General features: G+C 38.8%; 8 protein-coding genes, 1 long non-coding RNA gene and 1 pseudogene across 27 annotated transcripts; 5 read left to right on the forward strand and 5 right to left on the reverse strand.

Moving 5' to 3' along the window:
• Nucleotides 1–7,374: 7,374 nt before the first annotated feature.
• Nucleotides 7,375–12,561, reverse strand: LOC121189892 (annotated as a pseudogene).
• A 766-nt stretch (nucleotides 12,562–13,327) lies between these two features.
• Nucleotides 13,328–17,282, reverse strand: LOC121189321 (carbonyl reductase [NADPH] 1-like). Of its 2 annotated transcripts, none has more exons than XM_041049311.1 (7): nucleotides 17,170–17,282; nucleotides 15,423–15,537; nucleotides 14,833–15,002; nucleotides 14,629–14,736; nucleotides 14,287–14,495; nucleotides 14,022–14,075; nucleotides 13,328–13,735 (listed from the first exon to the last, which is right to left on the reverse strand). In XM_041049311.1, exons 2-7 carry the CDS (start codon nucleotides 15,533–15,535, stop codon nucleotides 13,562–13,564), a joined length of 828 nt encoding a protein of 275 aa, XP_040905245.1. In that variant the 5' UTR covers nucleotides 15,536–15,537; nucleotides 17,170–17,282; the 3' UTR covers nucleotides 13,328–13,561. The 2 variants fall into 2 exon arrangements, with proteins under 2 accessions (XP_040905245.1, XP_040905244.1); XM_041049310.1 differs by lacking the exon at nucleotides 17,170–17,282 and adding an exon at nucleotides 15,959–15,995 and having other exon boundaries at nucleotides 15,423–15,539.
• On the reverse strand, nucleotides 13,328–21,221 carry LOC121189322 (carbonyl reductase [NADPH] 1-like). Of its 2 annotated transcripts, XM_041049313.1 has the most exons (8): nucleotides 21,104–21,221; nucleotides 20,239–20,353; nucleotides 19,825–19,994; nucleotides 19,550–19,657; nucleotides 19,189–19,397; nucleotides 18,971–19,024; nucleotides 18,509–18,693; nucleotides 13,328–13,550 (listed from the first exon to the last, which is right to left on the reverse strand). In XM_041049313.1, exons 2-7 carry the CDS (start codon nucleotides 20,349–20,351, stop codon nucleotides 18,520–18,522), a joined length of 828 nt encoding a protein of 275 aa, XP_040905247.1. In that variant the 5' UTR covers nucleotides 20,352–20,353; nucleotides 21,104–21,221; the 3' UTR covers nucleotides 13,328–13,550; nucleotides 18,509–18,519. The 2 variants fall into 2 exon arrangements, with proteins under 2 accessions (XP_040905247.1, XP_040905246.1); XM_041049312.1 differs by lacking the exon at nucleotides 13,328–13,550 and having other exon boundaries at nucleotides 17,983–18,693.
• setd4 (SET domain containing 4) lies at nucleotides 20,864–31,168 on the forward strand. 4 transcript variants are annotated; one of them, XM_041049295.1, is made up of 15 exons: nucleotides 21,509–21,630; nucleotides 21,812–21,902; nucleotides 22,007–22,102; nucleotides 22,600–22,637; nucleotides 23,007–23,095; nucleotides 23,408–23,644; nucleotides 23,747–23,806; nucleotides 24,051–24,180; nucleotides 24,382–24,556; nucleotides 24,889–24,967; nucleotides 25,156–25,236; nucleotides 25,319–25,442; nucleotides 25,547–25,754; nucleotides 28,777–28,859; nucleotides 30,104–31,168. In XM_041049295.1, the coding sequence occupies exons 1-13, from the start codon at nucleotides 21,625–21,627 to the stop codon at nucleotides 25,721–25,723; spliced, it is 1,383 nt and encodes a 460-aa protein (XP_040905229.1). In that variant the 5' UTR covers nucleotides 21,509–21,624; the 3' UTR covers nucleotides 25,724–25,754; nucleotides 28,777–28,859; nucleotides 30,104–31,168. The 4 variants fall into 4 exon arrangements, with proteins under 4 accessions (XP_040905231.1, XP_040905229.1, XP_040905232.1 ...); XM_041049298.1 differs by having other exon boundaries at nucleotides 25,547–25,661; XM_041049297.1 differs by lacking the exons at nucleotides 21,509–21,630; nucleotides 28,777–28,859; nucleotides 30,104–31,168 and adding an exon at nucleotides 20,864–21,338 and having other exon boundaries at nucleotides 25,547–28,278.
• On the reverse strand, nucleotides 26,306–31,539 carry cryzl1 (crystallin, zeta (quinone reductase)-like 1). Of its 8 annotated transcripts, none has more exons than XM_041049300.1 (13): nucleotides 31,286–31,539; nucleotides 31,144–31,201; nucleotides 30,771–30,848; nucleotides 30,097–30,169; nucleotides 29,943–29,987; nucleotides 29,647–29,715; nucleotides 28,926–29,059; nucleotides 28,568–28,679; nucleotides 28,292–28,312; nucleotides 28,031–28,129; nucleotides 27,603–27,917; nucleotides 27,449–27,494; nucleotides 26,306–26,886 (listed from the first exon to the last, which is right to left on the reverse strand). In XM_041049300.1, exons 1-13 carry the CDS (start codon nucleotides 31,315–31,317, stop codon nucleotides 26,790–26,792), a joined length of 1,179 nt encoding a protein of 392 aa, XP_040905234.1. In that variant the 5' UTR covers nucleotides 31,318–31,539; the 3' UTR covers nucleotides 26,306–26,789. The 8 variants fall into 8 exon arrangements, with proteins under 8 accessions (XP_040905234.1, XP_040905239.1, XP_040905237.1 ...); XM_041049305.1 differs by lacking the exon at nucleotides 31,144–31,201 and having other exon boundaries at nucleotides 27,603–27,708; nucleotides 27,802–27,917; nucleotides 31,286–31,536; XM_041049303.1 differs by lacking the exon at nucleotides 31,286–31,539 and having other exon boundaries at nucleotides 27,603–27,708; nucleotides 27,802–27,917; nucleotides 31,144–31,249.
• A 920-nt stretch (nucleotides 31,540–32,459) lies between these two features.
• On the forward strand, nucleotides 32,460–70,204 carry itsn1 (intersectin 1 (SH3 domain protein)). Of its 2 annotated transcripts, XM_041049288.1 has the most exons (46): nucleotides 32,460–32,623; nucleotides 39,094–39,153; nucleotides 40,462–40,554; nucleotides 40,829–40,892; nucleotides 41,087–41,247; nucleotides 41,689–41,886; nucleotides 42,226–42,304; nucleotides 42,686–42,786; nucleotides 42,895–42,958; nucleotides 43,079–43,216; nucleotides 43,465–43,559; nucleotides 43,910–44,049; nucleotides 44,283–44,405; nucleotides 44,742–44,891; nucleotides 45,093–45,233; nucleotides 45,376–45,463; nucleotides 45,615–45,754; nucleotides 47,287–47,370; nucleotides 50,705–50,841; nucleotides 50,981–51,258; nucleotides 51,455–51,624; nucleotides 52,874–53,118; nucleotides 53,337–53,511; nucleotides 53,682–53,768; nucleotides 53,892–54,040; nucleotides 54,140–54,219; nucleotides 54,314–54,486; nucleotides 54,601–54,646; nucleotides 54,906–55,027; nucleotides 55,331–55,454; nucleotides 55,578–55,772; nucleotides 61,820–61,941; nucleotides 62,466–62,572; nucleotides 63,044–63,145; nucleotides 63,285–63,366; nucleotides 63,806–63,904; nucleotides 64,020–64,103; nucleotides 64,407–64,490; nucleotides 64,652–64,783; nucleotides 64,886–64,966; nucleotides 65,403–65,524; nucleotides 65,682–65,764; nucleotides 65,896–65,979; nucleotides 66,149–66,213; nucleotides 66,496–66,604; nucleotides 66,723–70,204. In XM_041049288.1, exons 2-46 carry the CDS (start codon nucleotides 39,126–39,128, stop codon nucleotides 66,869–66,871), a joined length of 5,373 nt encoding a protein of 1,790 aa, XP_040905222.1. In that variant the 5' UTR covers nucleotides 32,460–32,623; nucleotides 39,094–39,125; the 3' UTR covers nucleotides 66,872–70,204. The 2 variants fall into 2 exon arrangements, with proteins under 2 accessions (XP_040905222.1, XP_040905221.1); XM_041049287.1 differs by lacking the exon at nucleotides 47,287–47,370.
• Nucleotides 51,559–62,568, reverse strand: LOC121189323. Of its 2 annotated transcripts, XR_005894868.1 has the most exons (4): nucleotides 62,479–62,568; nucleotides 61,831–61,923; nucleotides 52,273–52,406; nucleotides 51,559–51,685 (listed from the first exon to the last, which is right to left on the reverse strand). It is a non-coding gene; the product is annotated as an uncharacterized LOC121189323 (long non-coding RNA). The 2 variants fall into 2 exon arrangements; XR_005894867.1 differs by lacking the exon at nucleotides 51,559–51,685 and having other exon boundaries at nucleotides 51,906–52,406.
• A 233-nt stretch (nucleotides 70,205–70,437) lies between the features above and the next one.
• On the forward strand, nucleotides 70,438–77,339 carry LOC121189317. 5 transcript variants are annotated; one of them, XM_041049291.1, is made up of 8 exons: nucleotides 70,438–71,198; nucleotides 71,982–72,081; nucleotides 72,442–72,540; nucleotides 72,648–74,606; nucleotides 74,890–75,021; nucleotides 75,168–75,228; nucleotides 75,849–76,001; nucleotides 76,093–77,339. In XM_041049291.1, the coding sequence occupies exons 1-8, from the start codon at nucleotides 71,154–71,156 to the stop codon at nucleotides 76,151–76,153; spliced, it is 2,610 nt and encodes an 869-aa protein (XP_040905225.1). In that variant the 5' UTR covers nucleotides 70,438–71,153; the 3' UTR covers nucleotides 76,154–77,339. The 5 variants fall into 5 exon arrangements, with proteins under 5 accessions (XP_040905225.1, XP_040905226.1, XP_040905227.1 ...); XM_041049292.1 differs by having other exon boundaries at nucleotides 77,104–77,339; XM_041049293.1 differs by having other exon boundaries at nucleotides 75,849–75,973; nucleotides 77,104–77,339.
• A 750-nt stretch (nucleotides 77,340–78,089) lies between these two features.
• LOC121190019 (pyridoxal kinase-like) lies at nucleotides 78,090–98,984 on the forward strand. The gene is made up of 11 exons (XM_041050559.1): nucleotides 78,090–78,627; nucleotides 84,821–84,875; nucleotides 88,488–88,592; nucleotides 88,944–89,027; nucleotides 90,987–91,021; nucleotides 91,537–91,622; nucleotides 92,343–92,388; nucleotides 92,525–92,636; nucleotides 92,762–92,898; nucleotides 93,008–93,074; nucleotides 93,811–98,984. The coding sequence occupies exons 1-11, from the start codon at nucleotides 78,547–78,549 to the stop codon at nucleotides 93,924–93,926; spliced, it is 924 nt and encodes a 307-aa protein (XP_040906493.1). The 5' UTR covers nucleotides 78,090–78,546; the 3' UTR covers nucleotides 93,927–98,984.
• A 30,968-nt stretch (nucleotides 98,985–129,952) lies between these two features.
• plekha3 (pleckstrin homology domain containing, family A (phosphoinositide binding specific) member 3) lies at nucleotides 129,953–137,336 on the forward strand. Its single transcript, XM_041050388.1, has 8 exons — nucleotides 129,953–130,272; nucleotides 131,546–131,662; nucleotides 131,775–131,924; nucleotides 132,282–132,403; nucleotides 132,669–132,773; nucleotides 133,424–133,467; nucleotides 134,606–134,700; nucleotides 135,837–137,336. The coding sequence occupies exons 1-8, from the start codon at nucleotides 130,233–130,235 to the stop codon at nucleotides 135,944–135,946; spliced, it is 783 nt and encodes a 260-aa protein (XP_040906322.1). The 5' UTR covers nucleotides 129,953–130,232; the 3' UTR covers nucleotides 135,947–137,336.
• Nucleotides 137,337–138,622: the final 1,286 nt, after the last annotated feature.

A 138,622-nucleotide genomic window follows, 5' to 3' on the forward strand; every position in this document is an offset into this window, starting at 1 on the left:
GTGGGCGTCACCAGGGAAAGCAACACATGAATCAGCAGATTACTTTATAGCAGAGGTTACCACAATTGTCCATCATTCCCCACTTTGGAAGCTAAAAAATATCGATGCCTCAGCTGCCAGTTCTCACCCAAATTCCCATCCTGATGCACACATTTTTCAAGCATCAACAGTAACAAAGTACCAAGAACATAAACATAAACTTTTTTCACAGTTGTTTTTCATGATTTCCGTTGTGGAAATAAACAACACAAGCTACCTTTTGCTTGGTCCCAGAGGTTTCAAACACAAACAACGCACTGTTCTCCTGCTGTATTGACAGTGAATGTGGGAGGAAGAAAGTTTTCCTCATACATTGGATTTGACTGACACGTTTGATCAAAGGGCATTAACGCTTTTCTTCTTTATCATCAGATGTTAAACTTCATGGTTTGTTTTTCTATCTGAATAAATTTTGCAAACATGAGTCTTGATTGCCAGATGAGACACATAACACTTCTGTTTCTGCATTTTTCCCAGATGGCCCTTCAGGGGGATCCCACAGTTTTGAAATGGTACTACAGATTCTGAAACATGACTGTAGGGTCTACACTTCAGAGCCAAAACGTGGTAGGAGCCTGTGGTATCTGGCACCGAGGCGTTAGCAGCAGATCCTGTAAGTCCTGTACACTGTGGAGGTGGAGCTGCTGCAGATCGGCCCGGTTGTTCCAGTGCATCCCACAGATGCTTGATCAGATTGAGATCTGGGGAATTTGGAGGCCAGGGCAACACCTTGAACCCTTTGCCATGTTCCTCAGACCATTAACAAACAATGTGAGCAGTGTGAGAGGGATGTACCGGTTCTGCAACGGTGTTTAGACAGGTAAGACTTTTCAAATTAAACATCTGGACCAGGGTTTCCCAGCAAAACATGGGCCAGAGCATCACACTCCTTCCAGCAGCTTGTCTTGTCTGCATGCTGGTGCCATCTCTTTCCTGGGTAAACAGCACACAGATACCTGGCCATTCACATGATGTAAAAGAAAATGTGACAGATCAGACCTGGCAGCCTTCTCCCATTGTTCCAGTCAGACAGGACAGACAGTCAGGAGCACCAGGAGCACCCCATGAGCCTCACGGTTTTGGAGATGGTCAAACCTTGTGGTCTAGCCATAATGATTGGTCCTTGCCAGAATCACTCAGGCCTTTGCACCTGTCCAGTTCATCCAACTCATTGGCTATGAGAACCAACCAGATTAGTGTAAGTGGTTATACAGACATTTCATAAAGGGACCAAAGTGAGGTCAAAATGAAAAGACAATAGAATACTATGAGATAATGCAGTGTATAGAAATGCATCTATAAGATAAACAAGTTTGTCTTCACATTGGTTTATGATGTATAAGTTCCGCAGGAGAAGTCATCAGCAGTCAGCATTATCTCTCACTAACGCTCCTTGATTGTCATTGACCTACTTACACTGGAATGAGCCGACAGTCTCTCAGTCACATGGGTGGTGGCTTTTTGTCCACTGAGGATTCTTGATCTGACAATGATCTGAAGACTTCAACATGAGTGACCTAATTCCTGAAAGAAACGATGTATTTGAAAAACACACAAATGCCATACTGTGCCATATTCCTCATTTCCCAACTCTTATGTATCATATATTTCCTTTTTTCCAAATATGACAACCTGTGAGAACATTTTCAGAAGCCTTCAGCTGCAAAAACTTTGCAAAAAAAAAATCCAATAAGGTCCTTTTTTAAGCCTGAACCTGCTCACAGAGTTTCTAGTCTCTAGGTGAGACAGTGCCTGTGTGTCAGAGTTGCAGGTTAACGGGAGCTTCGTATAAAAACAGCTCTGCACGCCTCAACTATCTGCATGACAGACACTCACTCATCTTCCCCTTCTATCATTTGGCTCTTCAGAGTGGAAATAGTAGCCTAAATAAATAGTGGAGATGTGTGAAACGGGTAATTTTCTGCCCATCATGGTCCTGAAATGAGACACTGCCTGACTAATCTACAATAGAATTCAGCCTCATTTAGCCTGAAAAGTGCTGTTGGCAGATACACAGGAAATAACATTACTTTAAAAATAGTGTACCATGCTCCATATAGTATCTACAGTTTTTTGGGTTTTTTTTTTTCAATTGCTTAAACACAAAAACTTGCCACAAAAAAAACCCCCACACCCTTACATCATTCCCAAAAACACACACACATTTCCCATAACCATAAACACTGTTCACCTGTTCCCACACATTTCAATATACAACACTCTTTCCTCAAAGCCTTACGCAAAAGTAGCCTGATAAATCATTCATTGAGATCTTGAAAAGGGTAAATGAACAGTGAAAGCTGTCAGATTGCAAACAAACTGGACATTTACTGTAGACATCTGATTAAAGTGTGTATCTGTATGTAGGAAAAGTTTATGCTGTTGAACTTGCTACATGTCATTTGAAGGGCATTGGTATTTTGTAGTGTTTTTTAATTCACCACCTGCTTCTCATCTCATCTTCCTGATCACTTTTCCCTTTCTTGAGCTCATCAGCTAATTTGTCTCACCTGTGTTCAACCCTCATTGGGCAGTTTGAAACTCAGCAGTCCAATCCCCAGCAGGAATGTCCTATAAAAGACGAAGAAGAAGAAGAGAGCACTTTTCTTGATTAGCAATTGCACTTGTCTCATCCCTTCAGGTTTTTTTTTCCACATGAGTTGCCCTGTACTTTTTCCTTTTCCCCTCTTTAAGTTGGATGTTCCTTTCTGTATCAGATTCGTCTCTTCTTTCTTTATTTCACATGCTGTTTAAAGCTTTTGTGTTGTTCCTCCTACATCTTACATGCACACGCACACAGGGGGGCAGTGCTGGAGAGATCCCAGCGAGAGGACAAAAACTTTTAGATCTTCAACCCTAATATCAGGTTTTAAAACATAATACTATGCAACACATTTGGACGTTGTGGCTTTGAGGATGCATCTTGGCAGTATGAGATGTCAGCTACATGTTGCGGTGTTGAGACATGCTCCACGGCTGGAAACTCACTATAATCCTCCTCAAACCGCAGGATTTTTACCAAGCGTGACTGTCAGAGCTCCACCACAGTGATATCCAACACAGTTTTATCTCTATGCAGCAAAATCATCAGTGCTCACTGAAGTATGATGATAGGAAGTTGTCTCTTTGGTATCAGAACCTCAGTATGACGACATTACAGAGCGAAGCCGGGACAGTAACGCTCTTGTTTACATTCGACCACAGACTCATCAGAGTCATCTCAAACAGAAATCTTTCTCCAGCACTGGTCGTGTACTTCTGAGTTTCAATCAGTGCAGGATGGACAGATCTGGAAGGGGTGGTGGGGCAGCTAGTTATGTAAAATCCCAGTTCTCAGTCATAGTGCCACATGCTGCTACTGTTCCAAAATGTTTTTGAACTCTTGGCTCAGAAAATCAACATGGGGTCTGATGAGTCAGTCCCTGTAGTGTGTGTATATAAACCCCCATCCACAGATCCCACCGCCATAAATTACTTTCTAGATTCTGTGACTCAGAGTTACTAATCTTGGGTGTCCTCAATCTAAATTGGCTGACTACTGTGTCTGACCACCTGAAAGATATGTGCAATAACATTGATTTCACACAGTTAATTATGGATCCAACAAGGGCACATCTGAAAGATCACATAAAATCGACGCTAATAGATTTAATCCTCTCAAACAGAAATGATGAAATGGCTGCGTCTGGTGTGTTTGACCTGGGTATCACTGATAAAGTCCCAACAGCTTGTTTAGAAACACAAAACTGAAAAGAACCCAATCTTCAGTAGTCATCAAAAGAAATTTTAAAACTTCTAACAAACGTCAGTGTGTGAGAATGAGGCGGAGCCCAGTCTGGATTCCTGCCGGTTACAGTGGGCATACTGCAGGGATCTGTTTTGGGCCCTGTTCTGTTCACCATCGAAATTAATTAAAGTGTCTCTCCCCCGTGTGGTTGCCAAATTTATCTTTACGCAGACGATACCATTTTGTTTCATGCATTTCAATATCCTCTCATTAATCTTGTTAACCTCTTATTAAAAAGTTGATACTTAATTCAAATAAAATGAAAATCACGTTTTCTCGATCCAAATACAGACTAGTGTAATCTGCTTGTGCCTGCAACCTTGTCAGCAAACTACGACAAAAAAATTGGCTTTTTATACAGAAACAAAAACAGCTTTTCTTTGACTTGTGGGACGAAGATCGTTGAATCAGTTTTCCTTTCAGGTCTGGACTATGGGGATGTAATTTACAGACATGCTGCTGCCTTCACACTTAGATTCTGTTTGCCATTCAGCCCTGAGGTTTACCTCTGGTGATAGCTAAAATACTCACCACTGAACCTATATGATAAGATCAGTTGGCCTTGTCTGACTGAGAGACACAATAAGCACTGGTGTCTGTGTATCTATAAAGCCCCGGTCGGAGAATTACCATCATACATCACACCTATGTTTATTGAAACCCTGGTCCACTTTTAACTTACCTAACCCAGTGATTGGCTGGTTCTTCAGGTACCTCATGCAAGGACTAGTCTTGGAAGGACTGCTTTTAATATCAGTGCAGCAGAATCATGGAATCTAATGTGACTTAAACCTGAACACTCTTATATCTCTTGAGCACCTTAGGAATATACTTAATATCCGGTGCCAGTGTTCATAAATTCACCCCATCAGTTAATTTAGCAGCCTCAGGGGCATATCAGCTATTTCAGGGAACAAACAACTGTCTGATCAGCACTTGTCAACACCAAATAATCAGTTGCTCAAGAATCAAAACGTATCACCAGAGAATTTGCTGCGTGGTTATCGACATGACGGCCACAGCAGGAGCACTTCAGTGTCTCTAAACACACTTTCTTCTAAAGGATAATTAGACACTGGTGCAATTTTTCAGCTGAAAGCAAATGCATTTAACCATACTACTACGGCAGCAAACATCAAGGGTGTTGGAAAAAACCCTGACATCACAGTGCATGTTCACAATATGTTGTAATGGAGATTGTTTAGTCTTTAATTATCCTTTATCTCAAATTACCATTAATGTTTTACTCTTCAGATTCTCAGGGGCTGCCACAATTTTGCCTCAGGCATTAGAGCAGGCCGAGTGCACAGTTCCCAAGAAATTAGATGTCTAAATGGATAATGTACAGTAGCGATACTAAAAGAAAACTCTAGAAGGATGATCTTAATTAAGATATTTCAAATGTATGTAGATTACACATTTAGCTGTCGGGTTTTTTGGGAAAAAAAAACAACTCTTTTAATCGGTTGCTTTTAGTTCTTACTGATTGATTTCTTTGTCCTCAGCACATTCAGTGGGTGGTGCCATTGTCCTGCTTTACCAGAAAGGGTGTCAAAGACAGAAATATGAATTCTACACATAATAGTTTCAAGAAAAAGTAAGTAAATCACAAAAAAAGAATTTAAAGGCAACATGATAAGGAGCCGTAACCTGTTATTTTGGTACACTGTGCAGTTATGTGATACAAGACTAAAGAAAATGTAGCATTGCTTCTTTTACGCAGGCACATTAAAGTGCAACTTACTTTAAAGGAAAGGTTCTTATGTTCTTTAAGTCTTTCTTTCCAGCTTTCAGAGGGGCAAACAGATAAACATACACACAAATGCACTTACACAGGAACATCCTTTCACTTCATCTACAAATGCATGTCAGTGCCCACACACATTCAAACCCATGCAACATCTCCTGTTAGATCATTAGACGCATACCCAGTGCATAGTTTATTTATGTTAAACACAAGGTGCGTCAGAGTGAGCTTCTATTCCAATTAGTCTTTGTGTACAGGAAATCTTTTGTAATATTCAGGATCATCACCCCATCATCACCACATCCTCCTACTTCACTGTGCTTTTTCTTTTAAGGCTTTTTCCTTTTCAACGTACTAGGCCTCCATGTGGCAGAAGAGCAAAGTGAAAAAGAAAAAAGTCATTCTTTCACTGCTAATCATTTCTCATTTCTTTTGACACTTGATTATTCTTTTGTCACACCTGTCCTTGATCTCTGGTTGTTTTCTCCTCGAGGCGTCTTTTCACCTCTTTTAAAACATAAGCTCCTTTTTGAAAGAACATCTACCACAGTGATATCTGTTTATCTCCAGAAGCCTCAGTCAAGACCAGATTCAGGTGAAAGAACAACAGAATCCAGGCGGAACACAGCTGCTCCTGTCACAACAGATCAGAGTTAAGTGGCACCTTCTTTTTTTGTCTTGGTAGACCACTTATTTACATTCAACAAATCACACCCAACTCACTTAGACCAAGTTAAACAAGGACAGATATATCATCTTAGATTTATTTCTCATGCAGGAAAAAAGCTGAACACTTCAATATCAATTAAACATGTCACCAAGTATCTTTACAATGGACTTCAAATCAATTTTCTTTCTTCAGTCTTGTTTCAAAATCTTTCCAAGGCCCCAAAATAGACTCATCACCAGAGGAAAGCATCTGCCCTGAATATACTTTAACAGGTTTTATTGGCAATTAGACACTAAATAGATACCAAATGTTTAAATGTAAACTCACCTCTTAGCTCTGTTTTGGTCTTCACCATATCCCAAGAAGAAATATCTGGTCATTTTTCTGCCAAATTACAAATTTTATTCACCAGCAGGCGGCAAACTGTCTGTCTGTACGTATGGTGCTGGGGGGAAAAATGCTTAAAATGGGTTTATATAGCTTTTTCAATGAAAACAGCTGCCGTGGCTGAAAACAACACTGATGAGAACAACGAGAGTGAACCAAACATAACAGTTGCAAACTTCAAAACTAAAGACATGAGTTAGAAGAGACTGAAACGCTCCATAAAGCTGCAAAAGAGTGCACAGTTGAGTAATAATTCTCTGTGGCTTCATTATACAGTTTGACCTGTTTCACATACACATATTCATTTGATCCATTGCTAATATGACTATCGCTTTCACACATGTTGTGTTTTTTTGTGCAAACACTAAGATACCTATGACTTTAAGATCCACAATGAAAACATTTTCTGTATGTTCCTTCCTTTGTCCACTGGGTGGGGATATTTTCCTGCAACTTCAGACATGTTCAAACTTCTTCTGTTCTAAAAACCTGCTCCCTGCTGTCTGTTTTACACTGAAGAGCATCCCCTGCAGATGTTGTGATTTTTTTTTTTTCCCTCTACATTTCAGGGCTCAAAAGACACTCAGCTGTATCTTGTGTCAGCACGATGTCTTTTCCAAGACAAAGCAGAAGAAAAAAGGAGCTGGTCCTGTAAGGACAGGTCTCGGGAGTGGACACGCAGCCTTCCTGTCATTTTGGTTCAACATTCCCTCTGTGTAGCAGCTACTGACTTTGATGTTACGTTTATGTCCCTGCAAGAGAGCAGAAAAAGAAAAAAATCTGGGTGTGCACATTTGTTGGAGAGGAGCCGGCACAAAATGGCACAAAAGCAAGATTTTTCTTTTGTTGTCTTGTATTTTATGGACTTAGATTTCTTTCTTGACATATAAACATGACATTTAATCTGACATTTAATCACTAACCCTTAGCCTCAACCTAACATGAGCTAAATTCAAACATGAAACAACAATCCTTATATAGGTATAAATGGCAGCTGACCTAAAATGACTCCAAGTCTTACATTTTCATCCTTCTGAGGATGTCACAATTTGATAAAGGTCATTCAAGAACACACACCAATAGATGTTTCTTGTACACACAGTCACTGGCTGCATAATGTCTATTTATGTTGCTTAATCAACGTTTGACTTCAGCTAACAGAGAGGCAGAATGGGGGAAGCAGGAAGATCATGCCGAGACACCAAATGCAGAGGGGAAAGGTATTAAAATGCAGGGAACAGGAGTCTTTCGTGAGCAGCATCTACAAAGATCTGTAACGTGATGTACTGCTTTACTGACATCCAGTGGTGAACAGTACAAATTGCAGCAACACTGAGCGAGAGAGCATGAAACCAGACCTCTACATGCCTAAAGTGATGCTGACAAGCGTCAGTCTGAAGGGGGTGGGGCTCAAAGGTTAGGCCCAAACAAACACCATCAGTTTCCTTTGGAAAACCACAGAAGAGAGAGGGCAGAGTGAAAGGACCTCACCTGAGCACCCAAATTAACCTTCTGAAAGAGGGGAAGATATGGAAGATGGCCACTGTTGAGCCCTCTGAAGATGAACTGGACCTACTTTCTCTGAGGCATCAATGCACTTAAAGGACTATTTTGAGAATATGCTCATTCAAGGTTGATGGCACTCTGACATCTAAACAATAAATGTGCTGAAGCTAGCTTACCTTCAAAAGGTAACAACTACCAGCACCTTTAGATCTCACTCATTTACGTGAGATATTGTGTTTGTTCCATTCATACAAAAAACTCATCCATCAGAAGGAACAAACTTTAGAACAACCTTTGACTTTTCTTCATCTCTATTGGATTAAAGACACACAAAAGGGTGGCGTCAGGTTAGCGTCATGACACAAGAAGCACCTCATAGCTCATGTATGTGTGACGCACAGCTATGTCCTGGAGGATGAAAGTTGTGGTCATGACGTCCATTAATCATTAGGTAAAGAATCAAATTTTTAATTATTGTTTTAATTTTCATCAGCTTGACACCACATACTTGGATATAGCACAAATCTATGTCTGAATAATTTCCGACAGGTTAAGAAGGTTAGAAATTTCTGTTCTCTAAAAATAAAAACAGATATAATTAGCATTTGGGTTTGGGTTTACTCTGGGTCAAATAACCCCAGGCTGTGAGGAACAGAAATAAAAATGCACAGAACAGTTTAGAAAGTGTTTAAAAGCTTAAGTCTTAATATTTGTGACAAGATTCTTGCGATTTTTGGGATTAGTGTCTGTGGCTGCGTCCTCACACGCTGCCAAGAGAACCGATCAGAAGAGGACAACAGCAGACTGCAAAGGGATTATCAGAAAAGTCACTGCAACTATTGTATTTAATCTGTAGAGTCATGACAAGTCCATGTCTTCATGGGAGATCACTTTAAGTCTCCATTTATTAGAGGTTTAAAGGCATTAATTAACTTGAGAAACTCATGGTCCTTCATTAATGGCTTACTTACATTATAACTGATGAATAAATCATGAATAATAGATTCTCCTACAGTAATCCATTCATTTTGCAGTTGCAAATGTTAATAAATTTATATAAAACAAACAATAGAGTATAATACAAGCATCCTATAAAAAAGGTGGTCTGGTAAAAACTACTTGCATAGTTTGAAAAGACAGTAAACAGTAAAAAGTTTAAAACATCCAGTAATTAACTGCTGAGGTCAATAAGCTTATTAAGTCTTATTTTTGTCTGAAAAACCTCACACAAAATATAAATTATGCAAAGTATCTAACTGAGCAGTTTCCCCTCAAATCTCATTCTGTGCTACATGTGGACAGTGCTGGTGTGTATTGATTACTCTGTATATCGTATCACTTGTGTTTCAGCTCCGAGGGAATTCCCCACAGCAGGATCAATAAAGTAATTATAATGCTCTTGCAGCAATTACAGCCAATGATAACCACCGTCACTATGATTATCAAAGCAAGCGTGTGATGGGGTTTCCCTCGGCAGACAGCAGGGATTAGAGGATTATCATCTCTCCCTCTGTCTCTGGCCATCTCTCTCTCTCTCTCTCTCTCTCTCTCTCTCTCTCTCTCTCTCTCTCTCTCTCTCTCTCTCTCGCTGCGTGGATTTGTTTTATCTACAAGGTAATCAGGGCTTTAGCCTTGTCTGACAGGACTACAACTCCCACAGTCACACACACAGAATATATGAGCTCTACACAGCCTCATACAGTGTACTGTGTTATTGACTCAAACTCTTAAAACAGACAAAGAGCGAAGCGTGAGAGATAAAGCAGAAAAATCTGGATTTCCACAGGAATGTTTCTGTACAAATCATGCTCTTATCACTCCAACAACAATATGAATGAGATTTTCTTCTCTGACCTTCTTTGCACATGGCATTAACAAGTGCTCTGGGCACTGGGATTTCAGGCCGTGGAGAAACATCAAAATCCAGGCACACGTATATGTCTAACACAGTTTGGAGGTGGATAATGATACAAAACACCTCGAGGCAAAATCAAAATTACATTTGGCCACAGCGAAATAAGTGATATTGGTAAAAAGGGTCTTTGGTTTTTTCCTCCTCTTATAATTTGCAAAGAAATAAACACAATGAAAGCAGTGCTGCATCCGAGGACCCTAAAGTCATCGGTAATGTTTACGGGAATGTGGAGGGTTGCAGGAGTTTACCTGAGATTACACACGTCACACACGTTGGATATTCTAAGACTAAAAAATCTTAAAATCTGGTCCCCTAACAATGTTAGGTTACAACGACACCTGTTCTCAGATCAGATTAATCTGGGGTTATCTGTGTGCTTGGCTAGTTACACAGCTATCTCACTGAACAACACACAAACAAACACACATGTTGCTCATAAATAATTCCATGTTTATGCCATATGTCAGCTCTATTAATATCTCTTTATGGAGACTGTTATTTATTGATGGCTGTGTGTGTGAGTCACGACATCTCTCTCCATAAATGTGTCCATAAAGTAGAATTACTAGGTGCATGTTATATTGTTAAACGTTGTACTGCAAGGAAACCTACATTTGTCTTAACCTTTATATCTATATTGTATGTAGTGTGTGTCTTTTCACAACTATTGTCGTTTTCCATTTGCATTTTGACAGTGTTTTTGATTTCAGTAACTGTTTTTGACACAAAAGCAATGTGATGTCTTAATGAGAAACCAACGCATTGTAGAAAAAGCACATATCTCAGTGTACCCTGGAATAATTTGAGTATCTATAGTTTGGCTTTTTTATCCATCAGCTGCTAAATTCTGTGAAAACCATGAACTTGAGAATTATGTCTTTATGTGCTGGGCTGGGCTGTTCTACAGTTTATTGTGTTTTTAAAGCAGCAGCTTTGGTGAGATGATGAATTACAAAGACATCAGAGACAGCACGTTTAGGTTTTAGAGTTTTGAGATTACATATTTTACTGACATAATTTTTTAACTGTAGCTTTTTCAAAAAAAACCTTGTCTATTTAATTTTTCTGAATCAAGACCAAACAAACTCTCAAATTGTGATGTTGAGTCGCACAACCTCCGGTAAATTCTGACAATTTTTTGAAAAACCAAAGCAGGCTGCGCACTGAGCTGTTTATGAAGCCAGCAAGTACGCAGACAATAGACTTGGTCCAGTTCTGTGTCCATACCTCCCGCTTTGATGATCGGCAGGAAGTGAGTCAACATGTCTCTGGTGGCGAAGAAGTTTGTCTTGAGGGTCACCTCTGCCTGGACTGCAAGAGGAGTTTCATCTGCCACTGGAGAGAACAAGTAGTAATATTAACATATGTTAACATTCTTGAGTGTGTGGCTCTAGTGTAGTATGATAGCTCATTATATCATTCTACTCCTACCTTTGAATGCTATCCCAGCATTATTAACGAGGACGCCCACTCCTCCATACTTCTCTCTGAAGTAAGCAGCAGCGGTGGTGATGCTGTTCAGGTCGTTGATGTCCAGCCTTCAGTCCCTCTGAACCCAGAGACTCCACTGCTGCCTGACCATGGCCGCTGCAACAAGAACAAAACATCAGAATTTAATTTCACTTCGTCTTTGTTCCCTTATCAAACAGAACTGATGGGCTTGATTTTAAAGGCCCTGAAAACATATTTTCTCAGTCAGCTTCTTGGTTCAGTCAGTAGTTTTGGTTAATCCATACACGATTTCTGTTTTTCTAAGGCATACTACTGGAAAACGTGGTCATGTACTTTCATGCTCCAATCCAAAACTTACAGTGTTTAAATCAAATCTGTTGACATTTTTAAGTGGAGCTGAAATAGACAGAAAATTACTCTGCAACCATTTTGGTAATTGATTGATTATTTGAGTCAGTTGTAAAGCAAATATGCAAAAGATTTTGTGGCTCTATCTTCTTAAATTCCAATATTTGCTGCTTTTCCTTGTTTTTGTCACTGGAAACTGATCTTCTTCACATTTTGGACAGTTGATCCATCAAACTGCTTGTTACACAAAATTATTAACTGTGAAAAAAAAATCATCAGACATCTTGACACAATATTGGCCTTTCATAGCAGAGATAAAGCAGCAAGATGTTTTTACCACAGTGTCTGATTTAATCCGACCATTCAAATGCAGTACCAAGGATTTGGCCAGTAGATGTCACCCTTTTGACAGACATTTTGAGAGTTTTGGTAAAACTGTGTAATGATACCGCACTGTGCTGAGTCCTATGCATCAGCCTGGTCCAGGTGTTACCAGGTGAGTTACCTACCTGTCTGTGGCAGTGAGGTAAACATCTCCTTGAAACTGCACACATCAGTGCGTGAACTCACATATTAAATAATCATTAACAGAAGAAAACAACACTAAATACACATCAAACAGATAAACACAGACACACATGGATTTATTAGCCATGTGAAGCCGGAGATTTCTACACCTCTATCCAAATAAACTCTGAGTTATCAGCCATGTTGGAAAGCTGACAGAAAAGAGAGATGATCTGCTAAGTCATGGTGATAATTTCAGGGGAACAGTGAAAAGTCCAAACATCAGTGTACCTAAGAAAACTGGAATAAAGTATTATTTGTTAACTATGATTTAAAGATTAAAAAGTCGAAGCTTAATGTATCAGTTTATGTCAAACCAGCTTTAAACGTTATCCACAGTGGGTCTAAAGCCAATAAGATATCTGACAATTTAATTATATTTAATTATTTAATTCCCCCCACCCCACATAGTAGAAAGTGCACAGTCATTCTGTGACTATGACCTTTAGTCCTGATGCAAGCATCCAGTTTAGGAAAACTGGTTGTGCAGAGATTTATGTCGGATTGCTGTTACAAAAAATGTGTGTGTTGATATAATATCAGGAGTTGTTTGTATCAGATCATTGTTTTCTGTTACGCTGACTGCACATGTGAACGTTTTTCAGCTGGCGGACCCACCCACGACCAAATGTGACAGGTCTATTGTTACGAGGAATATTTGGATTTTCACTCCACAATAACTACACTAACTGCTCATGTTTGTGTGATGTACATTCAGTTCCTAAAATACTTGGTGCAGATACACAGTGTGGTATTTATAACGTATGTGTGTGGGTGTGTCCAGTCCCTCCACCCAGACCCATTCAGAGTCTGGGTGTTATCTTTTCACTAACTTTATCCTTGTTTAATGACCAACATTAGTATTTTTGATTTTGAAATCCACTTATTGTTGACATGAAAGCAATGTAATGAAAAAGCATTTTATTTTCCTTTATTTAAAAACATTTAAGTTTCATTCAAGACAAAATTTCTTCCATGTAAAAATGATAAAAGTGTTCATACCGCTGAAAGTGAAGTGAAACAAAGCAAAAATTGAGTTATATCAAAAACACCAGCGATTAGGTCAGAATTTACAAAGAGTAATGAATGATTATCGTTGCGTGTAAACCAACAGACACGCACACGCACACACCTTTAACCCTTTCACCACGGCTGAACTTGTTTGTCAGAGACAAACTTCCCATGAGGCTCTGTGGCTCCAGGCGGCAGCAGGGCCAGGTAGACTGGAGTGACAGCGCCCTCGTCTGGTGACTTGGGGGCTTTTGGACCAGCCATGTCTGTGCGCACCCATCCTGGACAGCAGGCGTTCAGCAAGATCTGTAAAAATAATAATAATCCATGCAACAAAAATGTACGTCAGCAGCGACACTTCACTGGACACAAAGCACAACAAACGACAGTGAATGAAAGCTTAAAGCTTCATTTATAACTTACAGTTTTACTTTCAATGCATTTATTATGAAGTCAGTCAGTGTATCATAAAAACATATTACAGCAGATTAAATCTTATTCAGCATTATTTATACATCTTTTGATCAGAGTAGAAATTAGTAGATGGTTTGTTTTTGTGTTAAATTAACAGCTGTTGTAGTTCAGGGATTACCCCGTCATTCGGTCTCTCCTTGGACAGACGTCGAGCCAGGATCATGGACAGGGTCTAAAAACACACACATAGATACACATATATATAATCAGTGTCTCTATGACAGTCATTATGGAATTAGAGAAGCATTTCAATCACAGTTTCTCAAATCTTTGAGATTGCAGAGGTTGATTTGAATCTGTCTTGTCTGACTTTTCCTACATTTTCAGACCAAAACAGGTGAGACAGCTGATTGAAACTCTGCAGATCGATGGATCAATCATACCGTCAGTCCAGTCTTGGACACTCCATACGCTGCTTCAGGCCAACCACTCTGCTTGTACTCGCCCGTCTTGGTCTGGTCGACGAATTGCTGCATCAGTCCCACCAGCTCGTCCTCTGTGATGTCCTCGCTGCGGAAACGCTGCTGGAGAGCCGGGCTGCACTGGTTTAAAGTACGGGGGCTGGCCAAGCTGGACACGTTCACCACACGACCTGAAACACACACAGCAGATGTTTGAAGCTGTTTAACTGCTCATCCAACCTGTGTGTGAATCTCAGTCTCCCTCACTCAGTGACAAACTAATGTGTCACCTACAACAGACTTGGTCCAGTTCTGTGTCCATACCTCCCACTTTGATGATCGGCAGGAAGTGAGTCAACATGTCTCTGGTGGCGAAGAAGTTTGTCTTGAGGGTCACCTCTGCCTGGACTGCGAAAGGAGTTTCATCTGCCACTGGAGAGAACAAGTAGTAATATTAACATATGTTAACATTCTTGAGTGTGTGGCTCTAGTGTAGTATGATAGCTCATTATATCGTTCTACTCCTACCTTTGAATGCTATCCCAGCATTATTAACGAGGATGTCCACTCCTCCATACTTCTCTTTGAAGTAAGCAGCAGCGGTGGTGATGCTGTTCAGGTCGTTGATGTCCAGCTGGTGAAACATGGCCTTCAGTCCCTCTGAGGCCAGAGACTTCACTGCTTCCTGACCACGGCCGCTGCAACAAGAGCAAAACATCTGAATTTAATTTCACTTTCTGAAGCAACAGGCAGTCATACACTCTTACAGTCATATTTCCCCTGTTTATTGCTTTTATATTAGTATTCAGTTCCATTACTGAAATAAAAGAAGCATTACAACACTGTTAAAATACCCCAGACTCTTTGTGACCTGTTTGTATCTGTTTTTAGTCATTGTGAGTCTATATTTAGTTGTTTTTATGTCTGTGTGGTTCTTTTGCATGTCTTTGAAGTCATTATCTATTCATATTTGTTTTGTGTGTCTTTGCAGTCACTGGCCGTCTCTTTGTACTTGTTTTGCATCTTTTCTAATTTTTTGTGTGTCCTTGTTTGCTTCTCTTTGTAGTCATTTCATTGATAAGAAGCCTGGTCCAGGTGTGACCAGGTCAGTTACCTACACGTCTCTGGCGGTGATGTAAACATCTCCTTGGAACTGCTTGCAGAGCGCTCGGACGATGGCCAGACCGATCCCCTTGTTACTGCCTGTTACTATGGCAACCCTGGTGGACATGTCTGTCCACAGAGAGACATCAGTGTATGAGCTCACATATCAGATACTCACTAACAATACACAAAACACATATACAAACACACATATACACAGTTATAAGCCATGTGAAGCCAGAGATTTCTACACCTCTGTCCAAATAAACTCTGAGTCAGTTGTGTTATCAGCCATGTTGGAGAGCTGACAGAAAGGAGAGGTGATCTGCTTAGTCATGGTGACAATTTCAGGAAGACAACAGTTTAAAGTCCAAATATCAGTGTATAATAAACTAAGAAAACTGTAATAAAGTAACTTTGGTTAACTATAATTTAAAGATTAAAAAGAGGGTCTACAACCAAAAAAAATATCCACAGTTTCAACTTAAAATGACAATTTAATTATAAATTTTTTTTTTTTCAAATAGGAAAAAGTGCACAGTCATATCGTTGAGTGCTCAGGTTATGACCTTTAGTCCTGCTGCAAACCGCCAGCCAACGTAAACCTGTTGTGCAGGGATTTATGTTGGATTATTATTGTAAATACAGGTGTGTAGTGATAATATCAGGAGTTGCCTGTTTCATCAGAATCATACTTTTAGCTTTAAGTGAAGACCTTTCGCCTGATTTCAGATCATTGTTTTGCGTTACGCTGCCTGCAGACGTGAGCCTTTTTCAGTTGGCAAACCCACCCATGACCAGAAATGTGACCCTGGCACGTTTTGACAAGACAAACCTATTATTATAAAGTGATGAGATGACAAAATAATATAATCTAACCTTGTGAAACAACAATACTTTCCTGTTATCTAAAAAAAAATAACATATTTTGTAAAACAAACTTTTCTAGCTATAACATGAAGAAGCTTAAGAGAAGGCATTAAAGGAATAAAGGTCCATCTTTTCCACGACGATCGACATGTGGAGGGGTGTTTCCATGGATTGTGGCTGTGGGTTGCTTTCGCTTTGCTTCAGTGTTTATGTGGAATCCCTGTGTGTTTATCAGTCTGAACTCTGCTTAGTCTATTTTATGTCCTGCATCTTTATCTATATACAGATCTATAACTGTGTCGTGGTACATACAGTTTTTAATCTGGACACAAACATTTTAACCAGCAAATCCTTTGTAAACTCCGTGTATTTGTCAGAGGGCTCCTGTCTGTCAGCACTGTCACGGACAGGTGGCCCATCCAGGTGTAGCCATCCATAAAAACACCTGGCCATCATATCGCTATACGTTTATCCATCCCTTTGTATGATTGGTCCAGACTCCAGAGTCTGCTGAGGCCGCGACTGACCTTCGTTTCGCTTTAACATTCTATGGAAGTTTCTTGTTATCTCATCAAATCAGGTTCTCGGGTTATAACGAGAAATGTTAATTTATAGGAGACAGACTACGCTGTTTTTAATCCGCAAAAACGGAATAAATATGTGTCTCGTAAAGGCGAGAAAATGTCAAAGATACGTGAAAAATATCTTTCTTAAAAAAAGACAAAGTTTTCCCGTAATAACGAGAAACTGATCAAAATAAAATGTTTTAATTATGGTGGCAGCAGCACGCTGCAGTATGATTACAAACACATGAAGATAACAAAAGTTTCACTTTTATATCAGAAAAATGCGAAAACTAACAAAGTCAGAGGAGAAACGGAGGCTTCTTACCGAGAGCTGTGTGGATGAAGCCGAAGCCGCAGAGGAATGAACCGCTGCACAAGGAAATGGGACTTAAGGGAGAAAATCTGGACAGAGGTTTGCAGGTTTGCGCATACCCGGAAAAGTCCTTCTGCTTTTTTTTTTTTTTTTTTTTTATTGTCTTCATCAAACCAAGCCCACGCTCATTGAGGTAAAAGTTGAAGCAAAGCAAAATTAAACAGGAAAATGAAATATAAATGTCAAAGATACAGTTAAATAGTTGAATAAAAGATATGTGTGCAGGAGGCCTGAGCTCTAAAACAGTATCATCTGCTGATGTTCTGTGAGAAATGCCCCCGGTCAGTGGTTTAGATTTAATTTACCCCAAAATTTGCCGCCAAGAAATAATGTATCTGCTCTATCAGCACTCACAGGGAGCAGACTATTACAGTCTGCTGATACTGATCTGAAGTAAGTGGGGGTATTCATTTCAGCTCTCCAACTTCAGAAGGTCACCAAATGTCATGGAGACGTTGTGAATACTGTGTGGTTGACTTTCTGACTGGAGTTTTAACATCACTGGGAGAGAAAGAGACTTTAGCTCATGGTGTGTTCATAGTTGGAGTCTCCTAATTTAACACTCAGTGGACCACAAAGGTCTTCATCCAAGTTTGTCCGTCCTTCAGACAGAGAAGAACCAGAGAGTGAAAACTGCTTTGTGTTTGTCTTTTACCCCAGGATGCCATTCCAGCTGCTATAAGGTGCGCGCTGAGTACCTCATGCTTGTTGTTGCTCGTCCGTTATTTGTTTATGGACAGATGATGATAATAATTTTTATCCTTGTTCATTAACCAACATTAGTATTTTATTGTTATTGTTGACATGAAAGCAATGTAATGAAAAGGCATTTCAATTTCTTTGATCTCAGAACGTTTAAGTTTCATTCATTTAAGGCAAAATATTATAAAAATGTTCATATTACTGAAGGCAAACAAAACAAAGCAAAAATTTAGTTTTATCAAAAATATCAGTGATTAGATCAGAACTTATGGAGAGTGATTAATGATTACTGTTGCATTTAAACACACACACGCACACACACAGCAGAGTTCCCTGGAATAATCAGAGTTAGTTTGGTTTTTAGGTTTTGGTGATACACACATCATCATTTGGTTTAACTGCTAGAAAATAGTATTTGTATATGTATGTAATAGTATCAGTATTTGTTGGGTTTATGTAGGTAATGTGTGTTACTGTAATGTTAATGTAATAGAGTTTCCAGATGCTTGTTACATTTTTTAAAATGGCTTCTGGGTAAATCTTTCTGGGAATTCTGTTCACTGGCGCACTCACACGCACACGCACACACCTTTAACCCTTTCACCACGGCTGAACTTGTTTGTCAGAGACAAACTTCCCATGAGGCTCTGTGGCTCCTGGCGGCAGCAGGGCCAGGTAGACTGGAGTGACAGCGCCCTCGTCTGGTGACTTGGGGGCTTTTGGACCAGCCATGTCTGTGCGCACCCATCCTGGACAGCAGGCGTTCAGCAAGATCTGTAAAAATAATAATAATCCATGCAACAAAAATGTACGTCAGCAGCGACACTTCACTGGACACAAAGCACAACAAACGACAGTGAATGAAAGCTTAAAGGACGACGTCCTTCATTTATAACTTACAGTTTTACTTTCAATGCATTTATTATGAAGTCAGTCAGTGTATCATAAAAACATATTACAGCAGATTGAATCTTATCTTTTGATCAGAGTAGAAATTAGTAGATGAATTGTTTTTGTGTTTAATTAACAGCTGTTGTAGTTCAGCGATTACCCCGTCATTCGGTCTCTCCTTGGACAGACGTCGAGCCAGGATCATGGACAGGGTCTAAAAACACACACATAGATACACATATGTATAATCAGTGTCTCTATGACAGTCATTATGGAATTAGAGAAGCATTTCAATCACAGTTTCTCAAATCTTTGAGATTGCAGAGGTTGATATGAATCTGTCTGTTGAAACTCTGCAGATCGATGGATCAATCATACCGTCAGTCCAGTCTTGGACACTCCATACGCTGTTTCAGGCCAACCACTCTGCTTGTACTCGCCCGTCTTGGTCTGGTCGATGAATTGCTGCATCAGTCCCACCAGCTCGTCCTCTGTGATGTCCTCACTGCGGAAACGCTGCTGGAGAGCCGGGCTGCACTGGTTTAAAGTACGGGAGCCGACGAAGCTGGAGACGTTCACCACACGACCTGAAACACACACAGCAGATGTTTGAAGCTGTTTAACTGCTCACCATCCCATACTAATGTGTCACCTTTACAACTTATTGGTGAAGCTGAAGAAAACCTGCAGATATGTTTCTGTTTTCAGTTCATATTCTCAGTCAAAAACCGGTCCATACCTCCCGCTTTGATGATCGGCAGGAAGTGAGTCAACATGTCTCTGGTGGCGAAGAAGTTTGTCTTGAGGGTCACCTCTGCCTGGACTGCGAAAGGAGTTTCATCTGCCACTGGAGAGAATAAAAGAGAGAGTTAACATGATGTAACTGTCACGTCCTTATTGACAGTGTCCTTCAATTCACAGTCAATTTACAGTAATATTGTTAACATATGTTAACATTCTTGAGTGTGTGGCTCTAGTGTAGTATGACAGCTCATTATATCGTTCTACTCCGACCTTTGAATGCTATCCCAGCATTATTAACGAGGATGTCCACTCCTCCATACTTCTCTTTGAAGTAAGCAGCAGCGGTGGTGATGCTGTTCAGGTCGTTGATGTCCAGCTGGTGAAACATTGGCTTCAGTCCCTCTGAGGCCAGAGACTTCACTGCTTCCTGACCACGGCCGCTGCAACAAGAGCAAAACATCTGAATTTAATTTCACTTAACTTAAATTTCATTTCCATAACTCATTGTGAACACAGAGCTCAGATTCCCATCTCGGGTGAGGTCAACTCACAGCGTTCAGGTCATACTTAAACCTGTTAAACATGCTCTCTGAAATACACTTTGGTAAATCTGTGTAATGATACTGCACTATGTAGAGGCCGATGCTTCAGCCTGGTCCAGGTGTTACCCGGTCAGCTACCTACACGTCTCTGGCGGTGACGTAAACATCTCCTTGGAACTGCTTGCAGAGCGCTCGGACGATGGCCAGACCGATCCCCTTGTTACTGCCCGTTACCACGGCAACCCTGGTGGACATGTCTGTCCAAAGAGAGACATCAGTGTATGAGCTCACGTATTTGTTAACAGTAGGAACAGGCTCTATAACAGCACTGGATACCCATCAAACACACACACACTCACACAGTTATCAGCCATTTCCAAACCTCGATACAAATTAACTCTGAGTCTGTTTTGTTATCAGCCATGTTGGAGAGCCGATGGAGAGGAGAGAAGATTTGCTAAGTCCAAATATCAATATACTGTGTAATAATCTAAGACAACTGGAATAAAGAAAATAAAAAAAATAGTCAACTATAATTTAGACATTTAAAGTAGAAGCTTAATGTCTCAGCAGATAAATCTATGGTCAGTGGGTCTAAAACCAAAAAGATCTCCACGGCTTCAACTACACAACTCCCCTTTTTTCAAATGGGAAAATGTGCACAGTCATACCATCAGCACTCAGACTCCTGTTATGACCTCTAGCCCTGATACAAACGTCTATGAAAACCGGTTTTGCAAGGATTTATGCAAGATTACTGTTGCAAACAAGGATCTGAAAGTAAACTTCACTATATCTTGCAGTTCAGGAAAAGAGGTAACATGAAGAGTTGCCTTTTTCTTCATGCATTTTGGCTTTAAGTGAGGAACCTTTCAGTTACATAACGCTGACTGGCTGATGTGCGCGTTTTCCAGATAGCAGACCCATTTTTAAAACCAACACTTCGCACTTTTACATTATCGATCCGTTAACTAACAAACTCGGAGGTGAAACGGAGGCTTTTTTACTGTGATCTGGTGGTGTTGTTCTGGGTGAAGCTGCGGTGGTGGAGCTGCAGACTGGAGCGAAAGCGCTGCGGGACTATGAGAGGAAAAAAGAGGGAGAGAACATGGAGGGACTTTTGCGCATTACTGTTGCGCATACCCGGAAAAACACACACTGACCACGTGGGTTTGAGACGTAGTGAGGTTTCCACCGTACAGGACGAAGATTTGACACAGAACACTATAGAATATTATAGAAGTATGATATTTGATTTTTCACTCTGTTACATCCAGAGTAAAAACGTTGATCAACAGACTTTGCCATTCGCTTTGGTGCCTCTCTGAGCGCGGTGTATGATGGGAGTGTTTTGATGTTTGATACTCTAACGCAAACGCGGGGTTTGGTCATTGCGCCAGTTAAGATTTATGGTGAAACTGATCATTGTAACCTTAATGAAGGGAGGACGTATTACAGGACTGCTGTATTAAACTAGCAGCTGAGTGTACAAGAACAAGGCATGAACTGTTCTCATGGTTGTAAGTAAATGAGTGTAAGTAGGAGGCAGGACCCCTTGCTTATATGTGGTTATTATAGTTTGCTGATAGTGATCTGAAGGTAAATAAGTGGGTGAATTAAATTCACTCCATAACTTAAGAAAATTTCCCAGTGTTGTAGAAAAGTTGTGAATACAGTGTTTTTATTGTGTGTATCTATGTGTTTGTCCACCACAGGGGGTCACAGGTTCATGTTGGGTCATGAGCCGTCGGGCTGGACGAACCGCGAGGAAGAGGAGGAAAAAATGTGAAAACATTGTCCAGTCGGGTATGAAAACGTTTACGGCTGTGGTCTGTTGCATACTGGTCTCCCTGCTGGTCTCCCTGCTGGTCTCTTCCGTCACCAGTCTGTCTCTTTCTATGTTTCCTCAGTCTCTCTGTGTCACCAGCTGACGTATGTGAGGCTGATGAAGTTTCTTCACAGACGAGGATTCACCTCAACACTGCTGCAGCCAGCCCTCTTCACTGGTACGACTCTGGTGTCCTACTTTGTCCTACATATCCTCAGGAGTGTTATGTAGGTTTCTTTTCTTGTTAGATGTTAGGTTTAGCTGTTAAATTGCCAGATTGTTCTCTTTCTAGTTGTTTTGCATTTCCTGACAATAAGAACAAGAAATATTAGCAGTCTCTTCATACAGAGGCTGTGCACTGCAGGCCCTCTCAATAATCCATACATGGCTCCAAGTTATGTTAATTAATTAATTATAATCCCAGGAATTATGGTTACATACAGCTGTGGAGTATTGACAGTGATGTGATATAATAAATTCATGTATGTAATAAATAACCGTAGGACTTATTGATTGTTTTCTGTCATTCTTCCACTGGTATGAAGGTGAAACAGGTTTTGAGTTTCATTCTGTGATTTATTAAAAAGGTTTTAATTTAACTGGATGAAACAGGACAGAAACCCTGTTAAAGTTTTTGTGTGTGTGTGTGTGTGTGTCCTGCCCCTCTCTATGCAGACACAGGCCGAGGACTGCAGACTCTCAAAACTATAAAGGTATGCCAGCTAATACAGACCAATAGGTTTTGAAGTTGCTATATAGGAAATCCAGGTTTCCTAGTAATTACTGTAATTACAGTAAGTATCATATAGAACAAAGCAACCAACAAAAAATATTTTGTGCCTTTTTTTTTTGTTTTTAAAACTTTACTAAGACATGTCTTTGCACCTATATGTGCTGCAGGAGAAACAAACTTCAGGCGTTCAATGTTTCATGCAGATGTTAATAATCTGTCCTTGATCAAGTGATGTGCTTCAGTAGTGTAGAAGCATGAAAGCAGCGATGCTCTGTGATAGAGTGATTAGAGTGAATAACAGCGGTAAAGTGTTTAAATCTCTCTTTATTTGACTCTGTTCTTCTGTCAGCCTGGCCAGCTGGTAATCTCTCTGCCAGAGTCCTGTCTCCTCACAACCTCAACTGTTCTGAACAGCTACCTGGGACAGTACATCAAGAGGTAAACACAGAAGTACACCTTTACACATCAGTGAAGAAAATATTGTGATGCAAACATAATCTTTTCTGTGGCCCAGTAAAAACTGTACAGTCAAATCCTCCATTCTCTGCCATGCTGGATTTCACTTATAGTTGGTTCTTGCTAAAACCTGTTCAGAGGTTTTTATAGTTTACTTCCACTTCCTACTACAACAGTGCAACTCCAGAACTCCACAACTCTTCACTCCAAACCCAAAGCACAGATACAGGTGGAGTGGACCGGGTGAAGGAGCCAGAATGAGAATATCCATCTGTCGCTGTTTTCCCTCCACAGCTGGAAATACCGTCTCTCTCCCCTGTTGGTGCTCTGTGTGTTCCTGGTGTGTGAGCAGCACCGGGGAGACACCTCTGACTGGTTCCCTTACATCGACGCGCTGCCCGCCAATTACACCTGCCCCGCCTATTTCACTGATGATGTCATGGCTGTTCTGCCAACCAGTTTGCGGAGGCGGGCCTTAGAGCAGAGGGAGGCGGTGCGAGAAATCCATTCCTCCAATCAGGACTTTTTCAGGTGAGTCCGGTGCACAGGTCACTGAAGCAGGTTAATCAGGTTATGTTATCTGTTATTTGTTATAAAACGTACCGAGGTGTAAGTGATTTATTTTTGATCTAGATCCCTTCAGCTGATCCTGAGTCAGCCTGTGGAGGAAGTGTTGACTTATGAAGCATTAAGGTATGCACAAGTATACACATACATGCCCAGTGTAACACTTCAGTCACACATGCTTTAAAGAAATCTGAGAAAACAGCTGCACTTTATTTATTTCAGTATATATTTGTAACTTTTTTTAATGATAGATCTCTGAGTTAACTACAAAGATTTTAAGGTTTATGGCAATGAAAACGTTTCAAGATCTAAAATTTGTTCTGTTCATCTGTCAGGTTATTAAACTGTTACCTCCACCATCTTCCTCCAGGTGGGCATGGTGTAGTGTCAACACACGCTCTGTCTTCATGTCCCACCCATCCAACAGCTTCCTGTCTGGACAGGATGTTTATGCTTTAGCTCCTTTCCTGGACCTGCTCAACCACCAACCTGACGTGGAGGTAAACACATGCTTCACTGTCTAAAACCACTCAGTAGATACTGTATATGTTGTGTATCTAATTATTGAGCATGTATTATTTTCATATACAGAAGACATGATGTCTTCTGCATCCTGAGTTTAGTGGTGATGTGGACAGTTGGAAAGATGGAGAGCCTCCAGTGAGTTTTCACAAATACCATCAAAAATATGTTTTCACCAGGTGAAAGCAAGATTCAATGACGTGACGAGATGTTACGAAATCAGGAGCGTTTCCGGGACGCTGCGCTACCAGCAGGCCTTCATAAACTACGGTTCCCATGATAACCAGCGCCTGTTGTTAGAGTACGGCTTTGTCGCCCCCGGCAACCCCCACAGTGTGGTGTATGTAGACACAGGTAATCTACAGCTGGAAAGACAGAAACAGTAGAAAAATGCTGTTTGTGAATTTGCCTCTGAAGCAGCTCCAGATTTACTTAAAGGCAACACAGGTTTCAGCATATGTCTGAAAATTATCAATTCTTATTGTGAATAATTATAATTATATATATAATTATAATTATAATAATTGTAATAATAATTATAATTGCTGATACTAGTTTACTTTACACAACCTTGTTGTCTTAATGTAGAATGTAGTAAATCTTAAATTTTTATTAGAGAATAAATAGCGAAAGATTCAGGTATTAAAGTAATTTTCCTTATTTAACGTTTGACCCCAATCCTTCAGATCTCCTTTGTGACGTTTTAAGAGGCGACAGATGCTTGAACCAGAAGATCAGGTTCCTCAAGGAGAACAGCCTCCTTCAGTGAGTCCTTTTGTGCATATTATTGGTGTAGTGTTATAGAAGATGAGGGAACAATCCTTTATAAGGCTCTTCTTCATCTCCTGGAAGTTTCCCAGTGTGAATTTGTCACATAGACTTTAAATAAAATTAAAATGAATCTAAAATTTGATGGATGAAATCATTCAGACTCTGCTTCCTCTTCCTTTCAGTAATCTCACAGTGTCCAGCGAAGGCCCCAGCTGGAGGCTGATGACGGCTCTCAGATTGTTGTCCATGCCACAAACACTGTAGTAAGTCCACACACACACACACAAAAATTAAGGTCCACTTGCTTATTCTGCTCTAAATACATGTGTGTGTATATTTTTGTAGTCACCAGTGGAAGGCAGTGTTGCTTGGCCAGGCAGTGTGTGAAGAGAGGGAGGAGTGGAGCGTTCAGACAGCAAAGACTCTCTGTCAGCAACTATTAAAGGACACACACACAGCTCTGGATAAGGTGTGTGTACATGCACGCACACACACACACTCCACCAAATATCAAACCATTTTCCAGTGAAGGTACACATTACCCGATTTTTTTTTGGTGCTCTGTGTGTTTAGATCTCCGACCTCCTGCAGCAGAGTGACCAGTCAGCCAGGGAGCAGTTACATGTGGTCAGATCACTGCGACAGGAGGAGAGTTGCATCCTGGGATGCTGTCTCGAGGTGCTGCAAGGTATGATGAGGCAACCAGATGAACTGTTGTCATCGCAACCTGACGTTGACACTGTGAGCTGACATCTGCTTAGTGGTCTCTACAAGAAGCAAGGTACTGAACTGCTGGACAGTCTCCATGTTCTTGTTCTGCTTGTCGACCTGTATGACTGACAAAGGCAGCAGGATTGCTGGACGTCCTGTAACAAGGTTTTATTCCACGTAAGCTGAAAGAGCATCCGCCCTCAGCAAAGTAGTGAGGCTCACTACCATCATTTGATTCATATTCAGTTCACTAAAATTACTCTTGTACACTTCTGGACTCATGTACAACAGATTTGTGAGGAAAATAACACAGTGACAGATCTGTCAGAAAAATACGTTTTTCTGAATGAGAGAAATCTTCAGGTCTCAGTCATGTTGTTGTATTTATTATTTATTTTCGGCTTAAATGGCACAGTACAGTAAAAAAAAAAACTCTTATTTTCATTCAAGAGTTGGATTTTGTTCAAGTAATTTCAACTTTAACAATACACACACAATACACATTTTATGACAGCAACATAAATTGCAGTTCCTGTTTATATTGTGGTTTGGATGATTTAAAAACATAAACTTTTGATTTATTTACTCATTAAATCACCAGAATTGCTGTCATTTTTTTTAATGAAATGTATTTTCTGAGTCAAACAAAGGTTTATGGATTCTCAAAGGAATGTATTATGAAACAAACACTGACCGCAGAGGCTTTCATGTGGGTTGCAGTCTCACATAAAATCACACATATTCAGAGTCCAGATGTAAATGTGGCCAAACGTGTCTGTATTTGGAGAAGACCCACTGGCTCAGTGGTTAGAACGGTTTCCTCAAAACAAGAAGACATTTTTTAAAGACAAACATGTCCAGAGACTCTAATTATAGGTGTTAATATTCGTGTCTGTTTCTCAGTGTTAGCCTTGTTACAGAGAGCCAACAGGCTCTGTGTCTTCCATACGATGCGTGTTGTGATAAAAACAAGTAAGTTAACAAGTAAAAACAATAACTGTAAGTGTTCACTTGCTGCATTGAACAGTTTGACTGCAAAAAGAACTGATGCTGCTGAATTGTGGGATGCGTTGTCTTACATCCCAGCAGAATGTGGTTATTTCGGTCAGAGCTGAACAACAGCTTTCTTCTTCTGGTGACGTTGGACGGTCTCCATGGCAACTGTGGCTTCGTAGAGAGGGACTGCCTCCTCAGGCTGAGGTCTGGAGAAGCAGGTTGGAACCAGGCAGACAGATTGGATTTTATTCAGTTATGATGATGATTAGATTAGAATTGTGTATAACCAAATTTAGGATGATTTGATTATAGTGTGCGCATCTTGAAACAAGCGAGCCGTAAATCCTTATATTGTGCTGGCAGTTTTTGTGGGAGGTAACATGACAGTGAAGAGTAAAAAAACATCTGCAGTTACTCTAAACTCAGCTGTGAATTGTGATAAGTCTCAAAACCTGAACATAGGCAACAGATAGTAAAGAGCTGTGACACTTAAAATATAGCCTTTACCCTATGTTGCCTTATTTTTCTTTCAGGTCAGCTGGAAAAATTAAAATGACCAGAAAACATGTTGTGATAATGACCCAAAACATTCGAAGAAAAGAAATAGTCCCCAGACTTAACCCCCACGGAGCTGGTTTGGGATGAACTGCACAGAAGGGGAAAGTAAAGCCACATGAGTGGCAACTTCTGAACCACTTTTGATTTCCATTGTAGGAAGAATGTGACTGACCTCACAACCCCACTGAATGGTGATGTCTTTTGACTTACCTGAGTACTCCAGCTGACATCTTCTCCACTATGTCCTTTAGAATATCTGTGAAACGCTGTTAAAGACTCATAAAAACCTTAAAGAAGACAGCGTATGTCCCCAATCATGTGGCACGCAGTATGTTTTAAATTTCACACTGTGAGCAGAGGATACGGAGGTATCTTCCTTGCTGAGCTGATGACGCTGTCCAGACTTCAGGATTGAGGAAAGATACAGAGGCTGATTTTAAATGCAATAATCTGCAGTCTGGAGGATCCAACTGTAACAATACGAATACACAGAAAGGAGATAAAACTGCTGTTAAAACAGGCAGACTGACCAGGTTTACCTTCACTTTTAATATCAAGTTTACCTGCAGGTCTTGGTGGGATGTGACCCAGTGCCCCCCCACCCCCAGCACACTGATGATGTCGTGTTTGTGTGGGAAAAGTTTCGTCTCCTCTGATTCCTCCACTTCCTGCAGACGAACTACACACACAGAAACACACAAACACACAGTGACATGATCATAGATCAACCCAAAGATCTCTGACAGATGTGATCTCCATGTTTACAATCACACACTCATCCAGTGTTTTTACCTCCAGAGTCTATAGCTATATCCACTCCCAGTCCTCCTGTCTCCTCCAAAACCTGTGGCAGCAGGTCCGATGAGCCATTATAGGCTTTAATAACCCTGGCTTCATACACAAAGACACAGCCACATGATGTCACTGTAGTTCTTAATACATGTCAAACTGAAAAACTGACAAATGAAGAAAATGTAAAAAAAAAAAAAAAAAAAATTAAGGAGGCAAGTAAGTCAGTCAGTCAGTCTGAAAGACAGAAAGAAAAGATCTCACCTACTAAAGGATCCTGAACACCTGAGGAAAATATGAAGGTGAGGAGAGAGAAAGGAAAGGAAAAGGAAGCAAAGATGAAAAAGGTTGAAAGGTAAGTATAAGAGCATGAAATGATCAGGAAAGAGCAGTAGTAAGTTACTAATATAACTGCTGTGATTTTGTAGAAAATGGAGTTGAAACATTTCAAAGACACTTAATGGAGAGTGGGTTTAAATCTTTAAATTTCAGACACTGACAAAAAGTCTCTGAAATGCACTTCAGACCGCACGTACAGACCTACGCTGGGCCGAAGCTGCTCCAGGAAGGTGTGTTTCTGTGGCGAATGTGACGTCGTCAGAACTTTCACTCCGTGGTAACAGGCCAGCTGGATGCACATGAGGCCAAAAGACTGTGGAGGCAGAGGAGATGGGCTCATTACAAATGTATGTGCACTGAAACTCAGGCGATACTGACATTCTTGTTTTGTTTCTTTGGCATTTAATCAGACAAGTGAGGAGAAGAAGACGTGCAACCACACCGTGCAGCAAAGGTCCGCTGATGCAATCCTGGATGATACTGCAGTTACACGGTATGAATTTTACATTTCAGACACATTTTACATTTCAGACATCTGATTCTGTTGTTTTTTACATACACTGGCTCCGTCCATGACCAGGAGTGTGTGTCCAGCCGCCATGCGAGCATGTGTGTGTAGAGCAGTGTAAGCACAGAGGCCATCCCGCAGCGCTGCCGCAACACACACTGAGCTGAGCTTCTCTGGTTTCTGAACTGGAGAACAGAAACAGAAACACGCATTTGTTTACTGAATCAGTTTAAATAGTTTAGCTTCAGATGATTGACATGTTTTCATGACGATTTTTCAACCACCTAAAATTACAGCATAATAATCTCTCTTTTCATGTCCATGGTTTTAAAATTAATTCAGACAGAAACTAGAAGTAAATGAGGGGCAATGTGTGCACGTTTTACACTGTTCTGCTGTTTTCAAACTCCCAGAACTACTTAATCTTAGGCTTTAAAGTACATGAGGTGCAGATGAAAGATGGGAAAAAAAAAACAACCACTTCAGGAAACCACTGCATTTGCTGTGATATTTTAGGGTAGAGTGGAGCAGCTGAGAACAGTCTGACCTTTTAGATAAGAGAGAGCCGGGCTGCCTTTTTGTGAGCTGACCGATTACACGTACAATACAGGAGAGGTTTGTAAAGTCAAGGCATCAAGATGAAAACAGACCATAGAAGAAGTAATGAGTCTGATTAGTAGAAAATAATTACTTCAGGCTGATTCTTCATTTGAAAAATAAAGTCATATTATATGACCTGCATTTGTGTGGGGGTGTGTGTACAGTATACTACCCAAATAGTGTTCATCTATGTCGATGACATCGCAGAGCCCAGAGCAGGGAGAGTCCAGGGGAAGAATACCTGGAAAGGGAAAGTGACGGTAAGACATGATAATGTACTGCACACTCAGGTGCACCAGTGGGGTATAATGTATACTGGGTATTGAATATGGACACTATGAAAGCATTATTACAATCGTATTAATAATAATAATAATAATGATAATAATGAATCATCACCAAGTAGTTAGCTTAACATCACATGCTCTATCTTTGACAAACCAGGTGAGATTAATAAATGTGTCTTACCTACAACCTCATCCTCCGGCTGGAAAAAGGAGACCTTGGGGCCCACTGCCAAAAAAACAAACCAGACAAACACCAGTTAGACCACTGCTCACTCAGGCCTGTAAGGACACTCACTATTAATCACATGTATTCCTTGTGTTTGTGTGTTTATGACCTTGCAGGACGACCCCGGCCACTTCCCTGCCCACAGGAATTAAATCTCTCTGGATCCCAACATCATCAAGCAACTAGTGCACAGGACAGATGAGCAGAGGGGACAGATGAGGAGTCGGCAGTGATCACGATAGTTGTACAAAGTGTGTATAACTAAGTTCGGGGACCTTCACTGGCACAAAAGTTAAGAAACAATACTGACAGAATATAAGTACTGTTCCAAACTGCCTTTCAGCTCCTACGCAGCTGGTGAGGGTAAAATATGTCATGTTACATGACACTATAGGTCTGAAGCCATACAGTGTACTGTATGGACTATATTATGATACCTGATAAAATATAAAGATTTTCAAAGGTGATTCAACCATTAGAAAATTTAGTAATGCACTCAAGAGTTAAATCTGAATCATCTTAATGATCATTTGTATCATCTGATCATCTGAATCATCTGTAATTCCAATGGTTAACTCTGAGTAGACCTTTTGGAGGTAATTAGGCCTTTACTCTATTATTGTGTATTTAACTAATTATTGTAAGCTTGCTGGCTCTTTTATATTTTTTAATATATCATTTTGAATATAGTTTTGTATGAATCAAGTTTTCTTTTCTACGGTCTGATTGTTTTCTAATCTGCTAACAGTGATGCACACATCAAGTCTGACTTGATTTAAGTACCTTGAGGTCCAGTGGGCTGAGTCCACATGCCTTTACCTGAACCCTGACCTGATGGCTGCCTAGAACCTCTGGAAGACTCTGGACAGAAACAAAACATTAAGAATAGTTTTAATAAAGAAACAGACAGAAAAACAGATTGTCAGGCATATAGTATATTATGGTTACCTGAAGTCAGTAATCATTCAATACTCTCCTCCTCTGAACACTTTAATACCCTATCTACTACAACAGTTATCAGTCCTCTGTCAAACAAAGACTCTAAAACTACAATTCATCATAGTTTGCAATCTATCTACCAATCCAACTGATTAGTGACTGGTTTGCTTTCAATTTGATCCAAGTCTCAAGGTGCTGAACAAATGTCATCTGTTACCTTCTGTTCAGCAGCGGTGATATCTGCAGGTGGAGGCACGGTTACACACATGCGGAAACTAAATGTGCACAATTCATTTATTTTTTTATCTGATAACAGCATGGTCCAGTCGGGCAGCCTGGGAATAAAAACTCAAACTCACCGTTTCCTGAATAACGAACTTGGGCTCAGCATCACTCACACCAGCTCGGCAGAATAAACCTTTCATGCTGTTACACCGTTACTTTATGCACACAGAAAGACAGAGGATCTCAGGATGATAAAATCTGTTGCCAATAATCCTTTTCATATATTAGTTATTTATTTTCTCCCATAGAAGACACTGCTACTTTCCTATCCCAGTTGTACCAACTAGCTTGAAATCAGCTGACCGCTTCTTCTTCGGTTCCATGTTATTTTAAATTAACATTTTTTACAATACCGCCCACTACTGGAAGTTGTGAATTACCACACCTTAAAAGTACCAGACATTCTTCTTGTGAGGGGAGCAAAGATGAAACTTTCTACAATCTTCAACAACCTCTCACTGAATTTATTTTTATTAACATTTCAATTAACGTTTAGAATTGACCGTCAGTATCAGCTAAGCTACGTAACCAGTATGTATGCGACTATCAGTTTGCAACTATTTTATGAGCAATATATCAATTAATCAGGTGGAATCAATAGCGTGTCACTTTCAGACATATGCCACATCCAGTGCTCTCACAGATGCTTTATTCAATAATCGTTACTTCCCCATACTCTTTTCTAAATCGTTATCTGTGGCAATACACATGATTTTCATTCTTGCGCAATTTGCTTACTTGCTCTGAATACAAATATCCACTATGGTAGACTGCGTAGCTCTGTTTTTTTTTTTTTTTTTTGCTGATTCTGAAAATTCTGGTATCAGTTTCACCAGAATACGCTTATTCCCAACATGTGGATTATAAAGCTGGGACTTTAAAAACATTTCATCGGGCTCTTTCCCGTTTACGTTTTCCATATCCTGGGATCAGACAGCATAGGTTTAAACTTTGGTAACTTTACTGTATTTTTCTCATATTTTCTATCAGAGTTGTATCATTCCTTTGGAAATATTTCAACAAACGTTTTCTCTCTCTCTGTCTCTCTCTGTCTCTCTCTCTCTCTCTCTCTCTCTCTCTCTCTCTAATAAACGGCAGCCTCCAGGAGCGCTACTAATCCTTTTACTTCACAATATCCCAGTGATCCAGGCAAGCCAACGGCTAATAAACTCTCGCGAGACTACCCATCGAAGCCCACATGAACACCATGACATCTCGCGATATGTCAGTAGCGTTACCCCATTTTCAGCTGTCCCTCAGTCGGTCGGGATTTCGGAACCACAGGAGAATCACCCGAAAGGGTTTTGGTGATAAAACAGCTCACTTTGGGAGAAGATACCACATTATATGGCCACATAAACGCGCAACGAGCCACTTTATCCAGTATTTCACAATGGAGGCTGAACTATGAGGTAAGAGCAGAGTGTAGTATGTGTGATGTGAAAGACGTTAGCTTCTCACTGGTTAGCCTTCTTGCTAGCTGCGTTGATAGATATACGTTAGCACCGCTAGTTGGTCGCTTTTACCCGGTGTAGCTTAGTAATGTCAGCTTCTAACTGTCACGTTAACCTGTTTGGCAGCTGCCTGATATTGGTCTGTGTAACAATACCAGAGCAACAAAAATTGGAAGACGATGGAGTCCAGCTACCACTAAAAGCTAGCCAGAATGCTAACGTTAAATCACTGCATCTGCCCTGCCTGCCTGTGACCTAACGTTAAGGCAAACGTTAAGGTGTTTTCGGTGGTTAAGGTTAGCCTCGCTAGTACCCGGGATCGGTTGAGAATCAAAGTATGAACCAACGAGGTTGCTGACAGTGCTAGGGCAAACAGCGACTTCCAGGGCGGAGGTTTTCTCAGATTGTCTAGCGTTCGCTAATATTGTTCACACCAAATGATAGTCACAGCTGCCCATCTAGCTACCCGTCCAGTCAAAACACCTTCCGAGCACCGTATCATCTGTTTGAAGCAAAAAAAGAGCCTGCGGTTTCATCATAGGCGTGCCCGAGGAAATGATGCAGGAAGTGAGGATGAATTGTCAAACAGACCTGTCGTGTAAGAGAAGTTAGCACACTCATCCCGCATGAGGCCAGGTGTACTTTCAGCATTTTGGTTGACAGAGGTAACCGCGCTCCGTCAGTAAGGATCAGTAAGGTTTCCCTGGTAACGTGGATGCTGATAGGTCCTCTTAAAGGTGGGAGGATTGCAGATGAAAACATCGTGTCCAGTTAAAGTACACAGGGTGGTAAGTTTTGTTTGACCAACACGTTCGTAAAAATAAAATACTATTCTATAATAGAATAATGCCTTTCATCCGGCACCAATACAAACTCCTTTCTGTGTTATTTTCGATTGTAAAGTGCAAAGACCCATTTGCATGCAATGTCTGTTTTTCATGAGCACCACCTGTAGATAACAACCAAGGTGAATGAAACAGGGTATTTACATACTTAAGTAACATTTTAAAGCTGTTGTTGGTTGAGTTGGGAGACACTTTTAACGATTGTCTAGAGGACTGCAACTAATAATAATGATAATTATTTGAGTTGGTTCCATCTTTTTCAGTTTAAGGATTTTCCTTTTAACTCGGTTTTTATGTAACTGTAGATTAACAAAACAACACTATTAAAGAAGTCAAATTGGGCTCTGGGAATCTGTGTTGGGTATTTTACACTATTTTCTGTCACTATGGATAGAATTGTTAGTTGCAGTCCTAACAACAAGGCTTTTGAAAATGAAACCTTGGGCTCTGAAAACTTGTAACAGGCATTTTTATACCATCAGCACTCCTGTTATTTCATATATGTGCAGGAGTAGGGCAGTATGTTAAACATGTGGTTTGTGCTTCTCTGTGTGCCTTCTCTGTGTGCCTTGTAGCCTCATCAGCTTTTGTCCTTTTGTGCTTAAAACAAATAAGGAGTTGTATATGTAGACAACCATTTCCATCTGAATGCTACTTCTTGGCTTAAATTGATGTGACCCCGCCACTAAAACTTTTGCAGCTTTGGTGTGTGACAAATCCTGTACTTCCTGTTTTATTAATGTAGTTCAGTTAGAGGTACACATGTGGCAGTTTTGGTAAATTTCATGTTAAAAGGGAAGTGCACCACTTTAATTAAGTTCTGTTATCAAAGATGTTTATGTTTCTGAGATCCTGGTTTGCTGAAAAGTGTATATTACGTATATTGATCATACTTAAGAAAGTTCAAAAGTTCACTTGTCAGCAGTAAACTAGGTTCAGTCACAGTTCAGAGAGTTCAGCTGTGTTTGGGAGGGTGACTTTGTCTTCCTGCTCCATGTGACCTATAAATCAAGACTACATAATACAGTTTGTTCTAACATATCCCAGGACTCCATGCAACACAGTGAATTATTTATTTCATTCAAGTCTAATAGCTTCAAAAGCAAGAATTCATAATCTTGTCCATCAGGAACAGAAGTGCTGTGTGTTGTTAAACAGGCTTAAATTAGGCAGATAGATCTGGTGGTTAACCTTTTTGATAGATTTTTTAAAATCCATATTATACACTTACATTTTGTATGAAAATGATAACCTAGAACCTAACATGCCTCTCATATAAAGTCTGTCATGTCACTACTACAATGTGGCCCTACAGAGCCATGCTCATAGCTGTTTTATGTTATATTTGTTTGTTCTCAACAGTAGAAATGTAAAGGTAGTGTAGTGTTCTTACATTATGCTATGAATCACCATTTAATTTTTGTTTGTGCTGTGTAAAGTTTTCCTTCCCCACAACAATCAGGGGTTGGATACACTAACTACAATCTTTTGGAGTAATGAAGTGGTCAGGCTGCTTTTGGTTGTTTTGGGGACTTCTAAGTTTAAGCACCTTTTTATATTCATACTTGCATCATGAATAGACAGTTTTTCTACTGTAAAGCTGTTTGGGCTTAAACATGAAGGTGAATTTATGTCATACTGCCATTTTCCTTGTAGTATGCTCAAGAAAATGACTTAATGACCCTTACAATTTCCCAGTGGTGTGCTTCAGTTGTGCTTGTTAACATCCATGTTATTTTAAATTGTGTTAGTGCTAACATTAGCTAACTGTGGAGGCTGGTGAACATGTTGGTGAGGAGGGAAGGGAGGAGGCAGCCCGAGGGAAGGATGGAGTGATGCAGGAGGAGCTGATGGAGAGACTGCAGTGGTAACCCTGTGTGTGTGTGTGTGTGTGTGTGTGTGTGTGTGTGTGTGTGTGTGTGTGTGTGTGTGTGTGTGTGTGTGTGTGTGTGTGTGTGTGCACTCATGCATGCTGCATGGTTGGGGGTTCTGTCACCTCTCAGGCCTCGCCACTTGACAGCAGTGTGATAATAATGTCGTAGTGTGTGTCGGAGAAAGGGAGATGCAGAGCTTAGGGTCAGTGTCAGAGGGTGTGTTGAGAGCGGGTGTGTCTTAATATGTGAGTGAGAAAGAAGGAGAGTGTGTGTGTTAGAGACGGGGGGTGCGTGTTAAATGCAAATGCGTGTGTGTGTGTGTGTGTGTGTGTGTGGGAGTATATAGAGTGTGAGAATGCTGATGTGAAGAGGCTGCAGTTATTAATACCAACACCATCACGGTTTAACCATCCAAACAAGGTAAAGTCTAGGTAGCAGCTAATGATTATTTTCATTATTGATTAATCTACTGATTACTTTTTTTTGATTAATTAATTAATATGGCTGTAAATTAAAATGCCCATTATAATTTCCCACAGACCAAGGTGACATTGTCAGATGCCTTGTCTGGTTTGATATTATTATACTTGTGTATCTTGCATTTCTGGGCCCATTTTGTGTTTAGTGTTGCCTTTTTTTAATTTCTGTAGCTAACTTCCCAAACATAATTGGGATGATGTCATGTAGATATAGTAAACACATGTAAGGACACGGTGGACTGAAAGCAGAAAATGTTGGAGGAGCAAGCAATGGAATTATAAGAATTTAAATTTTCTACCAATCTCTCATATTACCTTATTGTTTTCAAATTTTAATCTTATACTACTTTGAGAAATTATCCCTTAACTCTCAATAAATTTGTGAGTTTATTCAGTTTTGACCTCACATGATATGAATTTATTACATTTAATGTCAGTGCATTTTGATGCATCTCAGTTTTTGATTTTCCTGCTTTTCTTTTTGAATTTGCTGTTGTTACTGTTTATTGATTGTGGTGTGTAAGTACTGCTGTTCGCTCCAATTTTCTCCATAACAATATGTTCTCTCATGCTCGAGGGTTATCTGTTTGGCATCAACAGCATGGTATTTCTCTTCCAACTCCAGCTGAAAAGGTTTCAGTGTGATTTTATATGTTAGTTGTAAGGCTAAACGTTTTGTGTATTGATGCTGAATCTTTCAAGAGAGACTCACAACCAGCCATTGTTGCCACAGGGATGCTTTATTTTACATTTCCTATGTTGAATGCAGCGTATGCAGTGTGCTTTTAAACATGCTGCTGTGTCCATAAAATTACTTGACTGAGTATTTTTTCACTGCTCTGATTGTTCACTGTACACAGAAGGAAATCAAACGTAAGGCTGCTTGAGCACCGAAAGCATAAACTGCAACACTACAGCACTTTTTATGGAATGCACTGTACCAGATAGGCTAAGGGTATTGGATAATATAGAAATATTAGTATAATATACAACACTGTAATGTCAGTTTGTGTACAGTGTTCCAAAATTCATTCATGGAAGAAGGCAAAGAGGAATGTTGGAGGGGTCAGCAGTAAAGTGAGGGGGTGGAACAAAGAGAAGAGTCTGGACCCTAATCTGTATCATGTTCTGAAGCTGCCTTTACTGTGTGTGTGTGTGTGTGTGTGTGTGTGTGTTTATGTGAAGGGCTTAAACAGGCATCTGCCACAAGCCTTGATAACAGACCAACACTCCAGTTACATCGCAATGCTCTAATTATACAGACTAATCCCACAGATATAATACATGTACACAGGGAGAACAGAGCATTGACAACAGAGGAAACAGATGCATTATGGTTGCAATACAGACCTATTCATGTATCCATTTCATCTTCTTTTAAAGGTTAATGTCATGGATTCAGAATATCTTCTAATGCTAAAACTTTTTCTGGCCGATTCTGCATTTTTACAGGTTTCACAAAGGGTTTGACCTTTCTTGCTGTTAGTTTGCTTTGGCCTGAGGCATGGTGGTAAACTGATGCTCACGAACAAAAGCCACTTTGATTCACGGTTTTTGAGTTGTGGATCAAAGTTTTGGCAACCTGCCTCTGTCTAGATTTTGGCAGCAGGAAAAGTAGAAGTACTTTTTGTTGCAATTCCTGTAACTTCACCTGAGAATAACACTATGTTCTGTGCTGCAGTGCACCTCCTTTGTGTTCATTCAGGTTTAGAGCACATGCTAAAATAAAATTTAACAAAAAATGAAGCCAAGCTTTCCAACTATGACCAGCTGTTGAGCATCTCCCATAAATCCTTATGATCTGGGGAATTTTTTCTGCAGTCTGTTCAGATCATATTGTGACTAAATTAATATGCTTTAACATAGATGACAAGCAGTTTAATCTCTCTCATTACTAGTTTAGTTTCACTTGGTGGAAAATCTACTGTAGTTGCTCAGCTGCTTCAATATTCTCTCAGTGGCAGCCGTGAAAATGTGTGCTTGTGTGTGTTTGCGTAGGGTGGGCTTTGTTCCTCTGACCTAGTTAAGCTGGTTACTTTGTCCTCCCACTCTGATGATAATGGGACACACACACACTCACACACTCTTTTTCTATTACACCCTTCAGTAGGCCAAGGACAATTTTCAGCTGAAGAAATAGTCTCAATGAAAATGTCCACAGTACTACAAAGGCCCAGGGGGAATGGGCTGTTTGTGATTTGGGTGAACTGACCCTTTAACAGGGGTAAGATGTGTCCCATCAGCACCCATCAGAGTGTTTTTGTTACTCTAGTTAGATTGCTGAGTTTGTAGCAACTTTCAAGGGTGATGGGTCTTCTGTCCAAGACAAGTCCATCATCTTAAAAACACCATTTTCCTGTTTTTGGTGTCTTTTAGGTTGTAACTTTACTGTTTGTATCGCCTGTAAGAAATGCTCACTTTAAAAAGACTCCATTTGAGCTTTTCACAGACCAACAGTAGAGAACTGGTGTTCACTGTGGTCGGCTCCCAAGTGAGAATGTGTGTAAATGAGTGAGTGTGAGGCAGAGTGGTTTTGAAAACAAGCAAGTATGCTCAGGCGACCTGCCCTGCATAAATAAAGGTTTGCTGCCCTGTTGACATGCACAAGCATGACTGGCACACCGTCCAGTCTCCTGTTGACTGGCACTAGTCTGAATACTGGATGACAGCAGCAGATTGATGCAGATTTCTTCATTCATTTCCCTTATATATTGACTAAATCAAGATGTGGGATGTAAAAACATACAACTGTACGTACCTTATTGAGAACCATGGTGTGTATTTGCTTTGTGTCTTTGTGCATAAATCACTGCATCAAAACAAACCTAGCATACCATAATCCTCACTGGGCTGGAGACCAAAAAGAAATTCACAACTTCAGCATTGAAGGACAGCAGAGTGGAAAATTAACTCCAGACTCGTGCTGGAAAATCATTTCCTCTGACACAGTTTGTCTACTGTATCAGCACCTCTGGCAGGTGACCAGCCATTATTTGGTCTTTTTAATGCGCTGTCAAGGATCTGGTTGGATTTCCAACCTTGCTGACAAAAGCAAGCTCCTTCACTATAAAAACATTTCTGTGGTTCACCAGTGAAATGTTAAGGTGAAGTGGTTACATTACTACATTTCTTTTGTTATGTTACTGGATCATTGAGCAGGTAAATACTCAGTGAGGTGGGATGATATTGATCAGACAAACTCTTCTTCTGTTTTTCTAAATGTGTTCCAGGTGTTGTGTAGCTGCAGACGACTGAGTGAACCATGGCACAGTTCCCCACCACATTCACAGGTCAGTATGTGTGTGCATGACTGACATGAAAGAGATCCATAATGGAAGTTAATGTTTATATTTTTCACTCAGGGTTGTGAGTAGTTTGAGCAACATGACAGCACATTGCTCCATGAATACACCGTAATACTCCACAAGTCCATTAGAAGACAAACCATAGCGTCCCCTAAATCCACTCTGGTTTTCCATAACCGTTTTAACATCCACGCTAAACATATTTGTAACTGTAAGAGCATGTTGTGTAATATGTCTGTCTGCTGAATGAGAACTTACCACTCAAAACATCTGCTGTACTTAGGGAAAGAGAAACAACCAAGGCTGAAGTTGTAAATGAAGGCATAACCTCCACAGAACATCTGGTCTTAAAATGGATTATTCATTTTATCAATATATTGGACAAATTGGAAAGTAACTGTATCCACAAAATATGAATTAGAGTGAAAAGGCTCATTGCCACAGCTGTTTTTATGTGATTTTTTTCTGTGTTCTCTCTTTAAGAACATTTAAGAACATATACACCCTGAATTCCGGGTGTATATGTAAAGACAACTGAGGAAGCATTTTTTCCCACAATGGTTAACAGAAGGAGAAAGGGGAAGGTTTCTGTCAGCAGTAATTATCCTTGCATTTCAAAAATGAGTCAGCATGATTCACTAAATGTGTAAGTTTGCCAGTAAATGGTACAGGATGCATCTGTCAGTTGGAACTAAAAGGGAACCACTACTCCGATTAGCTAGGCTCCTAACTAACTCTGATCTGACATCTAATTAATTTAGTCTAGAAACATGGAACAGAGTGGAAACTGGGCAATTTGGGGAGCAAAGAGGTAACTTGACAGACCAGTCAAACTGACTGGAGTCAGTGTTGTACTGGCTCCTGGGATCCACTGACTGTCAGACCGAAAAACACTGAATTGTCAAGATTTTTTATATTGTGACAGTTGAGATGATAGTGAGACACTGGTTAACACCCGTCCACGAGTGTTTTGATTAAATTGTTGTCTACGTTTTAGATGACGTGACTAATCAAAATAGTCTGTGTCAGCACGTGATAAATGTATTAAATTCCCATGTTAATGATTCACACTGACTTTCTAAGGAAAGGCAACAGGCTCTGACTGTCAGTCCCTCATCCATTCATCCTAATTTTCTTGTGACACGCTTTATCAAGTGTTACTTAAAAGGAAACCTCTAACAGGAACTGAAACGCTTCTTCTTGTGTCTCACTTCTCTGACTTTGGTTTTGGTATCTAATCTCTAATTGTGTGTGTGTGTGTCTGTTTTTTTTTCTTTTTTGTGGGTGTGGTAGGTCCAGATGTGTTTCTGATCTCAGTGGATGAGAGAGCCAAACATGATCAGCAGTTTCACAGCCTCTCTCCAACTGCAGGGGGCTACATCACAGGTAACGGTCTCCCTCTCCCTCCCCCTCATCTATACACCACACCTGCAGTAAGCGGGCTCTCTGGAAGTCCACAGTCTGCTTGAAGCCCCCTGTGGACTTCACGAATTGTGGATTTGGACAGCCCTCGGTACTTGCTGACTAAACAGACGTATTCCTCGGAAGTCTGCTGGTGTGATGAAATCCGGACATTTGGATTCAGCCATGGTCTGAAGTGACCTTTCTTTTTAGATCTGTGCTGGTCTGTGCTCATATCCTGTTTCTGTTTGTCTGTCAGGTGACCAGGCCAAGAACTTCTTCCTTCAATCAGGCCTGCCCCCTCCCATCCTGGCCCAGATCTGGTGAGTCACATAGCCAGGAAGTGGCTACTAGCTCACAGGCTAACAAATATTAAATAGCCAATTCACTCATTTCATTATTTTAAAAAATGCATACCAGAGTTTGATGGTTCTTGAGGTGGTTCCAGTTTCTGTCCAGCAGTGCATCATTTCTTTCTGAACGCTGCTGGAGTCATTTGTTCTCTGCGTTCCTGCAGGGCTCTGGCTGACATGAACAGTGATGGCCGTATGGACATCCACGAGTTCTCCATTGCCATGAAACTCATCAAACTGAAACTCCAGGGTCACCCTCTGCCCCCTTCGCTTCCTCCTAGTATGAAACAACCCCCGCTGCCTTTACCTCCACAGACGGGCTTTGGTAAGACACACACAGAATCACACAGTGTACAGAAGAAACACGGTACACAGTTTAATGTCATAACAGATGCAATCTGACAGGGGTGAAACTTTGTGTACTGGTAAAACACTGCAGATGTATTTGAAGGATGATCCACATGTTCTTTTCCAGAGGTCATACAGTTTGCTCTCTGCTTCAGCTCTACCTCTTGCTTATTGCACCTTCAGTGCTGATCAGTAAAGTTGTGATGCCAGTATAAAGTAATAATGGTCCTTTCTCTCAGGCTTGCACTGTGGCTCTCGTACCCATTTACTGCTAGAAACATATAAAGTCAAATAAGGCAGTAAAGAAATATTGATTGTAGTTTCCGCTCACGTCTTTCTCTAATGCCTCATGCAGCTTTCAACAGATAATATGTGCAAAGTCTGTGTCTGATGATCATGTACATCTGTTTATCTTCAGGCATGCCCCCCATGGCTCCCATCCCGGCTCCCATCACAGCTCCCCTGCCAGGCGTGCCCCCTCTCCCTCTTCCCCCTCTCCCTGTTGGGGTGTCTCCCCCACTGGTCTCATCTGCCCCACCCCCCCTCCCTCAGCCCATTGCCAACGGAGCTCCTCCCACAGGCATGATGCAGCCTATCTCGGGCTTCTCCCACCCAGGTAACATAACAGGAGTGGGGAGGAGAGTGCTGAAGTGTTTGTGTTGCATCTGTTGCAGTCGTGTGTGTTGGCAAAGGTCTCAGTTTTAAGCTCCCATTTACACTCAATGTACACATTCATATTTACGTTGTAGACAGGTGATGGATATATCTGTATGAATGCTTTACTCATCTAAGTAACATGTCACTGTGTTTAACTTAAGTTGGAGCTTTTTAGAGGAGACAGCAAATCTTGCTGTGAGCCAGATGCTTGAAAAAAAAGTTAACACTGTTTGAAGTTAAGTGAAGAAGTGGAGTATTTGACTGCAGATAAAACTGTGCTCTTTTCTGTCTCCCTCAGCTTCATCTGCCAACAAGTCGTCTTCGTTTAATCGCTCAAGTACCAAGTTACAGAAGGGTTCATCCTTTGACACTACTAGGTAGGCCAAGTAACCCAAAATGTTATCACCACTTTGCCCCGATAACATTCTAATAAAATGAGAAAATTTAAAGTAAAACATTGTCACATCTTTTTCATACAACTTCTAGCTTGGTCATGGTTAACATGTGTTTCTCCTAGAACTTACTGAATTTGCCTCTTGGCATTTTTGTATCAAGTTAATATAACTCAAGGCTGTAAACTTAAACAACTGAAAAAGCTTTCGACCGGTTTGATTGTGCAACACTACAGCACGCTTTACTTTTCCTTTTGCGTTGCTCTGTGGGAATTTTTGGGTGTGACTTTTTATTGCATCTCTTTCTGCTGTAAGTTATATCACTGCACTCTGTTGTTTGTTTTTTCTCTCTGTCTCTTGTCCCAGTAGTCAGCCCCCCCCTGATTGGGCCGTTCCTCAGTCCTCCAGGCTGAAGTACAGACAGCTTTTCAACTCCCATGACAAGATGATGAGTGGACACCTCACAGGTACACACACGCAAAAACACACAAAGATATCATCATTTGTGGTAATTTGCCTTTCATATTAGCTACAACATTTAAATGTGTTTGTGTGTGTGTGTGCACATGTTCCAGGTCCCCAGGCTCGCACTATCCTGATGCAGTCTAGTCTTCCTCAGAGCCAGTTGGCCACGATATGGTCAGTACAACAATACACAATCACCTGAAATTCAATCATTTAACCTTTATCAAAGCAGGAGACTTACTTCAAAGACATTAGAGCTTCAGTGGGAATTTGATCAATCTTTTTCTCCTGTAGGAGTCTATCAGATATTGACCAGGATGGAAAGCTAACGGCTGAGGAGTTTATCTTGGCCATGCACCTCATCGATATGGCTATGTCAGGGTTACCGCTTCCCCCAGTGTTACCCCCAGAATACCTCCCACCCACATTCAGGTACTGTGACCAAATACCACGTGAACCAGTTAACTGAGAGCTGGGTGTTAGATATACTTTTACCTTTTCATGTTTTACAAAGAAACACGATGAATAATAATATTTTTGAATGTTAGTGTTTGTTTTGCACTGGTTATTTTTAACAGAAATTGAAGTAATACAGTGGGTCCCCCAAACAAGTGACGGTATCAACCAAGCAGGTCTTGATGGTTTGCATTGTTCACACTGTGTTTGTCTGTGTGTTACAGGCGTGTGCGAAGCGACAGTGTTCAGTCGGACCAGAAGAGCGTCCAGGAGGAGATGGAAGAGGAGACTGAGAGCAGCCAAGAAAAGAAACTACCAGGTTTGGTCGTCGCCAACATTAGAACTGGTCACCATCATGTTACTGTTCAAACTGGGACAAGATCGTGTCTCAGACTTCTTCATTAATAAGTAATGTTAGCATGAAGACCCTAATCTGTGATTTATGATGAACAGAGATGCTTCAACAACAGCAACTAATACTCTTGTTCAACCTAAAAATAATTTTTGTGATGATTGTTATTTTTCATTCCACTGTTTTTCATTCCACTGTTTCTGTAAAGAGACCAACACTTTTTCAGCCGACTTTTGCTCTGTATTATGAATTCACATCTTTTATACGCCGCATCGTGTTTTACGTTCTTTGTATTAATGCCCTTTGTTTCTAAACAGTGACGTTTGAGGATAAGAAGAGGGAGAACTTTGAGCGAGGAAATCTGGAGTTGGAGAAGAGACGTCAGGCTCTGCAGGAACAGCAGAGGAAAGAACAGGAGAGACTGGCTGCGCTGGAGAGAGAGGAACAGGAGAGAAAGGTTGACTATATTGACTATAATGGTTCCTCATGTGTGCATTCAAAATTTGAATTGATCATGGTTTATTCCTTTTCTTTATTGCTTGTTAATAAGGCCATAAAATTTCTGCTGCGATCGTGGTCTCATTGCTGTCACTGTACCAACCACGATCTCATGGCTTTAAAATGTATCAGTAGACTGGAGTCGTGGATCACTTTGTTCAGTCGGCTCAGTTGTGTATGTTTGTATTTCAGGAGCGTGAACGTCTAGAGCAGGAGAGGAGGCGACAACAGGAACTGGAAAAACAGCTGGAGAAACAGAGAGAGCTGGAGAGGCAAAGAGAGGAAGAGAGACGCAAAGAGATAGAGAGAAGAGAGGTAAGAACAGAGGCAGTGAGGAGAAGAGGAAATCATTACCAAGTATCTGCATTTTAATTGAAGAGTGATGGTTGAGTTGACGTTCAGCTGCTGCAGACCTGTAAGTACATCTGTCGCAGTTTCACCTCTCACCCCGCCCTCTTTACATCTCCACTCTTACAGTAAGAGTATAATTTACACTTGTGAAGCAGATGGCTTGTTGTGTAATACGTAAGTGTGTAATATAGGAATATAATGTGATGTGATGTAATATCTGATCTCGCAGTTCTTTGAACTGCAGTACGTTGTGGAAATAAACAGAATTTTGTTGTGTGTGTGTGTATTCCATCTGTCCAGGCTGCTAAGCGCGAATTGGAGCGCCAGCGCCAGCTGGAGTGGGAGCGTCAACGTCGGCAGGAGCTTCTGACGCAAAGAAACCGAGAGCAGGAGAGCATAGTGCTGCTCAAAGCCAGGAAGAAGACGCTGGAGTTTGAACTGGAGGCGCTGGTAATCAATGACTCCTCAGGCTGACAGAGGCCATGTCGATTTGTGTGACATTGATGGGATTGAAAGTTTCTTTAAAGAAAAACCAAAAGCTAGTGGCAGCAGACAGAACAGAACAGCTGATGACTAATTCCTTCTGTCACTAAATACAGCTGCTGAAACGTAAAAGTATATTCCTTTTCTTTTCTCTCTCCCATTCTCCAGAATGATAAGAAGACCCAGCTGGAGGGCAAACTGAAGGATGTTCGGTTTCGTCTGTCGGCTCAGCGGAGAGAGGTGGAGCAGACCAATCAGACCAGAGAAACACGCATTGCTGAAATCACCCTGCTACAACAGCAGCTACAGGTACGCAAAGCAAATGTTGAGTCATCAGCACAACACAATACAAATTGGACAAAGTGGTCTCAGATTAATTTCTAGTTCATGTGGTACAAAAATCGAGAATTTAGAAGAAAATAATATAGTTTTTCTTGACTTTACTGTTCAGGACTCCCAGCAGTGGCTTGGGAGGCTGATTCCTGATAAACAGAGTCTCAATGACCAGTTGAAACAGGTTCAACAGAACAGTCTGCACCGTGAGTACTACAAACACTGAACACACACTCACATGTTCTGTACATCACATACTATGCTTATTCCTGCCATGATTTCAGAGATTGTGCTCTATCTGTGACTCATTAACCTGACCTTATATCACCCTGTGTGTGTGTGTGTCTGTGTATTTAGGTGACAGTCTGTCGTCCCTGCAGAAGGCTGTGGAGCAGAAGGAGACCAGCAGACAGCAGCTCAGAGAGCAGCTGGATGCTGTGGAGAGAGAGACGAGGGCCAAACTGCTGGAAATAGATGCTTTCAACACCCAGCTGAAGGTAAAAAACCAAGACATTAATATAGGCCAGGCGGGAAAGACCAGCTAAGTACATGGTCAAATAATAATAATGTAATTTGCCATAATAAACTGACCGATGAAATATGAAATAACTTTGATTGATCACAGTTATTGTAGCTACTACAAGTTTTCACAAATGTCAGAAGGTATTCATTTTTTTCCTTCCAAGTTTTCATAGATTAACTCCTGTGTTAAAAACACATTACACTCTTCCACTCCACTCCACATCTGTTGAAGAGGCCTGAAGTGTTATGCTTGTTGTAAAAGCCTTAATGGCTTTGAAAGATATTTAAATTGAACTTCCAGCACTAAAGTAAAACAAAATCCATGATAACACCTCATTCAAAACGTAACATGAAAATGTACTAGTGCTCATGTGCTAATAAATTTAGTAAAACTTAAAAAGATTCTTTAAAATGTCTGTTCTCCTAGCTTGCTAAGCCAATAATTGTTTTGCTAAATGAAGCATTGTCCATGTTCAAAACGCTGGATTTGTGTTGTGACTGTAGCTTTAAATCATGTCCTGTCCCATCCCTCATAACCTCATCCTCAAACTAGTTTAATATAGTCACAGTGTTCATGTTAACTGATGTGTTAAAGGTTTGATATTACAGATATCTAACTAGTATATGTGTGTTTGTCTTCATGGCGATGTGTTATTGTGTGTATTAATGTTGATTGCTGTGTTTCTGGAGGGAGCTAGCTGTGAGTGGTTCCAGTCAGCTGCTTCACCAACAATTTACTGTGGAGAGAGGAAGATGGAGGGATTGTTGTAATTTTATTTCTTAGGGTTGGAACACAGTAGCCTGTTAATGTTTCATAGTCCCTGCTTTGTTTTTTCTTAATTTCTTCTAACATCTCCAGAACACAGAGTCAGGTCAAAGAGAGGAGGATTAGTTCTCTGGTTTGTTCCAGTGAGGAGGATGGGAAGAAAAAGGGATGAAGGAGAGGAAAGCAGAGACAGCACAGACCACAATAAATTGATTTTCTAATGGCTAATCTAATGAGGTTGCTTCTGAGTTTTATTCAGTGTAGATAACATGACACGGCTATTTGGGAAAGTCGTGCAAAGCCTCCGAGAGCAAACAAGACCAGCAGTGTTGGATGCCAGTTTTATGCAGAGCAAGGTGCAGCCATGATCCAGTGGTATAATTCTTTGCAAAACAGGCATAGACCACTGAGATGTGAATTATGTTTGACTATGCTGCCCTCCGCCTTCCTTTCTGAACCACTTCCTTTCCCCAAAATCTTTTCTTGTCACACTGCTGTGCCTCCTCTGTCCTCTGTTCCCACTGGGACCCTTCAATGCTCCTCCTGCCTTTATTCTGCTTCCACTCACTGTCCTCCTCTGTGTTTCATTCCTGCTTTTTTGACCTGCGTTTCTTGACCTCTTGCCTTCATTTTCTCCCTATTATATTCTTTGTTTGATCCACATAATAAACCCTTCCTTCTATATTTTCTACTCTTTTATTTATCTCCTACACTGGCCTTTTGCTCCCTTGCCCATGCCAGTCTCTGTGTGAGTTCTATGCCAACCACTGTGCCAGGATAGAAGCCCTGCGACGCCAGCTTCAGGAGGAACAGAGAGGGAGACAGGTAGAGCACACTGCCACTGCTGGACTGGGGTGGTACTGCAGCTGGGATGCAATTTGTAACATAAAATATCAAAATCTGTGATGACCAAACCTGCAAACTGGGCCCACAGAGCAGGTTTTGCATTTGCATTAGACCTGCACGGTCTGATTTGGCAAAACATCAGAGAAAGGGTTACTCTTCACCCTCTTGTCAGACCACTAACCTGCAAGCAAGTACTTTAGTCCTTTTAGAAGGCTTTGCCATCTTTAACACCAACAAACCAAACTTTTAAAATACCTGGTTTGTGCAGACATTCCTGCTTAACACGTGTATTGCACTGTGCTGCCACTGCCAGGTAGCTAAATGGAGTGAGACCAGTTGAGGCTTGACTGTAACTGTCAAGCTGTGAATGCTGTGACTACAGATACTCAGGCACTACTGATTCTGGTTGTACTGTTTTCTCTAATCTCACAGGTCAGATTCTGTAACACCTCTGTTGAGGAGGCACGCAGTACTTAATACACACTAATCCAGTGCAAATTTGAAAACAAGAACAAGATTGAGAACTCCAAAGAAAGGAAAGGAGAAATCTTCTTTTGTACCTTCAGAGATATTAATTCACCAGATTTATTTTACATGGATGTAAAAGCTAAGCACATGTACCAGGAGTCTGTAGCCAGAAACTGAGTAAACATGGACAGAGTGTATCAGCCTCATTACTCACTCTGTAGTAAATACTTAAAAACACTCAAAATACATCTACAAAACATTTTGGGTTCCAAGCTGTTATCTACTATGCAGTGTGGATAGGTCAGTTAAAGAATCTGTTGTAAGCTGACAACTTGGCTGTAACACCGGCTACACAACAGCACATTACTCATCACAGTGAGTCACGAGAGCCTCTCCTACGATGACTCAAGGCCTTACTGAGCTCTCGCTTTTATTTGTTTAATCTCAACTGAAGAAAATCATCACACTTGCATCAGGGATTAAAATATTCATCCCGCAGTTTGAAATAAACTGGGAAAGCAAATTTCCACCTACGAGGTAACCTCTGGATGTTTTACAAATGTTAAACCAACACGAAATTACAGTTGAACGCACACGATCAACATTTAACAAGTAAACTTACCCAGTAAAACATCACTGACCTTAACTGTCTGTGAGTGTGTGTCTGTGTCTATAGAATGGTTGACACTGTGTATGTGTATGTGTATATGTAAATGTATGTTTCAGTGCCAGGAGCAGGGACAGCTACAGGAGTGTGTGTCAGCCGTCAGGGTGTGTCTGGCTCGGCTAGACTACGTTATAAAGGTTCACACAACAACCCAGCCTACCTGCCCCGTCCCTCTATCTATCTCATTATTTTCTGTTCTCTTCACCTCTTGTATCTTTCTTTCCTGTTCTTCCATCAGTGACTCTTCATCCTTTCTTTCGTCTCTTTTCTCAAATCACCTCTTCTATACTTTCTCCTCCTTTTCTTCCTTTTTTGACCTCTTCTTATCCCTACTCTGCCCTGTCCCTGATTTTTTTTTTTTTTTTTAAATAATAATAATCCCCTCTGTCCTCTTCTGCGCCCCATCTTTTCTTTGCCAGGCTGGTGTTAGCTCGCTACTTAGCCAGCTGGCTAACAGTGCTTTCATAGTTAATGCTGTATGCAGTTGTGGTGCTAAGCTAGCAGTCATGCTAGGTCAGTAGGTGTAACTAGATGGGGTGACTTTATGCTGGTGCTATACTAGGCCACCTCACCAGATTACCACACTGTACTGTAATGCTGCTGCCTGTGTGCTACCAGAGGATGTTTCAGCCAGACATGTAGAAGCTGTTAGATGTTTACTAGGCTAATAGGCCAGTAAACTTAATTTGGGTGAGTGTGCGTTTGTGTCTACTGCGTGTGTGCAGGAGTGTGTGCTCCGCATGCTGTGTCGTCTCTTAAGTCCCCCACTTCCTGTTTCAGGTGATTTGGAGTTCTCCGTCTCTCCAGAGTTGTAGTTTTACTCCGTCAGTCTCTTCTCTCTGATTGGTTTGCTTGTTTTCTGAAGGTTTCCTCACGTTGGGTGTTTGGCTGAAACACGACAGCTGCCTTGTGTTGTTATAGTAACAGTGTGTTTTAATGGCACAGCTGGTTGTCATGACTTCACAGAACTGCCCCCCTCCCCCACCGCATCCTTTCCCTCCCACCACCACTTTTTTTTTTGTTTGTTTACTTCTAACCCCTCCCTCAAACATACTGTGCCTGGTGCAAGCTCTGCCCCACCACTGTGGAGCCCTCCAGTAGTAATGAGACCCCCTTCCAGTGATGTCCTCCTCCCACTTGAAGAAATATATATGATGTCATTTTTAACATTCTCCAGAGTTGATGGTTAGGTTCACTTTAGTCTGCTAAACATGCCAAGATGAAGAAACAATTATATCCTCTACCTGTCAGATGTGATTAGCACACATCATCCATTTTGTTGGGATCGCACTGAGATCCTCTATTGCTGGATGGCACTAGACAAAAAGCAGAATAAACACTAGGCGGGTTCTCACAAGCTTTGAAAGTGCTGTTAAAAGCCAGTGCACTGACTGTGGCTGGACGTCACACAGGAAAAAGAGGGGGAGGAAACAGGTGATGTATGATAGAGAAGAATCTAAACAACTAAAGTGACAGAAATATTTTTGTGTTCGTTCATACCACAGGTAGCAATTGTGTTAACCAACTGCAGGCGGTTGTGTAATGAGTGGTAGGTGAAGTGGCATGTGTACATTTTTTTTGTTACAGTCAGAGAAATGTGAAACTGGTTTCTCAATACATAAAGGACGGTTTCTAGCTAATTTTCTGTTAAATCAGATCAATTTATTATATAGCCTAAATCACAAATTTGCCTCCAAGGACTTCACAATCCCCCAATCTTAGAGAAACTCTCAAAAATCTCTTTAATGAGAAAAAAAGGAGAGAAGAAACAGATGACTCCCTCCTCCAGTGTGGACAGATGTGTTAGATGTCGTGTACAGAGGAGACAGAAATTACCTCTGTTTATCTCTTGCACTGGTCAGTGCACTTCAGAACTGGTTTATTGGATAAAGTGTCATCTGCTGCAAAGCATCGGTTTTGACTTCAAAAGCAATGAGCACTTCGCCACCCGTATCTACAAATATTTAGCATTCAGGTATTTGCCATGGCTACCAGCAGGGGCGTGTCGTCACCTCAGTGAAGGGGCGGAGCTTGCCTGGATCACCTGACTAATCCGTACTTGCTGCTGCTGCTGCTGTTGTTCTTGTTTGTTGTCGATGGTAACCCGTAGCAACCAGCCCCACTGACCCCACTTCCTCCTCACCGCTGTTCCTTCCTGTATCCCATGATACTTTGCAGGAGCTGCGGGAGATCCACAGCCGGCAGCAGAGGCAGAAACAGAAGGAGCTGGAGGGAGACACACACACACTGACACACACACACTCTCACATACACACTCCAAGTGAGAGAAAGTCTGCTGAGCTGCAGGAGAGCAGGTAGGACTGAAATACAATTGATCATTTCTGAGTCTTGAATTTTATCCAAGCTATAATATTAAAATAGAATTGTTTTTCAGTATATGTCATGAAAAGTTTTGTTTGTATTTTAAGTTTATCTTTGCCTGTCATGCTGCAGGTTGTCATCAGAGGAAGGTGCGGCCTGGAGGGATGAAGCGGGAAGCTCCGCCCCTAAAGCCCCTAGCCCGGCCTCGGTCTCTGCACCTGACGCCTGGCTGAACAGAGTGACTCAGGAAGAGGAAGAGAGGAAGAGGAGAGGGATGGATGAAGAAGAAGAGGGCAGGAAGGGAGCAGGATCGATAGAAGAGAAGGAGGATGACGGAAGAGGCAAGAAGGACATGCAAGATAAACTGAACAAGCTGTTCAGCCAGCCGGCAGACCCCTGGGCTTCAGCAGGTGTGTTACGGCTGTTAGGGTGTAGACATGAGGTGATTCATTTTAGGCTGTTTGTCTGGGCCCTGGGTGTGTTGTTTTTATATGCTGCTGGTAAGTACTGAAAGAAATGTGACAAAGATTTTTGAAAGTGTTAAACTGAACTCAGTTAACCTTGCAGAAACCCTGTTCTAATATCTGTTTCCCTGTTTGTTTCCAGTGGAGAAGGCTCCAGGACCCAGTCTGTTTGACCAGAAAGCAACAACCAGTGGCTTCGACCAGCAGCAGCAGCAGCAGCAGGCAGTGAAGGTGGTCTACTACAGGGCTCTATATCCGTTTGATGCTCGCAGCCATGATGAGATCAGTATTGCTCCCGGAGATGTAATCATGGTATGTAGTATACTCACAAATGTAGAATCTGTAGAGGTGCATCCTTCAGGCATCCACCCTGCTACAAAAACATGGGCTGATAATGATGCAGACTTTGAGTGTGTGCAGTTTCCACTATGATGGTTTAACAAAGGGAGTTTTGTGTACAGTGATCTTACCTTTAATACGTTCACCTGCTGATGGACACTGATGGACCTACATACATACAGTAATCTGTGTGTGATCAGATGTTTTTTGCCTCTCTTGTGTGTTTGTATTAAAGCCTCCTGTGTGTGTGTATGTGTCTTTTTCTCTTTGATTCTGTCCTCTCTGTTTGTGTCTTCTGTGCAGTGTGTGTGTGTGTGTGTATATGTGTGTGTGTGTGTATGACTGTGTGGTGTGTGTATTAACTGTTTCCTCTCTCCTCTGCTGTGCAAACTGAAGGTGAAGGGGGAATGGGTAAGTTCTTGCCCCCTGCCCAGTGTTGTGCCTCCACCAATCATAAGCCAGCACTCATTTGAACTTTTTACTGTCATCTCATGTCATCTTCATGTACATTCATTTGCCAGTGGATGAATGTGTTTGGCTTTTTTTTTATTTAACCAAGTCATTCTAATCAGACCTGTACGTGTTGTTAATGTAAACTTGATGAGCCAAAGAAATACAAACCTTCACAGTCTGACTTCTCTGAGTAAATAAAGGCAGCTTTGCAGTGTGGTGTGTCTCGACATGGATGGAGTAAGCTGAGGTTTACTTTACAAAGAATCCAGCAGTAGTCCAACACAAAAGTGTTTGCTGTAGGCCTGTCAAGGAAAATATAACAATAAAAATGTAATGGACAGCAACATGATGGACTGACAGAAATGGAAAAAAAGGAAACATATTTCTTAATTTTAGTGACGGGGACAGACACAAATTTTTATCATGAGCTCATTTATAGTAGTACACAGGTAATTGAAAGGGTCCCTGTTCATTATACAAGCCTTGTTGACATGAAACAAGACAGCCCCAGAACCAGGGCACAACATTAACAGTTACAGATTTCGACTTATCCAGTTTATGTTATTTCTTCCACTTGATCATCTACTAACTTGGTCATTCTGCTTCCTGGAATTCGGCTCTGAACAGTGGCTCCTGTTGTGGACATTATTGTTTACACTGCTGCTCTTTTCTACTATGAATCTGAGCGCACACATCTCTGTGAATTGTTGTTCCTGTGTCTGCTTATCTGCTTCTACTTTATCTTAATCCCGCCACTCTGCTCTGACAGGTGGATGAGTCCCAAACGGGTGAACCTGGCTGGCTGGGAGGAGAGCTGAGGGGGAGGACTGGTTGGTTCCCAGCCAATTATGCAGAACGGATACCTGACAGCGAGGCACCAATCAGCCTGCGCGCCTCAGCCTCTGACACACCCTCTTCTGCCAAGCAGCCAATTACCACGCCTCCTCCAGCACCTGGACACACTTCTTCCTCCACATCCTCCGCCAATAGTAACTGGGCCGACTTCAGCACCACGTGAGTCCTGCTCAGTATTATCACTCGGGGTTCATTTGGCTTCAGTGGTACATTTAAAGAGTAGCCTGATACCAGGCTGAGAGGTGTTTCACTGCCCTCTCACCCTGACCTGGATGTGATCAGAGATGTACTGCTGACCGTCAAAAACATTAAACACACTTAATTTTCAACCTGCAGTACTACTAATGTATATGTGTCATGTGGGCATACATTTCCAGTTGGCCGTCAAACACAGCCAGCCAATCAGACAGCGAAGGATGGGACGCATGGCCGACCTCTTCGACCAGTCAGAATCCATCACTCAGTGTTCCCTCGGCACAGCTACGGCAACGCTCCGCTTTCACACCTGCTACCATGACAACAGGCTCCTCTCCTTCACCTGTACTGGGACAGGTAACAGCTCTCTTTGGCCTTTAAACTCATGGACATAAATGTTTATCAAATTGGGTCTGCAGTTTGGATTTAGATGCTGACGCAGCTTGTTTTTGGTAGCGGTGATCAGTTGCTGCTCTGTGTCTACGTGAGCTTCTGAACTGAACTTTGTCTGTAATTCTGTTTGTCAGGGGGAGAAGGTCGAGGGTCTTCAGGCTCAGGCCTTGTATCCCTGGAGAGCAAAGAAGGAAAACCACCTCAACTTCAACAAAAACGAGGTAGACTAGCACTCTCCCACCTCTCTTCTGTTTTAATTGTGTGTTTTTGTTAAATTCTGTTAAATGTGCAATTTTTTGTGCTGAATATAACTAATGTTATCATTATTGTTGTTGTTAATATAGATTATAACAGTGTTGGAGCAGCAGGACATGTGGTGGTTAGGTGAACTGCAGACTGGACAGAGAGGATGGTTCCCCAAAAGTTACGTCAAGCTCATCTCCGCCACCATGACGGCCCCTGCTGGTGCCACAGTACGCAGCAAAAACACTAGGTAGGTTTGAATGTTGCATCAGGTCAGATCAGGTGTATTAATCTTCAGTTGCTTCAGGGTTCAGTGACCAGTTTAAATATTATTTTTCTCTATTTCTAGTGAGTCTGGAGTATCAGACAGCCCTCCCAACGGAAAACGACCCTCCCCTTCCCCGACAAAACCCTCTGAGTCTGGAGAAGGTAACACATGCAAACATATAGATGTATATGTTTTTGAACGTTAGGTGGGTAATTGTCATTGACTCTGTCCACTTGTCTGCGTGCATCGGTACAGAGTACGTGGCCATGTACACCTACGAGAGCAGCGAACAAGGGGACCTGAGTTTCCAGCAAGGAGACATCGTCATGGTGACCAGGAAAGAAGGGGACTGGTGGACAGGCATGGTCGGAGGGAAGACTGGAGTCTTCCCGTCCAATTACGTCAAACCTCGAGACTCGGCGTCAGAGGTAAGGGCTAATTTAGAAGAAATTAGGTTGGATACCAGGTGTGTTTTAAAGTTTGAACAGGGCGAAAGAAATATTTGAAATGATTGTTACTCTAAACTGTATTTCTGTTTTTAGTCACTGGGACCAGCAGGGAAGACAGGCAGCCTGGGAAAGAAACCAGGTGAACGTTCTGCTCTCCACTGTACTCTCTGCCCTTTTTATGTATAAATATGAATGTGCAGCTAAGCCAGTGGTCGTTCCAGTTCATCAAACCTGAAATCTACATTTAATTCATACATTTATGCCTTTGGAATTTCAAGATTAAAGCAACTTAGCTTGTTGACTAGTTGCTGACTTCTGTTTCAACACGTTAAAGACCAGGTTTCACAGGAGCAGAACTAACTGCATCTTCCTCTCCCTCCTCTCCTTTACACCTTCAGAGATCGCTCAGGTGATCGCCCCCTACAGTGCTACAGGAGCAGAGCAGCTGACGTTAGCTCCTGGACAGCTCATCCTCATCAGGAAAAAGAACCCAGGGGGCTGGTGGGAGGGTGAGCTCCAGGTACACCAGCACAAACTCTAAAGTAAAGAAATGACCATCTGTTGTTGACTGTGCGTAAAAAGAAATTTAAAGGGGGAATAAAAGATAATCTACCTAAACTTCATGAGGCCAGTAACCTCATGAAATTATCCTTAATAATACTAAACACTGGTTTCATTTGAATTTTAAGGTGTATTTTATATTTGCTTCTAAGAATGTATCATAAATGATTTATGAGGCTGTTTTTTATTGTTAGAAAAAGGTTCATCACGTAGGGACGTGAATCATGACTGATAACATTCTGTGGTGTTCTGGCTGGTTCAGGCCCGGGGGAAAAAGCGCCAGATAGGTTGGTTTCCGGCTAACTACGTGAAGCTGCTCAGTCCCAGCACCAGCAAGACAACGCCCACAGAGCCCACGCCTCCTAAACTGGCCCCTGCCAGCACAGGTACACGCACATTATGGATCACAAATAAAAGATGATAAAGGTGATATTAAGAGAGGATGTCACTGTCACGTGAAGCTGGAAATATTAACGTCTTTTCCATCATGTCTGTCTCTGGCCCTGAAGCTCTGTGTCAGGTGATCGGCATGTACGACTACGTGGCCCAGAACGATGATGAGCTGGCCTTCCAGAAGGGTCAGGTGATCACAGTGCTCAACAAAGACGACTGTGATTGGTGGAAAGGAGAGCTCAACGGGAGGGAGGGTCTGTTTCCCAGCAACTACGTCAAGCTTACTACGGATACGGACCCAAGCACGCAGTGTGAGTGCGCACAGACACACACACACACACACACACATAATCTCACATGAATCACGCAACACATACACGATATACTAAAATGAACATACTCTCAATGTAACATTCACACTGTCACACTTACACAATAAAACACACACTCTCTCCCTCACACACACACACACACACACACACACACACACACACACACACACACACACACACACCCCAGAGCCAGGTGTGGAGATGCTGTCCCTCTCTCAATCTTTGACCCTGAGTTGGTTTGACCTTTGACCTTTGACCTTGACACTCCTTTGGGCCTCTTTGATAACCTCCCAGTCATGCACCACCTCTGGGTGGTGTTTGTGTGTGTTTGTATGGTGTGTATGTGCATGCGTGTGTGTGTGTATATATATATGTATATGTACATATATATGCGCGCTTATTAGTGTAAAAGTGTTTCCCCTTTTCCTGCATGTGTTCCCTCAGCATGATCCACCATAGACTTAGAGTTTCTAGAGCAGAGCACTGAGACACCAGCAGATGCTGATTGTACTGTGCAGAACAGTGAAAGCTGACCAACAGACTCGGGGGTATTTATAGCACAACTGAGCCATAGTGTGATAGAAATACACTAAATATAATATTCAAATGCAGAGATGCAAGGACATATGAGCTCATGATGAACACACCACTTTAAAGCTGGGTAATAATTCAGTGTTATTATTTATTTACTTTTAGTGGAATCACATTGTGATAATATGACAGTATTATCTAATTGTTCTACAAAGTGAATTAGTGAAAACCAGTTGTAATTAAAAACAAACAGAATAAGTTAATGAAGTTCTCCTACACGCATGAAGAGTTTGATGTAATGCGAAACACAGGTCACTGAGTTCTACATGATTTTTCATATTGTAATCTATAATATGAGGGAAAATATTCTTATAAATATTGTGATGTTGATTTCAGCCAAGCTACAAAATATTTGGATGACCAAAAAAAACGTTCTGTGATGTTAAATTTTAGAAGAAACATCATTTGATGCACATTTTAAGCAGTTTCTTTGATGGGTCGCTTCTCATATTAGTGACTAGTTCACTGTTACCTCTTTCTGAACATTGGTGAACAGTTCAGTGTTCAATATAACAACTGGTTTCAGTTCAAAGCCGCCTTTAACAGGGACTGCAGATGGAAATTAGCTAGTAGCTAAATCTGATACAAAGCATTTTTCCTTATTTCTTAGATTAATGTATTCGTGGTCCCTGATTTAAATAAATGTAATTAAAAAAGATTTGTTGTGTCTAAAGAATCACTTCATACGCCGCCTGCCTGCCCTTAGAAAGTGATTAAGCACATACCATCTCTACAAACACAAGCTCTGTCACCGCTTGCTGATGTGCTGCCCGCTCTAGATGCTCTATTTCTATGTTAGGTTAGACCACACCTCCACACTCTCTGTCTTGCTGCACGCTCCACCCACCTAGCACCCGATTGGATGTTGTTGTTGTTGTTGTTTTGTTTAGTTGTTTTTGTTGATGTTGTTGTTGTCGTCCTCTCTCTAGGATCATATCATTACCCAGAACCCCCCTCTCCTCAAAGCCCTCAAAGAGACCCACTAGGCCACGCCCACTAGGCCACTCAACCAATGGGACAGCACCAAGAGGTCACATGACCCGGAAATGGCGACTCTCCACCAATAGAAGCCAGAGAGAGAGAGACAGACAGACAGACTGTAACGTTAAAACGCCCAGTGGTGGCGAGAACTCTGTCTATGCATGGCTCTGACTGGACTTGGCCAAACTCTGTTTATCTAAGGCTCTGGCTCCAAACAGCACTGTTCAACAGGAGGGAGATCAGTAGTCAGGACTCCTCTCAATCTTTCCTCCTCTCCTCCACCTCCTCTTCATCTTCTCCTCTCCTCCCTCTTCTGTCACTCCCCTTCTCTTTTCAGTCGGAAGGCGTTTAGATGAGGAGGGAAGGAAGAGAGAGGAGGAGAGGAGATTAAAGGAGAGCAAAAGAGGAGACGAGATTATTGAGCTCCTCTCTCCCAGATTGGACTGATGAACATGTTTTGACTGGATTACAGTGACTGTATACACACAACACACTCACTCACACACATATCCACACACACACACACTAACGCACAGTCAGCCCTATCTTAATGTGGTAAAGTGGATAGTGGGTCATTTTGTGGCTTTATGGAAGAATCTGTCATTAGAATCAGTAGCTCAGCTCATCGCCCTCCCTCCTCTTTTTTTTTTTTAACCTTGCTCCCATTGGTTCAGCAGCTTCATTCAGTCAGTCACAAGCGCTGGCTGCACCCTTCCTCCCACACTAACCCCTCCCCTCCCACAGCTTCACAGAAAGACCCACTATCTGCCGGAGGACAAGTCTCAATGTTTAAGTCTTTTACTCTGCTCTCTTCACCTCTCCTCACCTCTCTTCTCCTCAATACCAAAGACTCATCCCTCCTCTTTCCTGCACCCCCCCCAACTCAAAAGGAGATGAAGGAAAGGAGAGGAGAGGAGATGAAATGAGGCAGTATTGAGACACGTCCCACAGCAGTTAAAAGCTAAGTTTCAAATCCACACTGCTGCTCCCCTCTATGGTTTTCCACTGAGTCCTCTTGTTTCTCCTCCCATCTGTCTGTGCTAGTAAAGGAGGCAAGGAGGCATAGAAGGGAGCGAACAGCTGGAATGAGACTCAGCCCGTAGCTCAGGGCTAGAATGGAAAGCTATGCTGTTACTGCTTAGCATACGAGCTAACCAAATGACATGCACACACAAAGAACAATATGGTACAGAGTTTGGAGAATGCACACAGCCTGGAACAGATTTCACACACACACATTTCTCTCACACTCAAACACAGTTAAAATCATTTTTATCCGTAGTGGTTTAACATTCTGAATATGTATTAACTTTGAATGATCCGTTTTACATTCTGTTGTTGTTGTTTTTTTTGTTCGTTTACATGTTTATTGTTTTGTCTGTTGCTATGATGATGAGCCGCTGTCACAATGTTGAGGGCTAAACACTGACAGATTTGGTACTAAATACGTGGGGGTGAAACGATTTGTCATTTTAAAAAAAAAATAACTTTCTCATTTAGATCATTACAGTTAAATGAATAGTTTTGGAAATTGACTTATTGTCTTTCTTGCTGAGAGTTAGATGAGGTGTGAAGCTTGAGTCAGGAAGTGATGAGTTTCCCGGCTCTTTCCACAGCTCCAACATACGTCTAAAACACTTTTTAAGCCCCATATAAAGCTCCGTAATACCACAACTTTATTTATTTTATTTTTTTTTACTTTTCTGTTTATGCACAGATTAAAGTAACAAAATCCAGCATTTTAATTAGTGAGAATTACAGGTGTTGGATTGTGGGTATTTTTGTTTGTTTGGTTTTTTTTTTGGTGTTTTTCAGCTCTGGATTGAGTCAGGTGAACTGTCTCCCCCTGCTTTCAGTATTTATGCTAAGCTAAGCTAATCAGCTCCTGGCTCCAGCTTCATGTTTAGCACACACGGGAGCAGTATCTTCTCATCTCTCACTTAGTAAGAAAGTGAATAACAATATTTTCTTAAATATCAAACTATTCCTTTAAATAGCTCGTCTTTCTCAAAGGTTTATACCTTTAAGCAAATTATCCAAACTGTGATCCACATGTGAAAGTGTTTTTGGTCATTGTCACCAAACTTCATGCGCAAAAAGGCTGATTTTGATTAGGCTTTTGGCTTCCCCCTGCACTGCAAATCTGCTGTATCAGAACATTTCAAAAATCATTTCACCCCTGTGTAATATTAAGGAAAACCTGTGAAATGTTAAACATCAGCACCGAGGCACAGGACTGAAGATTCCTTGGACTGAATGCTGTATCTGAATAGATTTTTGTGTTGGGACGTGAGAAAAGGCATCCCTAACTGTAGCCGTTGATCAAAACCTGCTCCGTTACTTTCAGTTCACAAGTCTGATTTTGCAGCCTCAGTTTTCTTGCGCCTCATATTAAGCATTTTATCAGTTTGTTCCCACTAAACAAGCAGCCAAACAGAAGAACCATATCTTTACCGAGCTGTACCAAGTCGTTACGTAAAACCTCAAATATCGTACTTTATCATGTCGCGTTACTGATTTACCAAGTGTGTGTGGAGCGACAGAGACAGATGGACTCACACATACCGACAGAAACACACAGCACAGCCTCACTTTCAAACAGTATATATACATTATGTTTCTAGTTACCATGGTGACATACTCCCACTGGCGTATCGTTGCCATTTCCCACAGCAACAGAACCATACTTCTCTTTGTTCCCATAGCAGCAGACTAGTATTATAGTGGTTGCCATATCAGATGTGTATTGTTTTGTTTTTGTTTATCCAGATGACAGTATTGTGATTTTAATGTTTACCTTCAGGAACACAAAATGATGAATGAAACAATTATTGAACTACGCAACTTTTTATACAACAAGCAATAGAGTTATCATCATCATTATTATTATTATTATTATGATTATGATTTTTATGATTAACTTGCTTGGATCCCATTGGCTCCTCAGTGTGTCAGTATTGGAGGTGAAGCTCTCTGATTGGCTGATAAGTCAAAGACCATCTGTTGTTGAACAAACTGAGGCTGGAGGCCCAGACTGGGTCATTAGTTTTTAAGCGACCCTGGTTTTCAGGTCAGTTTGGTAAGCGGTGGTCGGGACTCCTCACAGTCAGAGCGAGTGTTTTAGATTAGAACAAAGACCCACCTAAACCAGAGCCACGCTGCTCACGTATCTCCGCCTGTTACTACATGCTAACGTTCCCGCCCGCAGCCATTCGTGTTCCTGTCAGCATTAAGTTTAAATCGTCTGGGGACTCGTTATGGTTCGGGTGGAAGCAGCACAGACTTTGCGTTTGGAAAATTTTTATCGCTTATGTTTTTTCTTTTGTTTTTGTTTTTTTTAAACCATTTTTAACAAACAAACAAACACACACACACTGCTCTGAAGCTTGGCTCTGGTCTAGTCTGGTTTGTTTAGAAACAAGAAAAGCTCTGTATGGTCTATGCTTAACCTAATGAATGGTAATGGATGATGCTTCATATGGATATAAATAGCAACCCTGATGAATGGATGAATGGATTAGCAGCCAAGCCAAATGTAACCAGACTGCACTTGGTGTCAGTGAATGCATGAATGAATGAGTGAGTGAGTGAAAATAAAGCATGAATGAGCAATTTTAAGGACATGAACAGTCAGATGGATATACAAAGGAATAAAAAGGACACTTGAGTGAGTGAATGAACAAATGAATGAAATGTACAGAATGTTAGTGTAGCCTTGATAGTAAAACATGTCCTGAGGTTTTATTGGTGGAGACTTTAATGAAGCAGTGAATCTGACTGGTCCTGATGATTAAACGCTCTGAGACAGACTTCAGTCGACTGGCCTCATTACTCACACACACACACGCACACTCACAACATGTTTCCATCACACTGACTTACATTAAGCTGCTGATAACTGCAACTGAGTCTCATCACATTTTAATTTAATGTTGTTGTTTAGAAATGAACTGATTCCACAGCAGCTCTGAGAGTATAACAAGTTTTTTTTTTTTTCAATTTTTACTTTAAATCACAGTGTTGATGGAGTGTAATGTTAAGTGCAGATATGCTCGACAATATCCAGAAAGACTGAGTGTTTAAAGATCTTTGTCCTGCAGTCAGAACAGAAACCTGAACAGGAAGCTTCACTATATTTGGAAAAGAAACCGAGCCACTGTACCTTTATAGGTCTGAGTGAGAAACACAATCTCTCTACACAACATAGACTCACATTTAATAAAAAAAAAAAAAAAAGACACTCTTGACTCAAACACTCCTCCAGAGCTCACCACTGTTATCTCCACTGCCTGTTTGTTTATCTCAGGTATGTATGTTGCTGGTAACGTATTAATACAGGTTTAAATGGATCTTGCTTTGTTTTCATTTTGTTTTTCTCAGTTTCACTCCTTCCATGCCTGAGGATATTTGATTGACAGCTGTGTGTGTCTGCATGTGTGATGTTTGTGTTTCAGGGTGTGCTGACCTCCATCTGCTGGACATGCTGAGTCCCATGGAGAGGAAGAGGCAGGGATACATCCACGAGCTGATTGTCACCGAGGAGAACTACGTCAACGACCTGCAGCTCGTCACAGAGGTACAAACGACAGATACACAGAAAAACGTTAATCACTACACCACATAACACACACAATATTCACCAGTTAGTCTGGAAAGACTTTACTTTGAAGGATGTTGTTTCTCTGGCGCACATAAACAGTAATTAGATGAGAGGTCAGAGGAAACTTTTAACGTCACAGATTCTTGAAATGTTTTTTCATTTTTCCTCTGTGCTGAAAATAAACTAGAGTAGGAAACAATGATTATTATAGTAACACTCACAAGCTGCATACAGCCCTAAAACAAAATGGTGTTTTGTTCTTAAAGAAATAAAATACTCTAAATAAAATTGATTAAAAATGGAGAAAAAAAATATTTAAAAAACTGTTAAACTCTGTTGAACTTGTGCAATGGTTCAACACAAGTATGAAATGACACACCCACGAGAAGATAACATCCTCGGGAAGCAATAAACAGCTGATTTAAAGTAGAAAACCCATTTTCCAGTAAAATAGAAAATGTGAAAAATGTATATTTCTGTATGTGTGTGTGTGTTTTTAGATTTTCCACAAACCTCTGCTGGAGAGCGAGCTGCTGACGGAGAAGGAAGTGGCCATGATCTTCGTCAACTGGAAGGAGCTCATCATGTGCAACATCAAACTGCTCAAGTAAAGAGAAACACACCGGGCACGCTGCTGTATCACACACTCCTGCACACACTCGTGCACACAGGCAAACAGCAGGTCATAGTTTTACATTTGCTGCAGATATTTGCATCTAACACACAAACAGCAGCTTTCATTTGAATTTTATAGATAACGTCAGCCTGAGCGCAGCTTTGCCTTGTAAAGTTTAGCTTTGAATGATGCCCCAGGGCCTGTTTTCTACCTGAAACAGAGCAGTGTGCTGTTTCTAAAATTTACATAAAGGTCAGCGAGGTTTGGTGCTGACGTGTACCTGGTACCTCTGCAAACTGTGGAAGCTTTTCTAAAGAATTTTAAATAAGTTACAGGTTGATAAGGTTTTTCTCAGAATAAATTTGTTTCAGGTGTACACACAGTTAAATATTCATTCAGTACCAGTCAAGAATCTACCTAAATAAATTCACCAAACTTCTCACCATCTCTTTTCCCTGGCAGGGCTCTGAGGGTGAGGAAGAAGATGTCAGGCGATCGGATGCCAGTGAAGATGATTGGTGACATCCTGACCAATCAGCTGCCTCACATGCAGCCCTACATCAGGTTCAGTCTCTCATCTGACATAGTCTGTCATGTGGACTTTAATCAGTCTGGAACTGAGCTGATTCTGTTCTTCAAACCGTCCAAGTTTGATGTAAACGTTACAAATGTCTTCTGGCTCTTTGATCCGTTCTGTGTTCAGATTCTGTTCGTGTCAGCTGAACGGAGCCACGCTGATTCAGCAGAAAACTGACGACAACCCAGAGATCAAAGATTTCCTCAAGGTACAAAACACGAACACGCTCAGAGTGGAGCATTTCAGCATTTTAGTCTGAGTAATTCTGAAGAAATAAGGACGGTAAATTATGATAAAAAGGCAGATTTCACAGTAATTCCCTCATTTTGAAGTTAATCCGTAAAATTAATAATTATAATCAGTGTATCATGATCTGATATCATGATGTAAACAGATCTAATAGTTAAACACTCAGCATTAAGCGCTGCTGCAGCTATTTAACACTGTCAGATATTAGTGTTTTTATCTGTTGGTCTTTGCAAACGCTTCCAAAAGTAAAGGCATTTTTTAAAACTACCACACCTGAACGTCAGGGTTCGGAGGAGCCCAGGCCGATATTTTTATCACAATGGAAAAGTGAAAGTCCGTTCGAGTTGGAAATGATCCAGCATTGTTCCTGATGCTCACTCGCTCTCTCTCTCTGTCAGAGGTTAGCCATGGATCCCAGGTGTAAGGGAATGCCTCTGTCCAGCTTCCTGCTCAAACCCATGCAGAGAGTCACACGCTACCCACTCATCATCAAGAATGTAAGTTACACACACACACACACACACCTCACTTGTATGATAGGAGCCGTGCTGTCTGTAAACTTACAGTCACTTCAGTCTTCAGTCTTTTTCTGTTTGTCGTTATTTACTGCAGACTTTAGAAAATACTCCAGAGTCACATCCAGACCACAGCCATCTGAAAGCTGCTCTGGAGAAGGCAGAGGAGCTGTGTTCACAGGTGAACACACACACACACACACACACACATCCTTAGACTACCATTTTGTGTTTTCCTACACAGACTGAGTCATTTAATCATTTATCCCGCGAACCTGGAAAGGTAAAATAGCTGTGGTTACAGGGTTTTCATACCACATAGAATGCAGGTTTTTGAGTACTTCCTGCAAAAATTCCTAATAATGTAATTAATTAAATTAACACAACCTGGATAACTGGCACGAACATCTATGGATGGATTAACCAAAGAAAAAGCATTAATTCAGTTAAGTTTTCCTAAAATCATCTCTTGTCTGTAACGTAGGTGAACGAGGGCGTCAGGGAGAAGGAGAACTCGGATCGTCTGGAGTGGATTCAGGCTCACGTTCAGTGTGAGGGGCTGTCCGAGGTGACGCAACACACACAACACATTCACACACAAGTGACAGAAAAGTTTTCTAGATGTTTTTTTAATTGGCCATCTGACTTTGGATTCTGGAAACTTCTGATGATTTCATTGACTATATTCACTGAATTCATCAGTGTCATCAATCATCTTGTGTTTTGCAGCAACTGGTGTTTAACTCCGTCACCAACTGCCTGGGTCCCAGGAAGTTCCTGCACAGCGGGAAACTGTTTAAAGCCAAGAGCAGCAAAGAGCTGTACGGCTTCCTGTTCAACGACTTCCTGCTGCTGACGCAGGTGAGCCTGACGTTGCTCTGTTTCGTCTCGGTGACTGTGTGTGTCACTGAAAGCTGTTTGTCCATTTTTCTGAATCCGTCTTTCTCGTCGTCCCTCTCGCAGGTGACCAAACCTCTGGGCTCGTCTGGCTCGGACAAAGTCTTCTCCTCGAAAACACACCTGCAGTATCGCATGTACAAGACGGTGAGACCACACACACACATACACACACACACACACACTTTAAAGTTTAAAGATATTTCAACAGAGTTAAAATATCTGAAAATTTAATGCATTTACTAAAACATTAACAGGAAAAACAGAGTGCAGTATTTCCGCTGGTTTCCCTCTTGTCTTCTGCATGTGTGTGACTAAACATATGTCAGTGTTACTACTTGGAATTAATTTTAGTTTGTCCTTTGTTTCAAAACTCACAAAATGAGAAATACCTTGTTTTTATGTTATATTTCATACTGCAGACAGCAGCACAGTGGTGACAGTGATCATGTTGTGCAGCTACACTTTGATTTGATATGTAGAAGTGTTTAGTTTGCAGAGCTGGACCCACGGTAACGCTGTGTGTAACGCTGTGTGTAACACTGTGTGACTCTTTCTAACTGGGTTTTCTTGCGTCTTTCAGCCAATCTTCCTAAATGAAGTGTTAGTGAAGCTGCCAACAGACCCGTCAGGAGATGAACCTCTGTTCCACATCTCTCACATAGACAGAGTTTACACACTCAGAGCCGAGAGCATTAATGAAAGGTAACACCCACATCGACAGAGGACAGAGCTGGATAAGCATGTACATGTTTTTGAAATGTCACAGTCCCGAGGAAAATCTTCATCAGCTGAGATACTGAACAGAAGCTGACTCTGTGAAAGCCTGTGGTTTTGTTTCTTTGGTTGTGTGTTCGTGCAGGACGGCGTGGGTTCAGAAAATTAAGGCAGCTTCAGAGCTCTTCATTGAGACAGAGAAGAAGAAGAGAGAGAAGGCGTATCTAGGTATCCTCTCCTTTTCCCTTTCTTTGCTCTGTGCTTAGAAAAACAGTGTAGACAGTCAAACTGATTTTCTCTGATCAGTCTTCATGATGTTCGGTGTCAGCGTCTCATCTCCCTGTGTCTCTCTGTCTCAGTTCGGTCTCAGAGGGCGACAGGTATTGGTAGACTGATGGTCAACATTGTGGAGGGAATTGAGCTGAAACCCTGTCGCTCCCATGGTACGTACGGGGAATTTCAGTATCTCTAAAGTCTTATCTTAACCTACAATATACATCACAACTTATTTGTTGATTATGTTCTGTGTCATTAATCTGAATCTCTGATGTAGTCGAGTTGGGCTGGAACTGTCCTGCTCAGTAGATAAAAACCTGTTTGTCGTATTTCCAGGAAAAAGTAACCCATACTGTGAGGTGACCATGGGTTCCCAATGCCATATCACAAAAACATTACAGGTAGGACTGTGGCCACCACATCTGTGATCTTCGTTGTACTGTGTTACATTACTGATGAGCGATAAAGAGACATTTCCAGGTTTTTATCCTCCTTTAGAAACTAATGAGAGACGAATGGTGTGAAAACTCACTGTGCTTCTCTCTTAATTATCTCAGTCAAGGCTAATATTAATTATTTGCCAGCATTTCCTGATTTGACATTTTATTATTTAAAGTTTTGAATAATAGAGCTGTGTTAACTGAAATGGTCACTGGGTTGTTCTTTCTGTTTGCTCTCTGTAGGACACGTTGAATCCTAAGTGGAACTCCAACTGTCAGTTTTTTATAAAGGACCTGGAACAGGACGTCCTCTGTGTCACTGTGTTTGAACGAGACCAGTTCTCACCTGACGGTCAGTGATAATCAAACGCTGATACAGAAGATTCTGCCTCACATCACCTGCTCTCCACGAGCAGATAAATGGCTTTATCCTACATTTTCATCACACACTTTGTCTCTTTGACTCCCAGACTTCCTCGGCAGGACGGAGATCCGGTTGGCTGAAATAAAGAAGGACCAGGGCTCTAAAGGACCAATCACAAAGCGGTTGCTGCTCCACGAGGTTCCCACAGGAGAGATTGTTGTCAGGCTGGACCTCCAGCTGTTTGAAGAACCATAAAACCAGAACAGGACTCTACTGGACTGGACTGAACTGGACTGGACTGAACTGGACTGGACTGGACCAGGCCGGGTTGAAAAGGAACTAAGAGATGTGATGTGAACCTGACAGCTGGGCTGGATTAGAATGGACAGGTCTGGATTCTCTTAGTCTTAGTCTCTTGGTCTGGTTCAGTTTCTTACAGGCTGTTAGGAGGGAGGTGCATTCACCTGTGGGAGACTTCTTATCACTTCTCAGATTTTTTTTTTACTTCTTGTAAAAAAAAAAATCTGAATATTTAGTCTATCAGGAGCAGCAAATCTGGATTATCCCAGGCCCCAAACCTCTAACTGGGTCTCTGCAGGACTTCAGAGGAATGAAAATCCGAGGCCTGCTTCTTCTCCAGTCCAGTCCACTTCTGTCCTCCTCCAGTTTGGTCCAGTGCAGTATTTAGTCCAGTCCAGTCCTCCTGGAGATCAACCGGGTCTTTACTGTTTTCTCTCCCTTCACTTCATCAGACAGTCTCACAGACACTCCAGTGACAATCCCAGCCCTCCTTCTTTGTCCCAACAAACCCAAACCCCTGTTTGTAGGTGTGTGTGTGTGTGTGTGAGAGAGAGAGAGAGAGAGATTGCTGATTTGGATGACTGTATGAGTGTCAAGGTGGACAGACTAATTAATGGTACGGTGCCGTGTACATTTTCTTTTCTTTTGTATGTGGAGTCTTACAGAGTCTCTCAGAGTCTTAAGATCAACTCTTCGGGCTTTCAGCTTTGAGGTACTGCTTGAAAAGGGGACGCTGACATTTTGAATTTTGGTCTGTTTTGACCTTCATTGAACATTTGCCACATTAACATAGAAAGTGCTAAATATGTACAGGTTTAATGAGAAATGCTAACCATGCTAATAAGCTGAAACTATAGAAAGACTTTACCCCAGTATGTGACAGGTGTCAGGTGTACATAAATTACAGGCGTGGCGAAATGTCCCTTTTACATGTACCGATGATGATGATGCTGATGATAATGTGGCTGAAACAGGGAACAGATGTGACAGCTAATTTAAACTGGAAAGAAGAATGTCTTAATTTTTCCTTTTTTTTTGATGTTGAACGCACACAGGGGTTTTTAGTTGTAGGTGATTTTTGTCACATTCAGCCTCTGTTGTTATGTTGCTGCTGTGCGGAGCTGTCACAGTGGCCGTCACTATGCAGGGAGGGAAAAACCTGAAAGAATCAGGGGGCCCAGAGCTGGATGGAATGGGGCCCTCGAACACGTTCGGTACTACAGAAATGTATTTTATAGGAACAGATCATTTCCACACTCTGACCCTGAGGAAGCTCAGTGTAGAAATTATTTTACTGAGCGTCAGCACTCCCAGCACTTTTAGAACAGACACTGTCGCTGATATTAGAGCAGAGCAGGACACGACGCGGCTGACGTGTGTCACAAAGCGGCCATTTTGAATAGTCAAATTAGGAAACGTTACCTGGGAGAGTAATAAAAAGAAGACTGGTGTTGTTCTTACTGTCCACAAATCCTACGAAAGACCAAAACCAACAATGTGCCAGTCTGTCTCTTGCCTGTGGCTGTCCACACCAAACCCACTGGTTCCTACTGAAGACATAAATCTTTAAAAATGGCTCACAAATGTATAGATTTATTTTTAAAGTAGGCTCAGTCATTTCTTAAAACAGCTGGGAACTGTAGTTTTTAGCAAACATAACTAACACAGGAGGAAACAGTGCATTTGTTGGGGACTGTTTTCAGTGGCGGATAAACCACATTCGATGCTCCAGTGAGTGTTTGGATCAGCAGGACGGTGTGTGTGGGACTGAGTCAAAGCAAACCACGGTGTGTGTGTGTGTGTGTGTGTGTGTGTGTGTGTGTGTGTGTGTGTGTGTGTGTGTGTGTGTGTTATGGAAATGAAGGAACGTGTCACAGAGCTCAACAGTGTGGATCACTGATGTGTTTTTAATAGTTTTTGGGAACAGTGGAGCTGTGTGAAATCGTACATCAGGCTTCGGATGCACACACAGTACTTGTTTGTAGGAGACATTCAGTGTTGGTTTTGGTCTTTTCATGAGAATTGTTGAGAGTAGAAAAATATAGAAGTCTGTCTGTCACTCTTTCTCAGTCAGTCAGAATCGGTTGTTCAGAATTTAACTTTCCCCTTCGCTGCAGAGTCAAAAGCTTTGAATCAGAATTGTTTTCCTTTGTTGAAACCACAAACTCAGGAGTCACTTTGGAGGCAGCATTGATCTTCCACACTGAATTTCCCAACCTGAGTGTTCAAAATGGCCGCCGCGTTGGCCAGTCAGACAGAGGAAACGCCAGTTTGTTCACTCAGCTGAGTTGTACATATGTTAGTTAGTTAGCTACTTGGACAGTTAGTCAGTTTAGTCATTTTGAATTTAATGCCACGGTTACAGTAATGTACTGAATTACCACTGAGACAACCGATAGTTACCTTAGTGACCAGCCACTGTCCAATCAGAAGTCAGCGAGGCTCAGCCAGTTGCACCATCTTGACTGTGGAGGAAGGTGTGTATGAATGTTTTTCCCCAGACTGAAGCTGATGATGATGAGGATGACCCCCTCCATACTGTTCTCCAGTATCCCCCATCCTCCCCCATCCTCCCTCATCCTCCTCTCCCCTCCCCTCCACACTGTACTGAAACTAACCTAATCCAGTCTGAACCCGTTCTTACTGTCTATCTTCCAGGTTGTGTATAATACTACTGCTATCTGAGAGTTAATATATGAGCGCTACGGGGGCGATAGAGACAGCCTGCTGTTAATTATCACTGTAGAAGATGATGTACGTTGTTGTCTTTCAATGTTCAGATAAACTTCAGTTGGACCAAGGCTACGTCTGTCTGCTTTGCTTTGTTTCTGTGGCAAACAGTTCAGTTTGAATCAACACGCTCAGATACAGGCCACATCAGTGATGAGGTACCAGCAGGTTAGGAAACAAAAATCTGAGTCGTCCAGAGACAATTCAATTTTTTGACAATTTTCTTTAATAATTGCTTTCCAGAGAAATCCTGGATCCTTTTTACCTTTTTTCAAACTTAAACTTAAAATCTTCAAAATCTTTGGTTTAAAAACTTTTTGGTTTTAGTTTTGCAAAAACAAGACAGAAGTAAAGCAGCTTTTCTTCCTCCCGGTCAGTGTGAATGAAATCCACACCTCTGGTGCCGTGTGAGGGGAATCGGACTAACTCCAGGTCTGTGCACATGCAGTCAAAGGGGGCGTTGACTTGACTTTACGAGCTGCGTCAATGTAGACGAATTTATCCACAACAAAACCGGAATTTAACTAACTTAACCTTCAAAATAAAAAAAAAACAGTATTGCCCATGCCCAGTTTCCTTTAACTGTTTCTACCGCTACTAGTGTTATTTATTTATTTATTTATTTTATAGTTGTCGATTTAAAAAAAAAACAGCTCATGAATTGTACTGATGAGAATTATAATATCATAATAGCTTACTTGGAAAAAAAAGCATGAGCACAGAAGTGACCGAGTCCTGCTCACAAATGATTAATTCAGTGTAAAGAAATAAAAAATAATGTAACGCACCACACTATGCTCCAACAGAGTCATTTAAAATGAGGGATTAACTTTTTTCTTTGCCGCTGCTTCTTATTAAATTAAACTTGAGTCTGTTCAGTCACGTCTTGTCCTACACTGTAACTCCACTGTAAATTTTATTCTAACTCATTTTTATCATTTATTTCATTTTACTCTTGTTAATCCTGTGTAAACGTGTCTTTGATTTTGTCATGTGTTTTGGTCATTAATGCCTTTTATGTTTTATCTAAATCACTTTTATGTAAATCCCCCTCTTGAAATGTGCCGTACAAATAGATTTAATTAACCTGTGAATTCGGCAAGTAACATTCCCTGAAACCTCATGTTCAAGCTTGCCCTTTGAGCTTTTATTTTGATAATCCTCACTGGAAACACTTGTTTTATTGTGTTTACTTTGACTGTCTTTAAAGGCTTTAAGCTTTATGTAAGTGAAAGGCTTTAAAAACACACAGGACAGCTCTGCTAAACTGAGACCTAGCAAACAAACAAACAAACAGACAGCAGACGGTTTGTTATTGGTAGTTGGTTCGTTTTATCACGTTAATTTTCCTCGATGAGACACACTGCCATGGAGACGGAGGAGAGACAGACCCAGGACATTTAGTACTTTCACACAGCGGCTGGACATTTATCAGCGTCACATCTCATTAAAGACGTAAATTAGTCCACAAACTGTGTTTCTGTATTTCAGTTTTATTTAAACAATCATGGCTGCTGCGTTGTTCAGAGGAGGAACAGGACCATGTGTAAGAGTGAGTACTTTATTTGCTTGTTTGCATGTTTGTTTGTTTTTCTGTCTGTATATACTTTTGCTTCTGTAAAGGACCTGAGTTATCAAATCAAAGTGTTACCAATACTTATGTATCCAAGTAAAAATCCTGCAGTCAGAATCCCATCCTGCAGAACAGTGTCTCCTGTCACTGAGATATTATTATAAATGACTTTAATCGTTGATACTGGAGCATCAGTATTTGGATAAGCATTATTATTTTACTGCTGCAGCTGGTCAAGGTGAAACTACTTTTGATTGTTTTATTCATAGTTCAGCAGTTAAAGCCAGTGGGTCCAAATTTAGGGGTCACTCAACTAAATGTACATGTACTGGTAATTAGTTTGTTACTTTCACATACAAACGCAATGGATTTTCTACGGGGAGCATCATCAGTGTATTTAAGGTGCTGCATCCATTAGTTTCGTGTTTACTCACCTTCAGACTCTGTTTGTCTTCAGCTGTAAAATGTCTAAGTAAACACTGACATGAACGGAGTGAGCTGATCTCCAGGGGAATGTAACCCCTCAGAATCCCTTCAACATGTGAAGAAGTTCAAATCTAAATGTCACGTGTATGAGAAACGTATACACATGAAAAAATATACACATAAATGATGGGATCATCTACAGAATATATACAGATAATGACTGTTGTGAAGCAGTTTGGAATAATAAACTTTCAGTGTATTGCATTCCTGAAAACCAAACTGTAGCAGCAGCATAATGTAGTGCATCCCATAATTTGACTGTGTGTGTGTGTCCAGTGTATCCACAGGGAGTTGTGTAGAGTCGTCTGGAGGTCGCAGGCTGCGATGTTCAGCTCCAAACCGTCAGACCGAAAACCACCACGAATAACACACATCAGTAAGACAAAAACACGTGATCTCAGCTGTCACCGTGTTCTAGTCCTAGGGTAAATAGGGTAAATAGGGTAAAATCTCTGGTTGTTGACATATTTATCTCTCAGGGTGTATTGTGATGTTGTTTACCTCCTAATCTGTGCAGTACTACACTTGGCATAAATGTTTGTAGTTTTTCAAACATCATATCTCTGCGTAGTTTTTTTTTTTATTCCTGAGGAGAAATTCTCTTTGCCTCTGAATTTTGTGTCGGGTATAGAGGCTGGCAGCGAGAAACGTTTGCTGACACAGTAACTGAAGATTTCAAAACATGTCTCTGCGATAAGCTATTTTGTTCCTGACATGTGTTGTCTTTTACTGGCAGAGAAAGCCAAAGCCCAGCCTGCAGTAGATGTTGCTAAACTCCTGGAGCAACTCTTCTCCCAAACGAGGCCAGACACAGCGCCCCCTGCTGCAGGTAAAGGTCAGTACTTTGGTTGAATCCCTCATACGCTGATTTGTTCTGCTTATTTCTTGTTTCATATCCATCATGTCCAGTTTTTTCTCCTCTTCCTCACCCTCTTCTTACAGCGCCACCTGCCAAAGCCTCTTCCATGTCGACCAAACCTCCTACTACCTCCTCAGTGAAGATCTCCACCTCAAAGGTTCCTCGTTTGTCAAAGGCTGAGTCAGAAATTTCTGTCTTTCCTGCTGCTTCTGTTGTTTCCAAGAAGACAACGTCTACTTTTAACACTTCGCCTCTTTCACCTCAACCAAAATCAGCATCTTCCAAAAACCCAGAGACTTCATTTTCCTCAGAAATGCCTCAGCAGTCTCCTCTTGGTTTTATTCAAGAGTTTGCTGCAGATGGTGTTTCCAGTGTGACTGCTGGTACAGCCTCAGCGTCTCCTCCAACCAGTACAACACCTGCACCATCAGGATCAGAGGCAGCTATAGTAGATTCCCAAACTTCAGCGGAAACAAGAGAAACCAAAGTAGAAGCTGCTACAGAGGCAGATGAACTCTCAGCTGCTCCTGTTCTGCCTTTATCAGCCCACATGGTAGAGACGAATGCAGAGAAATCATCTGTTCCATCTGCTACAGAACCATCAGCAGACTCAAGCATCACTCCTCTTGAAACATTGAATGATATAGCTGCTGTTCTCGAAGAAACAGTAAAGCCTACAATAGAAGCTGAAGCAGATAAGGAAGGACACAGTATGACAGTAGAACCCTTAATAGAAACTGCAGTAGACCCTTCAGTAGAGGCCAGCCCTCCTCCTATGGAAACACTTGAAACTAGGGCTTCTGTTCCTGAAGGTGCAGTAGAATCTACAGTAGAAGCTGAAGTAGATACAGCCGCTCAAACCAACAGCACAGACTCAGGAGTGATCAACATCTCGCACGCTGCAACAGTAGAACCCTTATTAGAAAGTACAGTCGAACCATCAGTAGAGGCCATCACCTCTACTCAAGCTGCTGTTGTTGAAAGTATAAAAGAACCTACAATAGAAACTGAAGGTGGTGACAACCTGTCACACTCTGCCTTAATCCAAAATGCACATGAATCTGCAGTCTTACCTTTGAGAAATGAAGTAGAATCTACAGTGGAATCATCCTCAGAAAACGTCGCTGTGGGAGACGAAGTGAACGAGTCTGAACAAATGACTTTAGAGTCTGTGACGCTACATCTAGTTAAGGATTCAGTGGAGTCTTTGAAAACTGATGAGCTCCTCCAAACCAAATTTATTCTTGATGAAAAAGCAGAAGAACGACTGCAGGAGTTGTTGGTGAGGTCAGGAGTCACGGCCGAACACAGAGCTGCAGCTGAAGCTGAGAAGTCAAGTGAAGATGAGGGTGAAATTATAACTAAAGTTCTGTCAAAATGGGACTCTCTGTCTGAAGATCTGAAAGAGTTAGAAGGAGAAACTGGTGCGTTGGTGAAAGATCTTCTCTGTCGTGTTCCTGCAGCACTTTCCAAAACTCCAGGAACAGACACAACAGAGGCTGAAGTTTTAGCTCTAGATTTTATTTCTGAAGCAACCGATGCTATAGAAGCTGAGACATTCGTTATGTTAGAGGCCATGTTTGGCTCTGAGCAAGGACCGAGGCAGCCACCTGACGCTCCGCTGCTGAAACTGGAACGACAGAATGAAACGACCAATCAGGAAGCAGAAAAAGAGCCTGGAGAGCAGGAAGGACGTGTCTTGGAGGCCATGTCTATGGAGTCTGTGACACTGGCTGAAGTTGAGGCTTCTTTGGGAACTCTGGAGGACATGTCTCTGAGTGACACCGCTGCTTATCTGGAGAATGAAGCTGAAATTTTTGCTGGAGAGAGATGGATGGAGGTAGAGGAGGAAACTGTGTCTGAAGAGATGATTGAGGTTCTGAATGTTGAGTCTCTGTCTCTGCCTGAAGCTGATGGTCTGTCTGAAGATCTGCAGACAGATGCACTGATGGAGGAGCTGCTCTTTATCGTCCCTGGGCATGTAGCAGGCGGAAAAGAAGCTCGCGTCGGTCAGGAGGTTCTAGGAGCAGATATTTTGGATGGTAAGAGGCATTAGGAGGAAGAAAGGTAAAGAGGAGATGGTAGTAAATAAGAACTCTTACTTAGTGCTTAATATCACACTTTGTCTTGGAGTTAAAACTCAGTCAGATCTGAACATACAGACACAAGACACCATTTCTCGATTCAGTGTGACTTACACTTCCTGAACATATTGGTATATCAACATGTGTCCCTAAATCCAAGTAGAAATCAAATAAAAAAAGCCTTGTAAGGTTTAGAGGTGCTGGACTTTTAACTGTCCTGTTTTGGGGGTTGTTACCATAGCAACAGTTGCCACAGGGTCGGAAACAGATGCCACAGAAGCTCCGAAGGAGGTGCTGCTGGGACGGGAGACGGTGGAGAAGGGAGCACAGACTGAAGCCTTGGGGAATGAAAAAGGTGTAGGGACACACACAGGTAAATACACTTGCACATGTGTACGCACATAGTTGTAGGTTATATCGGACAATTCTGCAGCACACGCAACAAAAATGTCATTACTAAATGAAATATTTGCCCAGCATCGATGTTTCTGGTGAATTGTTTTTATGCGTGTTCTTAAGATCTGGATCCCGTTCAGAGACTCTTCCTGGAGAAGATCAGAGAATACAACAACATGCGCAGGTAGAGATACAAAAAAAGGTTTCTGATTATATTCAATGGAAAAACTCCTTTGGAGGTTTCACACTGCTGAACTCCCCCTGAGTAACCAGAAACCCTCCAGGGGGGGTAACGCTGCATGTCTTTGGGTGCTAATGGACCTTGAGTGATTTATTAAATTCACAGTAGGTTTTGAATTATACAAACCTCTGAATGTCGTCAGCATTAGAAAAAGTTTCAAATTTAGCTGCTGTTCACAAAGTAAGACTCTGCTTGTTCTGAGATAAACTAAATTTGGAAAGGCTGCCATTGTATTCAGCATTCAGAAAATGCTTAATGAAAAATGTCCTTTTCTGTTGTTTTACATGCAGATGTTGTTAACTGACCCTCTGTGATTATTTTCATTTTATGCAGCAGTTTGGTCAAATACCTCAAGAGACTTCCTGGTTAGTTAAAGGTTAAATAAGTAATTTCACCACATGGTTTGTCCACTTACATTAGATATAAAAAAGAAGTTTACGAATGAATACTGGAGGTAGAGTAAGATGTTTAGATGTAATGTGGAGGATACGTTGACAGAGTGAAAACCATTTCTGTTTTAAATTCCCCCATCTTCTGTCCCCTCCCTTGTCCTCTCCTCTAAGGTTGAGTGGAGGACAAGTGGGGGCGGAGCCAGATTATGAGAGGTACCTGTCAGAGGAGACAGCCAAGCTCCAGAGACTTTATGGAGGAGGAGACCTGAGCAGCTTCCCCGAGTTCACCTTCACCGGTGAGAGAGACAGTGAGGCAAGAGAAAGGTTCGGCCACAGAGTCCCTATTACTCCGTACATAACTGTTCATATACCAGTGACAGGTCCTGGATCTAAATATCTTTCATTTGCTCCATAGATTTTCCAGAAAATTCCTCCATCATGTGCTTAAAGCCTTCCAAGATTCTTCACTGCATTAGAATAAAATGCCCCTTCCTTCCAGTCCAACAGATACACATACATATACATATACATATACATATACATAAGAGAATAATCTAAAAAAAATAAATATATAATAAAGAAATAGAAAGTGGAGCATACAGTATCTATGCTGACAAGTTAGTTGTCATTAGTCTCATTTATCATCATATGTTAAAAATAGTGCCCATGCGATGATGAGATTTTTTTGTTATTATCATTATTATTATTGACTTATAAGTCAGACCAGTAAGTAACAAGTAATTGCACTGCAGAAATGCCAATGACATGTTTTAGAAATGTATAAATGGTGTTGACAGTACATAGTTTGTCCACCAGAGAGCACTGACAAGTTTCTTTTTCAACTGTAAAACTGTAAATATATGTCACATTTTTTTAAATAACAAGATTATAGGGAATTCTTACCAACAGTGTATGTTTATGTTATGTGTTTATGTTAAAAAAGGATTATCAGAAGATATATTGTTATATGACTTTGAAAACTCTCAAATATTGATTGGTATTGGCCTCAAAAATCCATTATTGATCTTGTTCTAATAACAGACCGAGGATGTCTGCCCACAAGAAGCACATTATGTCTGATGGAGCTAATCAATAAATGACTTTGGAGTGGTTAAAATCTCGATGGTAACATAACAAATGATCTGATTAGTGCACAGTGTCACTTTTTCAGTAGGGATGTGAGAAAAAAATGGCATCACATTGACATAAGGCTTCGTCAGTCTTGTTTGGGTAATACATTATGGCTGATAATCCAATTCCCTATGGAGATTATGAATTGTATTTTTACCTCTGGAACATGATGTTTCAGCTCTACAGCACTGCAGCTGATTAACAGGCATTTTCACTGCACAGACTCATTAAAGTATGTACAGTGTCAAACTAAAATAAAATAAAGTGCTGTATCTTACTTCTGTTTTCTTTCTAGAGCCCAAAATGGACCAGGACTCCAAATGATCCGTGAATTCTAGCTCCTACTCTTTATGCTCTTCATCAGTCTCTTCTCGTCCCTTTTGTCCTCTCAATTTTTGACTTCCTCCTTTACCTCCTCATTTCATATTTACTCCATGGGATAACTGAGAGAATGAAAGAGGACGACCCACAAAGGTGTGTTTGGTTGACCTGTTGGTAAAATAAGGGAAAACGTATTCCTGGCTGTTTGTTGTGCAATGATAGTAGAAACTGTTTAATTTTATTAAAGCAGAATATTCAAAAGACTAAGCCGAATGTTTTCTGATTTTGAGGATGTGTGTGTTTGTGTGTGTGTCAAATAGGGGCGGTCAAAGCCTCAGTGAACAGCAGGTGGCGCTGTCAGTTCAACAACTCTCTATTTGGCTCCATTTATTTATGTCCACCTCTGTCTTTCTATGCCTCGCAGCCTCCTTCAACGTCTCTCTGTGATTTTCCTCTCCTACCTGAACTTGAAGGCTGTAATTGCCTGTACATGCACTCTGCCTCTCTCCACCACCGCTGGATGTGTTGTGTGTGGTGACAGAGGCAGTCTTTGCCAAGTCAAATTCCCCCTCAGTCACGACACTGCAATAAAGATGGTATGAGTCACAACCACAGACGCACACTTAAACACACACACAAAAAAACCTGAGCGCAGTACCAGACTTCATCCTTAAAGTAGCAATAAATAAATAAATATATTTTTTATTTTTGCGGGGAAAAGACATAAATATTAGATGTAAACTAATGTAAGAGATTTTTTAAACCATTCGGCTGTGTAAAGCGATAGAATAAAATAGAGTAGACCAGAATAGACTAGGACAGAATGAAACAGAGGAGAGCTGCCAATCACGTCCATTCAAATCCAGCTGTGTTGATCAGGATGCGCTCACTGGCCCTTTGGTGACGTCATCCGGTTTAGGCGGTCCCTCAGTTTGCCTGTGCAGAATACCTGCGTGTGTGTGTGTGTGTGTGTTTTGTCCTTCAGTGTTGTTGGAGCTCCACGCGACCCCCTCGGTTGTCCGGTCAGCTCGTGATCCTCAGTTAGCTAAACGTTAACGACAGCACATTACCAACAGCTTTAACGGCCGCTGCTAAACCGAGTCCCGCTGCCTGTCTGTGTGTGTGTGTGTCTGTGTGTGGGGTCGCACGCTCTCTCTCTCTCTCTCTCTCTCTCCCCCCCCCATCACACCGTTCATCAGCCGTTACAACCGCCACACGCGCTCACACACACACACACACACACACCGCCATCCTGAGTGTGACACACGGCCGGTTAGCTAGCAGGCTAACTAACGTTGCTTCCCACTAAACGGCGACGTTGTCGTTGTTTAAATTTTGTGTTTTCGTACAGCGCGGACGTGATTATCGTTGAAATAACGGATTATCTTCATCTCTCCTCGGCTGACCGGGAGCCGCCATGGAATGCCGTGTTCTGTCCATACAGAGCCATGTAGTCCGGGGATATGTGGGCAACAAGAGCGCCTCTTTCCCATTACAGGTAAATACAACTTACATGCACCCATTATCGGACACCGGTTGGCTAGACACCCGTTATCGGACACGACCCTGTCTGACACGCTTGGTTCCCCTTTACCCACACAATCTGACTGCGACTTTCCATCAACACTAAACCGACTGGCGTGAATGCAGAGTTTTGTAATGATACGCGCTGATTTCAGCCTACAAAGTTCGTACAATCTTGGCGAACAGTAATCGGTCATCCGCTACCATCCACACCGTCGCTGGATGAGTTAAGCTATGGCCGTCGTTAGTTGTATTTTTGCCTGTTCTTTTTTTTTTTTCAGGGTAAAAGGCTACTGATGATGGCATTTCTGGACGTGCTGTGAAAAGCCACAAATAATCGTATAGTAACCTAGATGTCAGGCAGTAAACGCGAAGACAGGTGTCGTGCAAAATCCGGATCCCCTAGAAACGTTTTTACAGAAGAAATGTGACATAGGGATGATAAACATGACAGCAGAGGACGTTTTCTTGTTTATTTTACGATGCTGAACATTCAGGCTCTTCGTAAAGGGGAAACTCGTTATCTCGGGGATAAACTGTCGCACATCACCTGTCATTGAGGTTGTCCGATAATGGAGCAAAGGGTTTTATTTTGTGAGGCTTTAATGTCCATGAGGAGAAAACATCACATCAAAACATGTTTTGTATAAACTTAATGATAAACGCCAGCTTCGACGTTGTGAGGTGTCAGAGTTGTGTCTGATAATGGACCTCCCGGTGTTAATCAAATGACCCCTACTTGGATGAATGGTGGGTATGACAATAACTTACATGGGGAGAGCATTTCCCTCACAGGTCTGTCAGTGACAGCATATATATTGGCCAGCAGGATTTGCAAAAGCGAGCTAATGATAATCCCAGGGGTCAGAGGGAAATGTGTACCCAGCTACCACGTTGTAGGTCCCTCAGGTTTCCATTATTTGCTCAGCAGACAAACAGGCAGACGGCTGTAATGGTCAGGACGTGAATGGGACAAAGGCTATCAGAGACGTTTTCTACCTTTATTCCACACATACCAGCTGCACTGGTTTCTTAAAGTTGAGCATTTTGGCAGATTAAGGTTGGAGTTCATGAGACATTGTGTTCTTTGTGTGCTACACAGCGGACGACACCACTAACTTGTAGACGACTTATCAGAATAGTCCAGTAAAAGTGGAACCAGGCTCTTGGTTCTTTAGATTAATTGTGGTTATTGGCTGCCTTGCGTGTATCATATCTTATTGTAATGTTAGCTGTTGGCTTGTGTCTGATAAAACCGTGTAGTGCGATACCTCAAACATGGCTGTAAATCACTGCGTAGTTTCTACCATACATCAGTGAGCTGCAAGCACAGTCTTTACCGTCTTTACGCAATGTCAGTGGTTAATCTCATGGTTGATCATAAACTGACTGACAGCTCAAGGTTTACACCACAGTGGCCAATGGAAGTTACAAGGTTAAATAATGGTTTTTAGTTTTCCTGTTTGTTTGCTTTGGTTATGAATAGTAACTCTGACTTGCTTCATAATCAGACGGTCATCTGAATTAAAAAAAGAGGGCTGCAGGCATCAGTCAATTAACCTGGATTGTAAAGCACTTGCAGGTGAGGAACTGTTGAGTGGCTCAACATGTGTCCTGTTCTGTAGTTTAATAATAGTAGCAAATGACTTTGGCGTTGAGTCATTACCTACATCAACAGTAGTAATAAAGCCCTTACCTAAAGGTACAGAGTGTTGTACAGGAAGACATAACTACCAGAATAAGGAGCCAAGAAGCACAAGTGCATTCAAAACAAGCCATTGATTTGATATTATGTGAAAGGACACAGAGGTTATTAGCTCCTCCTGGCCATGAAAGTAATAGTCATTTCCCTTTATGATCCCTAATGTTGACAGTAGGAAGAGACCAGTGATTGCTTTGGAGCTTTAATTGCCGAGTGATGCTGCTGGTGATTGTTATAGTTTAATATTTTCCACGAGCAGCAGCGTGGTCGTGAGTATTGATGGCGATGCTAGTGTAGGCCTACGGTACGTGTCCCATCATCCTGAAAGACAGTCACTTGTTGTGAGAAGTGCCGAGTCTATTTTTAGCCTTCAGCGCCCCGGGATGTATTTTGCGGTTATCCTAATGGCTGCTGGGCTTTGATGCATGTCACCAGGGTTCAGTGCAGCCGTTAATGTTCAACATCTACGCCTGATTAAGGCCTGTTTGTACTAGTCTAATGTTAAAATAATGTTTACCAGTGCAGCCTGCTAAGGCTTATTCCAGACACTGATATTAACCAGTACACTGTACTAATCATGGTACATCTAACCAAGGTGGCTCACAGTTAAGTTCACTGCCAGCGTTATTGATACATGTGGCTTTTTAAAGTATCTGATATTTTGCCGCCATTTGTGTGTCAATAATATCAATATGCAAGAGTGTTAGTATAGATAACACTTTATGGATCTCTGGGGGGAAATCAGGTGTAACAGCAGCACAAGAAACTAACTACAGTTAAGATACATGTTTTCATATTTTCTCTTTTTACACAGTACCTGCAGATTATGTTACTTAAATTAAAAACCTTAAATAGTCTTGCATGCAGCTAAATATAGCGTTTTACAATTTAAATGAACTATTGTGAGACTTACAGATGCTGTGATATCTTAAGATGCGATTCCTCTAGTGAGAGATTAAACCAGTCATGCAGAATCCCTCTCTGTTGCTTTAGATAAGCCCTTCAGGCACCATGTTTTAACATGAACAGTGTTGCAACTAGCAATTATTTTCATTACAAATCAATCTGCCAGTTATGTTTTTGAGTGTTCAATTAGTAATTTGCTCAGAAAATGGTGAAAATGCCCAGGGGGGTGATTTCAGATAGCTTTTTGCATTTGTCCAAAACCCAGAGATGTGCAGGTTACCACAACATAAGACTGGGAAAAGCAGCAGATCTTCACGATGGAGAAGGTGGCGACATCAAGTGTTTGGCATTTGTGCTTAAAAATTGGCATAAATCATTAATCGATTGTCAAAATAGTTGCTGATGAAATGACTGATCATTTCAGCTCTGAACTTGAATGTGATGTTCAGAAGGATAATGACGTATACACACAGGTGGAGTCAGATCCAGTCAGAGAGGTACAGCATGAACAGATACCAGCTTGGTAAGTGTAACTGTATAGTACTGTAAGTGTGTTTGGCTGGTGAGTTTCTGGTCTGTTTGTGAATGAGCCCCCACTGATGCTTGTGGACATGAGCAGGAAAAAAAAAAACTAACTGTGTTATAAATAGACTTAGAAACAAAAAGCCCACAGGTCAGTAAAGGAGCTGCTCTCATTTTTCAGTAATAACCATGATTCAGTTGGCGTTGAAGATAGGGGATAAAATGACGACAACAACGATGATGATGATGATGAAGTCGTCAGTGAGTGTGCAGGGTATCCCTCTCACTGTGCTGTCAGGACAGAGAATCTCAGGCCTGTCAGGAGGCAGGAGACAGCGGTATGAAGAAGCAGGGCTCAGATTGGCTGCTGCAGGATTCCTCCTAATGACGTCACTGAAGATGGAGACAGGCTGCCGTAGAGCCAGACTGGATAGATTCAGCTTTCACATAGAGACAAAATTCAAGTGTGAGTACTGTCTTCTGGTGAAATTTAAAACAAGGATTTAATCTTTTGTAGATATTAATACTGACTGAACGTGAGTATTAACAGTGTTAGTTTGGTTTCCTTCCAAATGCAGAGCCTAATATTCACTGTGGACAAGGCAACATGGCTCGAAAGAAGAACTAGGTTGTTGTTGTAGTTTCTTTGCTTCTGTGAGAGACTATAAAACCTGGATAAGTGAATTAACAATGTGAAAGTTATTTATCTATTTTGGTAAGTTTTTTATTTGTTTCTGAACCTTTTAGTAAAAACACATTAGAGCTGCAGTGATTAGTCAATTAATTGTTTATTTGAATTACATAAAATTCATCTGCAACTGTTTTGGTAATCAAATAATCATTTTATCCCACATGTCCAGTGCGAGGATTTTCAGCTTTTCTCTGTTTTATTATGTTACAAATTGAATATTTTGAGTTCTCAAAACGAGATAAGATTTAGATGCTGCAATCACATAGTGAAACAAACATTGGTAACATGAAATGTTTGGGGTGAGAAACAGACATTTGTTTAATAAGGTGCAAATTTAAAGAGAAGGAACAGGAGCTAACACGCAGCTGAGGGACTCTGCCAGCTAAGTCACGATGCAGTAAATACAGTATTTGTGTTGGCTCAGATGTAATCAGCCCATACTGTGACTCATGTTAATTAAAGAAACTCTTAATTTGGCTCTTTTAAGTGTTTCTTCAAAAGGCAAAATGTTTACTTTTTATAAATATGTTAAGATCCTCTCCTCAGCCTCTGACGATGCTTGAGTGGAAGCTTGCCATTCAGCAGCATTGTAAACAGTCTATCTGTGTCGGTGACTTGAGGCTTATGAAGAGAGTGATAAAGGATGTGACCTAAATAACACATTCTTAGCCCCGTGTACATCAGGAGGCCATAAATACCATTTTACATTAACCATCAGTTTGCTTCCTGCTCAGCCAAAGGAACATGTTGCAATAAACAGGTTGTTCTCATGTCAAAGGATGCTGTTTCGAAAACTGTCCAATGCATTTTTATTCAAGGCTCTGGAGCAGCACATAGAGACATCTTTGAGAATATGTCTAACAGGCTAGCATCAAAGCGTCTTTGAAGACTAAAACCTCAAAATCACCTCTTAATTGAACTGAAAGTAAATGTAGCTGAAAGACTTGGTGACATTTTTCTTGGCTAAATGATCCACAGGACTGATCTGCTGCAGAAGTTTGGGCATCTCTGAGTTATTTCCATATTTTTATTTTTTTTAGGTTAGAAGAAGCAAATCCAACTTTATGGTCATTTTGGAGGATGTAGTTTGTGCTGTTAAGCTGTGACATACTGAAGGTGTTTCTACCTCTTCTAGGTGTACCTAATAAACTGGCAATTAAGTTTACATACATTTTTCAATATTTAGGAACTGGTCTTATCTAGGGGGGATTTGTATTCAGTTAGTATTAACAGTTTTCCAAAGAACAGACCTTCTTCCCTTCATCATCTGAGTAAGACTAATTTCTTCCAGTGGCAGGATGGCAGGACCTTTGACCTCTGACCTACTGGTAGTGGAGGGCAAATATTGGATTTTCCTGTTGGATATCAAGAGAAAGTCACAAAGATTAGTAGAATTTCTTCTTTCACACTTCTGTATGTCCACCAGCAGTGTATTCTGACAGTACTGTACTGACTTGTAAGAAATGGTGTCATGTTCTGTTTTCCTGACACCACTGAGAGCTTAGCATGTTCCCTGAGTGCATCATGCTGGTAATACAAATACAGTATTTCACCTTTCAGAGAGCAAATGCCACGGTCGAGAATGTTTTCATTATTCAGGCAGCGATACCTGGAGCATTGACAAGTTTTTCCAAGGTCAAAGTTAATATGTGCTCTCCTTTTCCTGGGGTGGAATCACTGCCTGTTTTCTCTCAAAGCAGATTCTTGCATCTCAAAGTTACAGTCAACTGCAAAGAACAAAGAACTCATTCACTCTGCCTCCTTCCTGCTTTGGCCCAATTAAATAAAGTCATTCAGATAACAATTGACTGCGCACGTGGATGAGTCATGTGTCTTCCTTTTTCCTGTCATTTTTTTTTTATTATCTGTTAGAAAGACAGAGGAAGAGGAGAGCACAGAGCACGGGGAGCTGCTCTTTGTAACTGTTCCAGCTCTGTGCAGATTTCAGCTGAAGTTAAACTGAGAGGATGTTGTGTTTATCTCTACTCACAGATCACAACTGGGGTTAAACAGTGTCAAACGGAGGGTTTTTTTTTCCCCTTTATCCCAAATACAGTGGAATCTGAAAGTCGGAGACTGCTTTCCCATTCACTGAGCTGAGACCTGACACTTCAGTGTAGCATCCCTTGTTTTATTTCATGTTGAAATAGCCTATTGAAACCCTGAAGAACAAAAGACTATACCAATACTTGTACTCTTTGCATACTGTGTGCACAGGAGTGTGATTATTAGCTCAGCTACACTTGAAATACAGTTGAGCTGTCAAACTTAAAGCATGTATGGCTGTTACTCCTAATCTCTGCTGACGCCTAAACCGTCTCCACTCTCTCTGCCTCCTGTTTCCAGGTTTTAGGGTTTGAGGTGGACTCCATTAACTCCGTGCAGTTCTCCAACCATACAGGTGAGGCTGATGAAATAGCACATTTCCTTGCAAGCGTGTGTTCATGTTTTAGTGAGTGTGTGTGGGTGTGTATGAGTCAGTCAGTGCCCCCGGTGTCGTGATGAGGTGTTAGGGAGTGTTGGAGAGACGCTTGTCATCGAGGCAGTGGCCATGTTGTGGCTGACGAGTCAACAGATGAGTGAGTCCAGTTTCGGCGTGGGGCACAAACTCCATTCACATTTTATATGGCCGTCTTCTCTCTCTTTGTCAGTCTTGGGACATCTGAGATGCAGCTGGTCTCATTTTCATCAAAGCTGAAGCAATGATTCCATTTTATTCTGTGCTAATAAGTAACAGCAGGTAAAGGGAGCAGTCCACCAGCACGTCAAGTTTACTACAAGAGGAGAAAATTCTCTGGATCTTGTTTACATCCAGGCTGCTGCTGCTAATGTAAGAGCGCTCACTCTGAAGACTGTGCAGAGTTTGCACGTGTTCATTTTTAGTTAAGTGATTTTAGTTTTAATTGTTTTTGCACTTATCCTTAGTTTCTGTTCTACTGTTCTGATTTTAAACACAAGATCAGTTTCCTCATCAGGAAAACTTCTCAGCCTGTGAAAACAGTTGTGTGTAGTCTTCTGTGGCTTTAGAGGAACTTTCTTTAGTTGTAGTAGTAGAATGATGTAATGTAGGATTTTTGGGTCTTGACCCATGTTACGGACAAAAACTGTTTTTCTGCTTCAATGATTTTATTTCTCACACATCTGCTTCACAACTGTCTATCACAGAAGGAGCTTTATTGTTGATTCTCTTCATAATATTCAACTAAAACTATACTTTGATGATTTGATGATATATGGTCGTACTTTTTACTGCCACAGCAATGGTTGGTTGATTGGACAGATTGGGTTGAACCTTTAAAAAGGCAACAATCTGATTTTGAAGAAACTCAGATTTATGTTGCATCTTGTTACCAACTGGGCCAGAGGGGGTGTCTGCATCATCCCTACATGTCACATTCACTACATTTACTGCTAACGTTTTAATCTAATTGCCAGTCCCACGAGTGAGTAATTCTCCAGTGAATCTTCCCCCTGTCTTGCACTGATGGGTGGTCTCATCTTATGTTATTCACGCAAAGTGAAGTTGAAGAATGAATCAGCTGAGCGCTGTGAAAACAAACACATCTGCTCAGCTGTTACCCTGTTGCTTCACCGTGCATACAAGCAGAAATCCTCACAGGATCAGCACATTATGATAAAGGTTTTTTTTTTTTCAAACTTTTTTGAGGATTTTGATGGAACTTGAAAGACACCTGGTTGTTGTTGCCTCTTTGATGACAGGATTTGCCAGTTCCCTGTGTAGATAAAGTAATTTCTGTTTGAGCCATTTCAGGCATCCTATACACAGTATTTAGTTAATAATACCAGAGGCTGCTACAGAGATTTCTTTGATTTGTTCTTTTGTTTTTTTTTCTTTTTTTTTGCACAGTGTTGAGCGGTAAGGACTGGGTGACATTGACCCCTCGTGTCATGGTTGTCCAGTTTTTCATTCGGTCTAGTTTGAGAATACAAGTAACCATAACCGACTCTATATAATTACCCCTGACTTTTTGTAAGAGTAGTGTAGGATAAATGTTGTTGTGTGGGCGAGTGGCATCCGATGCAGAGCGAAATGGAATCCTGTAATTTAAATCTGAGCCGTTTGGAAGTGTTGTCGTCTGGATTCAGCCAAACATTTATGATGAGAGGTTTGTCTAAAGAGACGATGGGTCAGTTATTTACAGACAACTGGTTATTCAGGATAATCCATAGACTTGTTCAAGCACAACATCAACATCACAACCAGAGGAATAAACACACAAAGGTCTTTCAGGTGCTCACCACAGCCTAAACAGGATTCTCATGAGCTCCCATTAAAGTCTAACTTCAGTTTAAATCTTTAAGGCTCAAGAACTCGACCAGAGAACATGTAAAAATGGCTTTTCTAATCGTTTAATCCTCGTTGTACAGAGTAAACAATGAAGCAGCCGAGGACAATGTCAAAAAGAAGATCAATGGCAAAAAACTCCTCACGTCTGTGGTGTAGATTGCATTTGTCTGAGTGACCTGAACACAGAAATGCCTCAGACTGCAGCGCTAGTTTAATCAGATCTTGTGTTTTGGAAATTAACATTTGCAATTCCTTCGAGGAGTGTGTGTAATTTCATCTGACATATTGAAGAAGACGTTTGCATCTGAGAAGGAGAGGGTGGCTGGCAAGGGGGACAAAGAAGGCGATGAGAGGGAGAGAGAGACAGGACAAAAATGAATAGGAGAGACAGACAGCAGATGATGGAGAGAAAGACAGAGGGAGTGGAGAGAGGGCGACAGGACACAGCAGTAAACAGCAGCAGGCGTTGAGAATTGCGACAGCAGAAAATGATGACGACAGAAGCAGCTCTTATCTGTAGGCCTGCCTTCATCCTCCCTCTCACACACACACAGCACTCTGACTGCTCATCTCTCTTTCTTAGCCCCTTTGGCTTTCTCCCGGCCTGTTGCTTAGCAACCAGAACCCCCCACCACGTGACCTGGCTGTGACTCACCTGGAGCTGCGACATCATCAGCCTGCAGCAAACATGTCATACGCAGGACGACGTGCACTAACGCATGCTCACATTGGCTGTCACGTCACATACATATACATCCATATCAGTACATACAGTACCAAACACATACGTTTACCATGATATACAAATACACACATACACAAACTCAATACAGTGGGTGTGTTTGTTTGTAGAGGGGTCTGTGTCCTTATCCTCCCCCAGCGCCCCCCCCCCCTCAAATACTGAACAAATACTGTGGCTGCAGGCTGCGCTAAAACCTTCTGCTCTGCATGTGTGTGTGTGTGTGTGGTTATGTGTACGTCTTGAGAATGTTTTTGAGTTCTTGTTCTTGAAGTGTGGCTCAACTTATCCAGGCTAACATGCTGTTATCAGGCTACAACAATCCTGTTAATGCTCGTCCAGTTAATTTGACTCTCTGAAAGCAGTTTGGGGAAGGATTTGTTAGTTCTGGATGAAGGTATCTTGAATAATTTCATTATTTAATTGTGATATTGCACCAACAGAAATGATTTCTTAGTAACCTGCATGTGCTCATCTAAACTCATAATTATATCAACACTGGTATGTGTGCATAGAGTAAGTGTGTATTTGTTTTTGTTCACGTGCCAGTGGAAAAGAAAAAAAAGCATCGCCAAAGGATGAGAGTCAGCAACTTAGCAAACACAATAGCTTCTCTCCTCTCTCCTCTCCTCCTCTCGTCTCTCCTCTCCTCCTCTCTCCTCTCCTCCTCTCTCCTCTCTCCTCTCCTCCTCTCTCCTCTCTCCTCTTCTCTCCTCCTCTCTCCTCTCTCCTCTCTCCTCTCTCCTCTCCACTCCTCTCCTCTCCTCCTCTCCACTCCTCTCCTCTCCTCTCCTCCTCTCTCCTCTCCACTCCTCTCCTCTCCTCTCCTCCTCTCTCCTCTCCTCCTCTGTCCTCTCTCCTCTCCTCTCCTCTCTCCTCTCTCCTCTCCTCTCCTCTCTTCTCCTCTCCTCTCCTCTCTCCTCTCTCCTCTCCACTCCTCTCCTCTCCTCCTCTCCTCTCTGCAGGTTATTCCCATTGGAAAGGCCAGGTGTTGACAGCAGATGAGCTCCATGTTCTTTATGAAGGAATCAAACTGAACAACGTACACCACTATGACTATGTTTTAACAGGTGAATAACTTACCTTTGTCACTTTAACACTGCTTAACATCTGTAATTGGAACACATGATCACATTTCTTCAGTTTGACTCGGTTTCATGTTCATTTGATCTTAAAGTGAAATTGTTTTGATGATATTTTAGATCATATTCTTGAGGTTGCATGTGATTAAATTAATCTTGATTTAATGTTCCCTCCTACATTCTGTACTTGTGTGCAAATTGTAGCTTGATTTTTTTTGTGCCAAACGTGAACTTAGATCACAGTAAATCTTGAGGAGCTAATATAGAGATGAGAAATTATTATTTTTATAACTAAACTTGTTTAGATAGAAACTGACTGTGTGTGTGTTGTATTATCAGGGTATACCAGAGACACATCCTTCTTGGAGATGGTGGTGGACATTGTTCAGGAGTTAAAGAGAGCCAACCCCAACCTGGTGTATGGTGAGTGTTCAGCTCGTGACCACAGGATTTTATTTAATGTATTCACTCTAGAATTTGTTTTTCGATGGAGGCACAGCCAGGAGAACAGTATCAGAAAATCAGAACACATAAGCGCGAGTTATTATTTTTCTGGAAGAGGCTTTTGATTGGAGGAGAGCTGTAGCTGATGCACATGAGAAATTCTTACTCCTGTGGCCTGGAGCCAGCTTTTGGCACTTTTTCCTAAAGGTTAACTGATGCAGTTTGGAGAGCACGCAGTTTCTGTGGTGTCAGTAGAGATGTAATGTACCCAACAGTGGGAAAAAGTTGGGTTACATCCAGTTTTTACTCAGATTTAACATTATATTCTATTACCAGCAGTTTTTTGGTAAAAGCTTGTGTCACTGCTGTGAGGGTTGTTCAGGCTACTTGGTGCCTTTGAACTTCACATGACCTCTAGGTATTGAAGACTCTGAAGTTCAGACAGTGACCTCTGGATGCTGTTGTGCACCACCACCATTTTATCTTATTCAGCTTGTAGACTGCTTTCATGTTTTTCTTTCTACATTTGGGGGCAGAAGGACTCTGACTGACATATTATCACCTCATAAAGTAGTTAAAAGTTGTAAGTAGACAGAGGCCAATTTACACATCCTCATGCACACAGCAGCACTGACATTAATTTCAGTCGTGTTTCTATTGCCCCAATGCATATAAGTCTAATATTCACACTCCTTTTACAGCAGTTCTTTTTTTGGTCTCCACTATGTCCACAGATATAGATGTTGTTCTTTATCTAACAAGCTTCCCCATTATGTTCACCACTCACTAACTCTGTCTGCTGTGAGGTGTTGGACAGGTAGCATACAGTGGGTTTATGAAAACATCTGTGGGGTGATGACTCTGTAGAGCTGCATAAAACCACATTCAGATGAGCCTGTGATGAAACATAAGATTATGTGTGACAGTGAAACAAAATCCTTTAACTGGATTGAATTAACAGTTAACAAAACATTTTAAACGACAACCCAGTAAATAAACTCATTAGTTTAACCTGCTTTATGTGGCTTGATGTTAATGATCCAGAGAAGATCCACTTCTAACGATGAACCACTCCAGGCCGGGACGATTTTCATCTCATACTTGACCAATCAGTTTCACTCAAATCACTGCTGTTGCAGCTCGGCCTGTAGACATCGCGTCAGGCCGATACAGTGAAGATCGACTGCCACCGTTCAAAAATCATAAGCAACCAGAGGGTGACAGTCACAGTCTGTTTGTGTTTACTTCAGTACTTTTTATGTTGTGTACATGTACTGTCTTACAGTATACTCTTGCGTGTCTGTAAGGTCAGTGATCAGTATCTGTGATGTTACACACTTTACAGGAGATGTGGCTGTGTTGTACTCTGGTCCTGTGAGACTCAGCGCTGCAGATCAAACCTGAGTACTATGCTGAACTGTGTCCTTGCCGCCAGATGCTTATTCCTGTGTTCCTTATAAGTAAATAGGTTGTTTTGGTATTGGTCCCAAATCTGAGGAGGCATGTTGGTTCTAATATTGAAATATTTTTAAATATACCTGAGAAATGAGCATCTCTTTTGTCAGTGTGATGGTGAAGTTTGTCTGGATAGAGGAGCTTTTCCTTTGATTCTGAGAGACTGGCAACCAAACTTGATGCTTATGTTGATGAAACATCATTCCAAAGAAATGCTAATGCTGTTCTGCATCTGCTTGATTGTAAATAAACACATGAAATCAATTAAAATCTAAGAGCCAGCAGCAGGGCCCTTTAGTCTTCATTTTACAGAGAATGTAGTAATGGAGGTCTGTCTCTCTTCATGCTGGCTTGGATGTGTTTACATCTCCAAATCCTATTTAATGCCTCCTGTCGCTGCAGTATTTATGTAATGTGATCATTTTTGGAGCTGTGCAGGTCTGTGCTGAGTGTCTGACTCTGAGTGTGTTTTTGTCATTTCAGTGTGTGACCCCGTCCTTGGTGATCATGGATCTATGGTGAGGTTACTGATAATTTCAGGCTCTATGTGCTGTATGTGTGGTTGTGTATCTCAGCTAATGTCTGACATTGCTAGATTTTTAACAAGGTTTTTTTTTTCTGCCTTTAATGTGTGTGGGCGGGTTTTAGTGTTCATCCCTGTGTGTGTGTTTTTATCCGTATGTGTGTTTTTGTGCGTTAGTGTTGTGGGTGTGTGTTACAAGGCTCATTTCTCAGTGACAGATGGATTTTTGTGATCTGAATGAAGTACATATGCACAGTGACTCAATGTGGATGTGTCTGTGAGTGTGTGAGTGTGTGTGTGTGTGTGTGTGTGTTGTGTATATATAACATTGTGCAGACGTGTATTTTCAGGGATTAAGATCATATTCTGTTAGTGCTCATAATTTAAAACCATGAAAACAAAGATCAAAGAAAGACTCAGAATTAACTGAGTGTGTTGTTCTTCATCAGTGCTCTGTTTGTGTGTTTTTATTGTGTTACGTGACTCTAACCTGTGTGTCTCCATCCACAGTATGTTCCTCAGAATCTTTATCCGGTCTATAAGAACAAGGTGGTTCCTGTTGCTGACATTATTACTCCAAACCAGTTTGAGGCTGAGTGAGTACAAGTGTTTTACTCTTATTTCCTTTTTCATATTTGCAAATGTGTATTTTTTCAGTGCTTTTAGATCTAACATGACTTTTCTTTAAATTACCTACACCCCACTGAGTTTCTAACTATGCGACTAGCAGAGTATTAGCGCAAACCATCTTTATGTAATGCCACTTATGTTGTTATCTAATACCTCCATTTTGTGGGCCCAGAAAGTTGGGAAAGAATAATCAGAAGGTACACCTTAGCTCTCCTCTTATCCCCTCTTGTCTCCCTCGCTCTAACCTCTAAACTCTTGTTGTTTAGTTTAAAATGACATTTTAATGATCCCGTGGACAAACACGCAGATATAAAGAGTTTCCCACATTTTTGTCGCCCACTTTTTTCTGCTTTGACTGAACACCTGCACTGAACATTGAACCACAGTTTGAGAGTCTGTGTCTCAACTCAAGTCCAGCTTCACTGTCACGTTGCTCCACCTAGTGGTGCATCTGTCTGCCCTCAGTTTTTTCTGAAATTCAAAGGCTTGACTTTGTAGATTTTGCCCTTTGTTGCACTCGTGTGTTCCAGTAAACAATGAGAAGAATCAGTTATTTCAAGGTTCTGATAATGATTCCTTAGACTCTTAAATGGGAATTTCTGTGCTTTTCTCTTTAATAATTTAATTTTCAGTGTTTCTGTTTCAGAGCTATTGACATAATGGCTGTTTGTTTGCTTGTGTGTTAGATTATTGACAGGGAAAAACATCAGCACGGAGAAAGATGCCGTAGAGGTAAAACATTTTTTTAATCTAATCATCATTTCCTTTCCTGCATCATTTCTGTGTTTACAGAATAAGCTGTGATATTTGTATTTTTCTTTATACACTTCATGCATGCCTCGATATCTCACTCCCTGTCTGTCTGCAGGTCATGGACCTTCTCCATGCTATGGGCCCAGACACAGTGGTCATCACCTCCTCCGATCTGCCCTCCAGACTGGGAGACCGCTTCCTGGTGTCGCTGGGAAGCCAGCGTCATGGTAGGTGATGTTTGAAAGAGTATGCTGTGTGTGTCTGCTGGTGAGACAGCTTTAGGAGTTCAGACTTTGAAATGAATTCCATTTGCATGTGGTTTCACTTGTTGTGTCTCTGTTCTGTGCTTCAGTTCGTCCAGACGGCAGCAGGACAACACAGAGAGTTCGAATAGAAGTTCCCAAAGTGGACGCTGTCTTCGTAGGAACCGGAGATTTGTTTGCTGCTATGCTGCTAGCGTGGACACACCACTACCCTAACGACCTAAAGGTACAAACACGCACGCACAACTACCCAAGTGGCCTAAAGTTATCAACACATATGTAAACGTAGTCATAAAAAATGTAATAATTACTCTGTTTTTACTCCTCACTTTCAGACGGCCTGTGAGAAGACTTTCTCAGTGATGCACCATGTTATCCAGAGGACCATATCTTATGCTCATGGTAAGAAAAGTCAGACTTGACTTGGCTCCAACATATTAAATTTATTCTGTTTTGACAAAACAAAATGCATTTCATGTTTACATCAGGAAAACAGTTTTTGTTTAAGATAATTGAAGATAATAAGAAACTCACAAATGTCTAAGTGACTTTGCAGTGACAAAATACAGTAGATTTCCTGCATGTGAGATGCAGATCTACAGTGTAATGCAGTTCACGTAGTGGACACTCCGTATAGACACGTTTTTGACACAGTGCACTTTAACTCTCTGGATTAGTTTTTTCCCTCCTGTGCACTTAGTGAAGTGCAGTCTCTGCTTACAACCTTTCCAATCACTCAAATCTGCTGTATGTGGTAAAGTTTCTAAGTATATCTGTAAAGACTGATCAAGGACCCCAGTTTCCCTGTGAGCTTTTCCAGCTCGCTGTCCAGCTTTTATTTCCTCTGCCAATTACTACAAATGTCAGAATAGCAGCAGCCTGTGGATGGTTTACATCTGTGGACCTCAGCTGCTGCTGCTTCTGTTTCTTTTAATTGGATGTAGGTTGTGTAGGTTTGGCTTCTCATGCAGCTCTCAGGATGAGATCTGGCTGAGCCTGGTTAAAGGTGCTTTGCACAGTGTGTCCAAACTATTTTTACATTTAAAAATTGCATAATATAGTTTTAAAATTAATGTTTATCTCTATTCGCCTTTGCATTTCTACCTGCCCACCCCCTGCCTACCCCTCTCCCCCTCAGAGCTAGCAGGTCCTGGCCGGAGGCCCAGTCCACCCCAGCTGGAGCTGAGGATGGTTCAAAGTAAAGCTGACATAGAAGACCCTGCTATAGTTACGGAGGCCACGGTCATATCCTAACATTACTGATCCATAAGACTCATACTAACCTTATCCTCTTCACCCATAAATCTCTCAAATCCTGTATCTCGGTGAATCTCTCATCACTGTAAACCTTGATTGTCATTTCCTAACTTCAACACCTCTTCATCCAGACTCCTTAAAACCCTTAGTATTGTAACCCCTTTAGTCCTTTCACCCTAAACCCTCTTTAACTCCTCAGTGTCCTGACCTCGTAAACTGAACCCTTAACCTGTAACTCCTACTCCCCTTGACCCTAACCCTGTTTTGGAACCAGAGCCATGGATAAACAGAAGGTTTGCTCTGGTTTAACTGTGGCGGCCTCTCGCTGCCTCTTCTCTAACAGAGTGTGTGAGTGAAATGTATGGCTGCTTTATCTGTAGGGTTTAAGTGTTCTCACAAATATGTGATATAGGATTTTAAAAAACAAAACAAGAAAAAAATCTGAAAATGGGTGTTGTAGGGATGATTGTACAGTTATAAGAAAAGCCTGGTCATTATCATGACACAGAAATTGAGAGCTGTTAAATTCAGATTTGGGCAAAAATGATGACATATTTGTCATAGGAAAGGTGGAGTAGGTGTTTGTGCAGTACTGCTACTGCTGTTATTACTCTGGTGTTATGTAACTTTTCAGTGGAGAGGGAAAAGTTGGGAGTGAAAACAGAAACTGTGAGCAGGGAGCAAGAATAAAACTCAATGAGAGGGAGAGCTGCTCTCAGAAGTGTTTTTTTCCTACTGTGAATTCACATTTGAAAATATCTGTCAGTATTTACTGTGATAATACTCATAAAAACAGGGAAACTTCCATCTTGAAAAATTGATAGTGAATTGATTCCAGTTATTGACTGTTACAGTATCTAAAAACTTCTCCCAAACTCTACCTGTAAACTATGAAAGATAAACTTTCCTGCTTAATTGCTCTATTACTGCCGCACAGCTCACACACTCCTCCACACCAGCTGCCAGCTAACGGGATTGCATTGGTGGCATTGTAAAACTGTAATGATCGAACACTGTTTATCTGTGGCTCTGCTCACCACTATTTCGACCCCCTCCCTGTCTTACAGCAGTGATGTAATGGTGACCAAGTCTAACCCTCGAGACCCCCTGACAATAATAACAAAGGAAAAAAAAAAAACGCACAATGTATAGTTGATGTATAGATGTTGTACTATAACTGTATTGGACCATCTGTATGATATCTTCTATCTGATCTGTCTATTGGACCATTGTGTTGATGCTACTGTACTATAGACCACATGCACTACAATATCACCCACACAAGAGACACCTGGGCTGGTTCTGGCACTCTGGGAGGCTCCAGTGGCTCCAGTCGTTGTCACTCGTTAGTAATTGGTAACTGTCTTATAGTCATAGTAAATAGTTGATCTCTGCCAATCTTTCATCTCAACCTAGAGAAAAATGGGCAACCTGAGCTGTCTGAGCTGTCCCCGGCCAGTTCTACTTACGTTAGACCAATCAGAAATCGGCACCTCAGTGCCAGAACCAGCCCACATCATGCCGGGCGGTACCCAGCCCAGCTCTGGCCCAGAACCCTATATCTGAGAGTTGTGCCACTGAATTAACTGGAGGCCTCGTGAAGTTGTAAACCCCCCTCGTCACAGCAGGAGACTTCCCCTATTTGCCAGTAGCAGCTCTGCAAATGTTTGTTGTAGAAAATGTATTTTTGGTTCATGTCACACTCCACTGTGGTCACAGCAACAGAAATGATGCCAGTAGGATGAGTTTCCCTTTGATGCCAGGACTTAAATTTTTAAATTATATATATATATAAAAGACAAATTTGTGAAAAATGCCTGTCACTATTTCTCTGAGCCTGAGGTGACATCACCAACAAATAGTCCAAAACAAAACCTATTCAGTTCACAGTGATATAAACCAGGAAAGCCTCATATTTTAGTACCAACAAATGATTTTAACGATTAACCGATTATTTTTTTAATTTTAAAAAGTGTTAATATCTGAAGTATTGTTTTGACAGAACTAGTACTGATCTACTACTACTAGTAGATCAGAACACATTTTTAACACTGGCTCTAAAGTTTTGATTTCAGATAATCAAACCTTACACACAACACTCTCTGTTTTCTGACACATACCATCCTGATCAAACACAGTCTTCTAAATGGCTGTCATGGTCTGTTTCTCACAGTGGAGTATGACAGGAAAGAGGTGATGAGAACATGACATGCGACAGTGGTAATGAGCCGGTTTCAAGCCAATGATGTCGCAAGAACTTGGCATGTGCCTTAGCCCGCTGAGCTACCAGGGCACCACAGGAAATGAGGTTTTAATGAGATTTTAACATTTAAGTTTCCTCAGAATTTTTTTTTCCCCTCGTTGTTTCCTGATTTGAATGTTCAGTAATCTTTTAACAACAGGAAACAGCAACAGTTTCAGCTGACCTCGCTTGGCAACAGAAACAACAGTTTTGGAAACCAAATAACCAGAGGCTCAGAAAAAAAAAGAAAAAAAAAGCAGAAGAAAAAAAGCCAAATGCCATCAGTGTCCCACCTGAGCTGGATGTAAGGTTCTGGGCAGGCCAGTGTAATTCTGTACTGCTGTTGTTTCTCTATGGACTGTACTGTGATACTGCCTTAGGAACCTAACATCATAACATCACAATACTGCTCACTGAGGGAGAGGTGGAGAGGGAGGAGGAGGGGGAAGGAAGGAAACATGAGATGTCTTAAATGTTGGTCCATCTGACTGCACATTTCTGTTCTGCAGTGCGCCTGAAATGAGCAAGAGTTGAGATTGCATATGCTTAGGTTTTCTGTTTGAATCGATACAAAAATCTTTTTAGGACTGCAAGTAATGTTTTATTTTAGCTATCTATTAAAATGATTTGATTATTTTTTCAGTTAGCCAATTAGTTGTTTGGTTTATAAATCCACAGAAAAAAACGATTTTTTTCAACCAGCAATTCAGTACCCAAAGATATTCAGACATGCAATGATGTAAGACAATGAAAAGCAGCAGATCTTCACTTTTGAGAAGCTGGTACCAGCAAGTTTCTGACAGTTTTGCTCGATAAATGACTTTATCAAGTCATTAACACGTCTCTTAATTTTCTCTAACTGATTTATAAATTGTGCGCTAAAATGTTTCCATTTGTTTTCGACATTTTAACTTTATAGACCAGGTCTTCTTGGACTAATGGTGGGGGAAAAAACACAGTCTAATTCTTAAAATTGTAATAGTTAATAATGATTTGTATAGTACAGTTATATTGTGCCACTGTAGCACTGATTGTCATATCAATAACAGACGGCTGTGTCTGTGCGCTTGGCAAACCAGTTTTCAAGTCTGCTATAATCAACATGTGCACTATCCAATCCTGTGCTCTCTGCTAACAGACCAGTCAGCCGTATTATTGGGTCAAAATGTGTCTACCTGTTGTGTCCGTGCGTGCTGTGTGTGAGAGAGTGTATGTACATGTGTATATATAAATGTCCTTTATGGTCACAGGGTTTTGTGTGTATGTGTGCGCATGTGAAATGAGACGAAATCCCTGAAAAGTAAAACCAACACAGAAGGGGGGGGGGTTAAAAAAAAAAAAAGATGGGAATAGTGATAGCGTACATGAGGAGGGGAGGTGAGGGGAGGTATGTTCAAGAGGACAATCATTCTGTGATGTTACGCAGTGTTGCACCACTCCCATTCCCCTTATCTGCTAAACAAACAGGACTGTTTTAGTTCTGGACTTATTGAGAGGGGGACTTTCCTTGATTCCTCACGTCTCCTCTTACTCTTCCTCCCCCTCCACCCATCCACGTCCAAATATATCTGTCCACCAGCCCACTCGCCTCCCTGCAGTGCCAGGTTGTTGTGTCTGTACCGCTAGTTTTTAAACCTTAGCCTCGCACTATGTGTGCTTGTGTGTTAGATTGTTATACTGTACCCCAATTTCGTCCTATCTCTCTGCTAGATCTCTTTCCATGCTACTCACAGCAACCTGCCTCCATCTCCACTTGCTTGCTGTGTCTTTTGTGATACAACTAAACTTCCCTGCACTTGAGTAAAAAAAACAAAAAAAAAACACTGCTGTTACCTGCCCTGCTCGAGCTGCTGACCCTGCTCGCCCTCCTTTGTCCATCCTAACTGCTTGGCTCTTTTAACTACACTGCATCTGATTCCTCCATCAAACATCTGCATTGAGTTGCACCAGCTCTTTGTAAAGTCCTTCCTAAGTTCTGAGTAACGGAGTAACTTTACTAAATCAAGTGGCACTATTTAAACTTCAGAAATGTCCTGGCTAGTTAAGACTTCAGTTATGTATAAATCAGTTGTGTCTGTGATCTGTAGCAGCGTCCAATCGAAAACAAATGTAGGTACGTTTGCTTTATTCATATGTGAATAAATGGAGACATTAGTGAGGATAATAGTTGTTATTATTCATGTAGGTAATGGCCCAGAAAACAGATTCAAGGCCAAGGTTTGAAGAGTTTTGGGAGCAGGGAGCATTTAATCGACTTGTATGAGTTTGTGTGCTGAGAGCAGCTGCCTGCGATCTTATGTAATCTGGCACTTTTAGGTTCTTCAACCTTGTAAGTTGAAATAATGAGCTGCCAAGTGGCAGAGTTAAAATGGTTAGAAGTGACCCTGCTTTCCCACGTGTCTTTGCTTGATGCTCATCACTGTTCACGCCACACCTCCGATATTTTCCCTCCTCTGTGTACCTGTTGTTGTAGACCTCACCCTCCCCTCGTCCCTGTCCCCGTTTGATTACAAAATGTCACTGAAAACTGCAGTGACCCAACCGTCTGTCTCCGACCGTGGTCCTCTCCTCTCCTCCTGATCGACAGTTTCATCTCAGCCATCTTGTTTTCCTGTTCTTGGTGGCCAAAACAAAACATGAAACAAAACGAGGAAATGTAATAATCATTGTTTGGTAACTGTTTTTAGTGCTATGTTTTTGGAGCGTTACGAGTATTTTCTAACATGTTACAATAAAAGATTGTAGTGTACAAATTCACATTTATAAAATATATATATAGATATATATGAGAAATGTATGTTCTAATGCAATAAAGAGAGAATAAGAATTATGAAAATTGGATCGATCTGATTATTATTGTTTTAAATGTTTCTACTTATGTCTGTCACGGCTCGCTCATGTTTAACATGCTGTCTGTGTTTTGAACTTTAAATTTATGAATGAAACAACACAGTAGCGATTTGATAGTTGCCAGTTATGACAGATACACAGCAGCGCAGGGGTTTCACTCATAGACTATATAAAACATGGACGTAGCACCTGTGACGTCACCCAATGGTTTTGGGGACCCATTGGCAAACAAACACGGACACTGCAGCCCCTGTCAACCGTTGGAAGTAGCCAGATGTAGCCGCCTAGCCCAGCCGATGCTTTAGCAAAGAGCTAACTGCCAGTGCCTGTCTATGGAGGTGTCACTCAACATTGATGTTCTCAAAGTTGGCTATTTTAACATGGGGGTCAATGGAGCATTGCTCACTTCTGGAGCCAGCCCCCAGCGGCTGCCGAGGAACTGTATGTTTGTTTGAGCTACACTGACAAAGCATAGGTTTCACTCCTCCACACAGCAGCTGACGTTGCCACGGGCGATCTTCATGTCCCCGATGATGTCCCACCTATTGGTCTTCATGCCTACTGTTTTTCACTGTCACCACTGCAAGTACAGCAATGATATATTGTAATTGTTTGCGGCCTGTGTTTGCGCTGAGTAGAGGGGGGAGGGGCGGTAGTTACACTCGCAGCAGCACTAGCACATGGACAGGAGAGCAGGAAGGGCAAAAAGATAGAGAACGAGGGGCAACAAGAAAAGACAACATTGACGCATTAGAAAGGTATAGTTAAGAAAATGAGTGACAACAGGAAAAGAAGCAAAATCTGGAACCATTTCAATGATATTGATAATACAAAGGCAGAGTGTAGAGTCTACAAGAAAAGAATTTCATATAGAGCCGGCTCAACAAACAACATGCACAGGCAGCTGAGAATCGTTTGTTTAAAATTAGTATGGCAATAGTATGGCATCAAAATATCATAAAAATGGTCATAGTATTGTAAGGCTTTCGAAATAGGCCAAAAAAAAGTGATACTTGAGTATGGCGTTAAAATGTCATAAAAATGGTCATAGTATAGTAAGGTGTCAAAATCGGCCAAAAAAAGTCATTTTTTTTTTTGGCCTCAAAATGTCATAAAAATGGTCATAGTATAGTAAGGCGTAAAAATCGGCCAAAAAGTCAAATTTTTTTTTGGCCTCAAAATGTCATAAAAATGGTCATAGTATAGTAAGGCGTAAAAATCGGCCAAAAAAAGTCAAATTTTGTTTGACCTCAAAACGTCATAAAAATGGTCATTGTATAGTAAGGCGTCAAAATGGGCAAAAAAAAGTAAAAAAAAATTTTGACCTCAAAATGTCATAAAAAACATCATAGTATAGTAAGGCGTCAAAATGGGCCAAAAAAAGTCAAAAATTTTTTTGACCTCAAAATGTCATAAAAAACGTCATAGTATAGTAAGGCGTTTTTTTCGGCCAAAAAAAGTCAAAAATTTTTTCGACCTCAAAATGTCATAAAAAACGTCATAGTATAGTAAGGCGTCAAAATGGGCCAAAAAAAGTCAAAATTTTTTTTAACCTCAAAATGTCATAAAAAACATCATAGTATAGTAAGGCGTCAAAATAGGCCAAAAAAAGTCAAAAATTTTTTTGACCTCAAAATGTCATAAAAAACGTCATAGTATAGTAAGGCGTCAAAATTGGCCAAAAAAAGTCAAATTTTTTTTTGACCTCAAAATGTCATAAAAAACGTCATAGTATAGTAAGGCGTTTTTTTTTGAGCCAAAAAAAGTCAAAAAATTTTTTGACCTCAAAATGTCATAAAAAACGTCATAGTATAGTAAGGCGTAAAAATGGGCCAAAAATAGTCAAAATTTTTTTTGGCTTCAAAATGTCATAAAACACGTCATAGTATAGTAAGGCGTCAAAATAGGCCAAAAAAAGTCAAAATTTTTTTTGACCTCAAAATGTCATAAAAAACGTCATAGTATAGTAAGGCGTTTTTTTCGGGCAAAAAAAGTCAAATTTTTTTTTGACCTCAAAATGTCATAAAAAACGTCATAGTATAGTAAGGCGTTTTTTTCGGACAAAAAAAGTCAAAAAAATTTTCGACCTCAAAATGTCATAAAAAACGTCATAGTATAGTAAGGCGTTTTTTTCGGCCAAAAAAAGTCAAAAAATTTTTTGACCTCAAAATGTCATAAAAATGTCATAGTATAGTAAGGCGTTTTTTTTTCAGCAAAAAAAGTCTAATTTTTTTTTGACCTCAAAATGTCATAAAAAACGTCATAGTATAGTAAGGCATCAAAATCTGCCAAAAAAAGTCAAAATTTTTTTTGACCTCAAAATGTCATAAAAAACGTCATAGTATAGTAAGGCGTTTTTTTCGGCAAAAAAAAGTCAAAAAATTTTTTGACCTCAAAATGTCATAAAAAACGTCATAGTATAGTAAGGCGTTTTTTTCGGGCAAAAAAAGTCAAATTTTTTTTTGACCTCAAAATGTCATAAAAAACGTCATAGTATAGTAAGGCGTTTTTTTCGGACAAAAAAAGTCAAAAAAATTTTTGACCTCAAAATGTCATAAAAAACGTCATAGTATAGTAAGGCGTTTTTTTCGGCCAAAAAAAGTCAAAATTTTTTTCGACCTCAAAATGTCATAAAAAACGTCATAGTATAGTAAGGCGTTTTTTTCGGCCAAAAAAAGTCAAATTTTTTTGACCTCAAAATGTCATAAAAAATGTCATAGTATAGTAAGGCGTTTTTTTTCAGCAAAAAAAAGTCACATTTTTTTTTTACCTCAAAATGTCATAAAAAACGTCATAGTATAGTAAGGCATCAAAATCTGCCAAAAAAAGTCAAAAATTTTTTTGACCTCAAAATGTCATAAAAAACGTCATAGTATAGTAAGGCGTTTTTTTCGGACAAAAAAAGTCAAATTTTTTTTTGACCTCAAAATGTCATAAAAAACGTCATAGTATAGTAAGGCGTTTTTTTCGGCCAAAAAAAGTCAAAATTTTTTTTGACCTCAAAATGCCATAAAAAACGTCATAGTATAGTAAGGCGTTTTTTTCGGACAAAAAAAGTCAAATTTTTTTTTGACCTCAAAATGTCATAAAAAACGTCATAGTATAGTAAGGCGTTTTTTTCTGCCAAAAAAAGTCAAAAATTTTTTCGACCTCAAAATGTCATAAAAAACGTCATAGTATAGTAAGGCGTCAAAATTGGCCAAAAAAAGTCAAATTTTTTTTGACCTCAAAATGTCATAAAAAACGTCATAGTATAGTAAGGCGTTTTTTTCTGCCAAAAAAAGTCAAATTTTTTTTTGACCTCAAAATGTCATAAAAAACGTCATAGTATAATAAGGCGTTTTTTTCGGACAAAAAAAGTCAAAAAAATTTTTGACCTCAAAATGTCATAAAAAACGTCATAGTATAGTAAGGCGTTTTTTTCGGCCAAAAAAAGTCAAATTTTTTTGACCTCAAAATGTCATAAAAAATGTCATAGTATAGTAAGGCGTTTTTTTCAGCCAAAAAAAGTCAAATTTTTTTTTGACCTCAAAATGTCATAAAAAACGTCATAGTATAGTAAGGCGTCAAAATCTGCCAAAAAAATTCAAAATTTTTTTTGACCTCAAAATGTCATAAAAAACGTCATAGTATAGTAAGGCGTTTTTTTCGGCCAAAAAAAGTCAAAATTTTTTTTGACCTCAAAATGCCATAAAAAACGTCATAGTATAGTAAGGCGTTTTTTTCGGACAAAAAAAGTCAAATTTTTTTCTTACCTCAAAATGTCATAAAAAACGTCATAGTATAGTAAGGCGTTTTTTTCTGCCAAAAAAAGTCAAATTTTTTTTTGACCTCAAAATGTCATAAAAAACGTCATAGTATAGAGTAAGGCGTTTTTTTCGGACAAAAAAAGTTAAAAAAATTTTTGACCTCAAAATGTCATAAAAAACGTCATAGTATAGAGTAAGGCGTTTTTTTCGGACAAAAAAAGTCCAAAAAATTTTTGACCTCAAAATGTCATAAAAAACGTCATAGTATATTAAGGCGTTTTTTTCGGGCAACAAAAGTCAAAATTTTTTTCGACCTCAAAATGTCATAAAAAACGTCATAGTATAGTAAGGCGTTTTTTTCGGTCAAAAAAAGTCAAAATTTTTTTGACCTCAAAATGTCATAAAAAACGTCATAGTATAGTAAGGCGTTTTTTTCGGCCAAAAAAAGTCAAAAATTTTTTTGGCCTCAAAATGTCATAAAAAACGTCATAGTATAGTAAGGCGTCAAAATCGCCAAAAAAAGTCAACATTTTTTTTGGATTCAAAATGTCATAAAAAACGTCATAGTATAGTAAGGCGTCAAAATTGGCCAAAAAAAGTCAAAAAATTTTTTTTGCCTCAAAATGTCATAAAAAACGTCATAGTATAGTAAGGCGTTTTTTTCGGACAAAAAAAGTCACATTTTTTTTTTACCTCAAAATGTCATAAAAAACGTCATAGTATAGTAAGGCGTTTTTTTCGGCCAAAAAAAGTCAAAATTTTTTTCGACCTCAAAATGTCATAAAAAACATCATAGTATAGTAAGGCGTCAAAATCAGCAAAAAAAAGTCAAAAAATTTTTTGATTTCAAAATGTCATAAAAAACGTCATAGTATAGTAAGGCGTTTTTTTTGGACAAAAAAAGTCAAAAAAATTTTTGACCTCAAAATGTCATAAAAAACGTCATAGTATAGTAAGGCGTTTTTTTCGGCCAAAAAAAGTCAAAATTTTTTTCGACCTCAAAATGTCATAAAAAACGTCATAGTATAGTAAGGCGTTTTTTTCGGCCAAAAAAAGTCAAAATTTTTTTCGACCTCAAAATGTCATAAAAAACGTCATAGTATAGTAAGGCGTTTTTTTCGGTCAAAAAAAGTCAAAAAATTTTTTGACCTCAAAATGTCATAAAAACTGTCATAGTATAGTAAGGCGTTTTTTTTTTTCAGCAAAAAAAAGTCAAAATTTTTTTTGACCTCAAAATGTCATAAAAAACGTCATAGTATAGTAAGGCGTCAAAATCTGCCAAAAAAAGTCAAAATTTTTTTGACCTCAAAATGTCATAAAAAACGTCATAGTATAGTAAGGCGTCAAAATTGGCCAAAAAAAGTCAAATTTTTTTTGACCTCAAAATGTCATAAAAAACGTCATAGTATAGTAAGGCGTTTTTTTCGGACAAAAAAAGTCAAAAAAATTTTTGACCTCAAAATGTCATAAAAAACGTCATAGTATAGTAAGGCGTTTTTTTCGGCCAAAAAAAGTCAAAATTTTTTTTGACCTCAAAATGTCATAAAAAACGTCATAGTATAGTAAGGCGTCAAAATCTGCCAAAAAAAGTCAAAATTTTTTTTGACCTCAAAATGTCATAAAAAACGTCATAGTATAGTAAGGCGTCAAAATCGGCAAAAAAAAGTCAAAAAAATTTTTGACCTCAAAATGTCATAAAAAACGTCATAGTATAGTAAGGCGTTTTTTTCGGGCAAAAAAAGTCTAATTTTTTTTCGACCTCAAAATGTCATAAAAAACGTCATAGTATAGTAAGGCGTTTTTTTCGGCCAAAAAAAGTCAAAAAATTTTTTGACCTCAAAATGTCATAAAAACTGTCATAGTATAGTAAGGCGTTTTTTTTTCAGCAAAAAAAAGTCAAAATTTTTTTTGACCTCAAAATGTCATAAAAAACGTCATAGTATAGTAAGGCGTTTTTTTCGGACAAAAAAAGTCAAAAAAATTTTTGACCTCAAAATGTCATAAAAAACGTCATAGTATAGTAAGGCGTTTTTTTCGGACAAAAAAAGTCAAAATTTTTTTTTACCTCAAAATGTCATAAAAAACGTCATAGTATAGTAAGGCGTTTTTTTCGGCCAAAAAAAGTCAAAAAATTTTTTGACCTCAAAATGTCATAAAAAACGTCATAGTATAGTAAGGCGTTTTTTTCGGGCAAAAAAAGTCAAATTTTTTTTTGACCTCAAAATGTCATGATAAACGTCATAATATAGTAAGGCGTTTTTTCGGCCAAAAAAAGTCAAAAATTTTTCCGACCTCAAAATGTCATAAAAAACGTCATAGTATAGTAAGGCGTTTTTTTTTTCGGCAAAAAAAAGTCAAAAATTTTTTTGACCTCAAAATGTCATAAAAAACGTCATAGTATAGTAAGGCGTCAAAATCGGCAAAAAAAAGTCAAAAAATTTTTTGACCTCAAAATGTCATAAAAAACGTCATAGTATAGTAAGGCGTTTTTTTCGGGCAAAAAAAGTCTAATTTTTTTTTGACCTCAAAATGTCATAAAAAACGTCATAGTATAGTAAGGCGTTTTTTTCGGCCAAAAAAAGTCAAAATTTTTTTTGACCTCAAAATGTCATAAAAAACGTCATAGTATAGTAAGGCGTTTTTTTCGGCCAAAAAAAGTCAAAAATTTTTTCGACCTCAAAATGTCATAAAAAACGTCATAGTATAGTAAGGCGTTTTTTTCTGCCAAAAAAGGTAAAAAAAATTTTTGACCTCAAAATGTCATAAAAAACGTCATAGTATAGTAAGGCGTTTTTTTCGGCCAAAAAAAGTCAAATTTTTTTTTGACCTCAAAATGTCATAAAAAACGTCATAGTATAGTAAGGCGTTTTTTTCGGCCAAAAAAAGTCAAAAATTTTTTTGACCTCAAAATGTCATAAAAACTGTCATAGTATAGTAAGGCGTTTTTTTTTCAGCAAAAAAAAGTCAAAATTTTTTTTGACCTCAAAATGTCATAAAAAACGTCATAGTATAGTAAGGCGTCAAAATCTGCCAAAAAAAGTCAAAATTTTTTTTGACCTCAAAATGTCATAAAAAACGTCATAGTATAGTAAGGCGTCAAAATCGGCAAAAAAAAGTCAAAAAAATTTTTGACTTCAAAATGTCATAAAAAACGTCATAGTATAGTAAGGCGTTTTTTTCGGGCAAAAAAAATCTAATTTTTTTTTTACCTCAAAATTTCATAAAAAACGTCATAGTATAGTAAGGCGTTTTTTTCGGCCAAAAAAAGTCAAAATTTTTTTTGACCTCAAAATGTCATAAAAAACGTCATAGTATAGTAAGGCGTTTTTTTCGGCCAAAAAAAGTCAAAAATTTTTTCGACCTCAAAATGTCATAAAAAACGTCATAGTATAGTAAGGCGTTTTTTTCGGCCAAAAAAGGTAAAAAAAATTTTTGACCTCAAAATGTCATAAAAAACGTCATAGTATAGTAAGGCGTTTTTTTCGGCCAAAAAAAGTCAAATTTTTTTTTGACCTCAAAATGTCATAAAAAACGTCATAGTATAGTAAGGCGTTTTTTTCGGCCAAAAAAAGTCAAAAAATTTTTTGACCTCAAAATGTCATAAAAACTGTCATAGTATAGTAAGGCGTTTTTTTTTTCAGCAAAAAAAAGTCAAAATTTTTTTTGACCTCAAAATGTCATAAAAAACGTCATAGTATAGTAAGGCGTCAAAATCTGCCAAAAAAAGTCAAAATTTTTTTTGACCTCAAAATGTCATAAAAAACGTCATAGTATAGTAAGGCGTCAAAATCGGCAAAAAAAAGTCAAAAAAATTTTTGACCTCAAAATGTCATAAAAAACGTCATAGTATAGTAAGGCGTTTTTTTCGGCCAAAAAAAGTCAAATTTTTTTTTTACCTCAAAATGTCATAAAAAACGTCATAGTATAGTAAGGCGTTTTTTTCGGCCAAAAAAAGTCAAAATTTTTTTGACCTCAAAATGTCATAAAAAACGTCATAGTATAGTAAGGCGTCAAAATTGGCCAAAAAAAGTCAAATTTTTTTTGACCTCAAAATGTCATAAAAAACGTCATAGTATAGTAAGGCGTTTTTTTCGGACAAAAAAAGTCAAATTTTTTTTGACCTCAAAATGTCATAAAAAACGTCATAGTATAGTAAGGCGTTTTTTTCGGACAAAAAAAGTCAAAAAAATTTTTGACCTCAAAATGTCATAAAAAACGTCATAGTATAGTAAGGCGTTTTTTTAGGCCAAAAAAAGTCAAAAATTTTTTTGACCTCAAAATGTCATAAAAAATGTCATAGTATAGTAAGGCGTTTTTTTCAGCCAAAAAAAGTCACATTTTTTTTTGACCTCAAAATGTCATAAAAAACGTCATAGTATAGTAAGGCGTCAAAATCTGCCAAAAAAAGTCAAAAATTTTTTTGACCTCAAAATGTCATAAAAAACGTCATAGTATAGTAAGGCGTTTTTTTCGGCCAAAAAAAGTCAAATTTTTTTTTGACCTCAAAATGTCATAAAAAACGTCATAGTATAGTAAGGCGTTTTTTTCGGCCAAAAATAGTCAAAAATTTTTTTGGCCTCAAAATGTCATAAAAAACGTCATAGTATAGTAAGGCGTTTTTTTCGGCCAAAAAAAGTCAAATTTTTTTTTGACCTCAAAATGTCATAAAAAAACGTCATAGTATAGTAAGGCGTTTTTTTCGGACAAAAAAAGTCAAAAAAATTTTTGACCTCAAAATGTCATAAAAAACGTCATAGTATAGTAAGGCGTCAAAATCTGCCAAAAAAAGTCAAAATTTTTTTTGACCTCAAAATGTCATAAAAAACGTCATAGTATAGTAAGGCGTCAAAATTGGCAAAAAAAAGTCAAAAAATTTTTTGACCTCAAAATGTCATAAAAAACGTCATAGTATAGTAAGGCGTTTTTTTCGGCCAAAAAAAGTCAAAAAATTTTTTGGCCTCAAAATGTCATAAAAAACGTCATAGTATAGTAAGGCGTTTTTTTCGGCCAAAAAAAGTCAAATTTTTTTTTGACCTCAAAATGTCATAAAAAACGTCATAGTATAGTAAGGCGTTTTTTTTCGGCCAAAAATAGTCAAAAATTTTTTTGGCCTCAAAATGTCATAAAAAACGTCATAGTATAGTAAGGCGTTTTTTTCGGCCAAAAAAAGTCAAATTTTTTTTTGACCTCAAAATGTCATAAAAAACGTCATAGTATAGTAAGGCGTTTTTTTCGGACAAAAAAAGTCAAAAAAATTTTTGACCTCAAAATGTCATAAAAAACGTCATAGTATAGTAAGGCGTCAAAATCTGCCAAAAAAAGTCAAAAAATTTTTTGACCTCAAAATGTCATAAAAAACGTCATAGTATAGTAAGGCGTTTTTTTCTGCCAAAAAAAGTCAAAAATTTTTTTTTTACCTCAAAATGTCATAAAAAACGTCATAGTATAGTAAGGCGTTTTTTTCTGCCAAAAAAAGTCAAAAAATTTTTTGGCCTCAAAATGTCATAAAAAACGTCATAGTATAGTAAGGCGTTTTTTTCGGCCAAAAAAAGTCAAATTTTTTTTTGACCTCAAAATTTCATAAAAAACGTCATAGTATAGTAAGGCGATTTTTTCGGACAAAAAAAGTCAAAAATTTTTTTGACCTCAAAATGTCATAAAAAACGTCATAGTATAGTAAGGCGTTTTTTTCTGCCAAAAAAAGTCAAAAAATTTTTTGGCCTCAAAATGTCATAAAAAACGTCATAGTATAGTAAGGCGTTTTTTTCGGCCAAAAAAAGTCAAATTTTTTTTTGACCTCAAAATTTCATAAAAAACGTCATAGTATAGTAAGGCGTTTTTTTCGGACAAAAAAAGTCAAAAATTTTTTTGACCTCAAAATGTCATAAAAAACGTCATAGTATAGTAAGGCGTTTTTTTCAGCCAAAAAAAGTCAAATTTTTTTTTGACCTCAAAATGTCATAAAAAACGTCATAGTATAGTAAGGCGTCAAAATCTGCCAAAAAAAGTCAACATTTTTTTTGACCTCAAAATGTCATAAAAAACGTCATAGTATAGTAAGGCGTCAAAATCTGCCAAAAAAAGTCAAAATTTTTTTTGACCTCAAAATGTCATAAAAAACGTCATAGTATAGTAAGGCGTCAAAATCTGCCAAAAAAAGTCAAAAATTTTTTTGACCTCAAAATGTCATAAAAAACGTCATAGTATAGTAAGGCGTTTTTTTCGGACAAAAAAAGTCACATTTTTTTTTGACCTCAAAATGTCATAAAAAACATCATAGTATAGTAAGGCGTCAAAATCTGCCAAAAAAAGTCAAAATTTTTTTTGACCTCAAAATGTCATAAAAAACGTCATAGTATAGTAAGGCGTTTTTTTCGGACAAAAAAAGTCAAAAATTTTTTTGGTCTCAAAATGTCATAAAAAACGTCATAGTATAGTAAGGCGTTTTTTTCGGCCAAAAAAAGTCACATTTTTTTTTGACCTCAAAATGTCATAAAAAACGTCATAGTATAGTAAGGCGTTTTTTTCGGCCAAAAAAAGTCAAAAAAATTTTTGACCTCAAAATGTCATAAAAAACGTCATAGTATAGTAAGGCGTTTTTTTCGGGCAACAAAAGTCAAAAATTTTTTTGACCTCAAAATGTCATAAAAAACGTCATAGTATAGTAAGGCGTTTTTTTCGGCCAAAAAAAGTCAAAAATTTTTTTGACCTCAAAATGTCATAAAAAATGTCATAGTATAGTAAGGCGTTTTTTTCGGCCAAAAAAAGTCAAATTTTTTTTTGACCTCAAAATGTCATAAAAAACGTCATAGTATAGTAAGGCGTCAAAATCTGCCAAAAAAAGTCAAATTTTTTTTTGACCTCAAAATGTCATAAAAAACGTCATAGTATATTAAGGCATTTTTTTCGGCCAAAAAAAGTCAAAATTTTTTTTGACCTCAAAATGTCATAAAAAAACGTCATAGTATAGTAAGGCGTCAAAATCGGCCAAAAAAAGTCAAATTTTTTTTTGACCTCAAAATGTCATAAAAAACGTCATAGTATAGTAAGGCGTTTTTTTCGGACAAAAAAAGTCACATTTTTTTTTTACCTCAAAATGTCATAAAAAACGTCATAGTATAGTAAGGCGTTTTTTCGGCAAAAAAAGTCAAATTTTTTTTTGACCTCAAAATGTCATAAAAAACGTCATAGTATAGTAAGGCGTTTTTTTCGGCCAAAAAAAGTCAAAAATTTTTTCGACCTTAAAAATGTCATAAAAAACGTCATAGTATAGTAAGGCGTTTTTTTCGGGCAAAAAAAGTCAAAAATTTTTTCGACCTCAAAATGTCATAAAAAACGTCATAGTATAGTAAGGCGTTTTTTTTTTTCGGCAAAAAAAAGTCAAAAATTTTTTGACCTCAAAATGTCATAAAAAATGTCATAGTATAGTAAGGCGTTTTTTTCAGCCAAAAAAAGTCAAATTTTTTTTTGACCTCAAAATGTCATAAAAAACGTCATAGTATAGTAAGGCGTTTTTTTCGGCCAAAAAAAGTCAAAAAAATTTTTGACCTCAAAATGTCATAAAAAACGTCATAGTATAGTAAGGCCTTTTTTTTCGGCCAAAAAAAGTCCAAATTTTTTTTGGCCTCAAAATGTCATAAAAAACGTCATAGTATAGTAAGGCGTCAAAATCAGCCAAAAAAAGGAAAACATTTTTTGACCTCAAACTGTCATAAAAGGATCAAGGATCAAGGATGAAGGAACTTTATTGTCATACCAGGACATTTACATGTTATGTTACGAAATTAGTACTCAGGTCCCAGTTTAAGCCATTCAGAGCAAGACGTGAACGAGAATGAAATCGAAACATAAGGGCAATAATATAAACATTAGAGTAGAAAATATAAACATATAAACATTAGAGTAGAGAAATAAATATAACATTAGAGAAAATAAAAATAAACATTAGAGCAGAAATATATAAACACTGTGAAATTTAAACAATTAACAATTAAATAAAGTGAAAATAAGATAAGATAAGGAAGCCGAAGTTAGCACGTGCATAAATACTCATGTGCAAGTAGGAGGTAGTGGTAGTGCAGATGTAGTCCGTGTATTGCACCTATATGAGCATGTTGCCCTATGGTGGCCAAGTATTGCACTTAGTGAGACAGATAAAGTGTTGTAGTGCAGGACTGTCAGTGTGTGGTGGTGGGGGGAGGTCGGTCTACAGGGCAGGGCTAGAGTTGAGCAGTCTTACAGCTTCAGGGAAGAAGCTGTTCCTGAGCCTGGTGGTCCTGCTCCGGATGCTCCTCAGCCGCCTGCCTGAGGGGAGGGGTTGGAAAAGATTGTGTGCGGGATGGGTGGAGTCCTTCATGATGTGGAGGGCCCTCCCTCTGCATCGTGCTTTGTAGAGGTCTGAGGTGGTGGGCAGGCTGTTCCCCACAGTCCTCTGTGCAGCCTTTACCACCCTCTGCAGAGCCTTCCTCTCAGCAGCAGTGCAGCTGCCATGCCACATGGTGATGCAGGTGCAGAGGACGCTCTCCACCGCACAGTGGTAGAAGCGAGAAGAAAAAACGTCATGGTATAGTATGGCGTTTTTTTTCGGGCAAAAAAAGTAAAAAATTTTTTTGGCCTCAAACTGTCATAAAAAACGTCATAGTATAGTATGGCGTTTTTTTCGGGCAAAAAAAGTCAAAAATTTTTTTTGACCTCAAAATGTCATAAAAATCGTCATAGTATAGTAAGGCGTTTTTTTCGGACAAAAAAAGTCAAAAATTTCTTTGACCTCAAAATGTCATAAAAAACGTCATAGTATAGTAAGGCGTTTTTTTTGGCCAAAAAAAGTCAAAAAATTTTTTGACCTCAAAATGTCATAAAAAACGTCATAGTATAGTAAGGCGTTTTTTTTTTTGGCCAAAAAAAGTCAAAATTTTTTTTGACCTCAAAATGTCATAAAAAACGTCATAGTATAGTAAGGCGTCAAAATCTGCCAAAAAAAGTCAAAATTTTTTTTGACCTCAAAATGTCATAAAAAACGTCATAGTATAGTAAGGCGTTTTTTTCGGGCAAAAAAAGTCAACATTTTTTTTGACATCAAAATGTCATAAAAATCGTCATAGTATAGTAAGGCGTTTTTTTTCGGACAAAAAAAGTCAAAAATTTTTTTGACCTCAAAATGTCATAAAAAACGTCATAGTATAGTAAGGCGTTTTTTTCGACCAAAAAAAGTCAAAATTTTTTTTGGCTTCAAAATGTCATAAAACACGTCATAGTATAGTAAGGCGTCAAAATCGGCAAAAAAAAAGTCAAAAATTTTTTTGACCTCAAAATGTCATTAAAAACGTCATAGTATAGTAAGGCGTTTTTTTTGGCCAAAAAAAGTCAAAATTTTTTTTGACCTCAAAATGTCATAAAAAACGTCATAGTATAGTAAGGCGTCAAAATCTGCCAAAAAAAGTCAACATTTTTTTGACCTCAAAATGTCATAAAAAAGTCATAGTATAGTAAGGCGTTTTTTTCGGACAAAAAAAGTCAAAAAAAATTTTGACCTCAAAATGTCATAAAAAACGTCATAGTATAGTAAGGCGTTTTTTTTTCGGCAAAAAAAAGTCAAAAAATTTTTTGACCTCAAAATGTCATAAAAAATGTCATAGTATAGTAAGGCGTTTTTTTCGGCCAAAAAAAGTCAAATTTTTTTTTGACCTCAAAATGTCATAAAAAACGTCATAGTATAGTAAGGCGTTTTTTTTGGACAAAAAAAGTCAAAAATTTTTTTGACCTCAAAATGTCATAAAAAACGTCATAGTATAGTAAGGCGTTTTTTTTCGACCAAAAAAAGTCAAAATTTTTTTTGGCTTCAAAATGTCATAAAACACGTCATAGTATAGTAAGGCGTCAAAATCGGCAAAAAAAAGTCAAAAATTTTTTTGACCTCAAAATGTCATAAAAAACGTCATAGTATAGTAAGGCGTTTTTTTCGGCCAAAAAAAGTCAAATTTTTTTTTGACCTCAAAATGTCATAAAAAACGTCATAGTATAGTAAGGCGTTTTTTTCGGCCAAAAAAAGTCAAAACATTTTTTGACCTCAAAATGTCATAAAAACTGTCATAGTATAGTAAGGCGTTTTTTTTTCAGCAAAAAAAAGTCAAAATTTTTTTTGACCTCAAAATGTCATAAAAAACGTCATAGTATAGTAAGGCGTCAAAATCTGCCAAAAAAAGTCAAAATTTTTTTTGACCTCAAAATGTCATAAAAAACGTCATAGTATAGTAAGGCGTCAAAATCGGCAAAAAAAAGTCAAAAAAATTTTTGACCTCAAAATGTCATAAAAAACGTCATAGTATAGTAAGGCGTCAAAATTGGCCAAAAAAAGTCAAATTTTTTTTGACCTCAAAATGTCATAAAAAACGTCATAGTATAGTAAGGCGTTTTTTTCGGGCAAAAAAAGTCAAAAATTTTTTTTTTACCTCAAAATGTCATAAAAAACGTCATAGTATAGTAAGGCGTTTTTTTCGGCCAAAAAAAGTCAAAATTTTTTTGACCTCAAAATGTCATAAAAAACGTCATAGTATAGTAAGGCGTCAAAATTGGCCAAAAAAAGTCAAATTTTTTTTGACCTCAAAATGTCATAAAAAACGTCATAGTATAGTAAGGCGTTTTTTTCGGACAAAAAAAGTCAAAAAATTTTTTGACCTCAAAATGTCATAAAAAAGTCATAGTATAGTAAGGCGTTTTTTTAGGCCAAAAAAAGTCAAAAATTTTTTTGACCTCAAAATGTCATAAAAAATGTCATAGTATAGTAAGGCGTTTTTTTTCAGCCAAAAAAAGTCACATTTTTTTTTGACCTCAAAATGTCATAAAAAACGTCATAGTATAGTAAGGCGTCAAAATCTGCCAAAAAAAGTCAAAAATTTTTTTGACCTCAAAATGTCATAAAAAACGTCATAGTATAGTAAGGCGTTTTTTTCGGCCAAAAAAAGTCAAATTTTTTTTTGACCTCAAAATGTCATAAAAAACGTCATAGTATAGTAAGGCGTTTTTTTCGGACAAAAAAAGTCAAAAAAATTTTTGACCTCAAAATGTCATAAAAAACGTCATAGTATAGTAAGGCGTCAAAATCTGCCAAAAAAAGTCAAAATTTTTTTTGACCTCAAAATGTCATAAAAAACGTCATAGTATAGTAAGGCGTCAAAATTGGCAAAAAAAAGTCAAAAAATTTTTTGACCTCAAAATGTCATAAAAAACGTCATAGTATAGTAAGGCGTTTTTTTCTGCCAAAAAAAGTCAAAAATTTTTTTTTTACCTCAAAATGTCATAAAAAACGTCATAGTATAGTAAGGCGTTTTTTTCTGCCAAAAAAAGTCAAAAAATTTTTTGGCCTCAAAATGTCATAAAAAACGTCATAGTATAGTAAGGCGTTTTTTTCGGCCAAAAAAAGTCAAATTTTTTTTTGACCTCAAAATTTCATAAAAAACGTCATAGTATAGTAAGGCGTTTTTTTCGGACAAAAAAAGTCAAAAATTTTTTTGACCTCAAAATGTCATAAAAAACGTCATAGTATAGTAAGGCGTTTTTTTCGGACAAAAAAAGTCAAAAAAATTTTTGACCTCAAAATGTCATAAAAAACGTCATAGTATAGTAAGGCGTTTTTTTAGGCCAAAAAAAGTCAAAAATTTTTTTGACCTCAAAATGTCATAAAAAATGTCATAGTATAGTAAGGCGTTTTTTTCATCCAAAAAAAGTCAAATTTTTTTTTGACCTCAAAATGTCATAAAAAACGTCATAGTATAGTAAGGCGTCAAAATCTGCCAAAAAAAGTCAAAATTTTTTTTGACCTCAAAATGTCATAAAAAACGTCATAGTATAGTAAGGCGTTTTTTTCGGCCAAAAAAAGTCAAATTTTTTTTTGACCTCAAAATGTCATAAAAAACGTCATAGTATAGTAAGGCGTTTTTTTCGGCCAAAAATAGTCAAAAATTTTTTTGGCCTCAAAATGTCATAAAAAACGTCATAGTATAGTAAGGCGTTTTTTTCGGCCAAAAAAAGTCAAATTTTTTTTTGACCTCAAAATGTCATAAAAAACGTCATAGTATAGTAAGGCGTTTTTTTCGGACAAAAAAAGTCAAAAAAATTTTTGACCTCAAAATGTCATAAAAAACGTCATAGTATAGTAAGGCGTCAAAATCTGCCAAAAAAAGTCAAAATTTTTTTTGACCTCAAAATGTCATAAAAAACGTCATAGTATAGTAAGGCGTCAAAATTGGCAAAAAAAAGTCAAAAAATTTTTTGACCTCAAAATGTCATAAAAAACGTCATAGTATAGTAAGGCGTTTTTTTCTGCCAAAAAAAGTCAAAAAATTTTTTTTTACCTCAAAATGTCATAAAAAACGTCATAGTATAGTAAGGCGTTTTTTTCTGCCAAAAAAAGTCAAAAAATTTTTTGGCCTCAAAATGTCATAAAAAACGTCATAGTATAGTAAGGCGTTTTTTTCTGCCAAAAAAAGTCAAAATTTTTTTTGACCTCAAAATGTCATAAAAAACGTCATAGTATAGTAAGGCGTCAAAATCTGCCAAAAAAAGTCAACATTTTTTTTGACCTCAAAATGTCATAAAAAACGTCATAGTATAGTAAGGCGTTAAAATCTGCCAAAAAAAGTCAAAATTTTTTTTGACCTCAAAATGTCATAAAAAACGTCATAGTATAGTAAGGCGTCAAAATCTGCCAAAAAAAGTCAACATTTTTTTGACCTCAAAATGTCATAAAAAAGTCATAGTATAGTAAGGCGTTTTTTTCGGACAAAAAAAGTCAAAAAAAATTTTGACCTCAAAATGTCATAAAAAACGTCATAGTATAGTAAGGCGTTTTTTTTCGGCAAAAAAAAGTCAAAAAATTTTTTGACCTCAAAATGTCATAAAAAATGTCATAGTATAGTAAGGCGTTTTTTTCGGCCAAAAAAAGTCAAATTTTTTTTTGACCTCAAAATGTCATAAAAAACGTCATAGTATAGTAAGGCGTTTTTTTCGGACAAAAAAAGTCAAAAATTTTTTTGACCTCAAAATGTCATAAAAAACGTCATAGTATAGTAAGGCGTTTTTTTCGACCAAAAAAAGTCAAAATTTTTTTTGGCTTCAAAATGTCATAAAACACGTCATAGTATAGTAAGGCGTCAAAATCGGCAAAAAAAAGTCAAAAATTTTTTTGACCTCAAAATGTCATAAAAAACGTCATAGTATAGTAAGGCGTTTTTTTTGGCCAAAAAAAGTCAAAATTTTTTTTGACCTCAAAATGTCATAAAAAACGTCATAGTATAGTAAGGCGTCAAAATCTGCCAAAAAAAGTCAACATTTTTTTGACCTCAAAATGTCATAAAAAAGTCATAGTATAGTAAGGCGTTTTTTTCGGCCAAAAAAAGTCAAAAAAAATTTTGACCTCAAAATGTCATAAAAAACGTCATAGTATAGTAAGGCGTTTTTTTCGGCCAAAAAAAGTCAAAAAAAATTTTGACCTCAAAATGTCATAAAAAACGTCATAGTATAGTAAGGCGTTTTTTTCGGCCAAAAAAAGTCAACATTTTTTTTGGCTTCAAAATGTCATAAAAAACGTCATAGTATAGTAAGGCGTCAAAATTGGCCAAAAAAAACCAAAAAATTTTTAGACCTCAAAATGTCATAAAAAACGTCATAGTATAGTAAGGCGTTTTTTTCGGCCAAAAAAAGTCAAAATTTTTTTTGACCTCAAAATGTCATAAAAAACGTCATAGTATAGTAAGGCGTCAAAATGGGCCAAAAAAAGTCAAAAAATTTTTTGACCTCAAAATGTCATAAAAAATGTCATAGTATAGTAAGGCGTCAAAATGGGCCAAAAAAAGTCAAAAAATTTTTTGACCTCAAAATGTCATAAAAAACATCATAGTATAGTAAGGCGTTTTTTTCGGCCAAAAAAAGTCAAAAATTTTTTTGACCTCAAAATGTCATAAAAAACGTCATAGTATAATAAGGCGTTTTTTTCGGCCAAAAAAAGTCAACATTTTTTTTGGCTTGAAAATGTCATAAAAAACACCATAGTATAGTAAGGCGTTTTTGTCGGCCAAAAAAAGTCAACATTTTTTTTGGCTTGAAAATGTCATAAAAAACGTCATAGTATAGTAAGGCGTTTTTTTCGGCCAAAAAAAGTCAAAAATTTTTTTGACCTCAAAATGTCATAAAAAACGTCATAGTATAGTAAGGCGTCAAAATGGGCCAAAAAAAGTCAAAAATTTTTTTGACCTCAAAATGTCATAAAAAACGTCATAGTATAGTAAGGCGTCAAAATGGGCCAAAAAAAGTCAAAAATTTTTTTGACCTCAAAATGTCATAAAAAATGTCATAGTATAGTAAGGCGTCAAAATGGGCCAAAAAAAGTCAAAAAAATTTTTGACCTCAAAATGTCATAAAAAACGTCATAGTATAGTAAGGCGTTTTTTTCGGCCAAAAAAAGTCAACATTTTTTTTGGCTTCAAAATGTCATATAAAACGTCATAGTATAGTAAGGCGTCAAAATTGGCCAAAAAAAGTCAAAAAATTTTTAGACCTCAAAATGTCATAAAAAACGTCATAGTATAGTATGGCGTTTTTTTTCGGCCAAAAAAAGTCAAAATTGTTTTTTTACCTCAAAATGTCATAAAAAACGTCATAGTATAGTAAGGCGTTTTTTTCGGCCAAAAAAAGTCAAAAAATTTTTTGACCTCAAAATGTCATAAAAAACGTCATAGTATAGTAAGGCGTTTTTTTCGGCCAAAAAAAGTCAACATGTTTTTTGACCTCAAAATGTCATAAAAAACGTCATAGTATAGTAAGGCGTTTTTTTCGGCCAAAAAAAGTCAACATTTTTTTTGACCTCAAAATGTCATAAAAAACGTCATAGTATAGTAAGGCGTTTTTTTCGGCCAAAAAAAGTCAACATGTTTTTTGACCTCAAAATGTCATAAAAAACGTCATAGTATAGTAAGGCGTTTTTTTCGGCCAAAAAAAGTCAACATTTTTTTTGACCTCAAAATGTCATAAAAAACGTCATAGTATAGTAAGGCGTTTTTTTCGGCCAAAAAAAGTCAAAAAAATTTTTGACCTCAAAATGTAATAAAAAACGTCATAGTATAGTAAGGCGTTTTTTTCGGCCAAAAAAAGTCAAAATTTTTTTCGACCTCAAAATGTCATAAAAAACGTCATAGTATAGTAAGGCGTTTTTTTCGGCCAAAAAAAGTCAAAAAATTTTTCGACCTCAAAATGTCATAAAAAACGTCATAGTATAGTAAGGCGTTTTTTTCGGACAAAAAAAGTCAACATTTTTTTTGACCTCAAAATGTCATAAAAATCGTCATAGTACAGTAAGGCGTTTTTTTCTGACAAAAAAAGTCAAAACTTTTTTTGACATCAAAATGTCATAAAAAACGTCATAGTATATAGTAAGGCGTTTTTTTCTGACAAAAAAAGTCAAAACTTTTTTTGACCTCAAAATGTCATAAAAAACGTCATAGTATAGTAAGGCGTTTTTTTCTGCCAAAAAAAGTCAAAAATTTTTTTGACCTCAAAATGTCATAAAAAACGTCATAGTATAGTAAGGCGTTTTTTTCGACCAAAAAAAGTCAAAATTTTTTTTGGCTTCAAAATGTCATAAAACACGTCATAGTATAGTAAGGCGTCAAAATCGGCAAAAAAAAGTCAAAAATTTTTTTGACCTCAAAATGTCATAAAAAACGTCATAGTATAGTAAGGTGTTTTTTTCGGCCAAAAAAAGTCAAAATTTTTTTTGACCTCAAAATGTCATAAAAAACGTCATAGTATAGTAAGGCGTCAAAATCTGCCAAAAAAAGTCAAAAAATTTTTTGACCTCAAAATGTAATAAAAAACGTCATAGTACAGTAAGGCGTTTTTTTCGGCCAAAAAAAGTCAAAATTTTTTTCGACCTCAAAATGTCATAAAAAACGTCATAGTATAGTAAGGCGTTTTTTTCGGACAAAAAAAGTCAAAATTTTTTTTGACCTCAAAATGTCATAAAAAACGTCATAGTATAGTAAGGCGTCAAAATCTGCCAAAAAAAGTCAAAAAATTTTTTGACCTCAAAATGTAATAAAAAACGTCATAGTATAGTAAGGCGTTTTTTTCGGCCAAAAAAAGTCAAAATTTTTTTTGACCTCAAAATGTCATAAAAAACGTCATAGTATAGTAAGGCGTCAAAATGGGCCAAAAAAAGTCAAAAATTTTTTGGACCTCAAAATGTCATAAAAAACGTCATAGTATAGTAAGGCGTCAAAATGGGCCAAAAAAAGTCAAAAATTTTTTTGACCTCAAAATGTCATAAAAAATGTCATAGTATAGTAAGGCGTTTTTTTCTGCCAAAAAAAGTCAAATTTTTTTTTGACCTCAAAATGTCATAAAAAACGTCATAGTATAGTAAGGCGTTTTTTTCGGCCAAAAAAAGTCAAAAATTTTTTTGACCTCAAAATGTCATAAAAAACGTCATAGTATAGTAAGGCGTTTTTTTCAGCCAAAAAAAGTCAAAAAATTTTTTGACCTCGAAATGTCATAAAAAACGTCATAGTATAATAAGGCGTTTTTTTCGGCCAAAAAAAGTCAACATTTTTTTTGGCTTGAAAATGTCATAAAAAACACCATAGTATAGTAAGGCGTTTTTGTCGGCCAAAAAAAGTCAACATTTTTTTTGGCTTGAAAATGTCATAAAAAACGTCATAGTATAGTAAGGCGTTTTTTTCGGACAAAAAAAGTCAAAATTTTTTTTGACCTCAAAATGTCATAAAAAACGTCATAGTATAGTAAGGCGTCAAAATGGGCCAAAAAAAGTCAAAAATTTTTTTGACCTCAAAATGTCATAAAAAATGTCATAGTATAGTAAGGCGTTTTTTTCTGCCAAAAAAAGTCAAATTTTTTTTTGACCTCAAAATGTCATAAAAAATGTCATAGTATAGTAAGGCGTTTTTTTCGGCCAAAAAAAGTCAAAAATTTTTTTTGACCTCAAAATGTCATAAAAAACGTCATAGTATAGTAAGGCGTTTTTTTCAGCCAAAAAAAGTCAAAAAATTTTTTGACCTCGAAATGTCATAAAAAACGTCATAGTATAATAAGGCGTTTTTTTCGGCCAAAAAAAGTCAACATTTTTTTTGGCTTGAAAATGTCATAAAAAACACCATAGTATAGTAAGGCGTTTTTGTCGGCCAAAAAAAGTCAACATTTTTTTTGGCTTGAAAATGTCATAAAAAACACCATAGTATAGTAAGGCGTTTTTTTCGGCCAAAAAAAGTCAACATTTTTTTTGACCTCAAAATGTCATAAAAAACGTCATAGTATAGTAAGGCGTTTTTTTCGGCCAAAAAAAGTCAAAAAATTTTTTGACCTCAAAATGTCATAAAAAACGTCATAGTATAGTAAGGCGTCAAAATTGGCCAAAAAAAGTCAAAATTTTTTTCGACCTCAAAATGTCATAAAAAACGTCATAGTATAGTAAGGCGTTTTTTTCGGCCAAAAAAAGTCAAAAATTTTTTTGACCTCAAAATGTCATAAAAAACGTCATAGTATAGTAAGGCGTCAAAATGGGCCAAAAAAAGTCAAAAAATTTTTTGACCTCAAAATGTCATAAAAAACGTCATAGTATAGTAAGGCGTCAAAATGGGCCAAAAAAAGTCAAAAATTTTTTTGACCTCAAAATGTCATAAAAAATGTCATAGTATAGTAAGGCGTCAAAATGGGCCAAAAAAAGTCAAAAAATTTTTTGACCTCAAAATGTCATAAAAAACGTCATAGTATAGTAAGGCGTTTTTTTCGGCCAAAAAAAGTCAACATTTTTTTTGGCTTCAAAATGTCATATAAAACGTCATAGTATAGTAAGGCGTCAAAATTGGCCAAAAAAAGTCTAAAAATTTTTAGACCTCAAAATGTCATAAAAAACGTCATAGTATAGTATGGCGTTTTTTTCGGCCAAAAAAAGTCAAAATTGTTTTTTGACCTCAAAATGTCATAAAAAACGTCATAGTATAGTAAGGCGTCAAAATGGGCCAAAAAAAGTCCAAATTTTTTTTGACCTCAAAATGTCATAAAAAACGTCATAGTATAGTAAGGTGTTTTTTTCGGCCAAAAAAAGTCCAAATTTTTTTCGACCTCAAAATGTCATAAAAAACGTCATAGTATAGTAAGGCGTTTTTTTCGGCCAAAAAAAGTCAAAAAATTTTTTCGACCTCAAAATGTCATAAAAAAGGTCATAGTATAGTAAGGCGTTTCTTTCGGCCAAAAAAAGTCAAAATTTTTTTCCACCTCAAAATGTCATAAAAAACGTCATAGTATAGTAAGGCGTCAAAATGGGCCAAAAAAAGTCAAAATTTTTTTTGACCTCAAAATGTCATAAAAAACGTCATAGTATAGTAAGGTGTTTTTTTCGGCCAAAAAAAGTCAAAATTTTTTTCCACCTCAAAATGTCATAAAAAACGTCATAGTATATATAGTAAGGCGTTTTTTTCGGCCAAAAAAAGTCAAAAATTTTTTTTGACCTCAAAATGTCATAAAAAACGTCATAGTATAGTAAGGCGTCAAAATGGGCCAAAAAGAGTCAATTGTTTTTTTGGCCTCAAAATGTCATAAAAATGGTCATAGTATAGTAAGGCGTCAAAATCGGCCAAAAAAAGTCAAAAGTTTTTTTGACCTCAAAATGTCATAAAAAACGTCATAGTATAGTAAGGCATCAAAATGGGCCAAAAAAAGTCAAAAAATTTTTTGACCTCAAAATGTCATAAAAAACGTCATAGTATAGTAAGGCGTCAAAATCTGCCAAAAAAAGTCAAAATTTTTTTTGACCTCAAAATGTCATAAAAAACGTCATAGTATAGTAAGGCGTCAAAATTGGCAAAAAAAAGTCAAAAAATTTTTTGACCTCAAAATGTCATAAAAAACGTCATAGTATAGTAAGGCGTTTTTTTCTGCCAAAAAAAGTCAAAAAATTTTTTTTTACCTCAAAATGTCATAAAAAACGTCATAGTATAGTAAGGCGTTTTTTTCTGCCAAAAAAAGTCAAAAAATTTTTTGGCCTCAAAATGTCATAAAAAACGTCATAGTATAGTAAGGCGTTTTTTTCGGCCAAAAAAAGTCAAATTTTTTTTTGACCTCAAAATGTCATAAAAAACGTCATAGTATAGTAAGGCGTCAAAATCTGCCAAAAAAAGTCAACATTTTTTTTGACCTCAAAATGTCATAAAAAACGTCATAGTATAGTAAGGCGTTAAAATCTGCCAAAAAAAGTCAAAATTTTTTTTGACCTCAAAATGTCATAAAAAACGTCATAGTATAGTAAGGCGTCAAAATCTGCCAAAAAAAGTCAACATTTTTTTGACCTCAAAATGTCATAAAAAAGTCATAGTATAGTAAGGCGTTTTTTTCGGACAAAAAAAGTCAAAAAAAATTTTGACCTCAAAATGTCATAAAAAACGTCATAGTATAGTAAGGCGTTTTTTTTCGGCAAAAAAAAGTCAAAAAATTTTTTGACCTCAAAATGTCATAAAAAATGTCATAGTATAGTAAGGCGTTTTTTTCGGCCAAAAAAAGTCAAATTTTTTTTTGACCTCAAAATGTCATAAAAAACGTCATAGTATAGTAAGGCGTTTTTTTCGGACAAAAAAAGTCAAAAATTTTTTTGACCTCAAAATGTCATAAAAAACGTCATAGTATAGTAAGGCGTTTTTTTCGACCAAAAAAAGTCAAAATTTTTTTTGGCTTCAAAATGTCATAAAACACGTCATAGTATAGTAAGGCGTCAAAATCGGCAAAAAAAAGTCAAAAATTTTTTTGACCTCAAAATGTCATAAAAAACGTCATAGTATAGTAAGGCGTTTTTTTTGGCCAAAAAAAGTCAAAATTTTTTTTGACCTCAAAATGTCATAAAAAACGTCATAGTATAGTAAGGCGTCAAAATCTGCCAAAAAAAGTCAACATTTTTTTGACCTCAAAATGTCATAAAAAAGTCATAGTATAGTAAGGCGTTTTTTTCGGCCAAAAAAAGTCAAAAAAAATTTTGACCTCAAAATGTCATAAAAAACGTCATAGTATAGTAAGGCGTTTTTTTCGGCCAAAAAAAGTCAAAAAAAATTTTGACCTCAAAATGTCATAAAAAACGTCATAGTATAGTAAGGCGTTTTTTTCGGCCAAAAAAAGTCAACATTTTTTTTGGCTTCAAAATGTCATAAAAAACGTCATAGTATAGTAAGGCGTCAAAATTGGCCAAAAAAAACCAAAAAATTTTTAGACCTCAAAATGTCATAAAAAACGTCATAGTATAGTAAGGCGTTTTTTTCGGCCAAAAAAAGTCAAAATTTTTTTTGACCTCAAAATGTCATAAAAAACGTCATAGTATAGTAAGGCGTCAAAATGGGCCAAAAAAAGTCAAAAAATTTTTTGACCTCAAAATGTCATAAAAAATGTCATAGTATAGTAAGGCGTCAAAATGGGCCAAAAAAAGTCAAAAAATTTTTTGACCTCAAAATGTCATAAAAAACATCATAGTATAGTAAGGCGTTTTTTTCGGCCAAAAAAAGTCAAAAATTTTTTTGACCTCAAAATGTCATAAAAAACGTCATAGTATAATAAGGCGTTTTTTTCGGCCAAAAAAAGTCAACATTTTTTTTGGCTTGAAAATGTCATAAAAAACACCATAGTATAGTAAGGCGTTTTTGTCGGCCAAAAAAAGTCAACATTTTTTTTGGCTTGAAAATGTCATAAAAAACGTCATAGTATAGTAAGGCGTTTTTTTCGGCCAAAAAAAGTCAAAAATTTTTTTGACCTCAAAATGTCATAAAAAACGTCATAGTATAGTAAGGCGTCAAAATGGGCCAAAAAAAGTCAAAAATTTTTTTGACCTCAAAATGTCATAAAAAACGTCATAGTATAGTAAGGCGTCAAAATGGGCCAAAAAAAGTCAAAAATTTTTTTGACCTCAAAATGTCATAAAAAATGTCATAGTATAGTAAGGCGTCAAAATGGGCCAAAAAAAGTCAAAAAAATTTTTGACCTCAAAATGTCATAAAAAACGTCATAGTATAGTAAGGCGTTTTTTTCGGCCAAAAAAAGTCAACATTTTTTTTGGCTTCAAAATGTCATATAAAACGTCATAGTATAGTAAGGCGTCAAAATTGGCCAAAAAAAGTCAAAAAATTTTTAGACCTCAAAATGTCATAAAAAACGTCATAGTATAGTATGGCGTTTTTTTCGGCCAAAAAAAGTCAAAATTGTTTTTTTACCTCAAAATGTCATAAAAAACGTCATAGTATAGTAAGGCGTTTTTTTCGGCCAAAAAAAGTCAAAAAATTTTTTGACCTCAAAATGTCATAAAAAACGTCATAGTATAGTAAGGCGTTTTTTTCGGCCAAAAAAAGTCAACATGTTTTTTGACCTCAAAATGTCATAAAAAACGTCATAGTATAGTAAGGCGTTTTTTTCGGCCAAAAAAAGTCAACATTTTTTTTGACCTCAAAATGTCATAAAAAACGTCATAGTATAGTAAGGCGTTTTTTTCGGCCAAAAAAAGTCAACATGTTTTTTGACCTCAAAATGTCATAAAAAACGTCATAGTATAGTAAGGCGTTTTTTTCGGCCAAAAAAAGTCAACATTTTTTTTGACCTCAAAATGTCATAAAAAACGTCATAGTATAGTAAGGCGTTTTTTTCGGCCAAAAAAAGTCAAAAAAATTTTTGACCTCAAAATGTAATAAAAAACGTCATAGTATAGTAAGGCGTTTTTTTCGGCCAAAAAAAGTCAAAATTTTTTTCGACCTCAAAATGTCATAAAAAACGTCATAGTATAGTAAGGCGTTTTTTTCGGCCAAAAAAAGTCAAAAAATTTTTCGACCTCAAAATGTCATAAAAAACGTCATAGTATAGTAAGGCGTTTTTTTCGGACAAAAAAAGTCAACATTTTTTTTGACCTCAAAATGTCATAAAAATCGTCATAGTACAGTAAGGCGTTTTTTTCTGACAAAAAAAGTCAAAACTTTTTTTGACATCAAAATGTCATAAAAAACGTCATAGTATATAGTAAGGCGTTTTTTTCTGACAAAAAAAGTCAAAACTTTTTTTGACATCAAAATGTCATAAAAAACGTCATAGTATAGTAAGGCGTTTTTTTCTGCCAAAAAAAGTCAAAAATTTTTTTGACCTCAAAATGTCATAAAAAACGTCATAGTATAGTAAGGCGTTTTTTTCGACCAAAAAAAGTCAAAATTTTTTTTGGCTTCAAAATGTCATAAAACACGTCATAGTATAGTAAGGCGTCAAAATCGGCAAAAAAAAGTCAAAAATTTTTTTGACCTCAAAATGTCATAAAAAACGTCATAGTATAGTAAGGTGTTTTTTTCGGCCAAAAAAAGTCAAAATTTTTTTTGACCTCAAAATGTCATAAAAAACGTCATAGTATAGTAAGGCGTCAAAATCTGCCAAAAAAAGTCAAAAAATTTTTTGACCTCAAAATGTAATAAAAAACGTCATAGTACAGTAAGGCGTTTTTTTCGGCCAAAAAAAGTCAAAATTTTTTTCGACCTCAAAATGTCATAAAAAACGTCATAGTATAGTAAGGCGTTTTTTTCGGACAAAAAAAGTCAAAATTTTTTTTGACCTCAAAATGTCATAAAAAACGTCATAGTATAGTAAGGCGTCAAAATCTGCCAAAAAAAGTCAAAAAATTTTTTGACCTCAAAATGTAATAAAAAACGTCATAGTATAGTAAGGCGTTTTTTTCGGCCAAAAAAAGTCAAAATTTTTTTTGACCTCAAAATGTCATAAAAAACGTCATAGTATAGTAAGGCGTCAAAATGGGCCAAAAAAAGTCAAAAATTTTTTGGACCTCAAAATGTCATAAAAAACGTCATAGTATAGTAAGGCGTCAAAATGGGCCAAAAAAAGTCAAAAATTTTTTTGACCTCAAAATGTCATAAAAAATGTCATAGTATAGTAAGGCGTTTTTTTCTGCCAAAAAAAGTCAAATTTTTTTTTGACCTCAAAATGTCATAAAAAACGTCATAGTATAGTAAGGCGTTTTTTTCGGCCAAAAAAAGTCAAAAATTTTTTTGACCTCAAAATGTCATAAAAAACGTCATAGTATAGTAAGGCGTTTTTTTCAGCCAAAAAAAGTCAAAAAATTTTTTGACCTCGAAATGTCATAAAAAACGTCATAGTATAATAAGGCGTTTTTTTCGGCCAAAAAAAGTCAACATTTTTTTTGGCTTGAAAATGTCATAAAAAACACCATAGTATAGTAAGGCGTTTTTGTCGGCCAAAAAAAGTCAACATTTTTTTTGGCTTGAAAATGTCATAAAAAACGTCATAGTATAGTAAGGCGTTTTTTTCGGACAAAAAAAGTCAAAATTTTTTTTGACCTCAAAATGTCATAAAAAACGTCATAGTATAGTAAGGCGTCAAAATCTGCCAAAAAAAGTCAAAAAATTTTTTGACCTCAAAATGTAATAAAAAACGTCATAGTATAGTAAGGCGTTTTTTTCGGCCAAAAAAAGTCAAAATTTTTTTTGACCTCAAAATGTAATAAAAAACGTCATAGTATAGTAAGGCGTCAAAATGGGCCAAAAAAAGTCAAAAATTTTTTTGACCTCAAAATGTCATAAAAAACGTCATAGTATAGTAAGGCGTCAAAATGGGCCAAAAAAAGTCAAAAATTTTTTTGACCTCAAAATGTCATAAAAAATGTCATAGTATAGTAAGGCGTTTTTTTCTGCCAAAAAAAGTCAAATTTTTTTTTGACCTCAAAATGTCATAAAAAATGTCATAGTATAGTAAGGCGTTTTTTTCGGCCAAAAAAAGTCAAAAATTTTTTTTGACCTCAAAATGTCATAAAAAACGTCATAGTATAGTAAGGCGTTTTTTTCAGCCAAAAAAAGTCAAAAAATTTTTTGACCTCGAAATGTCATTAAAAACGTCATAGTATAATAAGGCGTTTTTTTCGGCCAAAAAAAGTCAACATTTTTTTTGGCTTGAAAATGTCATAAAAAACACCATAGTATAGTAAGGCGTTTTTGTCGGCCAAAAAAAGTCAACATTTTTTTTGGCTTGAAAATGTCATAAAAAACACCATAGTATAGTAAGGCGTTTTTTTCGGCCAAAAAAAGTCAACATTTTTTTTGACCTCAAAATGTCATAAAAAACGTCATAGTATAGTAAGGCGTTTTTTTCGGCCAAAAAAAGTCAAAAAATTTTTTGACCTCAAAATGTCATAAAAAACGTCATAGTATAGTAAGGCGTCAAAATTGGCCAAAAAAAGTCAAAATTTTTTTCGACCTCAAAATGTCATAAAAAACGTCATAGTATAGTAAGGCGTTTTTTTCGGCCAAAAAAAGTCAAAAATTTTTTTGACCTCAAAATGTCATAAAAAACGTCATAGTATAGTAAGGCGTCAAAATGGGCCAAAAAAAGTCAAAAAATTTTTTGACCTCAAAATGTCATAAAAAACGTCATAGTATAGTAAGGCGTCAAAATGGGCCAAAAAAAGTCAAAAATTTTTTTGACCTCAAAATGTCATAAAAAATGTCATAGTATAGTAAGGCGTCAAAATGGGCCAAAAAAAGTCAAAAAATTTTTTGACCTCAAAATGTCATAAAAAACGTCATAGTATAGTAAGGCGTTTTTTTCGGCCAAAAAAAGTCAACATTTTTTTTGGCTTCAAAATGTCATATAAAACGTCATAGTATAGTAAGGCGTCAAAATTGGCCAAAAAAAGTCTAAAAATTTTTAGACCTCAAAATGTCATAAAAAACGTCATAGTATAGTATGGCGTTTTTTTTCGGCCAAAAAAAGTCAAAATTGTTTTTTGACCTCAAAATGTCATAAAAAACGTCATAGTATAGTAAGGCGTCAAAATGGGCCAAAAAAAGTCCAAATTTTTTTTGACCTCAAAATGTCATAAAAAACGTCATAGTATAGTAAGGTGTTTTTTTCGGCCAAAAAAAGTCCAAATTTTTTTCGACCTCAAAATGTCATAAAAAACGTCATAGTATAGTAAGGCGTTTTTTTCGGCCAAAAAAAGTCAAAAAATTTTTTCGACCTCAAAATGTCATAAAAAAGGTCATAGTATAGTAAGGCGTTTCTTTCGGCCAAAAAAAGTCAAAATTTTTTTCCACCTCAAAATGTCATAAAAAACGTCATAGTATAGTAAGGCGTCAAAATGGGCCAAAAAAAGTCAAAATTTTTTTTGACCTCAAAATGTCATAAAAAACGTCATAGTATAGTAAGGTGTTTTTTTCGGCCAAAAAAAGTCAAAATTTTTTTCCACCTCAAAATGTCATAAAAAACGTCATAGTATATATAGTAAGGCGTTTTTTTCGGCCAAAAAAAGTCAAAAATTTTTTTTGACCTCAAAATGTCATAAAAAACGTCATAGTATAGTAAGGCGTCAAAATGGGCCAAAAAGAGTCAATTGTTTTTTTGGCCTCAAAATGTCATAAAAATGGTCATAGTATAGTAAGGCGTCAAAATCGGCCAAAAAAAGTCAAAAGTTTTTTTGACCTCAAAATGTCATAAAAAACGTCATAGTATAGTAAGGCATCAAAATGGGCCAAAAAAAGTCAAAAAATTTTTTGACCTCAAAATGTCATAAAAAACGTCATAGTATAGTAAGGCGTCAAAATGGGCCAAAAAAAGTCAAAAAATTTTTTGACCTCAAAATGTCAAAAAAAAAAAAACGTCATAGTATAGTAAGGCGTTTTTTTCGGCCAAAAAAAGTCAAAATTTTTTTTGACCTCAAAATGTCATAAAAAACGTCATAGTATAGTAAGGCGTCAAAATCGGCCAAAAAAAGTCAACATTTTTTTTGACCTCAAAATGTCATAAAAAACGTCATAGAATAGTATGGAGTTTTTTTCGGCCAAAAAAAGTCAAAATTTTTTTTGGCTTCAAAATGTCATAAAACACGTCATAGTATAGTAAGGCGTCAAAATCGGCAAAAAAAAGTCAAAAATTTTTTTGACCTCAAAATGTTATAAAAAGCGTCATAGTATAGTAAGGCGTTTTTTTTGGCCTAAAAAAGTCAAAAAAAATTTTGAGCTCAAAATGTCATAAAAAACGTCATAGTACAGTAAGGCGTCAAAATCGGCCAAAAAGCGTGAGCTACGTATCTCCAGTAACCGTAGCTGACCGCTTCGCTACAGCTGTGAGCTACGTAGACAGCGTGTGCTACGTCCACTGCGTGAGCTACTTCTCAAATAAACGTAGCTGACAGCTTCACTGCAGCTGTGAGCCACGTAGACCGCGTGAGCTACGTAGCTCAAATGAACGTAGCTGACAGTTTCGCGACAGCGTGAACTACGTAGACAGCGTGAGCCACGTAGTTCAAACGAACGTAGCTGACAGCTTCGCTACAGCTGTGAGCTACGTAGACAGCGTGAACTACGTAGCTCACGTAGCTGTCGCGAAGTTGTGAGCTACGTCTAATTGAGCTAAGTAGCTCACGCTTTTTACCTACCTCACAGCTGTAGTGAAGCATTCAGCTACGTTCATTTGAGCTACGTAGCTCAAATAAACGTAGCTGACAGCTTCTCTACAGCTGTGAGCTACGTACCGGGTGCCACAGGGTCATACTTAAGGTGAGCTGTTCCAACCGCTTCACTACAGCTGTAACAGCAATGGTATATTATCACCTTATAAATCTGAAAAGAGCCTGGGTTGGAACAGCTCACCTGAAGTATGATCCTGTGGTCTTTAAACTCAACACAATAATGGTAACAAAAGTGTTACCGGGTTTTGCACCTTGGTCAGTCCTTTAAATCACATTGCATTTGTGACTTTTTCTGAAATGTTTTGTTTTTGTGCTTTGTGGCTTAGTTTCTCTGTTTTGAATGAAAAATCTTAAGTGTCAAACGAAGAGGAGAATTAAGTGCAGTACTTCCGTTTATTTGCATGTTTTTTACATGTTACTACCACCTCCGCTGGTAGTAAAATGTGTTTTCTAAAATGTTGTGTTTTTCACCTCGGGGCCACTGCAGTTAACACATGCTTATGAAAAAACCCTAAGAGGAACTACAGCTGTCAAATAAATGTACAGAAAATGTTTTTAAAAATTCCCTTTGAAACATAGAGACGTATGAGTTTATGGTAGTGGTGTAACTTTATGAAACGGTTTTCTTCTCCTTGTGAAATGGCCTCTGCAGTCTTCCGTACAAAAGCTGCCGTTTTGTTGACATTTTTTTCGTCCGTCAGCTGACTGTCTAAGTTAGCGGAACAGCTCAGTACAAACAAACCCTCAGCATGACATTAAGCTTCCGACACATACCACAAACCATTCACACGTCTTTAGGAGGGACTTGCTGATTCTTTAGAAAAGCAGCAGCTCGGAATGAAGGTTGTTTTCTAACCCGATACAGCGAACGCTAGCTGGCTAACTGCTGCAGTTAGCCTGCCGAGCTACAGCGAAAAGCTAGTTAGCTAACAGGCTAAATTAGCTGATGTGAAACAATGGAGGGGATTCTTTACAAATGGACGAATTATATGACGGGTGAGTCGTCTGTCTGTTTAACACCTGTTTAAGCTTACTGTCTTTCAGTGCAGCCATAGATAGACACTGCCAGCTGTTTGTGTCAGTTAGCTGACAGATAGCATGTGAAACAGTTACCACAGCTAGCAAGCTAGTGTTAATATTTATAGGATGCAACATGACATGTAGCTGTTCCACCAATGCGATATATTAGTAATTTAATTTATAAGTTACTTGTATGATGTTTATTTAGTCAGAAATAATACTGATAAGGCTTAGCAGGCAGCACCTATATGAAATCAGCATTTCTTATTATTTTAAAATAAGTTATTTAATCTGCAGCCAGTGCTGCTATGTTATTGAACAGTGGTAGAAGTTCTCAAACCTTTCATCTAAATGCAAGTACCATTGAAACATCCAAAAAATATTTCATTACAAGTAAAAGTACTTAACTCTGTTGACAAAAGTACTAATATTTTAAAGACAGTTCTGGTTATAACTGGGTCCTAACAACTTTCTTTTCTTACAAGTGAACAAATTTCAGCATGTTTATTTTAATGCAAATGAGCTTAAAGCTAATCTTGTCCTGAAAGAAGAAGTGTGAGGCATGTGGCTGCACAAGAATTAAGAGAATTGAAACCAGATTTCAGGAAATACTGAAGGCTGGCACATACCTTAAAATAGGCTGGAGTATTTTCACTGCTTGTAGAGAGAAAATGAACTAAAATTACATGATAAACTGCCATATTTACGTTTTGAATGTAGTGGCATTTTACCTTAATGATGGCAGTGTGGCATGTCAATAAATAATTATGGAAGAGAACAAAATACAGTTTGTTCTGCTAATGACTATAATAACTCCCTCTATAGTTTGCCCTCTGTCAGCTGTGAATGAGGTGAGTGTCATGTGAACCGTCTGCTTTATGTCAAGTGAAGTCATGTCACCTTTTACTGCCCATAGGCAAGAAACTTTGTCTCAGTTGTGTTCCTTCTCTAAAGTTGAGTCAACACCGTCCTAAAACAGTTTCAGCACAAGCTGAACGTTATGATCAGGGGTGGCTAATCGGTCCAATTTCCTCGAGTCGATTACCAGACGATTATTGAGTTTCCATTTCACAACAGTAAACCTAAATACACCATAAACGTATTGTACCATTAAAAAAGTCAACGTCCTGTCGCCTGTTAGACAGCATTAGTTTTAGTTAGTGTTTGATACTTTAATCACTCTCTTGATGAAAACCTTTCACCAGTGCCACAGTGTGATCAATATTTGGAGTTTGTTTCCTGTCCGCAGGCTGGCAGCCCCGCTGGTTCGTCTTAGAAAATGGAGTCATCTCTTATTATGACAGCGAGGACGACGTCAGTAAAGGAAGCAAAGGATCCATCAAGATGTCTGTGTGTGACATTAAAGGTTAGACTGATGATATCCTGCACATGCTGTACCTCGCCTTCAGTCGCCTTGGGCACACAAGGGCAAACACATCCATCTAACTAACCCTGTTAATATTTTTGTTACCTTTCAGTTCATCCGACTGATCCGACACGTCTGGAATTGATCATCCCCGGTGAGCAGCATTTCTACGTCCGAGCTGTGAACGCTGCAGAGAGACAGAGGTGGCTGGTGGCTTTAGGCTCATCCAAAGCTGGGACACAGGACAGTCACAAACACAGAGGTACACACAGCTTGTATGTAAATCTGTCCACCTGCCATGTCTGTTTGTTTGCAGACATGTAGCTGCAAACATGTAAAGAACCTTGTTGGTCTTATTGTCCCTCCTGGTTCGCCATCATTCTTTGTCCCACTAGACCTTGAAAAAAGTACTAAATTACATTCTATATGGTGTTAAAATGGCTGTAAAAAGTCTTAAATTTGTTAAATTTATGAACAGTTAGCTGGTGCTGCACTTCCATTATTTTATCAGGGGAGAAGCTATCGTTTAATAATTTGACCCACACTGTGAAGTCTAATAAAAGTGTTATTCGATTTCGTGTCCCTACATTAATATTTCTCCTCGTGTGTCCATCACCAGGTCCAGACTGTTTGAAGACGAAGATGTCTGAACTTCGTCTGTACTGCGACCTCCTCGTCCAGCAGGTCCAAACGATCCAGTCACAGCACTCCGCCGACTCAGAGACCGCGCCCACGTCAGAGGTGACCAACTTCTGTTTCACCAAAATAATCCTGTTTCTTTTGTCATATTTTTCTGGATTTCCACAAAGTTAGACACATCGTTTTTAATCACAGTTAACATTCACAAAGTTTTATATCATGTACTATTTTTATATTTTTGAGGTTCACTAACATTTCACTGACCAAACAACTAATCGGTTAATCTGTTGTTTCTTAGAGAGGGTGTTTTGTAGCACTTGTATTTAGGTGCAACAGATGATAATCATCTCTCTCTCTCTTTCTCCAGGCCTCTCTGCTCAGTGCGACCTGTGCAACTTTCATCAGGACTTTGGATGAGTGTATGACGCTGGCTAACCAGAGTTTGACCCCTGACCTCCGACCTCCTGAAAGGGTAGGGTTTCTCCAGCTAAATCAAGAGCATTACATTTACAAGGAAAAGTGTCTTGTTGACAGTGTAGTAAACTTAGCCAGAAATGAGCCAGAGATTCTTTTACTGCACAGCTTTAAGGACAGTTGCAGTCCAGTTGTCGCTCGGCTTCCTTCACACACTCATAGTTCAGTACTAAGAACCTTTCCAGATACCACCCTCTACTGCCTTGTTTTTTTTTTTTGTTGAATGTTTTTATGTTAGTTTGCACATTATGTTGCACTCTGCTTGTTCTCCATCAGTTGCCTGAAGCCTGCAGGCTGAAATGGAGGCCTCTGCCAGAAAAACAACCCCAATAATGCCAAAAGGAAATCTAATTAAATAGATGTGCATTGCAAAATGATTAGAGGAAATAAATTAGATTTTATTAAATTGGCTGGAAATGTAAATGACACATTTCCCCTTTACGAGCATCGCTCAGTGGCATTTTCAGAAACCCAGTTATTCAAAAGAAACAGGGGCTCACATCATCGCTTTTTTTTCCTTTTTTAAACATCTTTGTTATTTTTATTGAACCTACTGAACGTTCAGGAATCTGCAGGGCTGTAGGAGTCTGTAGGAGTACAACACTGTTGCACTAACATGTCTCTTCTTCTGTCTTTCTGTCTGCTCAGATGAAGAGGTCGATCAGTCACCCTGGAACATATAGCTTCGACAGGTGAGTTGAAACACACACATACATACTTAGTCTCCTGCCACCACCCATTACAATTAGTGTGTTAGTGTTCATGGAACGGTGTGGCCCAAAGTGCTTTAATAAAAAGGATTAAAAAAAATAGATCTGACAAAGCAGAATTACCCCAAATTAAAAACAAGATTAAAAAGTTCTTCTTGTTAAATCTGGTTTATTTAAACGTTGAATCAGCTTCTAAACTGACCTGCTGTTGAAATAAGGAAACAGAAAAAGCTTCAAGATTTTCTGCACTGTGTGCACTACTGCTAGGATGCCAGGTTTAATGAGTCCCAGTGGCCTCCAGGGGGCAGCACTGCAACAGCTTGAATAACAAGACTACCACAGGACTAAAGCACAGGATTTGTTGTGAGTTTTAATATCACAGGGACCAGATGTGTTTTTCATCACAATAGTTTGAGTATCAGTAAAAATCTTTAGTGTCTCATAACATTCTGTAGAAGATTAAAAAAAAAATAGATTTAAAATACAGTTTCTATGTCGCAGGATCTAACAGCCTCTGCAGAGGATTTCATATCTAATGTCACATGGTCTGAATCCCCTATAGACAAATGACCTTTCCACCGTGACAGCAGACATTTAACACTGATTAATTATACTCACTGTTTCTTGTCCTTGTGTGGTTACATGGTTTTCTGGTTAACTGTGGTAACATCCACACAGTCTGGACACTAACATTTTGATTAGCATTTTCATTGACCTTTACAACACTAATAACTGCTCTGCACTTGTTCAGGCTGATTTTTCATCAGCTGCAGATGAAAGAGAGCAAGACAAGGTCACGTGAATGAGAAAAAGCCAGGTCACTTTAACTCCTCTACCTCCACGTGTCTCAAAATGTGCTGAATAAAGGACGAGGAGGATCTGAAAATAAAATATTTATGCAAAAATTGGAACGGGGAGATGTGCTGAAGCCATAGATGGATTACGAGACATCGGGCCACTGGGCACAGAACAAACTAATCTTTTTATATTTACATGGATGTTAATGTACAGTATTACTAATTGATAATCAACAATGAACCCAGTGCAGAATGTTTGTTTTATCAAAAAAAAAAAAGTTTTCTATTTGATCTTTGATCACGTTTGTCTTTTCTTTTCTCAGATCAGGTGTGCTGAAGGAATATGTGAGTGGAGGTCAAAGGTCAACCCAGCGTAGGAACCGGACATGCTCCGACAGCTCTGTTTATGATACTGAACGTAAGACACTCTGACACTGTGACAGTGTACATACTGTACATACAGTAAGTAAAGCTTTATTTTATGGGTCGTGTAAATTCCTAATAATTTCTGCACAAGTTTCCAGGAAAGGAAAATTCATTTTGGTACTTAATGAAGAGAAACTGACCTCGTTCTGAAGGAGCACAGATAGTAATGAGCCACATGTATATGAGCCTTTCAGGAAGAATCACAAACTTTCATTTAAACAGTTGAGTGGTTAATAAACAGGGAATATCCTTGAAAGAAATGCTAAATCTTCCTTTATCTTAATCTCCATGTACAAAGTGAACACTGTCTCCTTGTACCTGTAATTAGTACTAATACTTTCCTGAGTAATTACTTCCACATATCAGTTCCTTTCTTGGAAACTGTGGGACCCGTAAAATAAAGCATTACCCGTACATACACTCAGTTTATTAGGAACACTGAGCTAAAACCAATACAGTCTAATATAACAGACCTGTAATAAATCTTCCATTTATGAAGGTTTTACAGAGGTGTTGATTCAGCCTAATGCTATCTGTCATTTGTCAGTATAGTGCAGTACAGCTCAGTAGCACCACACATTACGTCTTCAAGAATGAAAAATCATAAAGCTGAATCAACATCTCTGAAAACATTAAAACCTTCACAAAGGAGGATGTATTGCAGGACTCTTTCATTGGACTATATTCGTTTTAGCCAGGTGTTCCTAATAAACTGCCAGCAGAGTGTATACACCCAGCTCAAAGTTCTTTTTGCATCATTTTAGTAACATGATAATCAGTTTATCATTATATTTATCTGACTTTCTTTGACAATCCTGAAGATTTTTACAAAATCAGATGATCTGCATTTTTATGTATTTATCTTTATCAAATTTTTATCTAACTCACTGATATCAGCCTCAATATTTGTTGTCTTTACACTGTGTCAACAGTGGTGTTATGTTAACACTAATTCAAACAGATTGTCCCACTGCTAAAGTTGAAAAACAGGTGGTTGAAAACCCACAGTATGTCGTCTGTATGGAAGATGAATTGAGGCTGTTGGGACAGAAAAAAAAAGTACTTGAATCTGAACTTGAGAGTCCTGAATAAAGACAACTCACCTGTGAAGGTTGATGTGTGTTCCAGGTGTCCTACTAAGTCTCAACGGTGACCCGTCCTCCATTCCTGAGGAGAGAGGAGGAAGTGCAAGCCCGAAGAACACGCCCACTGACACAGACACCGACCTGTCCATCTGAAGACCCGACCCACCCAAACCCTGCTGAGCCTTTGGACACTGTGAGAGGTCAAGAACATGATGAGATCATTATCAGTGACAGCAGAGATACTGACAGCATCTTGGCTAAAACAAGGATGAGTTGACCGACGTTTGACTTCTTGTTGGAATGTCCTTCCTGTTCTTTTTCTCTGAAGTCAGCTGATTGCCAAACACGTGCACTTTGGGATCATACTTAATTTTTCCTTGAGGCTTTCTTTAAGTTGCACAGAGCACAATGAGGAGAGAGAAGAGATAACAGGAGAGGGCGATCTCAGATCTGTCCTCAGCTGGAAGTGAAGCTGAGATGTCTGAGTTCAAAGTGTACAGTGCTTTAACTTTAACTCTACAGATCTACGGGTCGCCACATTCACACTTTGGATTCACTTTAGAGTAAAGAGTGTGAGCAGAAGCCTGGAGCAAATCCTGGAAAAATCTGTGAGCGAACGAGGGAACGAAAATGCAGTTACTGTTACAGCGGTTCAGTTACAGCCCAGTTAATCTGGTGGAAACCAAATGATGACGACTGTGATGGTGTTAGGCAGCTCCCTGACACACTTAGAATATGAAGAACTGTGAATTCCTGTTTCTGGACAGTTAAGATGCTGGGGTCGCTTGTTCACTGCTTTAAACGGACCTGAGAATGTACAGGGAAGTTCTAAATTTTGTGGAACATGCAGGAACATCGAAATCCAGCAACCGTGCCACGAAATCTTCGCCTCGTACATTATTTTCTGCCTTTTCCACATGTTCAGGAGCCTACCAGATTTCTTTCTTTCTTTCTTTCTTTCTTTGGAGCATCTTCTCCGTTCTTCTTCCAGGCCTCCACAGTCATGCTTACCTGCTGAAGGCAAACATAAAAAGAAGAACTCTGCCCCTCTTGCTGCCAGATTTTAGGTTTTCCGTGGTGAGGTCTGGCACAGACCTGGAGTGTAGCTGAGGATGAAGGACCGGATCTTTGCGGGTTTCTGATGCCGCTTTATCTCTGTTGCAGTTTTCAGACGCAGAGAGCTGAGGAGCTTGAGTCCTCAGATGCCAAAGTTTGCACAAATGCAGTGATCTACATTAAACGTGCCATCGTTCTCTGTTCGAGCAGATCTTCTTCTCCGTACTTCAGCTGGTCACGTTCAGCCAGGACAAAGTTCTCGTCTTTGAAACCAGGGAGAGGACGAAGATGAGACAGAAGACAAGTTTGTTTTTCGCCTGCTCAGATCAGGTGGAGCAGAAGTCTGTAAATTACAGATGAAAGTTAAGGCCTTTTGATGTTTGTTTACTTGCCTTTTGGTGATGAATTCCATCCAAACGTGACCCTGAAAAGAAATAAGTACGGTGGCCCTGAAAGTTCAACACACTGCAACTTAAGAAAACACATGTGAATAAAAAAACACAAGAAAGAAGAAGAAGAAGATATCTGCATTAATTTGTGAGACGTGAACAGCACTGAGAAAAAGACACTGCAAAGAAATAAAATAACAGCAAATCACCAACGTGACAACCTCTGGAAACACGTTGTAAGTACAGACAACACAACGAAACAAAAGCAGTGAAGCCAAAATGAGCCAGTTGCTTCAGCTGATTTCAGTTTTAACATTTATGTAAAGCAAATATCCAAAGACTTTGCTGCTGCGTCGCCTGTGCTGCGCGTTTTGTTGTGCTGCCTGTGTTCTTTAGTCGCAGTGCGCTGAGCTCTCGGGGGGGGGCAACACAAACGAGTGTGTAAAGGAAGTGAAGGAATGAATGACAGGGAGTTCAGATGATGCCTTTTACTCACATGTTATTTGCAGTTCGTTGCTGTCCTCTGTCAGTCGCGGCCTGGGAGCCGTTCTTTCCTCTGCCAAAGCAAACAACTCAGCTGCCTCTGCTCCTGTGTGACGAGAGCAGAACCTTATCCACAGACGAATCGCTAAGGATGCCAGTTTCTGATAATAAGGCATTAAGGGTTTATGATCTGTAACTAATGGCTTTTTTAATTGTTAAAAGATAATTTACTTATGCTTTATAGATCAGTTAAATACCATTATTAAAAACAGCTTTTGAGTTGCCAGGTTGTGGAAAAAACTCAGCTTAGATTCAGGGAAAGTGCTGCGGGACCCACAGGCCAAAATCCAGGAACAGCTTATTAACATGTAGAACTGCAGACATGATGGATGATTGTGAGAACTTCCCCCACATCACTTCTCCCTAACGACTTAAAGAAATCATGTTTTTCCACAGCCTGGCAACCCAAACACTGTTTTAATGAATGTCCTCTAACTGACAGGTGTCAGCAGGCTGAGCTACAACTCGTGCATCTAACGTCCTGTGTCTGCGGTCTTGTGACAGGCTTTGCTGCTTGAACACGTACGAAAGACGTCATCTGAACAGTCAGAGTAAACAGTCTGATTACACTCGACTTGTCTCTGTTTCGTGCACCTTCACCTACAAACCCATCCTGACATGTGGCAGCGTTTTTAGCATTTTTCACTCCTGACTCTCAGCCTCAGCATTTCTATTCACCCTAAAGACACTTTAATATTAACATGCAAATTAAAAATGATGTGGATTTTATCTGAGACTTCCTAAAAGTCAGCAGGTATTTTCCCATCACTTTCAAACAGTTATCAGAGAAAATAAAATACATCTATCTGTCCCCGGCGTACAGTGTGTGGTTGTTTTGCAC

Source organism: Toxotes jaculatrix, chromosome 11 (assembly GCF_017976425.1).
Source record: "Toxotes jaculatrix isolate fToxJac2 chromosome 11, fToxJac2.pri, whole genome shotgun sequence".
Taxonomy (NCBI): Eukaryota; Metazoa; Chordata; class Actinopteri; family Toxotidae; genus Toxotes; species Toxotes jaculatrix.

What these genes read in the sequence shown, in the direction of transcription:
- LOC121189321 (XM_041049311.1), bottom strand. Translation starts at nt 15,535, where the DNA reads ATGTCCACCAGGGTTGCCATAGTAACAGGCAGTAACAAGGGGATCGGT. An exon ending in TACATCACCGCCAGAGACGT is followed by an intron (nt 15,003 to 15,422) that starts GTAGGTAACTGA and finishes CTCTTGTTGCAG; the next exon opens with CGGCCGTGGTCAGGAAGCAG. An exon ending in TGTCCAAGACTGGACTGACG is followed by an intron (nt 14,076 to 14,286) that starts GTATGATTGATC and finishes GTGTGTTTTTAG; the next exon opens with ACCCTGTCCATGATCCTGGC.
- LOC121189317 (XM_041049289.1), top strand. Translation starts at nt 71,154, where the DNA reads ATGGCTGCTGCGTTGTTCAGAGGAGGAACAGGACCATGTGTAAGA. An exon ending in ACCACGAATAACACACATCA is followed by an intron (nt 72,082 to 72,441) that starts GTAAGACAAAAA and finishes TTTTACTGGCAG; the next exon opens with AGAAAGCCAAAGCCCAGCCT. An exon ending in AGGTGTAGGGACACACACAG is followed by an intron (nt 75,022 to 75,167) that starts GTAAATACACTT and finishes CGTGTTCTTAAG; the next exon opens with ATCTGGATCCCGTTCAGAGA.
- LOC121189322 (XM_041049313.1), bottom strand. Translation starts at nt 20,351, where the DNA reads ATGTCCACCAGGGTTGCCGTGGTAACGGGCAGTAACAAGGGGATCGGT. An exon ending in TACGTCACCGCCAGAGACGT is followed by an intron (nt 19,995 to 20,238) that starts GTAGGTAGCTGA and finishes CTCTTGTTGCAG; the next exon opens with CGGCCGTGGTCAGGAAGCAG. An exon ending in TGTCCAAGACTGGACTGACG is followed by an intron (nt 19,025 to 19,188) that starts GTATGATTGATC and finishes GTGTGTTTTTAG; the next exon opens with ACCCTGTCCATGATCCTGGC.
- plekha3 (XM_041050388.1), top strand. Translation starts at nt 130,233, where the DNA reads ATGGAGGGGATTCTTTACAAATGGACGAATTATATGACGG. An exon ending in GTCTGTGTGTGACATTAAAG is followed by an intron (nt 131,663 to 131,774) that starts GTTAGACTGATG and finishes GTTACCTTTCAG; the next exon opens with TTCATCCGACTGATCCGACA. An exon ending in GGACAGTCACAAACACAGAG is followed by an intron (nt 131,925 to 132,281) that starts GTACACACAGCT and finishes GTCCATCACCAG; the next exon opens with GTCCAGACTGTTTGAAGACG.
- setd4 (XM_041049295.1), top strand. An exon ending in GCAGCCAGCCCTCTTCACTG is followed by an intron (nt 22,103 to 22,599) that starts GTACGACTCTGG and finishes CTCTCTATGCAG; the next exon opens with ACACAGGCCGAGGACTGCAG. An exon ending in TCCATGCCACAAACACTGTA is followed by an intron (nt 25,237 to 25,318) that starts GTAAGTCCACAC and finishes ATATTTTTGTAG; the next exon opens with TCACCAGTGGAAGGCAGTGT.
- itsn1 (XM_041049288.1), top strand. Translation starts at nt 39,126, where the DNA reads ATGGCACAGTTCCCCACCACATTCACAG. An exon ending in TGCAGGGGGCTACATCACAG is followed by an intron (nt 40,555 to 40,828) that starts GTAACGGTCTCC and finishes TTTGTCTGTCAG; the next exon opens with GTGACCAGGCCAAGAACTTC. An exon ending in AGTATCGCATGTACAAGACG is followed by an intron (nt 64,967 to 65,402) that starts GTGAGACCACAC and finishes TGCGTCTTTCAG; the next exon opens with CCAATCTTCCTAAATGAAGT.
- cryzl1 (XM_041049299.1), bottom strand. Translation starts at nt 31,245, where the DNA reads ATGCTGTTATCAGATAAAAAAATAAATGAATTGTGCACATTTAGTTTC. An exon ending in TCAGCCCACTGGACCTCAAG is followed by an intron (nt 30,170 to 30,770) that starts GTACTTAAATCA and finishes CCTGTGCACTAG; the next exon opens with TTGCTTGATGATGTTGGGAT. An exon ending in CATAGATGAACACTATTTGG is followed by an intron (nt 29,060 to 29,646) that starts GTAGTATACTGT and finishes TCTGTTCTCCAG; the next exon opens with TTCAGAAACCAGAGAAGCTC.
- LOC121190019 (XM_041050559.1), top strand. Translation starts at nt 78,547, where the DNA reads ATGGAATGCCGTGTTCTGTCCATACAGAGCCATGTAGTCCGGGGATAT. An exon ending in CCAAACCAGTTTGAGGCTGA is followed by an intron (nt 91,623 to 92,342) that starts GTGAGTACAAGT and finishes CTTGTGTGTTAG; the next exon opens with ATTATTGACAGGGAAAAACA. An exon ending in CGGAGAAAGATGCCGTAGAG is followed by an intron (nt 92,389 to 92,524) that starts GTAAAACATTTT and finishes GTCTGTCTGCAG; the next exon opens with GTCATGGACCTTCTCCATGC.